The 127,631-nt window shown below is 38.1% G+C and overlaps 1 protein-coding gene across 1 annotated transcript; it reads right to left on the reverse strand.

The window, feature by feature from the left end:
- Positions 1-7,574: 7,574 nt before the first annotated feature.
- On the reverse strand, positions 7,575-121,455 carry AUH (AU RNA binding methylglutaconyl-CoA hydratase). The gene is made up of 10 exons (XM_042822786.1): positions 121,234-121,455; positions 110,669-110,736; positions 110,484-110,571; positions 83,037-83,123; positions 64,719-64,811; positions 64,192-64,248; positions 12,714-12,901; positions 11,525-11,575; positions 9,911-9,958; positions 7,575-9,088 (listed from the first exon to the last, which is right to left on the reverse strand). Exons 1-10 carry the CDS (start codon positions 121,436-121,438, stop codon positions 9,011-9,013), a joined length of 963 nt encoding a protein of 320 aa, XP_042678720.1. The 5' UTR covers positions 121,439-121,455; the 3' UTR covers positions 7,575-9,010.
- Between the last annotated feature and the right edge of the window lie 6,176 nt (positions 121,456-127,631).

Here is a 127,631-nt window from a genome sequence, read left to right on the forward strand (position 1 = left end):
CTTCATTTGTGGAGGAAAACAGAGATGAACATTCATATTTACAAGTTTTTCCTCTTTTCTACACCCTTCAGATGATAACAACTGTGATGCATTGTTGTCATCGTTCTTAACACCAGAATCTGCAAAATAAGAACATGGAACAACCACTCAAGAGAAAATAAAAATGTTAAATTTGAATGTGTAGCACTGTTCAGACTGTAAGTTTGCAAGCTGATTCATTCAGGACATTTTGTTTTGTTATTTTGTCTGCAAAAAAATCACAGCAATTCTTGTGGATTTACTCTTCTATAACCAAGCTGATATAAGCACACAACTGTGTTCACTATCGTGCTGAATGTACTGGATTGAATCATTTACACACATGCAGCTGCTGGCATGAATAAGGGCTAGATTTAACTTGCTCTGTTTAATTCACTGGCTGAACACTGAAAATTGTTGGCATGGATTTTTCTCAGGAAATTCAAACTTACACAAGCAGAGGAAAAACACTGCAAACAAGATGCTGCTGTGTGCAAAAAATTCATCCTGGGTAAAACTTTAAACCCTAAAAATAAATCCTGTGTGCAGTTTGCTCAAATAGGTTTTCCTATTCAACTCCAAAGGTTTAAAGCAGTTGTTAATCATGTGCTGTACACAGTGCTAAGCAGGGAAGTTTTCAGTTATTTCTAAAACATGTTATTCTGAGGCTATATTTGAATCTTCCATATTTACGTGATGAGGGGTTATGTCATAAAGTTAATCATTCCCAGGATGCTAGCATTCAGGGTAATGAAAAACTTCTTGTGCAAGCAGTCATTAATCAGTGCATATAACATTGCATAATGCTTTCTGAAGCATGTGTTATGTGATCAGAGTACAAGGCTGTACAGTACAGCAAAGTGTTTATGCCATATGCTGACCTTTTCTAAAGCAGAAATGGAGCCATGTGATGTGCTGCTCTTGCCAGCAGTTACTTATTGCCAATAATTAAGTTTGATGATATGAAGAAACACAAACTTGTATTCCTTTAGAATTGTAAAAGGAAGCTTTGAAGTTTTTGGCACTGTAAATCACAAAGATTGCCAGCTTGGCTTAGATACTCTACTGTTGTCCATTACATCAAAACTGGAATTGAGTGCCCTGTTCAAGTGGTTACTGGCATTTGTGTAAAGGAAAACACGCTCCATCGTTACAGGACTGTATTATACGAAAGAGCAAAAAGGTTACAGGAAGAAAGCAAGCAAATGCATGCTCAGTACCTCGAATCTCAGTACATCACAATAACATCTGATGTTCTTGCAAAACAGTGCTAGTAAGTAGCTCTTACTTAATCTTCTACCGGTATTACACAAGTATACTTGCGAAATACTTCAGATAAATATTCTGTAATTATGTGAACTATAAAAGCACGTAAAGAACAAAATGTTTTTATAACTCTAAACACACATACCTGTGGAGACGTGGTTTTCATGAGCTATTTTAACAATGGAAACAATGCTTTAGAAGCTTTTATGAACAACCAGGATGCTATGTGCTGGAAGCAGAGTGGACATATGGACATGCACTTTATATATTATGCATACATATATATACAAAGTGATCAAAATTTTGCCCTGCACACAGGCACTCTGTGTTTTCTTGCCAGCAGAATCAGGCTGCAAAGCTGGAATAACCAGCTTAGTACTGCTTTAGTACCAGCAACTATTCTGGTAGTGTAGCTTGTGTCATGGCTGCTCCCACACCACCTCCTCCCTGACTTGCTAGGGTTTCCTTTTACCTAACTGATGACAGACTGACTACAGAAAGGAGCTGGTACAGAAAGAGGAACCATGTTCCGTAAGTATTACCACCTGCTAACAGCTACACAGTTCCGTTAGGGGACGTCATGTATGTCATCAGTGGTCAAAGCCATTTCTGATATACCCTGCTTACTTCAAGGAACTATTTTCACATTTAACTAACTATTCCAATGCACAAAGCAGTCTAGCAGCCCAATTGCAAAGGTGTACAACCAATACTATGTCTATACAGGAACCAAGGTGCCCAAATGCAAAATTTGGATTCTCAAAATTTTTGCTTAGCTATTGAGATTTTCCTTTGACCTCTGAAGTTCTATTCCTGATGACAGTAGACAGCAGCAGCAGCCAAGCTGTATGACGGCCTTTGAAGATGCATGAATTAAGCCTTCCAAAGCTAAGGAATCTGAGACAGTAGGCATCTTCACATTTGACAGACAGGATGCCATGCAGTAGAAAGGTGATGCTGGGAACGAGAGTAAAGACAGCAGGATTCTAGTCCTTACTCCACAGTCTATTAATAGCGTAATTAACAGTATAATATTTGCTGAGAGACAGGTCTTGCCTTCCCAATCAAACAGACTAGTTGTCACTATTGCTGTGTAATTGACTAAAATATAAACATTTAAGTCAGGAATGAGTGAGAGACTCAGTGATAAGGTCTTTAATCTGAAGATCAATTTCAGTGAAAGAGGGAGCAGAAATGTTCTGTTCTCCAACTACAGAACACCTAGATCAACTGACTGCAGCACGCGTTTTCTAGTTTTTCAAACATGGGCTGATTTAAGCCTAGACAAGTGAAATTTTAAGAATCCAAAAGGAATTGGATTTGAGCATTTAAATGAAGAAAGAAATTTCCTTAAGTACAAAGTGGAAAAAAGTGCCTTAAAACATGCCCATGTCTTCATTTATGAACTGGTAGCATAGGTTGAACCCTTCTCACTTGCTGCACTTCTTGGATCCTTCCTCCTTTCAAATATTTACGTGGATAGCGAAGGAATCACATATGGCTGTTATGATTTCTATTAGTGATTAGAGTACAGAACTCAGGCTGAAAGACGCCAGTATAGAAAAATCTGTGGAGCTGCCCTTCAAAACAGCAGAACTGACTGTGCCAAAGTGCACTGTGACAGTCATTGCAGCTTGAACACACTAGGCAAACCACTTCTTCTGTCCAATTCCCTTCCAGGATCCACTGCTTCTTTGAAGCATGTTCCCTCTTTCTCTCCTTTTTATTGCTACTTTGTGGTGGCTGGCTATAAGAAAACAACCAAAACTATTCTACATGTGCCAGGTTTTTTGGTCACTATCTAGGAATATATTTAATTTATATTAACAGTTCAGCTACATAACAGCTTTGAAGAGAACTTCTGCCAAAATGGACTTCATACATAAAAAATGCAGAGTAAAACTCTTTCCTCACAAGCATACAGATGTATTATTAACATTTACATGTAATGAAAAAACAATCTTCAAAACTCTATCCTTGTAACTTAAATTTTAAACTTTCTTTCTAAACCGCACGAAAGAGACATGTTTTCTAAAGAATCTGTACAAACTGGCATAGGGTTTTTTAACATGCTAGGAAGAATTGAGCCAAAGATGATATCACAAAGTCCCTTATGCTTAAATGAAAATGTTAAATCAATTAGCAATTGCAAGAATAAAAAAGAAACTATTTGCTGTACGTTGCTTAAAAAAAAACCCCAACTCTTCATGAAAGTGACTATATTATTATTATACAACATGAAAACAGCAACATATTCTCACCTCTTCAATGCTACAAAAGCCTTATTAGCATACACTTTAGAAATTATAATCAAAGAGAAGTAGTCACTAAAGAGAACTCTGAAGAATCTATAAATACATATACATATACAGACTATACCTTCAAGAGTTAATGTACTATTTTGAACTCAAGTACTACAGTAAGACAGCTTTGACAAAGAATCTTTACAACCTCTAAAATAAATTCTTTTAACATATTTCATATTTATTCCCATGTGAATGAATGTCCTTGGAAGAATTATCTACTAGATAAAGTTCTAAGATGAAATGTAAGTCTAGACTTAGTAAAGGAAGGGTGGAGACTGATATTATAACCTATGACAGCTGCTAATTTATGAGATGCTCATGACTGCTGCAGACCTGTCCAAACTGCAGCAAATGGCAGCAAACTGTAGGGCTGGGAGGAATATGCTGCCTGGCATGCCACGCCTTCGTAGAAAGTTAGAAATCACTTTGACTTCTACATTTATTCTAGCCTTGAACTACCAGATATATATGCTGAAATACACAGTAACAAACATGTTCATCCCAGGTACTTGACTGCTGTTTCTGTAAAAGAATTTCTGAAATACAGCAAGTATAGCCACCTGTAACAGTAACAGTACACATCGTAGAGGGTTCAAGGTTTTTGCTGGTAGCACTCTTGCACAAATACATTCAAAACTTCCTGTAATAACATACTACTATTGCATTCTGAAAGGGCTTGCCATTATTTTTCTCCTGGAGAGGGTCCAGCAGAGAGGCAAAGACGATAAAGGGCCTGGAGCACCTCCCCTGTGAGGAAAGGCTGAGCAACCTGGGTCTGTTCAGCCTAGAGAAAAGAAGACTCAGAGGTGATCTTAGTAATGCTTATAAATATGTTAAGTGTGGGAGAGAAAGGGCTATGGCCAACCGCTTTTCAGTGTTCTATGGGGACAGGGCAAGGGGAAATGGCCATAAGCTGGAACATAGGAAGTTCTGAAATCAATATGCAGAAGAACTTTTCATGGCGAGGGTGATGGAGCTCTGAAATGGGCTGCCCAGACGTGCCGGTGGATTTTCCTTCCCTGGAGATGTTCAAGACCCATTCAGATGCCTGCTTGTGCAGCCTGCTGTAGTGAGCCTGCTTTGGCAGGGGGGTTGGACTTGATTTCTGGAGGACCCTTCCAACTTCTACAATTTTACTTACATGTATATATATGCACACTCATAGACATATATACAAGGGCTGCTCCGAAAGTAATGCCTCTTTATTATATTGGCCCACGATGTCAGAGCCAGATGTTGGTAGTAGGGTAGCAGAAGATGAATCTTCCCATCCACATTCTGTTACACGTTGTTGCCATGTGACATGGCAGCAGAGGAGCAGTCTGACAAAATGGTGTTTGACATGGAAGTGCACATGAAGCAAAGGGGTGTCACTGAATTTTTCTGTGTAGAAAAAATGGCAACAGAGATAGTAGGTCACCTCTACTGGTGCAGATTTTACAAGAGCAGCATGTTGGCTCTTGTCCATCAGTGATGAAAATGCACAGCCAATAGTAGGGACTGTGTTGAAAAATAGTGTTCTGTAGCTGAGAACTTTCTCTATCAAGTACTGTTACTGTGTTCTTTGCAGCTGTTGTAATTTCTATGGTAACAAATAAGAGGCATTACTTTTGGAGTAGCCTACGTTTGTAGATGATATTTCTAAATAGCTGTATTATAATCTGCAATGAATACATTGTACTAACACACTGCACTCTGCAGAAGTAAGGAAGTGCACATGCAACTCTACTTCAAGATTGAATAATAAAAATTTTGCCTTCGCAAATATTCGGTGATAACATGGTTATTTACAATCAAATCTCTCAAAAATCTATTGGGATAATTTTTAATACTTTTTTAACTTTGCTTATAAAACATCAATGTTTAATGAGCAAACAAAAAAAATCACCACATAAGTCACTAGATTCCTCCTGTGTGCTTACCTGAGCAACAGACTCTGACAAAATGAAATCTAACAGGAAAAAAAAAAAAAAAAAAAAGACATGATTGAAAAAGTAGTATTTGGAATCCCTCAAAACACCCAAAAGGAATTTCATTACCTTTAGCTGAACACATCTCTCCTTTTGGCTTATATGTTCACAACTATTCTCCTTCTCTCACTTTTGGAAATAGATGTCTTTCTAGAAATGTGCAGAAAAAGAACATCTTAAAATAGCTGCACTGTCATCACACCGTAAGTGCATTAAATGTACAATTTTCACTAGACAATTGAGTCCTATGACTTTTCAGCAGTGGTTGGATGCGTGTAAAACTTCATAAATGAGAGATGGAAGTACATCTTGTTCTGTTTACACCAGAAAAAATACCAACTTTTTTTTTTTCCTGAATATTATAAATCTTGACTAATCTCAACAGACACCTTTCCAGGTATTTGCTTACATGGAAAAGTAATGAAACAAAGACTAAACTGGTGATAAATTAAGATACGTCAATCACTGTTTTCATTTTCCATCTATGAGCCGTTTTTTGGTACTATGAAGTACCAGTAATACTGAACACATTAATTTACTTCCCATGTCTTCCAAAGCCAAATTCAAGCTAGTCTCTGTTCTGTAGAAGAGACCAGTTCGTTTCTGCTGAATTCAACAGATACATCACAGAACAATGACTGACATAAATATGAAACAGCTGCAAATGATACATCCTAGCATTTACTATTTTGAATGCAGGTAGTTAAAAGCAGTTGCTAAAAAGCAGATACGAACACTGAAGTAGGACTATGAGTAATTGTGCATAGACTGACAGAATTTCAACAACCCGGCACAAATGGTTCTACAAATTCCACAGATTGTTAGACAAAACAACATTCTTCAAGTGCTCTTAAGTGTATCATTACACAATCTGAGAATAAAGGACCAGGTTTCTTCATAGCAGATGAGATACTCAAAGGCACTGAAGTGACTGATGTTATTCAGACAATTCTTAAAATTTCAGTCAGAAACTTAGTAAAAGTAGTGAGACGTGAGTTACTTCCATATTAATGATTTCATAGGTTAGAGGCAAAAATGAGGTATATGGGTTATATAAATTCACACACTAACTTCTGCAAGAATATCTGGACTGTTTGGCACTTGAACTTACACCACTGAGACGCTCAAGGTAACTGATCTACCTGTAATATAACCTTTCGATACTGAACTCAGTATTGAAGTACAGAAGAATTCAGTATCCACTTCAGTTGAGCAAAAGCAAGGATAAGGAGCTGCTTATGCTTGGGGACCATGAAATAACTTTTCAGGAAATCAGAAGAGATCAGGGCCCATTTACTATTGAGATATTGTGGAGAAAAGCACGGCTTTACCACAAACTGAAAGAACCGAGTCTAAGCACTTGAAGGAGGATCTGCCAGATCATAACTTTCCTAATAAAAATGGGGCTTTATAAGAGCATTTCTTTTGCTAACCATCCTTTCAGGGAAGTAGAAATCTAACACTGCTATTTACTAGGAGCAATTGAAAGTCATCATAATGCTAGTTACTTAAGAACAGAGACAGTAAGTGTTCAACACATTCTTTGCAAAAATTCCTCTTTGCAATATCACTACCTAGAACCTTTAAGTACCATGCTAATGGTACTCAATTTTAAATAGCATTCAAATTCTTAACTTCAAAGAAGAGATTCAAGTTGCCACAATCCAACAATATCTTCTCCTTAGAAAAGGAATAGAGACTATGACAGCAAAATTATTTTCTGAAATCAAAACTACTAGTTAAAGGCACAAATCTACCGTCTTACACCACGGTGTGTGAAGTTAAGTTTGCTATAAAAAACATTCATGGAAAGTACTTAATCAGTCCTTGTTAAGAAACCAGAGACATCTCAATAACCTGACAGTACACCAAAGTTATACACAAACACAAATCAGTCAGCACAGACTTAGTATTTTTTAAAATCTCATTAACGTAATTATTTCCTGCTCAGTAAAAATGAAAATGACATGTTAGCATTTCAAAAACAGGAGAAAATGACCCTCAAGGCTTTATATGACTATAAAAACAAGCACCGGTACTTTATTTGCAAATTATCATGCACGAAATGATCAACTCAGCAAGTTCACCAGTTAATAAAGTGTGTGCTCTACCAGTTAAAACCAATTTACATGTAATGATATGCCTAAATGTGAATTTAAATGAGTTCTTGTCATTTCATGTTGAACAGCTGCTTTATCGTCACAGAATGGACACTGACCACAGTTCATCCTGCAGAAAAAGCAGACCATGCACAAGTTTCATGAGTCAACAGTAACTAACTGCAAAGAAATTTGTTTTCTATAAAAAGACAGCCTCTGATTGCTAAGATACGCTTATTTTCCAGTCAAGTTAACAAAAATGCTTTTTAAGAGTTTGTTTTCAGGTATTTATTGTATATAGCACAATCAGAACAAATACACAGTATGAATCACCACTGTTTTCTCACCTCATAACCTACTGGATTTCTCTTTCAAAGCATGAAAAGAACCCTGAGGCTGCCACAGAACAAAGAACATTTCATTATCATCCCTGTTGTATATAAATATGCATTATTAGACTCTTCAAAAAGGATATTCTGGGTCCTTTATAGAAGAGAATTCTAGTCTTTTTAGCAGCGCATTAGTCATATCCCCACACAAAAAGTACTTAACACAGTCACCACAAACTTAAAATAACTAAGATAAGTGAAATAAAGTTCCTTAACAGCAGACAGTACCGATCAGATGATATTTTGGAAGAATGCAAGACAAAGCCAGTTTAAAGAATAGTAATGCATTAGTAAGGCAGGAATCTAAGATATCTTCATTTAATACAATTAAATGAATATACTGGCCATGACTTCACCAAAAGGATGCCATTAATGTGCTATTCTCATAAAAGTTAACTTTGTTTTACTAAGAATAATATAAGTTAGACAATTAAATTTGACATTTATCAAACAATAATCTTTTTCATTTCCCTTCACTTTATTTATAATGTACATATTCAGGTAGAATATTCAACATAATTTTTACTGATATACAGAATCATTTTAATGCATATTTGGTACAATTTTTTATTTTTGTTTTTTTGGCAGTCACTTTGATATTTGATCAAATGATAAACCGGATTTATACTTCACATCACATTTAGATTTTGTCTATATAAAGAATTTAAAGAGCTTTTTTAAATTACAGACTGGTAATATATGAATTCATATATATGGAATATTTAAAACGCTGTATGAACCTGTGACCTTGCCTATACAAGGCCTTCAGATACTGTAATGAGCTTAAGTAGGCACACATTTCTATCCTGCCCCAGCATGGACACACAAAAGATGTTGGAACATCAGTATGATTTGCTTTAACTTTGGTGGCTGTAATATTCTAGGCATAGATGCAAAGTGCATCTTAGTGGTCCTCGTATCTGTACATATACCCCATTTCATTTTAAAGGCATCTGCTTCTTTTATTCTCCCTTGTAGCGAGGAGATCTTTTCTCTTTAAACGCAAGAAGACCTTCAATTCTATCCTTTGTTGGAATAGTCTGCAAAGAGCAGAGTAACATTTCATTACAGATATAAAAAAAAAATAAATCAAGAAAACTGTTTCTGTACAAATTTTTGTACCAGTTCTTCCCTGTAATATAGCACAACAGAAGAATGAAAACTGCAATGTATAGTCGGATGTAGGAAAGTAGCAGTCACTTCAAAGGCATACGGTAAGGCTAAGAAACAGTCTGGGAGAAGGAGTCTCTTTTGTCTGAACAGATAACAGTGAGAATCTCTAGATTTTGTTTCAGGGTTTTCATGCGCTGGTTTCTTTCGGTTTCTTTGTTATGTGGCTGTTTTGGTGGGTTTTGGGGGAAATGGAGGTGGTTTATAATCAATCACTGCATACTTTAAGTAAGTGCATCTCTAATGCTAACGCTTCTGTTTCTGTCATCAAAAATTTATCATGAAGTTCAAGAACATGCAAAGTAAGAATATACTATTCTCATGTTTTGCTGGCAAAGATGCTTATCTTGATTTTCTTTTGGAAAGCATGCACGCTGTGAAGTCGCACATGCTTAAGTGTCGCCTATGTTGTTACATGTTAAACCAAAAATCAATGGCAAATTGGAATAGATGCACAGCAATGCATAGCTGGCATAGTATGGGACTGACAGTGCTTAATTTCCTTCAGCCAAACAGTTTCTGTCCTACACCTCCTTTCTTAAATTCCTCACTGAAAAAAAAATAATAAAAAAAAAATTAACTGGAAGGCATAAATACAGTGACAAAATATTTGCAGAAGAAACAACAAGTCTTCACAGAGTACTCAAGAAAAGCCTCTTTTCTACATTTTTCATGTAATCATAGTTACATACCTGAGCATAACAAGCTTCTTCAATTGCTAGGCCTGTTACTAAGTCAACCTGAGGAAAAGAATTCAACATTCTTTAAAGCATATTTTTGTACATTTCAAGTGCATTATTTCTTATCAGCTAACTTATATACTATGTTTCTATATGCCAAACTATAGAACATGTCTATGAAGTTCTTCTACACTACTTAACATAGAAATATCTCATTGCCAAGTGGTGACAGTGCCTTGCATTTCTGGAACGGTTCCTGTATATCGTGATAAAACTGTATGTAACACACTGTCAAAACAATGTACGCTCTTCATTTACAAATGATCTGAACTAAAAGTTATTACAGACATGCACTTTTTAATCATTTCAACTGCTACAAGGGAAAAACGATTTACTGCAAGATTGTTCCAAAATCACTCTGAAGAAAGTGTCTTCAAAAATTCTTATAAGAAAACGGTGCCATGCTAAAAATTTAACATGAATTCAATTTTAAATGGATTTTAAAAAGTAAATGAAGCCAGTGACAATCCTGCACCATCACCTACTTTTGAAAACAATTTTCTTTGTGGGCTGGTCTAAACAGCTGAAATGGCCATTCAGGAATGACTGAAATGACTTTTTCCTCAGTACTTCTCTGCCTTTCTAAAATGTCAGCTGCTGCAGAAATTATCAGCTCTCCAAATGGCCAGGGAAAGGACTGTGGCAGCTATGCAACACAAGCAGATTGTCAAGCTAAGATAAGCTAAAAAGACTACCTAGAGAAGCCATGAAATCTCTGCCTTTATTAGCAATGGTAGGAACATTTGGCTTCATCACTTTTGATACAGTAGATTTTGTCTTGAGTCTCAAGGCTGAACTACATGATCACAGAGAGTTCTTGAATTTGTTTCTGCAACTCTGAAAAGAAAAATGTTCTTAATTCGTACTCCTGGATTTAGATTCTGCATGTGATTCAACTTTCCCACACTGAATTATATGGTGTTCTGGTGCAGACCTTATTCATGTGCTTAATTTTAAGCAAGAATAGTCCTGCTGAGCTCAGCAAGATAATTCACAAGCCTAAAGTAAAATATACGTCTGGATGTGTTCAGGCCAGGTATTTAAGGAACTTCAGAACTTGGTTCACTACCATTTAAGAAGGGGCGGCAATTAGAGTGAAATATGAAATAGGTCTTCAGATATAATTATAAAAGTAGTTTCTATGAAAGTAATAAAAATACAAAAAGGTATCTCTTGGTCTTTGTTACGTAATAAACACTAAACTGAGAGCCTTGACAGAATTGATTTTTTCCTGCAGATTCATATTTGTAATATAACTTGTTCATAATGGTCTATGTTTACGTTCTGGAATTAATAGTTGGCAAAGTGCATTACACCTAGGCAGATGTGGGATCGCTATGCCTTGTTGTGGAAATCAACATTCATTCTATTCTCAAGAGTTAAGAATCAATAAATACAGACATGAAAGTACTACATTTAATCTTCAAAAAAAGTTGTGACCAAATGGATTTTGAAAGGCTATTAACTGAGAAACTAAACACACTTCTAGGAAAAAAAAAAAATATCACCACAGCATACTTGCCTATCTGACTTCTGATTATACTTATGGGAAGTACAAGTCCTTACCTCCATTCCCTGATCAATGGCCAGCTTTGCAACTCTCATTGCTACTGGTCCCTAAAATGAAAGACAAGGATTATTTAAACACTATCAAATTCTAAAAGATTGTGCAGTAAACAACCTGCACATTAATGTTCCTGTGCTGGTAACTTCTACAGCTTAGAAATTTATTAAACAGGTAAAATATCCTAAAATATATGACTAAAGTAGCTACTTTCTCCCAAACTTTTCTTCTTTCAATACTGAGAAAATATCGAAGATGCATATTGTTTTCAGAAATGGTGACTTAGTGTTTTGGGCTTACATGCTCTTTTGTCAAGATTGCTTGATTCCCATCAAAACCAGGCTCAGAATGGCAACTATAAGAGCACATCATTATAGAATTGAAAAATTTTACTGTTAAACTTTTGATCTGATAGAGAACTTTACTAATTTTCTTTAATGCTATCTCCCATGAATTTTGCTACCTTGGGTGCCTCACTAGGAAAGCAAGTTTATCAAGAGCTCCCACTGCGAACAATAACCTGCACTCTATAGCATAATGGAACAGGTAGCAATTGGCTAACACAAAGACCCCTGTAAAGGTCATGATTAAACTTATTACCAAAAGTTTTAAGTTCTAGAGCCCAGAAATTCAGCAAAATCCATTTTAACTCTTCTAGTAAAAGACAGAGATTAGATGGCATGAAGAATCAATTATATAAAAGCATAATACTTTAATCAAATATATACACAAAGGACAGAAAGCAAACAGATCACTTTCCAGTACCAAATGAGTTTTGCTTTAATACTGAAATTGCACTCAAGGTTTTCAAAACAAAATCTACACTGAGATACACTCACTTTCATAACGACATTTGTGTCTCTTCTGAAGTGCTCAACAGTAATGGAATATTGAATAACTGCTTTATAGTAAAAATACCACACTATTTTAATGTTCAAAGCATTAAAAGCGAAATATACAATGCAAACACATACTACAACACAAGTATTAACAAAGTTTATTTGCTTCACTGAAATTCTTACCAAGTAACCATACCTTTCAGTAAATGAAAAAGATCATTTTTCATTGCTCTCTATATGAATAGAGTGGCTTCTTAATACGTAACTTCATGACAGTTTTTCTGAATACAGGAGATTCTTTTTTCTAGTGTTCATATTTATTAGCAATTAAGAACAAAATAATTTGTTGTACCTGAGGTAAAAATTCTCTTGCCAGAGCTAGTGCTCGTCTGTATGCAGCATCCCCTGCTTCATTCTGTTCTACCACATGGCTAATCAATCCTATTGACTTTGCTTCCTCACCGTCCACGATGCGTGCAGAGAAGATTAGCTCTTTAGCCAAAGATACTCCAATTGTACGAGGTAATCTCTGTGTTCCCCCTAATGTTTGAAAAAAAGAGAAAAATGCAAATATTAGTTTCACTCATTCATCTATCATAGAAACAGAGGTGATACTTGTTCATTCCAAATATCTTCACTTCTAATTCCACAAGCATTTATATGAAGCATAACGAAATTATACTAATATACAAAGACATTCTCAATTGCCTTTTTCAGTTTTGAAACTATGTTTAAAATGAAATAAATTGCTCTGTTTCTCAGAAAACATGTAAACAGATGTAAAGAGCTGAATAGAATTTGCTTGATTGCAGACAGGCTACTTCACCTCATATTCAGCCAAATGCTAAAGGGAAACAGGTTGCAACTATAACCAAAAAGTTGACTTATTTTAAAAATCTGTATATTTACACGGTATTAATAATCACAATATGAACACTTCTGAAGAACAATACTCAAGAAGAACATGTACTCCAGGAAACAGTAGCCAGCGCTAAAATTTCCATGTATTGAGGACAGTAAACATTTCTTACATAAACTAAAGACAAGGTATTCAAAAGGACACATTCTCATATTCTCATCTTCTTTTTTTCTGCAATAGTGTTGAAATCTGAAGTCTTATCATAAAAATATGAAAGAATAATGATGGATATAGATGAGTAGAGAAGGACATCTAACCTAATTTTCTTACTGTGTTAAAAACTTATTTGGTGTTTTGAGGTCAATAAGCAGTAACTGTATTAATCAGACATGTGTAGATTGCTTACTTATACTAAAAATTATCTAGAATTAACAAACTGTGATAGTGTGAGCATAACCATCGTCAGAACTGAAATACCAAAAACAGTTATTTGTATGAATTATGAACAAAAATGGCCTTCATCTGGAACAATGTATTTTGAACCCATTCAAGAAATTCTGAACAGAATATCTGAAAAGAATATCCCACTAGGACAGACTGTCCATAACTTAGCAATTCTTTCCAAATAGCTATTTCTCCAGCAGTATGCAAATATATTTAAAATACAGGAGGGATATTTACAAAAATTTTCACAGACAGCTGGTATAACACTGGACAAATTTATATTCAATTAATGTAAAGCAGAGTGACTTCCAATAGATAATGGTAGACTAAGCCAGTAGTACAGTTCTGTAGTCATTCAATTCTCTTTCCTGAGACAAATATACCAAATGAAAACAACAAAATCTTTCTGTGATTCCATGATCCAGCCTTCAATTATTACTTCTTATGAATCACAAGATTCAGCACAACCGTATTTCCTTCCATAAAAGCATAAAAGCATTCCCTTTGAACACATTACATCATAGAAAAATGCAGGGAGCGGGCACAATTTACACCTTACGCCTTCCTAGAATATTAGAAAACCATGATATAAAACAAAAACCTGATATATGTTTTTCTGGGGTGAAATTGATGGAACTAAAAAAAAATGACTATACTCACAATAACTACAATAAAAATCTGTGGAATATCCACATTAGTGAAAACAAGCAATGAGATATTCTGTACAGTCCTAACAACCCAGGATGACTGTAGTAAGACCATCATCATAGTCAAAGATGACAGGCAATAGAAAGATAAACTCCTACTTGTATGTTCTGTTAGTTCAGCTAAGTGGGTGACAGTGCTAGCAGAAGAATTTTGCTAACAGCACCCATCAGTTGAAACACAGAATTTAAAGAAAGCCATTATTCTAGAACATTTTTACGGGGGGTAGAGGCTGCGGGTGGAGACTGGGGGGGGAGGGAGAGAATATCCAAACAAAATCCCTTTTAATATACTACAGACCCTAAACAGTATGCTTTCCTATTAGTCTTGGCTGCCTCACTGGTAAGATTGACAGAAAATTACTTAAACTCCAGCTATAAAATTTAAATCCTAACTAAAGGCCACAAAAATATGAGCTGTGTTTTCAAGAAGTTTACTGCTTTAGGATACTAAACTGCACTGCCACTACTGCAAAGGAACATTTACTGACTTTTCTTGTTTTTTTCTTTTTTAAATATTGAACAAGTCTTTTCATTTCTCATTGAAAGAAGCTTTCATATCCCAATTAGTATCTATTCTTGAACACATTTACATGCACATCAGAACACTGCAGATGTCCACTCTGACTCTCTTTAGGAATAGTTTACTCATAAACTATTGCTTTCACCCGAGCAATGGAATCCAGATGAGCATCAGGCTTGATTTTTGATTAAAGAAAATAATCTGTGCAATTCTTAAGACCTGAAACCATAAGAATCTACTGATTCCATGACATCTGTTTCTTCTTTGTTGGTTATGCCTGATATTTTTTTCTGCTTAACTATCTTCCCTTCCTTCAGTGTTTTATCTCTTCTATTACTGCTTCTACCAGGAAATTTTGAAAAAAAAAAAAAAAAATTAATTGTGTAACAGTATTTCGTAACTTTGACAAAGAAATGGATATGTTTAAGCATGAAATACTGTTTATAAACGGAGAAAAAAAAAAGTATTCTTGCCAATGTCTTACATAAAAATGATTAAAGAACAAAAAAAAGCAGACTCTAGTCTATGTCATTTGGCTGTCTCCCACACTGCAAAGCCGTTAAGCAGAGGAGCGTGTTGATTTACATTCAAAGAGTAGAATACAACACTTCACTGCATGAATCATATGTACTCACTGGTAGGAATAAGATATATGCATACATAAAAGCAATAAGATAATTAATCAAATTCAAGGAACACACCAAAGTACACTTAAGTTACATCCATTTATGAAGAAAATGCAGAAAGGACATTGCAGATAGACATTGTGCTATGGTAACACACTAAAACAAATTACACTTGCCAACCACAATCAGAGTGAAATGGAGAAACACCCAGTCTTCAAAGATATTACTTAACCAAGACATTTCATCTAAATGTAGAGGAAAATCTGACTGACGAATACTTGCTTCTTCTTCACAAATTTAAGGACATCTCATTTCAAGGACCAGTGATCTAGTATTGCTCAGTGTGCTGATAAAAGTATTTGACATACAGTTAGAATGCAAATGCATTCTTATGTGAGACAGTCTATATTTAATGTTGTGATAGCTGTAAATGCCAGTCTTAGATGACAGTAGTCTGTGTGGAAAGACACAGTAAATACAACACTGTTGTGTACTGGTATGAATACTGTTAAATGCTTTTTTTTTTCTTAACAATGGATTCTGTATGAGTATTTATTTACTGTTAGCAATTCATCAATTACAAAATATGTACACAACTGGTTTGGATTAAGGGAATTACGTAATAAATTCCCAAGCATGTATCCAACAAGATGAAGCAACTAGCTTACTGGAAATAGATTCATCTTTCTGGCAGAAAATATCTACAGCCAGTAGTTTCTCATAGCTCAAGGCTCTGTCAAAACATATTGGATGAAATCCTATTTTGACAAAAAAAAAAAAAATCCAAACTTAAATTTAAACTTAATAATAACTTTCATTAAGTCAAGCAAAAATTATTCTTTCTATTGCGTTCTTCACAGCATAAGCTTTGCTTGACTTTCAGTGGATTGAGTTAACTCACTTCTATCCAGTTTTGTCATTTTAAAGATCCCTGCACCTTTGTTTTACTGATAAACAATGGTGAAATTAAAGTACACCAGCCACAAACTTTCTGACTGTCCTAGTCAGTCAAATATATCTTATGGGTATACTTGTGATTCTTACACACAAGACTGTGAAGCATAGGCTTTTCTACTTTTCCATTGAAAACCATCGAAGAATGGAATGCAAAAGCCTACTGTTATTAGTATCTAACCCTTATTTCATAAGAGTGTGTATTTTAATGTAAGATTTTTCAGTCATGAAAATACTATGCCAAATTTACATGCAACAAATATTTTACACTTCTAAAATACCTGCAGTCCATTGCTAAATAAAGCAATTTTGAAAAATATCAAACGTTCTAAAAGCCATAAAGACAATATTTAACAATGATTTTTTAACAGATTATTTACCAGATCAGGTCTTGATCCTGCAAGGATGTAAGAGTTTCAGCTAACTTAAACCTAAGAATAAATTATAATGGGATCAGACATCCCAAATCCCTTCAAAAAAAGAAAACATAAAGAGCCCATAATAGGCATGAAGTAAGTAACTAACTACTGAAATCAGCTTAGGCTGGTAAGGACATCATCAGAGATGCAAAGGACAAGGAGAAAACCACATGAAGTAAAAAGGAAACAAAATGCTATCTCATAAGAGAAGAAAAGCAGCAAGCTGACAGAGTAGGCAATTAGGCAAGGCCTCTCTCATTTCTGGCCTTATCAGTAGTTTGGAAAATGGGCAGAGACCTGGAAGAAATACACCGCTGAGCAAGCCCAAGACAGTGGCTGAAGCCTGACTCAGAAGTTGCTTCAGGTCTGTGATGACTGAGAACAGAAGCAGTAACCAGAAAGGATTTAGTGGGAAGCTGCCATAAGGGCTAGTGGGATTTTATCTCACCAGTCAAGCAAAAGAAATCTCTGCAGCAATCTCAGTCACAGCTTCACCTAAGATTGAAGGCGATGGAATTCCAGTTACCTACAGCAGCCTGGCAGCTGCAAACCTCAGCTCCAAAACTTCCAACCTAACCTGAAAATTACTTCTTATTTTCACAATCTGTTTTATTCATCTGCATCTGTAGATTGGCTTACTTAAAAACCTATTTAAAAATGCCTGGAATGTATCAAAACTTCATGTCTGAGTGGCTAGAAAGTGGCAGCTTGAGTCAGTAGAATGTAGTACTTGGCTTGAAGATGTAGGAAGGCTCAGGATTTGTAAAAGAAAGTATAAATATATTCTCAGAATTCACTAGCAGTTAAATAATCACAGCCTTTGTACAGAAAGATGAAATTATTATGTAATTTAGAAAATATGATTTATTTTCAAAGTAAGTAATTCTCTTGATAATTAAGAAAGATTTTAAAAAATGGTTTCCCAGCAGATACTTGAATATATGAAATTAATCTGGAACTCAATTTTAAAAGGCACTCCAAAACGGATTCTAGATCTGGTGTGAGGCACTTTCTACATATTTCTATCACAATTGCTGTACATTCTGCTCCACCTGCAGACCTTTTGCACTGCATAGACTCTACGGTCAGATCAAACACCAATTGGAAAGCACAGGTTTGTGTTATTCCACATGAATTCCCATGTCTCACAGCTTTAGCAATGCATTTGCTGACAATTAACATTATCATTTTTTCCTTGAATTATTTAAGAAAAAAAAAAAGAGAGAAATACATAGGGCTATTAGTCAACTTATTAAATTTTACATAGACATAAGCAAATGCAACAAAAATGAGCTCACACTAATTATTCAGTAAGTCCAAATGCGTTTCTACTACCCCAGATAGGAACTTGCTCTTACTGTCCTTCAGGATGCAGTAACAGAAAATGAACTTAAGTAAAATTAAAAAGTACATACACTTTACAACATAACCCATCTTGCTGTAGATAGAAATTAATGGCCCAGGAGAAGGCATTTTCCAGTTTCAAAATTACACCCACACATTTATGAAGTCATTACTGAGCTGGAACAGGTAGGAGGTTCAGAGCAACACTGTTCTGAACGACCATACTTAAGAAATCATGTGGACTTTATGAGTAATGCCAAGCAAATCTTTTTTAAAACCTGTATTTGAAATAAATGATTTTATAGTTCTTATTCTTAAAGCTCTGGATTGATTACAGCACCTCAATTTTCATTAAGGACAAACAAACAAACAAACAAAAATAAAAATACAGAGACAGGCCAAGTAAGAAGTACAGAAAAGTGGATTACCACAGTGTTATCCTATTTTCATTTACACCCAGAATGAGCTCGCAGTCCCAAACTGAGATAACTTAGCTGTTAGTAACCAGAAGTCAAATAAATAAACAATAAGCAAAGCAGAACCAGATTACTAAATCTAAAGCATTTATTGTTTATAAGCAAGTAACTTTAATATTCTCTTCGCTTCAGTGCTCTCTATACAGAAGTCTACCACTTTGTCTATCCAAGTAGCAAAGAAACCCATTACAACACTAAACTGCTACCCTTAATTCCATTCCAAACTTGAATCCCTTCTCCCACCCTGACTACAATTAAGTCTACTTACAACAATTCCAAAGCAACGTCTTTTATTTATAAGCTTCATTTAAGAATTTACGTTTGAAATTAGTAGTCTTTGAAAATCTTTGGCTTCAGCAGCTCTAAGGCAAAAATAATCAGTGGTCAATTTTGAAAGGGAGTCCAGGGAAAGCAGCAAAGCTACTGAAATTGTAGGACACAGAGTGGCTAAGGAAGTGCAACTCCTGGTATCTATCTGGACTTGTGCGAAGTACTTGATACAGTCCCACACAACATTCTTGCCTCTAAACAGGAGATGTAGGTTTGGTGGATGGACCACTCCATGGATATAGAATTGGCCAAAGAGTTGCTGCCACTGGCTCTATGTTCAGGCAGAGATCATGAATGAGTGATGTACCTCAGGGGTGTCTGTACAAGGGCTGGAACTATTTAATAACTTCGGTGGTGACACAGTTTGCAGATTTATACAGTTTGCAGATGATACCAAGCTGAGCGGTGCAGCTGGTACTGCAAAGGAAGGAGATAATATTCAGTTGGACTTTAATAGGCTTGAGAGAGGAGTGCATGCAAAACTCAGGAAGATCAACAAGGCCAAGTGCAAGTCCTGCAGCTCCACTGAGGCAATCCCAAACATGAATACATGCTGGGAGGTGAATAGATAGCAGCTCTGCAGAGAAGGACTTTGGGATCCTGATGGATAGAAAGCTGGATATAAGCGAGCAATGATTACTTGTAGCCTGGAAGCACAACTATATCCTGGGCTGCATCAGGCAAGGAGAGGGATTGGATTGCCACCCATTCCGCCATTGTGAGATGGTGCATATCCAAAACTGAAGTCCTCAGGGCAGAGAAGGGGGAACTCAAACACCTCCCTTGCTTCAGAGGGCTCTCTAGCTGAGACTTGGGGTTGTTTAGTGCAAAGAAAAGAAAGCTACGGGGAGAATTCATAGATGCCTTTCAGTACTTAATGGGGGCCAACAAGAAACATGGGGAGAGACTTTAGCAGAGTTTATGAGAAAGGCTAACAGTTTAAACTAAAAGAGAATAATTTAAGTTATGTAAAAAGACTAAATTCTTTACTGTGACAGTGTTTACATACTAGAACAGGCTGCTCAGAGAAGCTGCAGATGCCCCATTATTGGAGGTGCTTAATCATTGTATAACCCTATCTGTAAGAACAATCACATAATAACGTCTATTAGAAATTAACAGTTAAAATAAATCCACCACAAATGTAAATAAAATGTAAACATGTATTCAGTGTATGTTACAGGATATTCTTTGTACTAATTTCAGGCAGTTAGATATTTGTACGTCTAGCTTTAGACAACAGAAGACTATTTTTTTCTGATGTACATTTAAAGGTGACTCGTGTTCTCTTGCAGATAATTACCATTTTATTTAATTCACATTCTTAACATTTTAGGAATAATTTTTAAAAATTTTGACTCCAAATTCTACCCCAGCAAGAGCAATCAGAAAATTGTGTATTTTAACATTGTGCTGTTTGGGATTACTTATGTGTTTTTGCTATAGAAAACTCTGTTACATCGAATTCTAATAAAGCTGTAATTCCTAAAAAAACAAAAAAACAAAAAAACAAAAGAACCACCACCAACAACAAAAACACACAAAGACCACCACCACCACAAAACAAAACAAAACAAAAAAACCACCACCACCAACAACAAACCAACCAAAACAGCAACAGACAGGGAATTAACAAAGACAGAGCTCAAATCAGCAATTATTCTTAGGCTGTAGCCATCAGACCGTTACAGTACTAATGAAAGGGACTGCATTAAGAAAGGTCATGGTCACCTGCTGTCATTCTTCTCATGTGCTGCTGTGACAAGGCAATGCAGAAAAGAAGGCACTACTCATAGTATGCAATGCAAGAGGACAGCACGCAACTGTAATTCTTCTCCTATACATGAAGAAGCTAATGCTAATTAGATTCTTCTGCTACCTAATCACAGACCTTTGCAGTTTTAAGGATCAAAGAAATTAGATATTAATTTTGTTTTTCTTAGATCCTACTTGCAAATTACAGGATGAGAGACAGTTGCGGCTATATGTACTAGAAATAATGAAGAAATGAATTTATATTGCTACAATGACCTAGGATAGCAGCTGGGAACACAGCACTTGTTAAAAAAAATGTATCTTTGATTAGCTTAAGTTTACATTAGAATAGTTTACCTCAAAGCCTAAGGAACAACAAGATAGATAACACCACTTGCTTCTCACTAGCAGGTCTCATCAGGCAGGACCATTCTGTCCTGAGCAGATCTTGGCGCTGAATACTTTCTGCCTTCAGAAGCAGCTACAGCCTGGTTGCTGCTCCAAGTTTGGCATCACTCAAGGCACTTTGAGATCCTCTGACCCTGCTTGGGCAACAATCCACCTGCTCAATGGTAAAGCTCCCCTAAATCCACAGCAATTTAGTCACATTTTACTGGAGCCCGGATACTTCAAAAGAGACTTCAAAAGCTCTTCAAAGAGACCTTCAAAGAGCATATGGCAAATAAGCAAAGAAGTTAAAACGGGAATTTCTTTAAATAAAGACACTTTACCCTTGAAATCCATACAGAATCATGGAACCTTTAGAAAAAGAAAAGATACGCTAAATAAAATAAAAATCCCTTGTAGATTCAATTTGCCTGCAAGAACTGGAATTTCGTGAACAAGCATAAAACTGCCCCACCTTATTTGTCTTGGTCTCTTTTTTTTTTCCTCACAAAAAGCAGAATTTTTAAAAACCATCCCCATCTCCCCTTCCTTTTCAAGCCAGATGTGTTTCACCTCAACAGACTCCTTTCCAAGCTGCCCTCATTGTAGCATTTCTTCTTGCATGAGACCAGCAAAACAGAGCTCAGAAACCGAAAACCCTTATCGTATCTTCATTGTCAACTCTAATCAAGCAGGGCTGTATCCTCCCATGCGTGTGTAATTTAAGGTCACACAGAAAAGCAGGTGTTCTGTGGAAACAGACAATGGAACATCATACCCCTTACACTATCTACAAAACCAAATATAATTTGAGGTAAGCCATATTGAAATACTACTCTCTCAGTCCCTCTTGCTTGGTTGTTTGGTCATGTATCAATTTCCTTGATTGCTTTTGCTTGTTACTTTAGAAGTTGAAAACATCATTTCCAGTGAAACAAAATACTTAATCTGAAACAAAACATTTTGGTTATATCACTTGACTTTGACTGATAACTTAGTACACTCACTGACCTGAAACTTCAATTATTCTGACAGCCCTTCCTGCACTCAAAAATGTCTTACTAAAAAAAAAGTACCATTCTTCTCCAGTCTGCTACTCATACTCAAGCTACGTACTACTTCACGATCATGAAACTTCACAGAAAACAAATGCCTCTGTTATTTGCACTGACAAAAAAAACCAAAAAAAACAAAAAAAACAAAAAACAACAAAAAACCCAATAATTTTTATTATTATATGTTTCTTGCACTGTAGATATGGAGTTCCTTCAATCAGAAGTATTTTTAATTATTTTGCACCAATAATTTATAGCCCTACTAATATTCAGATCCCCTCCTCACTCGTTAATATCAGGGCAGAGGTCTAGGTGCACACCTGTGACTTCAGGCTGGTAACTTCACATCTCACAGACAACCTCCCTCTACTTATTAGACTGAACACTGCCATGATTCTTTACAATGTTGCTTTAGATCATTTTTTTAATCTTCCCCCTAAATAAGAGAGCAGTGGTGGTCTCATGCATGCACGTCACATGGGAAAGAGACAACTACTTTCCCCTCAAAGAAGAGAGAAACCACCTTGAGACTCTTTTCTCTTAAGAGAAAGGTTTCTCTTTGAGAGAGAAACCAACTCTTCTGCTAAAAATCCTGAGAAACAGAATATGTGGAATAAGCTTAAACGGCAGGAAGCTACAACAGACGACTGTAATTGGAATTGGAATTTTCAATGAGCCTTTGCAAAGGTTCAGTTACCTCTTTTTGCAGAAAGATCACCACTTTTCCAAGACAGAAGCCAAATGAGGGCTTCCTCTACCTGACCCTTCTCTAAAAACATCTGGAAAAAATTAATGGGATTATCTAGATTCTGGCAGGTCAATAAATATGTTTCTATTTTCTTAACATCACCAAGAAAGCCAAGCTCAAGAGACTTATTATGAGGATTATACAGTCCAAAGTAAAAAGGAGAACTCTGCTTCATAACAAACTAAAAAATTGCTATCCTTTCTGGCAGGTATTAACTGCATTAGTATATTGAGCTAAAAGTTCAACACTAAACTAGGTTCCTTGATCCCCTTTTAGTTTGGATAATTTTAATCTCTGCACAGACATTCATAGTTCTTGATACCCATATGCAAAGTGTCAAAAATAACAACTAAGCCTCTGAAACACTGAATTCTATGTTTCTGGTGTTTTTTTTTTTTTCTGAAAACTTCAATATCTACACCAAATACATTGCATCCTGTCTTCCTGTTTTCTTTACCATTCCACAAAACATCCACAGTGTTAACAATTGGTTGTCATGAAAAAAATTAGCAGTCACCAGTTAACACTGTTTTTTTGAGATCTCAAATGACACTAAAATACAAAAATACCATTAATAAAAAGCTAAAACTGCCTTTTGATGGACTTTTTCCCATAAGCTTTTAATTCCGCTGTGTATGAGAACCCAGGGACAAAAAGACACTCTTGGTCATAACCTGAACATACATTATAAGAAGTGGACGTGGTGAAGAAAAGAGAGGAATCCATTATCTCAGAAAGACAGAAATCTGTTACAGTTGGCTCAGATAAGTCTCCACAGCCAGAGAGGCTCTATGAAGTCATAAGGGAAACAGTTCTTCAGCAATTATTTTGTCCAACTTGTTTTCTTCTGAACTAGCTTCTGCAGCTGTTTTTTTCAGGCAGACTATATAATCAACATTTTATTCATTGAATTTTCTGGAAATTGCTGCAAAATATCAGACATACCATAAATTAGATATTAATTGGAGAACTATTTAGTCTTCTAACATAATACGGTCATAACTCGAAATGGAAATAACTGAGCTCCCTATTATTACTCACTGATGATGGGATCTCAAAATGAATGATATATTTTTATCTGCTTAAAATTTAATGATGACCATTTAGAATTTTTTGTATTGCCTTGGCCTGATAAACAGACCCTGCTTACTTCAATGTCTACAACTATATGCCTGTTGAAAACGGAGCCACAGCAAATTACCAAAATGTGCTTCAGTTTCAGAGAACTGTCATATTTCATTCATCATTTACCATCCTTTCTGAGACTTCAGCAGATGGGTCAGAAGCGTTTACTGAGAAACTCATCAGTGCTCTGAAGTGCTACAATGACAATCATACAATATGCTTAAAATGAGAAAGACTGTCCTTCTTGCTCTACAGTGCAAACAATCTATGGCTGGTTCTTACGTGAATATTCTAAAATCAGTTACTGAACCTCTGCAAGAAATTGCCTGGATTATAGTTACAGCACTATCACTTCCTTCATTTATTCTCTTTTTTTTTTTTGTTTTGTTTTTTGTTCATCTACTATTTTATCCATGCATAAGACTGGTTTCACTTCTACCCTTACAGTGGCATTCATAGGTGGCAGCATGAACTTCCATGTAAAAAAATGTTTTGAAAACATTTAACTTAAATAATGCTACGGAGCAATACTGATATTGAATTATATTGAACATGAATCTAATATTTTTGATCTTATGTGCTTCAAAACTGCTGAATAGTAATACTGCTAAACACAGAAAGTGTCCACTTGTGATATTTCTAACAGACTGCTTTTGCTATTTTATTTATTTATTGATACATAAAAAACCAAGAACTTGAATAAGCTAATAAAAGCCTTCCTTCTACTTGTTTCCCCCTAAGTAACAGCAACAATTTTACTTAGAACTTCCCATGTAAAAATACAAGGTTTCTTTTGAACAAACAGCAACATTTTTGAATTCAAATCAACTGTTCTAGCTGTAAGAAACAGCTTTAAAATTTTGATTTATCTTTAACACAATACAAAAATATTTTAGGAACAGAGGGAAGTATACCAGAAGCTGTTCTGTAACTTCTGTGGTCACTACTAGTTTGTATCCGACAACCTCTGGTAACTGGTAACTGGTACTGTAACTGGTTCAACTGGCCTTTCTAACAACAGAAAGATAGAACCTAGCCTGCTATGTCTACACTCCTAAAATTCACACACTCGATTACAAGTACCACAAATTAAAATGACACAGAAAAAATCTCAGTGTATGCTTCATCCAACAATAAGATTTAGTTTATAAGTTTATAAAATAGGATTTTCATTATAGAAGGGTAGAGACTAAATTGTTGTTTAACCAAAGACAACCTACAAACAGGAGGTGAAGGAAGCTGTTATTAACTGTATTTTTATGTTCTGGACAGAACATAATTATCTCATTTGCTTCAAGAAAGTTTTGGACAAATAAACTCACCATCACCACAGTGCTATTGCCTATCCATAGATACTTACAATATTTTTTTGGTAACATTCAAGCAAGATTAAATATTATCATCTTAATGCACCTGTATTAAACATAAGGGACAAATGAACAACCATGTTCTTCAAACGAAGCTGGAGAATGTACAGGAAACAGGGCACTATGTTTGTTTCATACAGCTGGAAAACAAAATACACAAAATGTTAAATAACAGATTCTTTAAAACAGCTATCATATGGAGGAGAGTATCCATGAAAAAATGTGATAATATAATACATCATGTTTCATAATGCTTATGAATAGAGCAGACAACTTACCATGGGACAGTATGGTGACAGTCAAACTAGTTAGAGCTTTTCTGCTACTCTATCAAAAATCTGAATTCATTAGTAAGTGAAGTGTTCAGTATAAACACGCTTGTTTTCATTGAGTGGAAGGTAGGCGGGTTCCCTCTGAAAGCAGCTCTGTTTCCTGCTGGAACCTCTCTTAAGTTCACTAGACATTTCAGTCTCTGAAGCTTAGCCATGAGAAGTGCTCAGTTTAATCTACTGCAGGACTTGCAAGCTTATAGTTGTGTGGTGGACAGATCAACTGAATAACGTTGAGAAGCACTGGGATGCCCGGCCAGTTGTCTAAAGTAAGCAAGCCTCTGGTCAAAGTGGGTATCCAAGGCCATGAGCCCAAAGGATAAGCTAGCAAAGGGGTCGGTCAGTTCTTCAGGTTTTCTTAACAGAGGCCACTGAGCCAGAACCTCCAAGGTTGCATTTAAGATTATCCTTATGGTTTTGAAGTTGAGTGGGAAACCTATGCAAAAGGCAGACAGGTCAGGGAACCAGCTGGCCAAGCACCTAGAAAGCTTGAGACTTGATACAATTCATTTGTTCAATTTTAGTTCATTTGTTTCTTACTAATCCCTCTCGTCTTCATTAGTAAAAAAATTTCTTACTCTTTTTGACATAATAGCTACCACTAAGGTAATAGGCTTTTCATTTGCCTTTATCTTTCACCAGAAAACAAAATGGGCTCAGTATATTATATATACCTTGGTTTTCCTCCTGCAATTATTGTCCACTCTGTCTCCTTCAATCTGTTATCATTAAGCTCCCCTTCTGAGATCAGTAGCTTAAATTGAAGGTTAATAATTTTCCTGAGTTCTGACAATTTATAAGAAATGGGCTGAGATAGCAATTTCATACCATGCCAAATTCTAGAAGCCAATACGAAATCTCTATATGGGGATCAGGTAACACTAAGAGAGTTTGCAAAAGAGTAGATGTTAACCATCTTAGATAACACTGATAAAGAGAGTTTGCAAAAGAGTAAACCATCTCATCTCAGGAGGAGAAACAGCTATATGCTACTTGGTTCACTTTTCTAGTACTCCCTGCATGTTAATACAAAGGAGCAGCATTTGGCTTCAAAGTGGCTTCAAATGGCATATACATCCTGGCTAATTATAAAATGAAAAAAAAGATCAAAGGTCTTTTATGTTGTTATAAAATATGTAATATAATTTTTCTAAGCTTCTATGTGAAGAGAAAAGCAAAGGGAGTATTTCACCCATCTCCTAAATTTCAGATTATCTTATTCATATTACCATAGTACCTACTGTTATTGTTGTGATTAGGTTTTAACAGTCTTTCTTGTTTTCATGCTTCCTGATATCCAGGTTAGGTTATCCTGACCACTCACACCACTCCGCTCAAACAGATAAAATGGGCTGTTCATCTAATTAGATATTTCAACTACAAAATAATCTTTGGATTGAAAAGCAAATATGGAATTATGTGTGTTCCTTGCATCATGTGATTATAGTTTTTCTTTTTAAGTGCATCTTCTAATAATCTTTCATTTATCTGTGTAGCGAGTTTTCATTTCACATCCACTTTAGCTTCCTTTGTAGATACAGTAAACAGATCATCCTAAATCTATTCTTTCCTTAAAGCAAAATGATATAAATATGAAGTGAAAGAATGTACAAAGTAATGCATCAAGATGAGGAGCAGGCTTAAAACTCTGCAAGCTATACTGAATAGCTTTATGCCAATGGCTAATTTTTGAGTGCTTCACTTTTCAATCCTAACATGATTTCAAAACGCTATTTATGTATTTATACATGCCTCTATAATCTCATTGGTATTGCTCCTTTTTTTTTTCAAAGGTCAAGTGTACAAAAACTATATAAGGTATACTACCTGTAGCTGCAAAGCAGTGGATCTCATAGATTCTGTTGCTAAAATATACCACTACCATTGCTACAGCGACACTGAATATCATGAAAGGCACAGCACATGCCATACTTGGGTATAATGAGGACAAAAGAGTAACACAACTTGCGAGGTACAGGAGCACTCAAGTATAAGACTAAATTATAGTAAGGTAAAGAAATTCAATTTTTAAATTTATTAAATTAAATAGTCTATTTTAAGTTAGAACTCTTCGTCTCCAGGAGTGAGTACAGATTAAGTAACACTTAAATCTTAAAATTTTGCACCTCTTCTGAAACAGATAAACCTTTAGAAAGTGCTAGCTCTGTTTCAGTTTCCAAAAGAGACTGTTTCAGTGAGCACTGCCATTCTGAACATGCCACCACCCAAACATCAACTCACAACATTCTATGACTCTATGATTTCTCCATTTTCAGACTCAAGCTGTACCATGATGTTTCTCCCATGTGCTCATAGACTGGTCAGGCCTCCCCAGCATAACTGCATTTCAATATGTCCTGCTTACTTCCCACTAGCTACTGCTTCCTCACATACAGTCCTTTCAGTTGCAGGATCACCTATCAATGTTATCAATCTGGAAAGCTTCTCCCAAATCCCCACTCCTCCTGCTGTTCCACTTCCTGATGAAGTGAAGTCCTCTATCCTATCCAGCTGATCTCAGCCTGAGGTGCCTCTGTGGTGAAGCAGTTCTGCAGACAAAAGGAAAAAGAAATAGTAGCAGCTAAGTCATCAGAACTGAGTAAGGCAGCCAGACCCACTCCTGGATGCAAAACAACTACCTCAACTAAGAAAAAGCAATGGGTGATACCGAAAGATGATTCTCTTCTGAGGGATACTGAAGCACCATTTGTCATCCTGACCCATAAACTAGAGAGGTCTGCTGCTTGCCAGGGGCCTGTATCAGAGATCTGACATGGAACACCAGACTTTGTATGTGCCCCGGACAACTGCCTGCTGCTGCTGTTTCATGTAGGCATGAGTGACACAGCTGTCAGCAACCTGAAGAACATCAAGAGGGACTAGATGAGTAGTGGAGCAGCAGTGAAGAACTTGGGAGCAATGGTAGTCTTCTCATCCCAGGTAGGGGAATGGGGAAGGAAAGGGTTGATAGAATTGAGAAATCAATAGATGTGTAAGGGAATGGTGTCTTGAACAGCTATTCTGTCACAAAACTAGTTTTGAGAAATCTGAACTTCTGAGGGAAAGGGAAGACCATCTTTGGCAACAAGCCTTCCAATTTAAACAGAAGGCTTTAAATTAGAGTTGCTGGGGGATGAGATCCACAAACCACAAACCATTTCACCTTGAGGCTGATGATGGTAATGGGTGCCCTGAGCCTGGTGCTGGATCAGAGGCCAGTAAAACAACACCTAAGGTGCAGGAAAAGGGAACTTCAATTAGTAAATCAGGCTCAATGGAAGCCCAACCCAAATGCCTTTACAAGAATGCATGGAGCATAAGGAACAAGCAAGAAGAGCTGTATGGACGTGCATGTCTACAGGGCTATGATACCATTGGCATCACTGAGACATGGTGGGATGGCACTCACAACTGGAATGTAGGAATAGATGAGTATAAATTCTTTAGCAAAGACAGGCAGTGGAAAAGGGGAGGAGGTGCTGCCCTCTACAACAATGACCACCTGGAATCCATGGAGCTTCACCTGGAGATAGACGAGGACCTGACAGAGGGCTTATGGGTTAGGGTTAAATGAAAGGCAGGGGAAGGAGACATCACAGTGGGGGTCTGATACAGGCCACCTGAACAGGAAGACCACGTGAATAACGCCCTCTAGAAACAGATAGGAGCAGCTTCACATTTACAAAACACGTCCTTCAACCACTCTGATATCTGTTGGTGGGAAAACACAGCAGTGCAACAGAAATCAAAGAGGCTCCTGGAAGGTGCTGATGTCAACTTCCTTTTCCAAGTGCTACAGGAACCCGTGAAAAGGAGCTACTGAGTAATAAGAAGCTCTCAAGAGCAGCGTTGGCTACAATCACTACAAAATGGCAGAGTTCAAGATCCTTAGGGTGTCAAAGAAGGTGTGCAGGAAGCTTACTAATCTGGACTTCAGGAGAACAGATTTTGAACTCTTCAGGGAACTGCTTGGCAAGGTGACATAGAATAAAGCCCTCAAGGAAAAAGAGACTCAAGAAAACCAGTCAATATTCTCAGCCTGTTTTCATAGGGGATGTGCTCCACCCCACTGATCATATTTTTGGCCCTCCTCTGGACTCTCTCCAACAGCTGTCTTTCTTGTACTGGGGCTCCAGACCTGAACCCAGTACTCCAGATGGGGCCTCACAAGAGCAGAGCAGAGCAGGACAATCACCTCCCTGTCCCTGCTGGCCACCCCTCTTCTGATGGACCCCAGGATACCATTTGCTTTCTGAGCTGCAAGAGCACACTGCTGACTCACGTTCAGTTTTTCATCCACCCAGACACCCAGGTCCTTCTCCAAAGGGCTACTCTCAAGGAGTTCTTCTCCCAGTCTGTACCCATATCAGGGATTACCCTGACCCAAGTGCGAAACCTTGTACATTGCTATGTCGAACATCATTAGGTTCACACAGGCCCGTCTTTTGAGTTTTTTAGGTCCCTCTGGATGGTGTCCCTTCCTTCTACTCTGTCAACCATTACTGCACATACATCTAAGATCTGTAAAACTCATACTGCATATATTCAGCTGCTAAGGATAGATAGGTAGTGCCTACTGAAAATGAAGAACCCAAAGGATATTTCAGAAAGCCGTATAATATTTCATTCTTTAATTCTCCAAGGTTTTCTTTCTCATAATAACAATGCTTGCTGCAGTATGTTTTATATCTTTGAAAATGACTTCTAAAATTCTTACGATTCACTGATGAAATTGAGCAAAAAACATGTAAGTTTTCAGAAGTGTCAGGACTGATAACACTGAAACACTAGCTTGAATTACAAAGAGGTAGATGTCAGCACTCTGTTAATTGCTTTCCCCTTCAGTTACTAACAGAGTAACCGAACAATAAAATTTTGACTATTAATCTCTTTGTTATTTCATCTCTAAAGTTAACTTGCAAAAAATACATATATAAAAAAAATTGTTGTGATGTTTTAAAAACATCTAGCAAAAAAAAGGCTTTTGATTAGCAGGTGAATAATTGCATTTTAGGTTAAACCAGAAACCACAGAATGCTAACAGCATACTGAAGTTGATCCTTTTTAACTCCTAACATGTCAAATACAATTTGCTATAATAACTGCACCATGACTATGTTTTATTCCTTTACTATCTAGAGATCATAGAATCACAGAATACCAGGGATTGGGAGGGACTTTAAAAGATCACCTAGTTCAATCCCTCAACTGGCATAGGAACACCTAGATTAGGTCACATAGAACACATCCAGGCAGCTTCTGAATGTCTCCAGAGAAGGAGACCCCACAACCTTTCTGGACAGCCCGTTCCAGTATTCCGTCATCCTTCCAATAAAGAACTTTTTCCTTATCAAGAATAGCTCTGAATAATTTCTCTAATACTCATATGCACAGTAGATTACAGAAAGAATGAATATTGTTTAAATCTCAAAACATAATATAGTTGTTTTTAACAATAAGGAGTTGTATTTGTCAATTTGGCCTGACTATAAGGATAAAGGTTGCAATTAAAACATGAATTATAAGAACTGGAGCTACAAGATACAAGTTGTTTCACTTGTTAGTACAAGTATGTCAACATATAGCACCATCCAACAATGAGTTTCTAAAACTGTCATACTCTGAACCACAACTGAGTCATCATACACATCTTAAGTTCCATCTCTGAAGATCAAAGCTATAATTTCACATTGTTCAATATGAAGTCATTAGAGCATAAAACTCAACTTACTTCACCACCTAAAGCCTCAAACTGTCACACACGTATTTGTAAACTACAATATAAAATTGTTTGAAAGCTAGTATCTCTGCTTTCTGAATTGTTTTACAACAGTGGAGTAATTGGTCTCTTCAGACAAACGATCATCTCATACACAATGTTAGCAGAAGTGCTCTTTTTAGGAAGTATTAAATGGTTCGGGATACACTTAAATTCCTCATTTAAAAACACTCGAACTTCTTAATTTAAGATACTGGTAAAAATTTAAAAAGTAATATATTATAAAAGATGAAAAATACAAAATTACTGTAAATGATCAGTGCTGTAAATACAGTAACACTATGGGAGAATTTTGATCAGCCCATTAAACTAGTTAATGACGCCTGAACTGTGTTAAACAAACATATATTACATCTTCAGACTGCTGTAATTGATGTTTCTGGATTTTACTGCTACAAAATAACTCATGAACACTGCAACATATTAAAAATTTCTTTCAATTAAATAAAACTACATACACATTTGCTAATAAAGCTACCATAACCAGCATGTTAATTGCAACATTCATAATTCTTTGAACTTCTGTTAAAAATAAATTTACTTACCACAGAATGATTGATTGATTAAAAAAAAACAAAAAACAGAGATATCTATAATACAGGTATGCAGTGCTGGCTATTTTTTAATTTAGTATCTCCCCAAAAGAATGGGAAAAACACATGAATACCATGTATAACACTTTAATTTTAGGGCTGACATTAACAACTGACTTTGAGCATTTTATGAATTGGCTAAACAAGAACAATCACACAAATCAGAAGAAGTTTAATCTCATTCTACCTTACACTCTTCTATGTAAACTGATAATTACATAGGGCTTTGAACTGCATTCTAGCTGTAGTCTTATACAGCCTAACAAATATATGTATTTCTAGCTTCACATTCCCACTTGAGATAGCTGGATCTGCAATTATTAAACACACACAATGTATACAACTACTTGCAGTCACAAACTTCACATTATTAAACAAGTGGCCTAAAGCCAGGTATTTCTCCAGTTGAAAGAAGACAGAATTTCAGCAGTAGTTACAGGGGGAAAAATGTGCACGCAGAAAACCTAACAATAAACTGCTCTGAAAGTATGTGGGCAGGAAATACAACATCTTAAACAAAAATGAGAAAAAAAAACAGAGTAGTAGATTTGGAGACTAAATATCAGAGAGGAATACATAAACATCAACCATGTGAGCACAAATGCAAATACGAGCTGGAGCTGACAGGGCAGAAAAGAACATCAGCAGCAAAAAAATGACAAAGGTAACTGGGTTCATAGTGAATGAGGCATGAAATGAAGTGACACAATATAAGGAAATGGTATGAAAAAAAGATATAAAAAGGCTGAAGTATTATTCAATGCTTTCTTTGTCTTGCTTTCTGTTGGCAAAGTTTGTCTCAGGCTTATCAAGGTTCCTGAGGCTCACAGCAGCGACTGGAGGAGCCAAGTGCAGTTGAGAATGATTCAGTCAGGCGTCATTTAAGCATCCCGGACAGAGACAAGTCTGAAGGGACAAGATGGGATGCATCTGAGAGTGCTGAGGTTAATGTGTCATACTGACACATACTGCCTCATTGGCAGTTTCTAGGGTTTCTTCTTTCCAAGATGACAGCAATCAAAGTGTGCGACTGAAAGACAACCAAAACACAAATGTCATACCCCACTTCAAAGAGGATCCAGGGAAGTACAAGCCAGTCAGACTACCTATCTCTATGGAAAGATGACTGCACATTTCATTTGAAGTTATTTCTAGGTGTGGGGAAAGCAATGCTTGGCCAACCTGAATGCTGAGATGGTTGATTCAGTAGATGTAGAAGTCAAAGAACATACACCTTAAATTCTACAAGATTTTGACACAGACTACCAGCATATGTAGCCAAACTAGAGGTATAGGTTGAATAAGTGGACTATCAGACAGATGGAAAACTGACTGTCTCAAGAAAAGCTCATCATGGGCCAGCAGAGTCTGACTGCAGCCCAGAAAGCCAACTATGTCCTGGGCTGTAACAGAAGAGAGATGGCCAGCAAGTGAGGACCCATCCTAAGTACTGTGCTCAGGTTTGGGATTCTCAGCACAAACAAGATGTGGAGCTGTTGGAACAGGTCCAGAGGAGGGTCATGAAGATGATTAAAGGCCTGGAGCACCTGTCATATGAAGAAAGTCTGAGAGAGCTGGGCTTGTTCAGCTTGCAGAAGACAAGGATTCAGGAAGACTTCATTAAGGTCTTTCAGTACTCAAAAGGAGCGAACAAGAAATTCTGGCAGAGACTCTTTACCAGGCTGAATGGTGATAGGAAAAGGGGCAAAAGTCTCAAACTAGAAGAGGGAAGATTTAGGATAGATGCTGGGAGGAAATTCTTTACTCAGTGGGTGGTGCAGTGCTGGAACAGTCTGCCCAGAGGAGCTGTGAATGTTCCATCCCTCGAGGTGTTTGAGGCCAGGTTAGATGGGGCTCTGGGTGACTTGATCTACTGGGTGGCAACCCTGCCCATGGTAAAGGAGTTAGAACTAGATAACTTTTGAGGTACCTTCCAACCCGTGCCATTCTATAATTCTATGTCTACTCAAAGTACATGGACAGCAATTCAAAGATCCACTGTCTGCCATTATTTGTTGTGTTAAATATTAGAGGGAGGGGGATGTCAGTAATGTGATCATTATTGTTCAGCAGCATCAGCCACAATACAGACAATGAGACAGAGAGCTCAACAAAACACAGGAGCAATCAATAAAGTGGAGAGTATGGCTATTTTTAGAGGGATCTCAAGAGCTGGAGAAAGAGGCTGAGAGTAACTTAACATCTTAACTTAACAACTTAACAAAGTGGATGCACAACTCTGCTGCTGAGATGGAAAAATACCATAAAGCAATATCAGATGATGAAAAGCAACTGCGACGAGGCCATCCGGAAATGGATACAAGCATCAGCTGTGTGCTCTTGCTGTGATGAATGCTGAAAGTAGCGTGCCTGCCAAGACAACACCATGCAAGTCAAAGAAGGTGTTTCACCCAGTGGTACTCATGGGATCACACCTGGATTACTGTGTTGAGTTTTTGGCCCTTTAGTACACTGACAAGTTGAAGTGAATATAGCAGTGAGACACAGTAAGGAGGCTGATGCATGATATTGAAGAACAGATTGAGGAAGATGGTCTTCTGTGGCCTGGAGAGGAGGAAGTCACAGGGATAATCTAATTGTTACTGTCAACCAAGTTAAAGGGTAGTTATAGAAAATACAGAAACCAATCCAACTTGGCGATGCACAGCAAAAGACTCAGAAGTAAAAAAACACGTGTAGCAGCAAATGAAATTCTAAGAAGTAGAAACAAAATCTCTACAATGAGGGTTGTCAAACCAGAATACATACTGCTCGAAAAAAAATGATGAACAGCTAAGCTTGGAGACATTCAAAATTGGAGAGTAACCTGATTCAACTTCAAAACTGGCCCTGTTATAACACAATTGAATAATGCTACACCCAGAGTGCCTTTCCAGCCTAAGCTATTCTATCAGTCTAAAATACATATGGGAAGTTCATTTTGTATGATAGTAGTCAGATGGGTCCAGCTGTGCCAGGAGAAGAGAATATTCTTCAACTACCAGTGATACTGCTTATAAAACTGACTGCTAAAATCTGAACTAGATTTCCTGAGATTGCTTTAGTCTGAGTGACTTAAATTGTAGGGTCTCTGATAGCCCTTTTATTTCAACTACAATGAAGAAGAGCTTGCACAAGCTTTTCTGGAAGTAGATCTAATATGAGTGATGGCTTCTGGAAGTAAGATGTTGATGAGGGTAAGACAGTAAGTAATGATCTTTTTTTTTCAGCACACCTGCTTCTGATACGCTGACACCCATCCATGTGACTATTTTAAATGTTGAACCAATCACATCAGAAACAAAGTTCACCGTGGCTTGGTCATTATAACTTACGTTCAAAGAAGCAATTGCTCTCTGTCAGGCAACACAAAGATCAAATTAGCTAGTATGAGTGAGGGCAATGAGCAAGAACTTACAGAAAAGGGTGTCAATAAAATACATGAGTTTTATCAGCACTAGTCTTGCACTGACCGGTCCTTTACTGCTCAGAGAATTCACAATTGCAGACACTAGTAATGATTGAATAGTTAGACAAAAAAAAAGTTACTTATATCACATGAGCATCACTCAACTATCAGGTCTCTGCTGCCTTAGAATTTATAGATCTTGCCGTGCAAAATCTACTCAGTTGTACAAGCACTGAACAAAGCAGAGATTTAAGGGAAAGAAAGACCAGATAAATGAACAGAAAGAAAACTGAAGGTGTGTTATTAAAAATATATCAGTTACACTGAGCTCAAAAAATCCCTGATTAGTGAAAAGAGACCAGAAGAGCAATAAAGTCAGGTCCTGTTCTAAGAATCCATTTCTGTCCTCTGTTATAGAAAAAACATGTGGGCTACCTTGGAGGTAGACAACGCAAGCTCTTTTGTTCTAGGGCCTCATACACTCAAATGAGTCCTACCTGTACTAGAGAAACATATCAAAAACTATGTGCCATTTATTCACCCTTGCACTTAAAAGTTTAAGTTCATAGCTTAAATAGATTCTTTAGCTTGTTTGAGGTTGCTCAGTCAACTCTTGAGGGTTTTTTAGACTATATGGGCATCAAAAGATGAAATAATTAAAAAACTCACAAAAGTTTGGCCTTCTTCAGTTCAGTAATAAGCCTTTTCATTTATTTACATTTTGCTGTAAAATTTTCTTATTGTTTCAATATGGGGAAAGCAAGACTAGCCCATAAAACTGCGAACTTAAGATTGGTTCACTAAGAAGAGTTCCAGTAACACCTGCATCTGCGACATAGGGGAAGCATAAAAAGAAAAGAGTGAAAAACTAGCAGGCCACGAAAGGGTTTATTAAAATTATCTCAACTAGTAAAAAATGTATGTATGAGATCCACATCAGGCTGTATGTACTACATTCTCCACTATCTTCCTACAGTTCCTCTGACAGTTAAAAACCTTCTTTTTCCTATTATGTATCCACACTCAATTGCAGTATCAATCAGTTGTTCTTCAATTCAATTAAACTTTTTTATAAACATCAGATGCAAAATTCAAAAGTACTGAAGAAAAGTTATTTTTTTCTCTACTTAAAATACTTTGGGAATGCCAATGGACGTTCAGTCCTGCTGAAAGACACACTTAGGTTATGATGTTTATGGTCAGCCTTCAAATATTTGATGATCAGTGTATGAGAAAAAAATTTCAGCATTCATTCTCCAAATGTCACAGTTTCTTTTCCCCGTCTTTCTGAGCTTGCCATTTTTCTCTTCATATCTTTTATTGATTCCACTTTACTTCTATTGAGCAAAATATCAGTGTAACGCTTTTCAGTTGTTAGTTTAATCCTACCCATTCAGTCTTACTCAGAACAGACTGAATCTGTTCTTTGAACAGGTGAGGTCCCGGATGACTGGAGGAAGGGTCACGTCACTCCCATATACAAGAAAGGGAGCAGGGAGGACCCGGGGAACTACAGGCTGGTGAGTCTCACCTCCGTGCCTGGGAAGATCATGGAACAGATCCTCCTGGACAACATGCTCGATCACATAAAGAATGAGAATGTGATCCGAGACAGCCAGCACGGCTTCACCAAAGGAAGGTCATGCCTAACTAATCTTGTGGCCTTCTATGATGGAGTGACGGCATTGGTGGATGAAGGGAAGGCGACTGATGTCATTTACCTGGACCTGAGCAAGGCCTTTGACATGGTCCCCCACCACATCCTCATCTCCAAATTGGAGGGAAGTGGATTTGATGGGTGGACGACCCAATGGATAAGCAATTGGTTGAAAGGCCGCAGACAGAGGGTGGTGGTCAATGGCTCTATGTCCAGGTGGAGGCCGGTAACAAGTGGTGTCCCCCAAGGGTCTGTCTTGGGACCGGTGCTCTTTAACATCTTTATTAATGACATCGATGAGGGAATTGAGTGCACCCTCAGCAAGTTTGCTGACGACACCAAGCTGAGTGGTGCAGTCGATACGGTGGAAGGAAGGGATGCCATTGAGAGGGACCTCGACAGGCTGGAGGGCTGGGCTCGGGTGAACCTAATGAGGTTCAACACGGCAAAGTGCAAGGTTTTGCATTTGGGCCGGAAGAACCCCAGGCACCCGTACAGGCTGGGAGGAGTGGTCCTTGAGAGCAGCTCGGCAGAGAAGGACCTGGGGGTCCTGATGGACGAGAGACTGAACATGAGCCAGCAGTGCGCTCTGGCAGCTCGAAAGGCAAATGGGATCCTGGGCTCCATCAGGAGAGGGCTGGTCAGCAGGGACAGGGAGGTGACTGTCCCTCTCTACTCGGCTCTTGTGAGGCCCCATCTGGAGTACTGTGTCCAGGTGTGGAGCCCTCAGTACAAGAAAGACATTGAGATTTTGGAAAGGGTCCAGAGGAGGGCGACTAAGATGATCAGGGGGCTGGAGCACCTCCCCTATGAGGACAGGCTGAGGGAGTTGGGCTTGTTCAGCCTGGAGAAGAGAAGGCTGCGGGGTGACCTCATTGCAGCCTATCCATACCTGAAGGGAACCTACACCCAGGAGGGGAGTAAACTCTTCAAAAGGGCTGACAACAGCAGGACTAGGGGAAATGGATCGAAGTTGAAGGAGGGAAGATTTAGGTTGGATGTTAGGGGGAAGTTCTTTACAAGGAGAGTGGTTAGGCCCTGGAACGGGCTGCCCAGGAAGGTTGTGGATGCCCCGTCCTTGGACGTGTTCAAGGCCAGGTTGGACGGGGTCCTGGGCAACCTGATCTGAATGTGTGTGTTTGGTGGCCCTGCTAGGCAGGGGGGTTGGAACTACATGATCCTTGAGGTCCCTTCCAACCTGGGTGATTCTGTGATTCTGTGTGATTTGAACAACAGCAGAAGTGCCCGTACCCACAATTCACTTCTCAAGCTCTGATATGTACACCTTTTTGTCTTCCTCCTCAACGCATCTCATGCTCAGAAGCAGCCCTTTGTTATCAATAATATAATAAAAGGCTTTTATTATTCTCAAAAAATTCACCTTTAAAATTTTCCTTTACTCTAACAACAAAAGAGATTACATCACCAGTATACCAAAACCATTGTCTATTACATCAAAGAAAATAGTCTTATGGTTTCCTTATATTTTGAAACCATACAATGCATCTTTTCTTACATTTACACTTATCCTTACAGGGACAGTCATCCTCCTCCCCTTTTGTACTATGCCTTACAAAAAAGGGTTCTCATCTAAAAGAGAGTATTCACATGCCACAACAGTATAAATGAATGATAAAAAATATATTCTTAAACTCATTTTAAAGTATCACATTAGAAATCACAAGGTAGGGCAGCCACACAAACTTATTTACTTGTTTGTTTGCTTGTTTGAAAATCATGTTTGAAATTCGAGTGAGCTTATGAAATTCAAAGCAAATGGCAAATTAACAGATTGCCTTCTCTTACCTCACTGCAGACAAACAGTCCAGGTACAAATACATCACTTTTTCCATCATGCAACATAACTGCCTAATTCTACTGCATTAACTTCATGGTATGAATAATATTAAACCCAAACACTGATTCATAAGACTATAAAACTAGAGACTGATGTGGAACACAGTTTAACCTCTTTTTATCCCATTGAGATAAAGTGTTTCATATAATAGGCATTTTCTGAATGTCTGAGAAACTACTCCGCAGGAACTGCTCCATAAAATATGGTTTAAAGTATCATACAAATCCTTAACTATTCAGAAGATTTGACATACAGAGGCACAATAGGGCACCAAAAAGAAGTGCTCTAATACAGCAATTTAAAACGTTAGTTCTAAAATGATAATCTTATTTGTACACACAACTGTTTAGGTAATTCACTAAAATCTGTGTTATTTTGATAAATTATATAAATCACATTGGTAGGATAGCTGTTTTCTAGCCACAACATTTTAGTTCTGTATTTCTGTTTAAATTCTACATTGCATGGCACAAAGCAAAATCAACTTGGCTATTCCCACCTCATTCTACTAATCCTTTACCACTCTCATTTTCATAAAGCCTCTAGTCATCTGCAGGAGTGTCAGTTGTTCAAAGCCAGCACCTAATCCCACTATAGCCTCGGAAGAGCTCATAGCTTTGTGTAACCAGCTCTATCACAGAAAAACCACAGTAGATGGAAGACTGTTGAAGTGTCTGGATACTGCAAAGGGACATGAAAGTCAAAGAAGAGAAGGTTTCCTTTCACATTCATCCCTTCAAATTTTTGTGCACGTGGCTTCTCGGAACAGTTTGGACTTCTCTGCAGACAAAGTTCAGGCTAAAGTTGAAAAAAGCTAGACATACATAACTGAATGCAAACTAATAGCAACATTTAATTTTTTAAAAATATACAGCTTTAATTTGCAGTAATTCTTAATTATTTTTGATATTATAATAGTCAACCTTTTCAGATTTCGTAATGTTTGACAACTGCAAACAACACAACACAATCTAGGATTAAGATTTTGTGAGGTTTTTAATCTGATCTTTTAGCCTTTGAGTTCTGGCTTAATAAGCCCATATATGCAAAAGTGACTACAATATATCAGTACAGTAATTAATCACATCTAACAAACACTATGCTGAAGGCCATCTCATTGCTAAAGAGAAGATCTCTTACCAACTACAGTGTACGCTTTCACTTCTCATTCTGCCACAGTGACTAAAAGACCCACGGCCATTTTGGAACGTGAAGATGAAAAGAAACTAGGCTTGAAGGAAGATCTATTATGTTTACACAGTCATGTCAACCATCTTCCACTGATAACCATAACATTGGTAATGTTTTGTTTTTCACAAGTTTTAGTATTTTTTTCTGTTTGCTCATTTCAATAAACAAGATTTCACCCGTAAGACCTTCTAGAACATGAAAAAGCATGTTTCTCAGACAAGATTCAGTCTAGCTTCTACAGTAATCATCAAATGACATCAAGCTGAGTGGTGCAATTAACATGCTAGAAGGAACAGATGCCATCCAGAGGGAACTGGACGTATTTGACAGATGCGGCCATGGCAACCTCATGAAGTTCAACAAGACAATTGCAAGGTCCTGCATTTGCATCAAGGCAATCCCAAGTGCAGATACATGTTGGGTGGAGAATGGCTTGAGAGAAGCTCTGAGGAGAAGGATTTGGGGCTATTGGTTGATGAAAGATTCAGCGTGAACCGGCAGTGTGAGCCTGCAGACCAGAAGGCCAACAGTATCCTGGGTTGCATCAAGAGAAGTGTGAACAGCAGGTCAAGGAGCTGATTCTACCCCTCTACTCTGCTCTCATGACACCCCACCTGGAGTACTGCGTCCAGCTGTGTTGGGCCCCGGAACACGAAAGACACTGAGAGGTTTAAGTGGGTCCAGAGGACAGCCATGAAGATGATGAGAGGGCTGAAGCACCTCCCCAGTGAGGACAGGTTGATAGAGCTGTTACTCTTCAACCTGGGGAAGAGAAGGCTCTGAGAAGACCTTACAGTGGCCTTCCAGTACTTGAAGGTATTTGAAGGCCTACAGGAAATTTGGGGAGGAATTTTTTTCTAAAGAAGTCGCATATAGTGACAGGACAAGGGGAAATGGTTTTAAACTGGAAGAGGGTAAATTTAGACTAGATATTAGGAAGAAATTTTTTACTGTGAGGGTGGTGAGATGCTGGAGCAGGTTGCCCAGTGAAATTATGAACTCTCTCTTCCTGGAAGCATTGAAGCCAGGCTGGATGGGGCTTTGAGCAACCTGGTCTAGTGGGAGGTGTCCCTTCCTATGGCAGGGGGTTGGAATTAGATGATCTTGAAGGTCCCTTCCAACCTAAACCATTCCATGATTCTATTGTCTTTAGGTATTCCTAATTTATCTTCACAGAATCACAGAATTGGCCTGGATTGAAAAGGACCATAATGATTGCATAGCTTCAACCTCCCTGCTATGTGAAGGGCTTTCAATGCTCTTCCAGTCAGCCAGTTCACAATCCACTTCACCACCCACTCATCTGTCCAATATTTTCTAAGTTTCATAACAAGGACACTGTGGGAGATGGTATCAAACACCTTGCTGAAGTCAAGGCACACAACAGCCACTGCTCTACTCCCGTCTACCCAGCCATGATAACATCACAGAAGGCTATCAGGTTGGTCAAGTGTGATTTCCCCTTGGTAAATCTACATTGACTACTCTTGATAACCTTCTTCTCTTCCAACTGCTTGGAGATTGCAAAGATGACAAAGAATGTCAATGACTACTAAAAACGAAAATACCAATCATACGGAGGTGTGTTCTGTTTAGATGAAACGATACTCAAATGTAGCTATTTCTTGGCTAACATTTTCCTCCTACACACATTCTTAAAGCTGACTTTTTCATCATGGAAATGATTACTACTATTACACTACTTCCATATTTCTTCAGTGCCACCCCAGTGATTGATGCAATTTACTTTAATCAGATACTCTAAAATCAATGAGTTGCACTGCACATAGCTGAAGTCCCAATATCCCACTTCTGCAGTAGTGCAAATTAGTCAGGGGCTGTTTTATGTATTACACATGTAACTGCAGACTAAAAAAATATATATATATATATTTATTTAAAATAAATAGAAATAAATCTTTTATGCATAATAAAATTCCTAACTATTTAACAATATAACCCACATTTAATTCAAAAAGCATCTTTTTTCTTTGCTGAAGTTCATACCTCATGGCTTACTTTCTCCAAAGATACTATGCTCTTCTATACTTAGGTCTCCAAACATCATAAATTATCAGGAAGTTAAAAAAAGAATCTAAACTTTCCCTCATTTCCATCCTGATATTCTATTTTACCAATTAAAGAAACAGCAAATATGATATACACTGCAGAAAAAAAAAACTGCAAAACCTCAAAAAAACTTTCAGTAAAAAAAACCTCAAAACTTTCAGTAAGTCAAAAGTCATTTCTAGGCATGTAGAGTTGTTCAGCTAAACTCTACATTTGTTTTGTGCTTGATAATCAAATGAGCTATATACTAAGAATGTACAATTACTGTCACATTTCACAGCCTATAGAGCCACGGACCAAAGATTCCCTGTGAAATACTATGAACATTTATCCACTCACAAACCTGTAATCTGACAAGGATTCTGTAAGAATACATTTTTTTATCACAATAAGAAGAATTAATTTCCCTCTGTGAGAAAAATCCACACAACCAAGCAAAGAATGTGGATCTATGAGTCTGTAGAGACACTTCCACAAACCTCGGCACTTATGTAAATTCCTAGAAGTAACAGTGTCTCTGACAGAATTACACCAGGTAACATAAAAAGTACACTACTCTTTTAGTACTGAAAATGCAACACTTCTTCAGTTTTAATTCACATCTTCTAATTTAGACACTTTGGGGTGGATTTTAGTTATATTTGCACTGTCAAAGCAGAACCTTACCTTTGTCAATGGCCTTTTTCAAAGGACAATGAAAAACCCTGTGACAGGTGAACTTATGAACTTACTCCCTCTTAAAAAAAAAAAAAAAAATTAAGTCAAAAAATCTTCATATTTCTCAACATTATTTTCAAATGATATAGATCATTCCATCTGTGGAAATACTGGCTGTACGTGTAGGATTGCCATAAGCAGGATTTGTACTCACAGTGTTTGTCCTATATTTAGGAGCAAAATCCAGAATACCCCCAGCAAATCTAGCAAAACTTGGGAAAAAAAAGACCATGCCAATGAGACCCAGAAAAATCTCAAACAAAACTAAAATGTGACACAGTCTCTGATGTCAGACACCATAAAATATGCCAATGGTCAACTCAGATGAATATTTCCTCTAGCGCGTATATAAACTTTGTAGTTTATTTCTAGAAATACTTATCAATTTCAGAACACTTAGTAAGATTACCTGAATCTCTGTTCAGTTCAAACTATCATATTTCTTTTCAATAGTGACCACAATCAACTTTATTTCAACTTTATCTTTTTCTTCTGTGTTTTATGAAGACCATAGTTTATACTCACAGATTAAGAATTAAAAAGTAATATTTATTCTCATTTTATAATTGAGGATTTTCAAAGATAGCTCAAATCTTTTATGTGAGGTTTAATATATCAAAGTTCAATGGAAATTACTGCCTAAGCATATAAAAATTATATTTATCAGATTGTATTTCTGAAGCACACTCGTTCATTCTGTATGACTTTCTTCATAATATTGAAACTGTACAAACAGAGCAATCACAGAATCACAGAACGGCCCAGGGTTGGAAGGGACATCAAGGATCATGAATCTCCAGCTGCCCTGCCACATGCAGGGCCAACAGCCTCCACATTTAATCCAGACCAGGCTGCCCAGGGCCCCATCCAACCTGGCCTTGAACACCTCCAGGGACGGGGCATCCAAAACCTCTCTGAGCAGCCTGTTCCAGCACCTCACTACCACCAGTAAAGAACTTCCCCCTGACATCCAATCTAAATCTTCCCTCCCTCAACTTAAAACCATTTCCCCTCATGTTAACTACCCTTTCAAAGAGTTGATTCCCCTCCTGTTTATAGGCTCCTTCTAGGTACTGAAATGCTGCAATGAGGTCACCCCACAGCCTTCTTCTACCAGCCTGAACAAGCCCAGCTCCCTCAGCCTGTCTTCATAGAGGAGGTGCTCCAGCCCCCTGATCATCTTTGTGGCTCTCCTATGAACCCTCTCCAACAGCTATTGGATGCAGTAGTTCAGATGGGGCCTCACAGGAGCAGAGTAGAGGGGGGACAATCACCTCCCTGTCCCTGCTGGCCACCCCTATTCTGATGGATATTTTACTTCCGCACATTTCAGTTCCATGCTTTCTTCTTTTTGCTAGGAAGATGTATGAAATGTCAGTACTGCCCAAAAAATGAGCACATAATTATGTGCTCTATTTGTCTACAATTTTTACATCCATTACATGTACAAAGTACATGCATGCTTGTAAATTGCCTATCCTTTCTAAATGTAAAAGAAAGAAGTTCAAATTAAAAAAAAAAAAAGCCCAAAAAACAAAAAACCCAAAAAACAAAAAACCCTCAATGACAGTAAAAATAAGTAGACAGTTCCATCTTAAACAATGTAAAAATATCAGCTTGCACTTTGCTCACTGTGTCTTGTACTATAACCAAAAGTCTTCACTTACAAACCCCTACACTTGAAGCCTCCTAACACTGACGTGCAGTGGATTCAACTTACTTCACCTATGTATAAAACACATTTTAGACATCGCAGTGTGTCTGTAATTCTGCTTCTGACAGAAAGAACACAGAACTAATAGGAGCCCCAGCCACACACTCAACATGCGTCACCCATGTTTCAGGAACTGAACCCCACATGCTAGCAGGAACAGTCTTCTAGGAATTATCAGAACAGAAAGGGTGACTTCTGCATTGAGTCAGAGAAGCTTAAAAATACCCATACCTCGAGCTAATGTGACTTCTTTTTTTTGGAGATTATCTAGTGTCTGGATGTTGGAGAGACTTTAGAATTGTCCCAACACTTCACAGGTGTACACAGAGATATGCAAAAGTTCACAATCGCCTATGTGAATATGATAGTATTCTTGGACTCTTTCAGAAAAAGATAGAGAAATCAACTTTTCAACTAGTAGCTATCTTTCACTGAACTTTCCTAGGCGGATAACATACTACATTTGTTACTACACCGAGACTTCTACTGCGGGAAAAAAGGTGGGGAAGACTCTACACTGGGAGGTAATTTACCACCATTTTTTTTGGCCTGAATCAGCTAAAACCCACCTACCTCTTCAATCATTCATATATGGTAGATGAAGCAACCTGTCAGATGTTTTCACTTTTCCACCACATTTCTTTCCTGCATATTTATTAAACAATGAAATTCACTGCAATTTTATCTATATTTGATATGAAGACACCTGAGAGAAGCTTGAAAACTTTGGAAGTGAAGGTTATAACAGCAGAGGTCTATGATATACAGAGACCTTTCCATACACATAGACCATATACATTCCACAAATTAAACATAATTGATGAGGTTTTTATCTTCCATCACTAGGTTTACTTGTTTTCAGTTCTGCGGGAGGAAGTAATTACTCATTGACCCCCTAAAGAATACGGAGCTGATAATGATGTTTTCCAAAGCGCTCACCCCAATAAAAATAGGAAAAAAGTTATAATAATACAAATAATGACAGAAGAGAAAAACTGCACTTAACTTATGTTCCTGGCAAGTACAAACCTTTGGCAAACATGTCGTATAAATTAATCCGAAACAACCAACTAAGCAGATGTTAGGCTGAGCAAAGTGCAAAATGTTGCACTAATGCAAAAGAAAACAAACAAATAAACCACTGGAACACAGACATTTTCAAGAATGACAGTCATATGATTGTTCGACAGATTGCAGTGCTCTACGTCTCTGTTTAAGCTTTCTACAATACAGGTGAACCAGGGATTCAAGATGAGTTTTTCCAAACATATCAGTTTCAATGCCCCAAAATGATCACAAGTTCAGAAAGCTTCTGAATACTACAAAATACTTTTATTTCATAAAGAAATATAAAAATGGGACCAAAAGCTCTGCTTGAATCATGATCACACTATGTATTAATAACAGATTTAGCATAATTTCTTATGCTAAGAAACACTATAAAATATTAATGGAACTTTCTTATTAGTAATTTATAAATGAAAGCAACCAAAAAGACTTCAACATGTTTTACCAGAAAAACACTTGTGTGTCTGAAACACTTGAAGATAAATCCAAATCAGCTTCCCTTGGATTGGTTGGAATGAAAATCAAATAAGTATGTTCTGCTTCTATGTAATTTACTAGATTAAAATGTTTTTCTACATTGCTCATATCTTGTATTGGTTTACTCTTGTAACACATTTTATGAACTGAATCATCAGGAATTTGTTTTTATTCTCTTTTTTATTACAAAGACTTTGGGGGACAGTCAGCAGAAGTAGTTAATAGAGAACAGATTAGTTTACTGTATCATTTGAAAGAACTTGGAAACAAAGCAAACATCAAAAAATGTAATGAATCAAGTCATGAAGATTTGCCAGGATTCCCACAGACTGAACAAATATCACACAAAGCTCACAGATTCACAAGCTTTTGTAGACAAAATTTAATTACTAGAGCTACTGGAGCAACAACCAGGTTGTTATGTTGTTAGTACCATCAGGAATGGTAAATGGGGAAAGAAACACTGAGATATGAAGTAAGGTAAAAAGCTTAAAGCTAGGATGCAGAAGAAGGGAGAGATCTCTATAAAGCTACACTTGCCTCTTCTGTATTTTAGAAACAGAAGAGTTTAAATAGTGGCAACACTGTCAGAAACAGCCAACTGCGATGCTCCACAATGAGAACTGCCCCCTGACCACTGAACCTTTTTCCCTCAACTGCAGCAGAGAGTTTCAATCAAGGGCTTTGGTACATAAGAAGTAGAAAATGGCAATCCTGGTTTTGACTGGGATATCAGTAATTATTTTGCTAGTAGCTGGTATGATGCTGTTTTGGATTTAGGATGATAATAATGTAGATAAGATACCAATGTTTTAGTTATTGCTGAGAAGTGTATACACTAAGGCAAGGACATTTCAGTTTCTCATGCTGCTCTACCAGGGAGGGGGATGAAGGAGGCACAATTCGCTAGGAGGCGACAGCTGACCCAAACTGGCTAGGGAGTCAGACACTGCTCAGGAACTGTATGGGCACTGGTTGGTGAGTGGTGAGCAATTGCATTTTGTATTACTTATTTGTATATTTATCATTATTTTCCCTGCCTTTATATCAATCCACAAGTTTTACCATTTTGCAGTTCTCTTCCCCATCCCACTGGCAGGGAAGTAAAGAAAAGCTGTGTGGTGCTGAGCTGCCTGCCATATTAAACCACAACAGTCCTTCTAGCACCCAACATTTGGCACAAAGGATTGAGATAACAACAGATCTGACTGGAGTATGTAAAAACAAAATTTTTCTAAGTGGTACATTAGTTTAATAGTCACTGAATGTTGATACTTTCACTTTCAGAGTTTCTGTGCTTGTCTCCAGAATGATATAAAACCTTACTTGCAGTCTGCTTACAGACTGCCCTCTGATCTGCTGCTTACAATCTCCACAGGCTGGATAAAGACTACCATTTTGCTGTATTGTAGAACACTAGTTTATAATATGATAAAATTGCTCACCATGTGACTGGTTTGTAATTTGTTCTCAGCTTTGCTGTCATCTCTGTACTTTGGGAACTATCTCCTAAAAGCTATTAACACCATTTACTTTTTCTTCTTGGGGGAGCCAATCCACGGGGGAGATAAGACGGCATATTCTTCTCTACTTCCCTTTTACCTTCTCCTTCCCCTTCTCATCCTGGTCAGTTACAATAGGTTTTGGAAATTCTGATATCTTCAGGATGTTCAAACCATCATGTTCCTGTGTCTCCTGAAAGTACTCCAGGTTTTGCTTATGACTAAACAACTATTTAATGATACCACTCAGAAATCTGCCCCAAGGCTGGAAACTTTTGAACGATAGAAGTACGAGATGATATTGGGATGCACATAGAACAGTGGAAAGTGCTTTGGAACTTCACACCTGAAAAAACTGCTGAAGTTATGCCATCACACTGGCAATTCCAAAGAGATACAAATCACTGTAATGTGCTTGGGGTTGGCTTATGCCTACTGAGCAGAGCTCAGTAGTAATTCAACTCCCGCCATAGGCTCTGCTGCAGAATCAGAGAATGAGCCTCTGCTGGTACTGGTTGTCTCTGCATGAAAGAAGAAACGGTGGGTGCACAAGTAAGCTCACTTAGTGAAGGAAGAAGATTCTGATAGTAAGAAGAAGTAAGACAAGGACAAGGACAAGGCTACTCTCAAGTAGGGACAACACAAGAACTGGATGAGAAAGGGTCAGAACTCATGAAGAAGGCAGTAACCCATCCAACCTCTAACCCTGGGTGAGCTGGGAGACAGGTGAAAGGATTTCAGCCATATTCTCAGCAAGCGCGCTGTTACCTGGCTGCTCTGAAACTAGGATAACAGGGCCAGGAGCCTGGAACAAGAAGGCAATGAAGCCAGACAGCTGGGATCTCTTTCTAGGAAAAAAGGCATTGATAGATCAGTTGAAAAAAGGACATAAGCCTTTACAGTTTACCTGTCGGGTTAGGAAAGGAAAGGATACATGTGTCACACTGGCAAGTAAGAAATCAGCTACGCTGGAGGTGATTAATGATAAACTGGAACAGCAGCTATCTGAAGATCTAGACGTCAAAGTGCACATAACACATATGGCAGAAGACTGTGTTGGTATAGACTATTGTCTATACCAACTCTCAGGCAGTAATGACCTACAAAGATGGAGAGGAACAAACAGTGGATGAATTTGCTGAGAGACACTGGCAATAAGACTATCTCTCTTCCTCCCTATGGGCCTGAATCTCAGTAATGGAGAAACTGGTTCAGCAGTTTGAACAGAAAGAGCAAATCTACATACCCACCTGCACAAATCAGTATTTAAGTATTAGGAGTAAGTGTTCCTCTGCCCAAGAGAGAGGATATAGCGGGTACACATCACATGCCATGTGACCATGTAGAGGATGAGGAAATAGGCTGGAAAATCTACCTTGACTCTAGAGGCATGAGCATGTGAGTTGCAAGGAAAAATAATCAACAGAACAGGGTTCCTCCATGGAAATGGCTACTCCAGTTTCCAGTCAACAGCTCCCCAGAAAGGTTAGATGGGCTGATCTTACTTCTTATCCTAACAAAGAGAATTTTAATTCACATTTACAAGAAGCAACAAATAATGTGATCAGTGTCAGAGGGACTCTGACTTCAGCCAGGTGAAGGAAAGAGATAATCATGTTTATGGGCTGTGGATTCAATGGCGTAGCACATCAGAACCACGGGAGTATAATATATAATATATATCCGCTCTAGTGGACACTGATGCACAGTATACACTAATGCCATCAAGTTACAATGGGACAGAACACATATGTATTTCTGGAGTGACAAGGGTATCCCAAGATATGTGGTGGAGGTTGAAGTGAGCCTAACCAGAAACGCGGCAAAAGCACTCCACTGTGACCGACCCAGAGGCTCTGTGCAGCCTTGGTATAGATTATCTCAGGAGAGGATACTTCAAGGATGTAGATTTGCTCTTTCTGTACAAAAACCAACAGGTTTTTGGAATAGCTGTCTAATAGATGGAGGACATTAAGCTTTCTATCTTCCCTGGTCTCTCAGAAGACACTTCTGCTGTGGAGTTGCTAAACGCAAAATTAAGCAGATGCTAATTGCTGCCACAACAGTGCACACTGGTGGCAGCATCTCACTAACTGAAATTTCCCAGTTCTTACCTTATCACCTGATTCGCCAACTAGAGAATCAAGAAGTAATTAGCAAGACTCATTCATCCTTCAATAGTCCCATAGTCACGCAAAAGTCCAGTGGAGAGTGGAGGCTGCTAACAGTGGACTATTGTGGTCTGAATGAAGATACAACACTGCTGAGTAACGCCATATCAGACATGCTCATATTTCAAAATGAAGTGAAATCAAAGGTAGTCAAGTGCTATGCCAAAAGTGACATTGCCAGTGCCTTTTTTTCTCAATCTTTGGAAGCAGAGTGCAGGCCACAGTTTGCTTTCACTTGGAGGGTTGTCCGGTACTCCTGCCGTGAACTGCCCCAGTGGTGGAAACACAGCCCTACCATTTGTCATGGGCTGATCCAGACTCCACTGGAACAGGGGGAGGCTCCTGAACACCTGCAATAAGTTGATGACATTCTTATGTGGAGGAACACAGCACAGGAAGGTTTTGAGAAAGTGAACAAAATAAATCAAATCCTTCTGAAAGCCAGTTTTGCCATAAAGAAAAGGCAAGGGACCTGCGCAGGAGATTCAGCTCTTGGGAACAGAACAGCAAGATGGACATAATCACAACCCTACACGTATGATCAACAAAATAACTGCTGTGTCTGCACCAACTAACAAAAAGTAAATACATGCTTTCTTAGATGTTGTGGGCTTCTAGAGAAGTATACTTCAAATTGCAGTTTAATTGTTATCTCTCTTCATCAAGAGACGTGGAAGAAAAACGATTTCAGATGGAGCCCTGAGCAACAACAAGCCTTTGAAGAAATTAAACAGGAGATAGTTCATGCAGTAGCCACTGGGCCAGTCTGAACAGGACAAGATGCAAAAACATGGTCTACAATGCTGTCAGGGAGAATGGTCCAACTGGGAGTCTCTGGCAGAAAGTACAAGGGGAGACTTGAGGTTCACCCCTAGTGTTCTGAAGTTGAGGATACAGAGGATTAGAGAAAAAGAGATACTGGCAGCATATGAAGGACTCCAAGCTGCTTAGGAAGTGGCTGGTATGAAAACACCAGTAAGAAGGGAAAAAAGACAAGTGCAGATAAAAGCGGACTTTTCCTAAGACTCCAGGAGAAAAGAGAGTCTACCACCTGTGGACTAAGGGATGAGTGACTCAGGGAGAGTACAAAGAAGTTGCTGGGATATGCAGGGAAAAAACTAGAAAGGCAGAAACCAAGCTCGAACTCAACTTCACTGCTATAGTGAAAGAGAACAAAAAACATTTTTACAAATATATTAACAGTAAGGAGAATCTCCCGCCTTTACTGGATGTGGTGGGGAGCATGACTATCGATGACAAGGAAGAGGCTGAGGATCTCAATGCCTTCATGTCTGTCTTTCACAGTCAGATTAGTTATCTTTGGGGTAATCTACCTTCTGACCTGAAAGTCTGGGATGGGGACCATGTGGAAACAGTTATGTACTGCTTCATCTGGACTGTCACAAATCTATGTGGCTAGATGGGATCCTCTCGAGTGTGCTGGGGAAGCTGGTTGAAGTAACTGCAAAGTTGTTTTCTACCATCTGTAAGTGTTCTTGAGTCAACCAGAGAGGTCCTACAGGAGGACTTGACAATGTGACTGCATCTACAAGAAGGGTTGTAAGGAACTACAGGCCTGTCAGCCTGACCATGGTGCCACGGATCATCTTGAACGAGATCACAAAGTATGTGCGGGACAACCAGGGGATTAGGCCAAGCTACCATGGGCTCATGAAAGGCAAGTCCTATCTGACCAACCTGATCTCCTTCTGTGATCAACTCACCTGCCTGATGGATGAGGACATAGTCTAGGCTGTTGACATAGTCTACCTATACTTCAGCAAAGCCTCTCATGCTGTTTCCTACAGTATTCTCCTAGGGAAGCTGGCAGCCTGTGGCTTGGACAGGTGCATTCTTTGTACCTTTATTCTTTTCTGGTTGAAGAACTGGCTTGAGGGCTGGGCCCAGAGTGTGGTGGTGAATGAAGTTAAATCCAGCTGATAACTGGTCATAAGTGGTGTTTCACAGGGGTCAGTATTGGCACCTGTTCTGTCCAGTATATAACTGATGATCTTGACAAGGAGAATGAGAGAACCCTCATTATGTTTTCAGATGAAACATAGCTGGGAGAATGTGTTCACCTGCCTGGGGGAGGAAGGCCCTTCTGAGGGATCTGGAGATGCTAGATGTCTAGGCTAAGGCAAAAGCGATGAAGTTAACAAGACCATAAGCCAGGTCCTGCACTTTGGTCATAACCCCAGGCAACCCTACAGGCTTGGAGTTAATTAGCTGGAAGGCTGTGTAGATGAAATGGACCTGGGGCTGTTGTTTGGCGCTTGGCTGAATATGGGCCAGCAGTGTGCCTGGGTAGCCAAGAAGTCCAATGGCATCCTGGTTTGTATAAGAAATAGTGTTACCAGCAAGAATAGGGAGTTTACCATACCCCTGCACTCAGCTCTGCTGATGCCACACATCAAGTACTATGTTCAGTTTTGGGCCCCTCAGGACAACAAAGACACTGAGGTCTGGACTGCATTCAGAGAAGGGTAATGAGGCTGGTGAGGTGCCTGGAGCACAAGTCTTACGAGGAATGGCTGAGGGAACTGGGATTATTTAGTCTGGAGGAGACTCATGGGTGACCTTACAGCTCTTTATAACCCCCTTAAAGGAGATTGTGATGAGGTGGGTGTCGACCTATTCTCCCAGGTAAACAGCAATAGGACTAGAGAGAATGCCCTCAAGTTGTGCCTGGGGACACTCAGGTTGGATATTAGGAAGTACTTCTCTGAAATAGTGGTCAGGCAATGGAACAGGCTGCCCAGGGAGGTGGTGGAGTTACTACCTCTGGAGATGTTCAAGAAATATGCATAAGTTGTACTTAGGGACATGGTTTAGTGGAGAAATATCATTGGTAGGTGGATGGTTGGACAGACGATCTTGGAGGTCTTTTCCTACCTTGGTGATTCTATGATTCACAGCTTCTTTTGGCACTGCAACTGCCTGTGCTGGGCTGGATATTCAAAGGGAGAGTCCTCTGTACACATAATGCAACTGCTGGAATGTATCTCAGATATATTAAAGTAAAATGTGGTATAAAACAACTACTTCAAAATAGTTAACTTGAGTCCAATATTTACTAGCTACTAGTGTTTTCCATTTGATTAAGTTGGTTTATTTTATATTAGCAGTCAGACTCTTCAATATGATCAAAACAACAACAACAAAAAATGTTACTCTAAAAAGAAATCCTGTAACTAATCTCCTGGTAGGGTGACCATGACTATTTCCAGGCACATCCTCAGTTCTATAAACCAGTGATAGACTGCAGCTATTAACAGGTCAGTGAATAAATTAATTCTAGGGCACTGGAAATTACGTTCATGAAATGAAATGTGGCCTTGCTGACACTTCATCACTATTTCTAGACGGTGGTCTTGAAAATCAAATAAATTTCACAGCTTGGATGTGTGCCAAAAACAAGTGAACCAGTTTCACTGGGGTAGGAAAAGAATAACAATTAGTTCTATGAGAGTAGATTACCAAAACAACTTCACAAAGTTTAAAATACTCCATCAACAACTTTCTTTAAATAAGATGCTTTCCAATCTAACAGGTCACAGAAAGCTCTCTATCTCCACAAAATGCCACTGTCTGAGATCCATCAAAATTTAAAGCTAGAACGCACTCAGGTTACTCATGCTGGCATTTCTGTATAATAGTCCCATTAGAAAGCATAAATATTATCTTCTTTCCATCTCATTATCTCTTTCCACATCTCATTCATAATAATTTAATTCTGTTTTAAATCAAAGTAGCTTTTGCATTTTCTCTGAAAAAATATAACACTTCTGGCTTAAACGGAGCGGTTTTACTAATAAAAGTAAGTCTATTTTTAAGTACTCAGTACACAGTAATCTGCCTGGTAATCTTCCTTGATTAAAAATTCCTTGGCTTCTCTTCAAAAAACATTGACTGTGAATGAGTTCAACAGCTGTAGATATAATTTTTAGGAACTTACCAAGCACTGCTGCGTCTATGCTAGGCCCCATTTATATACTCCAGCTGGTACTCTACAGCCCCACTCATTCGCCCCCAGTAACATCTATATTGAGATGGAGACATATTGAGGAGAGGAATCTTAAAAACAACACAGAAGAAGATACATCATCTTTTTTCTTTTTCTTTCTTTCTTTTTTTTTTTTTTTTGGTCTGTCCTGAGTCAGTTCATTTCTGCAAATTGCTTTTCATTCACCCAAGTACAGAAGGTAAACTAAAATATTTTAAGAAAACTATTTTTGTACTGCAAAGAATCCCACAACATTTTTCCACAAACTAGACTTTAATATGACATAAGCAACACAACATATTGATTTCACTCAGAAAACTATGCTTATACACTTCCATACTGACACATGCCAACGATTAAACCACAGTTCTTCTCTGTGTACTATATGCAGTAAGGGTCACCTGCATAAAGATTCAGACAAATAGTCTAGAAAAGACAGCAACACATTACTCATTTAACCTTGATAAAATCTGGGGATTTGTTTTTTCCTCTCAATTCACCACCTCTGGATTCATTACTACTAGATCAAATCCTAAAGGCCGACCGTAGCTCTGATAGTCCTTACTGAGACAAAAACTGATGTCAGTGAAAATTCTGACCAAATGATTATTTAAATGACTGCAACTAAGTTTGGAGAGGTCACACACATAAATTTCAAAAATGCTACTGAAGCACCTGGAAAAAAAAAAGAAAAACAGAACAAATAACTAGATAAGCGAATAAAAGTCACAATGTTTCCTTTCTTACAAGCAAGCCTTTTTAAAGAGAACCAACAGGAAAATCTTGGCATCTTATTTCTTTTCCTTATTTATTAAGAGTTTTAAAGCTCTTAGACTCAAACCTGTTTTGTTCCTCTGTCACTAACTTCCTGATTAGCACGTGTTCTCTTTTTCTCATACACCTTCTGTCTCTGCTTGATCATGGTACTGTTTGCACAATTGCTCAGTACATATTTGAGATTTTTGAAGACTCCATCCCAAACACGGCAGTAACATAACTAGATTGTGTAAAACTGTAGATTTAAAAGAAATAAAGGAGTGAAGGTTTGCACAGATGCTAATGAACTCAGAACTCTGCTGAAGAGTGGGTTAAGAGTTTTTTGGTTCCTATGTATGAATGTTGTTTTTCTCATGTGTGGGAATTATGAAAATCTTATAAATGTACTTTTATCACTGCTACTGTAACTGAAAAAGATACTTGGTCATCATCACTTCAAAAGGAGTGCTGAAAACTACCAGGTGATATGCACCACGATCAGCTATGTATTGTACAGTCACTCAGTTCATTTTCATCACATTGTATTGAATTGTGTCTATGGTTATGCAGATTAACGGTTTCTTTAACACTACAAGGAAAATTTACATCACCAGTTTTTTATTGGGGAAAAAAAAAAAACCAAACATTAGAAATATGAGGAGTTTATGTTTCCCAGTACAGCAGTGCAGAGATACAGGAGTGACACAGCAATCAAGACCTCCAAAACTGCCACTGTGGTACTAATAATCATCTTTACTCTTTCCATTATTTTGCTTCCACTTTCCTGGTAGTTCTTTAATATACACAAATTGATAGCTGGTAGTGAAACATTTCTGCTACATTCTGTATTTTTTTCCCTTCATCCTCTTCATAATTGAATTCAATTTAATTAAAAAAATAACTTCCAGATGCATATTGACTCACTCATGCATTTTCATTCATCACTGACACTTTAATAATTTTATGCATTCACCTGACTGTTTTCTCTATCTTCCCTGGTATCATCAGAAGGGAGTTATTTCACCTTACAACTTGTGTTACCACAGAGATAGGGAGAGAAGAGAAAATGTTGTCAGAATGAAAGTGAAACAACAGAGGAAAAGCAGAATATTTAAAAATATGAAAATCCACTGAAGTTGCAGTGATTATCTTCAACAGAGGAATGTGGAAAAAACAGTCAGATAGTGGAGAATCTTATAAAATAAGACATACGTGCAGAAAAAGTTGACTCTACAACCTTGAAGCTTGGAATTTTTTAGTTCTTATTCATAGTAAGAGAGAAGATAGTTGATATTAAGTTGTTTAATATTTACTTCCAAAGTACAAAGTCATTTTTTTAAATGAAAAATCTTCTAATTTTTTTTACAAGAAGCCTTTATACAGTTGCATATTGCTATGTTTTCTTTTCTCCGTGCTCCACCCTCACCAAAATACATGTTACTATTCAATTTTCTTCAGTTTGCAGATCAGGTTGAAAATGAGAAGTTGAAAAAAAAAATAGCTTAAGGCTGTGTATGTGCACATTCTATAATGATTTTATAATTTTGAGTACACAAGAAATCTCAAGGTAGATATTAGGTGCTGTTTTCAGGACACGTTCAGGGGCTGAACAGGGTAGTCTTTTTACAGAGAAAAATGAGTGGTTTGAACAAAGTACTTTTTGCCTTCCCAGATCTTCCTGCATGACTTCACAAATTCTGTTGGATTCTTGTGCATGAATATAAAACTCATCTACTTGATTAGCTGACAGGCAATGCATACGTATAATTTTAAATTTTAACTGGCTTTAGAAAAATATAGTTATTTGCCTAGCAGTAGTTTAAACCATTCTTTTTTCTATTTACCTAATTCTCTCCAACTCATTTTCACTAGAGTACCTCATGTGAATACACTTCACTTTGCACCTACTGTAAATTCCGTTGATATAGTTACAGTATTCCTAAACTGTGGTTTCCATTCAGTGTCACACTATTCTACATATGGGCATAAAGTCAAACTGCAAACGTAAAGTTCAAGTTTGCTTTCTTTTCAAAGCTTCACAGACGCTTTCAGTGACACAGAAATGGTCTGAAAAAGATACGAATGTGATACAATGTGATACACAGATATGATGGGTACAACCCACGATAGTTCTCCATTCATGTTCTCTGAAAGAGAGCTTGAGTGAGGCCTAACTCCAAACGATTTGAGGATTGAAGAAACTAAGTCCTCTGTTACATTTATTCAGATTTCTTGCTACCATTCAAAATGAGCAATCCACCAGTCTCATAATGCAATTTTTAAGCAGTTGAGAGGACATGATCTAATATATCTATGAGAATAACAGTTGATAGCATTACTCAGGTTGTACAAACGAAATGTTAATCTTGATTTCAATAAAACTCCAAAATTCAATCTTGATATAAAATCAATGTTTTTATACTCACAAAACATGAAAAAGTTAAAAAGTTAAAACAAGACTACATCATTTTTTGCTGCTAGTATTTGACTTCTCCATATATAAATCATGGTAACATCAGGCCTTCTATGCTGTGCTTTCCAAAGCCAAGAAAATTCTCCTTCTCTCCTCTTGCACTTCCTCTAAGGTTCAACCCTGCTTCTGGGGCTTCTTTCTATTTTTCTTGTTCTTGTTTTATTTCCTCCTTCTGCAGCATAAAGGACTAACTTTAGATGCAGTACGTGGAGGATGTAGCGTTGCTCCTCGTGCTAGTGAAACTTCTCAAAAATCTGGCAGTTCTGGTTTGTAAATGAGATATCTCCAAATTTAGGCCAGGAAGAAATGTTCTACAATCTTTGCTAGCAGAAACAACAGAAGTCACAAGTGGTCTGTCTCTGAAACCAAACTTGATATCTAAAACATATTCTATAGAGTTGCAGTCACTGGGGACACAGACAGCCTTGGTTAACTCCTTTTACTGTAGGAAAAATTGGTTGTTTCTAATACAATTTTGGAAAGAGTTCTAAGGCCAGCATACAAAGGAAAAAGCATACAATATTCTCTGTACCACAGTAAAAAAGCTCTATGTCTCATGTTAAAACGGGGACCAGCTTCGGTGATTTGATATTCTCCTACCATCATCTGCAGAAGATTACCACTGCTTACAAATTACCCTGTTTATGTAGACATACTGTAAATAAAATTTGAAAGACATTAGTTTTACGTACAAAGGTTCTGCAGTGCTAGTATTGCACGACATTTCAAAATTCTGCCTTAACACCAGCATTAAAAGGGATCATAAAATGAGGAAAAAATCAGCCATTTGATGAAAATCAGCTTACTTTTATTTAAGAAGGAAACATAAGAACCACAATTCTCCCTAGCTTACAGAAATAGGACTGATTTACTTCTCTCTAGTAACATTCTATTTATTGTGCATAATTACTTTGAGAAAAAAGTGGATATACAAACATCTGTTTTCTATACGCTATTAGGAATTTTTTACTTGAGGCTATTTATTTAACGTGATGCACAGAATAAACATTACAAAATACGAAAATGCAAATAAAGCTATCTAGACATCAGATGATTGAAGAAAATGTAGATAAATGTTCTCAGAGTAACTAATTTTAACTTTTTTGCCATATCAAATCATAATTGGATTGCATATGTAAAGCAAGCACTGATAGATCTCAGCGAAAAAAAATTCAGAGTCTGCCTTAATTATAACAGGAAAAAAGTAAAAAGTTAATCTTCTTGTCATTTCTCAATAACTGTAATTTTAAGGACAATGCTGATGAGATGCTAAAGATGCACATTCAGTCAGAAGCTTATTTTAAACTGTCTGTTACCAGTATTCCATTTGGGAAATTTACAGTATTAAACATATGACATAAGATTGGAATAGGGAAACAGGCAAAGTAAGACAAATCACAACAGGGTTTATGAGCTAGCTGAAAAGAAGTAGAAACAAACTCAAAGCTAATTCTTTCAGATATTTTTCTGTAATCAGTCCTCATAGATGCCGTTAAAATTTTAAAAGGTAGGAGATCTCAAAGGATGACTTCATGTAATAAAAAAAAATTGTATTCGCAAGAATTACATAGAGGTCATGAAAAAAGTAAAGATGGCAAGAAGTGCTCTACTAAGGATCAGAATAAAGATGGGATGGAAAAGTACAAGATCACTCAGGTATAAAGTTATAAGACAACATGAAGATTTTTCTTCCAAGATAACTCTCTTATAACGCATTATCATGCAGCACCTACCTGCAGAAAAATTGCAATTAATGTTCAGAAGCCCTACCACTACCACTTCAACTTTTCGATATTTGCTATATGCAATTATTCCTATTATTGCTGAAAGTATACAAATTTTAAAAATATACTGGCAATACATCATAAGATGCATTAGATTTCAAGTTGAAATGACTCACATTTTATTTAACCTTTACACTTGGTTGAATTATACAACTTCTGTTCTTAGCAATATTGCATTCTGTAGGAGTCTTTTGCATCTGGAAATTCCCTTGACACCTTTCTCATCCAAAAGAGGGGGTTTTTTTTCAATATTAAAATAAATCCTGTAACAGAAACTTTCACATTGTTTTTAATAGTGAATGATGAACAATTCAAGAAATACAGAGAACATATAATGATTACCTAAACTCAGTTTTCATTCTCACACTTGTTTTCTTCCCGTGCAAAGAAAACTGATTTCTTGTGTGTTCCCCTCTCACTTTTAAAATTCATAAGTATCGTAACTTCCCCAAACACATTTTAAAGTCCAGAAAAACAGTCAAAGCAATACTGTTTCTGAAGTGGAGAGAGAAGGAGAACATATAAATGCTTCCACTAAAGCTCTCCTATGCAGTATATATTAAAGAAAAAAGCAGTTCAACATGCTATGAAGCACATCTGAAATGCTTTGACACCAAAGCACACAGCATGAGGAACCAGAGACAGATGAGGCAGGAGATGCAAAGGGGTAGTGCTGTGAAGGAGGAGCTGCAATGAAGAGAGCAGCTAGTTGGAAATGACACAGCTGAGAGCCACTGGGTAGGGACGAACGATAAGCAAATAAAGGGGAAGGTCCAGAGGGAATGGCATGGAGCTGTAACAGGGGATGGTCAGGCTGGATGTAAGGAGAAGGTGGTGGGCATGGGTCAGGCTTCCCAGGACAGTGTCCATGGCTCCCAGCTGCTGCAGTTCAGGAAGCGTCTGGACAATGCTCTCAGTCATATGGTGTGATCTTTGGGTGGCCCTGTGTGAAGCTGGGAGTTAGACTCACTGATCCTTATGGATTCCTTCTCCCTTGCCGTATTCTATGGTTCCACAGTTCTTTTTTGGTACAAGGGTAGGATAAAAGTAATATTTGCTTTGATGATTTGAACGGAGCCTTGCTACTTAAAATGGCTTCATAAACAAAATAGAAAAGAGAAGTGAAAAGCTGTAAGTATGCAGCAAAATAATTAGCTACATTTTTAATGTAGCTGGGTCTTATCTGCTGACATGAATGTATTAATTTCAATTTTATGCTGTCTTTTTTTGTGGAAGCCTAAGTGTCAGTGTATATCAATGCCTCGTATTTATACATAAAATTTATATGAAAACAATTGCATGCATGAAACAAATCCAAATTATTTTTGTGTATACGTACCTGTCTTTCCCAGTTTCTACTGACACAGAGCATCTCTCTCATCCTCACCAATCCTATCTCTTTCTATTAACACATTAAGAAAATTTAAGTATGCTGTTTACAAACATTTGTACCTCCTCTTAACTAAGTGGTATTCAATAAGATATTAACAAATAAAAGCAGATTTTTCAGAAAGGCATAATGTATGTGTTGTAGACCCATTATTGAAGACTAGAGGTAAAAAAAACTGAAATAAGTTATGGATGAAGATAGTTTTAAAACAAAGGACGATAGAGAGAAATGTTCCAATTTTTTAACTAAGGAGAAACTTCCCACCATGAAACACTTTTCACACAGAAAGACATCAGAAACTACATTCAGTTACTGAAAGAGTTCTGCTCCCCTTTTACTCAATTATAGGAAGTAACAACAGAAAGAGAAAGCATACAATTTTTGTGCTGAGTTCTGCACAGAACTACGGTGTTACAAAGAAAATCATAGAATCATAGAATGGCCTGGGTTGAAAAGGACCACAATGATCACCAAGTTTCAACCCCCCTGCTATCCCTGCAGGGTCGCCAACCACCACACCAGGCTGCTCAGATCCAGCCTGGCCTTGAATGCCTCCAGGGATGGGGCATCCACAACCTCCTCAGGCAACCTGTTCCAGTGTGTCACCACCCTCTGTGTGAAAAACTTCCTCCTTATTTCTAACCTAGTCCTCCCCTGTCTCAGTTTAAACCATTCTCCCCTGTCGTATCACTGTCCACCCTTGTAAACAGCTGTTTGCCTTCCTGTTTATACACTCCCTTCAAGTACTAGAAGCCGTAATGAGGTCTCCCCAGAGCCTTCTCTTCTCCAAGCTAAACAGTCCCAGTTCCCTCAATTTTTCCTCACAGGAGAGGTACTCCAGCCCTGTGATCATCTTAGTGGCCCTAAAAATAAGCGAAAGCACTGAGTTATCACATCACTTTCTGTGCACTTCCTCTAGTTCACTGAGTCTCAATTTCCTTACGAGATTGAGGGAAGTAGGTAGGAAAAATGTTAAGATTTTCTATCTCCCCCAGCTCGCATAAGGCAGATAAGGCTTTTTTCATGGTGGAGAGAGAACTGGATTTAAATTTCTAAAGGAAAGAGATTGAATCTTTCTCCATCATATTCTGTGCAGCTGTCTGTACACAAAACTAAAGCATAAAAGGAGGTACTGTTGACATACTCACTCTTACTCTGCTGTCCATCATGAATTGCACTTTTGTGAGACTTGAGTTGCTAGCACAGACAAGGTATGCTCTATGAATGCCTCCTTTGTTAGCAGGCTTAGAAGCAACAATTCATCACTGTATATTAACCAGGATTCAATTAATCACTGTTTAAACTTTACAGTGGTGCAGAACATCAGTGCATATTCAGAAGCAAAATTTGTCATATTTGGGAAATCTCTATTAAAATTAGTTGCTTGCTAGACAGTGCTGGACCGGGTCTTTTCAGGTTCTCATTTAAGACAGATGGAATGCAACATACAACACAAGTTCCAAAACATCACTACTTATCTGTGATATTTTAATACATGACTGCTAAATTCTAATAACACATTTTTACTACATCTTTTAGTATGCAACTTATAAAAAAGAAAACAACATAGGGAAAACTTTCATATGACCACAATCATGTTAATTATCACCTGATTTAAAATCTTTTCATTTATTGCATACTCATGACAGGTAATGGAGTAGAATAAAATAGAAGTCGTTTGTCAGAAAAAGAAGCAACACAGTTTGCTGCTGAGTTTCAGATGTACTAGATGGTAGCAGAAAGCTACTGACATGTCTTAGTGGCTAAATTTCTCTTTTCAGCTCCACTGCCCTGTCCTCCTTTCCCTCAAGGCAGCCAGAAGTAAGCACTGTAAGAAAATGTTCAACTTACCCATGAAGCCTAAGATTGAAGTGGTCCTATCTGATTTCTTTCTCTAAATTACATACACAAATTTCCTCTACTCATTCTTTACTTTCTAAAGACATAAGGCATGACGAATTACTAGTTTGAAGACAGAAGCTGAAAAGGACTAAAACATTCTCAGTGGTTAGGGTGGTGCAAGTACAGGCTGATCAAGAAAAGTTCTGCTAAGACGAAATACAGTCATCAAGAATAGCCTGTTAGGCTGATAGGAGCAAGGAAAAATTAATCACTGAACATACCCTAAAATTTCACAATTTTAACAGGAATGGTAAAATGATAAAATGATAAAATACACTGTATTTTCAAGGAGGTGAAGACAAATGAAGACATATCTTCAGAGCATGATTAGGATGCATAAAACAATAGAATTTTCAAACCACTGTCTGGGTAGCAGTAAAACGTTCTGAATGAATCCTTCAGCAGAACTCACGATGAGTCAGTTGCTTAGCATTGTAAGCTGAAAGCATTACAAATTTGAAACATCTATAAATAACACAAAGTATGGAAATGAGACAAGCTTAGTAAGTTGAATATTGAGACGATCTGAACAGCTTGATCTGAATTTCCTGGACAGTATGCCCTCAATACTGTCCTGCACAATTGCTTGGGAAAGGGTGGAATGAAGGACCAATCAAGTAAAAAAAAATGCAAAGAAACAACTGCATTTTCTGTCTTCTTCACCTGGACATAATTGCAAAGCAACAATATCTCATGACAACAACACCAGAAGAAAATATATCCTTAAAATCAACTACATAATTCATCTTTATTGTCTGCTAAAAAGAGTCCAGTCACCAATTACATTACCGTTAAGCAAATTGTAGCTCTGACTTCAGAGGTAAAGAAGAGACAGGGAGAAAGTATTGACTGAAATCACAACTCAACAACAGCAATTAAAAAAAGCATGTGAAATGAAACTGTACAATCATTGTATTTGGGTAACAGGATAAGACTGTTTCTTACACAAAGTTCATATCAATGCTATGATCAAGGTATTTTTAACTCTCCTCTCTACCTGAACTCCAGCACTAGTCCTTAGAATTAAATACTTAAATAAGTGCTTCCAAAATACTTACCACCCATTAGGAAACAAACAGGTATAAAGAAGGTTTCCCAAAACTGCAAAAAACGATGGCCAAGGCCAGGTGGGGGTCAGGAGGATACATTTGTTTTCCAGGTACTACCCTTTCCCCAGAAAGGCAGATATATTAATTTAAATGAAAATTATTTCACCACGGAATTTTTTTAAAAATCCAAACACAAGAATTCATAACATAAAGCCCTAAGCAAATATTAGTTATTCTGTAACTTTATTAAATTTAATTCATCATGAATCCAGAAAAAGCCAGTGAACTGGCCTTCCACATTAAAAACATAAAAAAAAAAAACAAAAAAACACCCAACAACAATTTTTTGGCAAGATAAAATATGTTTTTCCTTCATCTTTTCTGTTTTTAAACTCCTTACACTCAGTCCACAAGCAGCATGAAAACAGAACATGCAATCTAAAGTATCAGACAGCACATAAAAGTGGATCATTAATTAAATTACCACTTTTGTACACTGACAGTTAATGGTACCTTTTTTCCTAGTCTGACCTTCAACAAAATTGCTCAGCTTTCAGATCAAGACATCAAATTTCACTTACAGAATCACTTAATAATTAGTTATTTAATATAACTTTGAAAATAAAAATGCTAATCCCTTGCAGTGAGTACAACATTTCTTAATTAACTTTTAGAAACTAATATAGGCAGTCAGTTAAAAAACAGGCCAACCATCCCTAATGGAGACATGAAAATAAGCTGAAGTTTACAGATAGAAATCAAGTACCAAGAGCATATGTTGATTAATTCTACACGGTAACAACAGCTAAAATTTCATACCTGCACCTGGAATGATTGCCAACTTCGTTTCAACCAGGCCCATCTTAGCAGAAGAGGCTAAAAAAATAGAAGTCTGAGTTGTTGCTACAGTCTACAGAAAAACAGTTTGCAAAATATGTAATAATGTCCTGCAAGAATGTTAATTTATTACATTTCCTTAACAAAGAACAACAAATCAAAACATAAGCACTGTCTTATGAAAAATCTTCTAATAGATTTAATTGATCTGCCTTTATTAAATATCCCAGCAAGGCAAGTTCTGTACAGTAATAATTTTCACATTAGAAGTATGTTATTAAAGCAAAAAATAATAAAATAAAATGTAGTAACAAATACTCTATCAGTGCTCAGAGTTATGAAATTAATTCCTAGCAAGTATTTCAGCCAAGTTTCTGCTAAATCTCTTTTAAGTAATTGGTCATAAGCAATGTTGGAAAACAAAGTCATTTTTATAGACTATTGTCCAGGCAAAGGGTAGTTAAGCCTTCTGCAATACTAATAATCCTTCATTTAATTAACAAATTTACCTGCCACTCTTATGTCACAGGCTAAAGCAAGTTCCAGGCCACCACCCAACGCAGTTCCATCGATTGCAGCAATAGTTGGTACTGGAAGATTAGCTGGGGAAAAACAAAGTACCACTTACCATCAGTCTCATAAAGAACATCTTTGAAATACCACTACATTTTCTTCACATTACAGGAAAAAATTACAGTCATACTACAAGGGAAAAAAAAGCCAACAAAACAGTTCATAAAATAAAACAAGGAACCGCTGCCAGAGCTGCGCCATGGGCAACAATGGGTGCATTCTGGGAGAGCAGATACAGGAGAACTTCTACACAACAGCAGCTTGGAGAGAAGGATGAGAAATGGAAGTGGTCCTGGAGGCACCCAGGTCAGTGCAGGAGAAAGGCAAAGGAGCTCCAGGCAAAGAGCAGAAGTTCCCTGCAGCCTGTGGGTACCATATGGAGTAGATCTCCCCATGCAGCCACGGAGGAGCCCATGGAACAGCAGGGGATGAGGCCTGGAGGGCACACAGCCTATGGGCACTCCTGCAGGAGCTTTCTGGACGGGAGCTGCAGCCCGTGGGGAGCCTCCTGCAGTGGGGCAGGAAGACTGGGTGAGATGCTGCCTATGGGGACCTGTGTGCCTGGTGGATGGGCTGCAGTGCCTGAAGGATGGGCTCCACAGTACGAAGCTGTACTTGAAATTGGAGCAGAGCTAGGAGAGCTACAGCCTGTGGGAAGCCCAAGAAGGATTAGTTTGGGAAGAACAGCATCCAATGGGGGGCGTCCCACGTGGAGAAGGGACAGATAGTGACCATGGAGGAGTGGCAGAGACAAAGCATTATGGACTGACCGCAGCTCCCACTCCCCATTCCACTACGCTGCTCAGAGAAAGGGGGTAGAAAAGGGTGAATAATTACCTCATAACAAAAACTGAATAACCCAGTGGACTTCACTAAATTGTTAGCACTCAAATTTTAAGAATACTAAATTACTAAAAAGGATACAAGAATAAATAAGCAGCATTAAGCAGCAGTTTAAGAGAAAACAGCACTCACAAGGATTCCAATGAACTACTGTAGAGTGTAATATGAAGAACACCAAATAATAAGCCAGTGGGGAGGTAAAGCCCCCGGCAAGGTCACAAGACCAGGCTCTCCTCCCTGCTGCTCCACCCGATAGTATGTCTTGCCTCCGCATCAGAGTAAGGCTTTCAGCTTTCGGATACTCTTTCTCTCATTATATCTGATTTATTAGCTCCAATTCTAATTGTATTATATTGTATTATAGAGTGTTGTCTTGCATTTCAATATCCTACTTAGTAAATCAGTTTGATTCTCCTCAGATTGTTGCTGCTACCCTTTTTCCCTTATCCCTTTTTCTGGAGGTATGGATCTCCTTTTTCCTCCGCTCCACTGGTCACAGAATGGGGCCAAATCAGCCCATAAATCATTGACAAGCCCTCTGATCATCTTTGTGGCCATTCTCTATACCCACTTAAACCGCTCAATGTCTTTCTTGTTCTGGGACCCAACACAGCTGGACTCCAGTTAGTACTCCACTACTGGGACTGGAGATGCCTGCGATGAAGATGCAGATGGAGATGGCATTCCCCATGAGCAGGATAACTGTGTCTTGACCCCCAGTGTTAACCAGAGAAATAGTGATGAATATATCTCTGGAGATGCCTGTGACAACTGCTGCAGTGTCCTGAATAATGACCAGAGGGACACAGATGGTGATGGGAAAGGAGATGCTTGTGATGATGACATGGATGGAGATGGTATTAAGAACCACGAGAGCAGAGGGGCAGAATTAGCTCCTTGACCTGCTGTTCACACTTCTCTTGACACAGCCCAAACTCCATCTGCAAGTGCACACTGCCGGTTCATGCTGAATCTTTCATCAACCAATAGCCTTCTCCTCAGAGCTTCTCTCAAGCCATTCTCCACCCAACCTGTATCTGTACTTGGGATTGTCTTGATGCAAATGCAGGACCTTGCAATTGTCTTGTTGAACTTCATGAGGTTGCCGTGGACTCATCAGTCAAAGTGTCAAACATCCAGGTCCCTCTGGATGGCACCTGTTCCTCTAGCATGTTAACTGCACCACTCAGCTTGGTGTCATATGCAAACTCACTGAGTTTTTGCATCCCACTGTCCATGCCACCTACAAAGATGTTAAATAACACTGGTCCGAGCAGTGATCCCTGAGGAACCACTCATCACCAGCCTGTTCTTGGACTATGAATCGCTGACCACAACTCTCCGAGTGCGGCCATCCTGCCAGTTCCTTATTGAGCAAAAGGTCCATCCATCACATCCATTTTTCTCCACTGTAGTGACCAGGATGTCATGTGGGACAGTGTCAAATGCTTGGCATAAGCCCAGGTACATGACATCAGTTGCTCTTCTCTTATTCACTGACACTGTAACTCCATCATAAAAGGTCACCAGGTTTGACAGGCATGACTTGCCCTTCGTTAAGCCACGTTGGTTACCACCAACTACCTCATCTTTACTTTCCACATAGGGTCTTCAGGAGGATCTGCTCTGTAATCTTGCCAGGCACAGAGATGAGACTGACTGCCCTGTAGCTCCCTGGATGTTCTTTTTCCCCCGTTTTGAAAATGGGGGTTATGCTTCTCCTTTTCCCATCAGTGGGAATTTCACCAGACTGCCATGACTCTTAAGTATGATGAACAGCAAGCAGCTTGGTGACTTCATCTGCCTGTTCCATCATTGGGTCCCAGGGACTTGTGCACCTCCAGGTTCTTTAGATGGTCTCAGAATCAACCTTCACTTACAGCAGGCAGATCTTCCTTCTCCAAGTTCTTACCTTTGCTTTCTTTAGAAAAGAAGTGCAGTGTGGCTACAGTCCTTGCTGGAGAAGACTGAAGCAAGGAAGTCACTGAACACCTTGGTTTTCTCCTTATCCCTGTGATCTCCAGGTCTCCAGTTTCCTTCCAGAGAGGACCCACATCTTCCCTGGCCTTCCTTTTATCACTGATATACCTGTACAATTTTTTCTTGTTCCCCTTTATGTCCCTTGCTAGATTTAATTCTGTCCAGGTTTTAGCTTTCCTAACCTGATCCCAGGCCTCTCGGACAACTACTTTGCTGTCCTCCCAGGTAACCTGTTCTTGCTTCCACTCCCCATAGAACTTCATTTTTGAGCTTAAGTAAGTCCAGAAGCTCCTTGTTGATCCACAGAGGCCTCCTGGCATTCTTGTCTGCCTTCCTTTTTCTCAGAATGCACTGTTTCTGAGCTTAGAGGACATGGTCTGTACTGACTGGTTTTCCTGGGTCTCTTTTCCCTTGAGGACTTTATCCTATGTCACCCTGCCAAGCTGTTCCCTGAAGAATCCAGAATAACAGAAACACAGAATTGCAGGGGCTGGAAGGAATCTCTAGAGATCACTGAGTCCAGTCCCCCTGGAAAGCAGGCTACCTGCAGCAGAACTTGGTCTGTATTTTATATCGCTGTCACCAGCGAAAGACACCATCCACTGTGCTCATATCCACTGTCTGGTCACAATAAACATTCATAAAGTGTTGATAAATTTCAATGAGAACCGTTGTCTTCATGTGAAGAAATTCAGTGACACTCACTGCATCAAACACGCTTCCATATTAGTTACCACTTGGCAGATTGCCCCTCTGCTGCCATCTGTCACATGGCAACAATACGTAATGGAATATCGGCAAGATGGTTCAACCTCCACTGCCATACCATCAATACTCATCTCTGATGTTATGGATCAGCATAATAAAATAAGCGCAATTACTTCTGGGGACTGAACAGAATTTACTTTCTGTTTGGAGATGATTTTATGATGAATGAAAGACCAGCACAAAATACTAACGTTAGATCCAGAAAATTCAACCAAGAAACAGTTTCTCAGGTGTGTGTCACGAAGTTCACACAAACAATTTAGATGTTGCAGACACTAACATTCTCAAAGGAAAATGCAAGTTGTCTGCATTCTAGTGATCTTATGTAACTATAGAGTCCTCTAAATAATTCATTAAAAACTCTGTACAAAACTACAGTCATAAAAGGTAACCTCTGAAAAGAAATAATATTGCATTTGATACTTTCTCATCAACTACTGAACAATCTTTTTCTCTGCAAAGCTTTTGATGTTGTCCCACATCACATTCCTATCTCAAAATTGGAAAGATACAGATTTGAAGACTGCACTATTCAATGGATAAAGAATTCTTTGATGGTGCCAGGCTGTGGTCAACGCTGTATGCCCACATGGAGACCACTGAGGAATGGTATTACCCAGGGGTCCATCTTGGGACCAGTGGTCTTCAACAACATTATTAGTGAGATTAACAGTGGGATCAAATGTATTCTCAGCAAGTTTGCTATTAAAACCAAGCTCAGTGCTGAAGTCAACACAATCACCCAAAGAGACCTGAACAAGCTTCAAAAGTGGGCACATGCAAATCGAAAGAGGTTCTACAAGACCAAGTGCAAAATACCATAATTCTGTGAGAGCAATCCTACAGAAAAGGTCTTGAGGGTTCCGGTGGTGGATTAAACGCAATACTTCAAGAAACAATAGCTAAAAAGAACACACTATTTCAAGTCTACTCTTACATCTGCAGTGTTAAAAGGTTCAAGATCTATTTCATTATAGAGTTCCTTCACTAACCAAAGCTGCAAATTTCTTGGTTTAGAAGTTGTGAAAGATTCTTCAAAAGGCCACGAATATAAATATTAGTAGTTACTAACAATTACTTAAAAGTATGTGCTAACTAGGTATAACAACTGGAATGGATAATTATTATTAAGTCAAATAAGTTTAGACTTAAATATTTACATCCTCTAACTCCATATAGACTTCTCTTCCACCTGTTCACTACCCAAGTATTTTATCCTGTTTTATCATGCTGCTTGTGAGTATATAATTCAGAATTTTCCTGGCAGAACAATAAACATGCACAAAACTATACACATTGAGAAGCCAATAGAGGAAATCCATGGGGAACTATGATAACTGAAATATTCTTTATAATAGGCACATTTGAATCACATAGTTACACTTCCATATAAGTTAATTTTGTTGGAGTAAATCAGAAACATAATTCTGAAGCTTGGCAACAGAATACGGAATCTTGATTTCATATTTGCAGCTCTTTTTCTGAAGAACAATAATTCCCTAGCTGGAACATAAACTTTGCACTTGGTTAAAAAGGTAGCTATGTTTAGGCAGGGATTTTTTCTCGTAAAATTTGATACCAAGTCACTTCAACAAAGTTTACTTGTGCTTGCAGTGAAGCAAGCACTCTCACTCACTTTTGTAGGGTAATTACAACACAGTGAAAATCAACCAATACTTGTAGCAACAAATGAAAATAGCTAAGAGAGACTGCAACCGTTGTCTTGAAAGCAAAGAAGATTGATCAAATGATAATTGATGAAATGCTACAAAGCTTTTCCTGTCATAACTTCAAAAAAAAAAAAAAAAGTTACTCTAAGTCATTTATGTACTAACATGTTTGAAAAATAGACAAGAAAACACCTCTATATGCAAAATCGTGATCACGTTTTTAATCTTGAATGGTCTATATATGCATTAGAATACTAGAATACACACAGTTCTCTTTCAAATATTTGCTAGCTACAACTGTGAAAGGCTTTTTACTATCCTCTGATTCTTGTGCTTCAGAAAGACTGCTACTGTTGGTAGATTTATTTCAACATGATTATCTTTGCTTTAATACCATCAAAGTTCATGAAGAAAAAAAAAAGCTGTGTAAAGAACCATATTTTTTGTTACCTGTAAAGAACTTTGGCTTTTTAATGAAAATAATTACTGCTCATTGTTGATTACTATCCAAATTATGTTTTCCCTTTATTACAACATTAGCTATAGTTTTCTTAAGATCATCTCCCTCAATACCATTCCCAGTTTCCTCTACTGATCACTCACTGATCACAGGAAATGAATTAGAAAAATAGTTCTCACACTTTATTTAGGCATGTTATTAATTTTAAAAAATTTCTATTTGATACTTTATTGTTGACAAGTAAAGGGCACTGTGTGTTTTGTATCCCTGATGACAATAGCAAAAAATTGGGAAAATAATGGCAATGGCAGACACATTTTTATAAAACTGTTCAGTAACAGTTTTCTACAGCCAGCTCTCTCAAATCTCTCTTGTACATTTCTATGCTATATAAGATCTTTTGGACAATTCATTTGTCTCCAGTGATACAATTCAGTTTAGAAACAGACCTCTCAGTTTCTTCATGTTCCTTCTTAGTTTCATTATGTAAAAGAAAAATGAAATAAACCTTAGATGTCAGAATCTACTTTCTGTGCAAACAAAAACAAGCTTTGGCAATAAGAAAAATGAAAACTATTTTCTTTCTGTGGGCACTTTGTCCTTTCCAAATACATCTAAGAACTTGCACCTCATACAAATAGTCTATCACATATTCCAGTACACGCATTTCAACACAAAAGAAGGATGCCAAGGATAAATTATTTCAGTTATATTTTTACATTCTATGTGAATTTTTTTCTTCCTGATAGAGCACTGGGATTCCAATGGGACAAGATTTTCATTTGTTTATTGTTTACTCACTTGATAACCACTTTGAAGGTAACACCTTTTACTATCAGTAAATCATTTTTTGACACAAGGAAAATCCCTTATACTAGGGTCATTTTAGCTGAACACATGTTGATTTTTTTCTCACATCTGTTTTCAGCAGCATTTCATAAATGTACTTTCCCTATTCCAATATGAAAATATTTTTATTTCTACATTACCTTAAGTGTATTACACAGTACTTTCAATCAGCTCGCCCAACAAACACTGCAGAGGAAACAGTCTCTCTCTGCAATATTGTCAAAGCTGCTTCAGCCAACCTCAACAACCAACACATTATCTAGGCAAAACGTATGTGCTATACAAGATTTGAACATGCTATTCTGGAGTTGAAACCTGTAGCAAAGCCTGGACAATGAGCTTAGAATTTCCTGGGTACCACAGAGCATAATGTTTTCTGTATCACATCAAGAACTGCTACTTTTCAATAACAATCATATCTAGATATAGGACTAGAAATTGAGACAAGGAAAACAGAAGAGCTAAAAAAATTAGCCACTCTCATTCAGGAATGGTGTGTAATGGAATAGCAGAGACACCCCTAGTGACTGGCCACTAGACAGATGAAGCCTCATTTACTACAACCTTTTGTGATCTGCCATTCAGCCAGTTCATAACCCTGTGTAACATCAACCTGCTCAACCTACAGTTGAACAATATGTCCAGAAGGACACCATGAAGAACAGTAACAAATTCCTTACTAAAATCCAGAAATACTTCATCCACCTTTCTTATTGTAGAAGGGTAACACATCACTGAGGCAAGAATTCATACTCTCTATGCCTGACAATACATGTATTCTTTAAATCTTCCTAGGTACTGAAGTTAGACTAACAGGCCTCTTACCCTGTAACACACAATTTCAAACACTAGCAAGATGAGCTGGAATTTCCCATATTATCAAACATACATAGCACGACTACCTAAAGGGGGAAGAGAAGGACAGCAGGCATCCTGGAGGACAGCTTTAACAGTCAATGTGTGAACTAGCTATGTCAATCTCAATAAATTATTTGATCAAATATAACTCTTCTTTCTATACTGTATGTTCTTTTGAAGGACAATTAAAGACCTGTGCCCAGAGCACAGTTTCTTTTTTTCACAGACCAGTATTTGGAATTACTACCAGAACAAAAACTAAACCACAGCTGAAACCATGTTAATTTATGGCACTGACAGAGATCAAAGCAATGAATTGAAAATGCAGAGCCAGCTCCATTCTAAATCCTCAAATCTGTGAAGAAGGACAATCAGCTCCTCTGCTTTTCCAGTCCCATTTCTCAATTTTATATATCTACATTTTTAGGATGTTATTATAATGAAAAAAAAAAAAAAAAAAAAAAAAAAAAAAGTGTATTAACTGTTGTGGCAGCAAAGCTGTTCCATAAATAGAAAATAACATGTAAGTAGAGAATTTTAATGTCGCATTCATTGGCTTCATAATGGTAGAGCACTGTGTTTTTATAATGAAAAACAATCCAATGTAATTTGACAAAGTCCATAGCTTCAGCTCTGCAAGGACAGCACTGTCTATTATAGGAAACAGACAATACTCATTCAAAGGGTATCTTAAATGAATTCAACATCAAGATAGGCAGTAAATCAAAGCCACTACTGGAAAACAACCAAGAGATCAGAAATACATTCAGAATGCTACCAGTCTTCAACTGTATTAAGTAGGACCTGCACTTAAATGAACAGACAACAAAAAGTAAAGCAGCAAAAGAAATACTACATTAGAATCTCCCTTTCACAGTTTCAGCTACACAGGGAGGCTATGATGCCTGAGGCTGGTTGTCACACACAGCACTGCTAATTATATATTTTTTTTCCTTTTTTATGTTTGATTTGTATATTTCATTCAGTTTCCCAGTGAACGCCTTTTCAAGTTATAGCATATATCTGCTCCCCCCTAAGAGAGAATCTGAAAGTTCTTCTCACTGGACCTCTATACTATAGCATTAAATGTTTCCTGTCTATATTTACCTCCAGTAAACACAGAAGATTTGGTCAGTGTTACATAAGCACTGGTTACCTTAAGTAGCACTAAAGAAAAAAAAGGGACTAAAACAGGATCAGATATATATGACAAGGCATATCGTACCTGTACGATTTGTTACAATACCACAAACATGCACACTTAAGAATAAAAATGCACAATGGTATACTTATGTCACTCTGAAAGCAATGCATTCAATTTATCACTGCATGGAGAGAATTGTGAGCAGCAGGTCAAGAGAGGTGATTCTTCCCCTCTACTTTGCTCTTATGAGACCCCACCTGGAGTACTGTATCCAGCTGTGTTGGGCTGAAGGACAAGAAGGATACTGAGCTGCTGAACTGGGCATGAAGGGCAGCCACAATGATCAAAGGGCTGAAGCACCGTCCCTGAAGCACCTCCCCCTGAGAGCTGAGGCTCTTCAGCCTTGGGAAGAGAGAGTTCTTAGAAAACCTTATAGCAGCCTTCCAGTACCTGAAGGAGGCTTACAGGAAAGGAGGGGAAAGACTTTCGATAAGGGTATGTGGCAAAAGGATTAAGGAGAGATGGTTTTAAACTTGAAGTGGGTACATCTAGACTGGATATTAGGAAGAATTTTTCTACTGTTTCACTAACAATGAACAAGAGTCTACATGCCACTCTCATAAAAACCTATGCATGACTAAGTTTGCAGATGATACTCCCTCAAGAGTGGAGAGGTCTTGCAGAGAGATTTTGATAGAAAACTGGTCAATCACCAATTGCATGATGTTTAACAAATCAAGTGCCAAATTCTGCACCTGGGATGGGGCAACCCTGCTTATATGTAGGGATTGGAGGACATGAGCGAAGAGCAGCCTTGCAGAAAGGGATCTGGAGATCCTGATTTGTTACAAGTTGAATCTGAGTCAGAGCGTGACATAGCAACCCAAAGGATCAATTGTATCTTGGGATAATCAGGACCACTACTGCACCAGACAAGAGGAGGGGCTGTCCACTCTGCTCTGCACTGTATGACCTCACTTTCAGCACTGTGTGTGGATTTGGGTGTCACAATATTGGATGGAAATAAAACTATTACACAGCTTCCTATTACAGAGCTTCTAAACGAGAGCTACAAAGATGGGGACGGGTCTGGAGCACAAGGTGTGTGCAGAGTAGCTGAGGTCCCTGTGTTTTTCAGCCCAGAGCAGAGAAGGCTGAGAGGAGGCCTCATGGCAGCCTACAGCTCTTCACAGGGAGCGGAAGGACAGCACTGAGCACTGATCTCTGGTGAGACAGACAGGACCTGAGGGAACAGCACGGAGCTGTATCAACGGAGGGTCAGTCTGAGGATTAGGGAAAGGTTGTTCTCCAGAAGGTTGTCAAGCACTGAAAACCCCCCAGGACTCTGGGTGTAGCCCCAAGCTGCAAAGTCTATGGAGTTTTTGGTCAACACTCTCAGAAATAATGGGTAGTCCTTTGTGGAGGCATGAGTTGAAATCTATGATTCTTGTCAATTCCTTCCAACTCAGGATATTCGTTCAATCTGTGGCTCAACAGTTCAGGAAGAAGGGTGAATTTGTTGGTTAGACACATGCCTCTGTTTCTAACTGCTTGTCTATGAGGTGAAATTTCACAACACATCAGTAAAGAATGAATTTAATGTGAGAATTAAGTACATTTTTTATCACTAACATTATAATATGTAGTTGCATATGAATCTGTAAAGTATTTTATTTCATTTTTTTCAAATGAAAATAGAGATATTGTCTCTCTCTTTTTGAAAAGCCTTGATAAAAATTTACGGAACACTAATCACACCATCCAAGGTTTTCTAACATATCTCTATCAACCATATTTTAGTAACTCAAGCATATTCTTGAAGTGTACTTCACAAAATAAATAAATGCCCAATACAGGTGATGGTCATTATCCTTTAAACAGCAACCTGAGAACAGGAAACTTGCACGTACAAAATAATTATCACGGAAGAAGTATTTATCAGAGCAAAGAATAACTATTCTGTATTTTGAGGATAAAATTCAATTTATAAGGGAACAGCCTTTTATCGGATTTGACTTGTATGTTTTTGACATATCTTACCAGAGAACAAAATACCTTCACATGCTGGAAAGTAAGCAGTGTAGTCAACATCTTTCCTTGGAGTTTCTATTATTGTACTGGGACTTTTATTATTAGCCAAAACTTCGTACTATTTGAGTTTCTGACACTTCTGAAATAAGGCAGTGTAACACAGAACAGTTAAGGGCTGTTAAGGGACCTCTGGTGGTAATCTGGTCCAGTCCCTGCTCAAAGCAAGGACATCCGAAGCAGATTACCCAGAACTGTACCAACGCAGCTTCTGAAGATTGCCAAGGAGGATATCCCACAAACCTCTCTGGGCAACCTGTGCCAATGCTTGATCATCTGCACAGCACAGAAGTGCTTCCTGACATTCACAGGGAAGCTTCTGTGCTCTAAATTGCACCCACTGTCTCCTGCCCTGGTGCTGGGCATCAGTGAGAGAAGCTTGGCTCCATCCTCTTTACACCCTCTCTTCAGGTATACACGATAAGGCCATTCTGAGCCTCCTCTTCTCCAGGGTGAGCAATCCCAATCTCGATATTACCAATGCCATTGTTAAGATTTTACCACAAAAAACGTAAGGTGCTAGCAGACCAGGAATCAAATGAAACTTAAACAATCCTGATTCCACTCTCAGGACCTGTATGATCATATTTAGACAACTTGTTTCCAAAACACCTATAACATGTTCAAGGAAAGACTGGATGTTTTGTTGAGGAACATGGTTTAGTGGGAACTATTGGTAATAGGTGAACAGTTGGACTGGATGATCTTTTAGGTCTTTTCCAACCTTGGTGATTCTATGATTCTATGATTCTATGTAAATTGGCACTACCTAAGAATATCCAGGAATATATAATCATGAATTGTCAAAAAAAAAAAAAAAAAAAAAAAATTTGGAGAGTAGATTATTCTCTATAGGATGGGCAAGATAATTCTTCTTAGGTAAACCAAGACTGACAGAGAATTTGTAAAGAGGAAAAAAAAAAAAAAGACTAAATACTGCTCTCAATAAAATAAAAACCACTCAACAGGAAACACTGTTTATAAAACAAAAGCAAGTAAAAGAAAGCAAAGTCTGCTTATTTCAGATCTAACTCCATCTGAAAGGTGTTTCCCCTCCAGACGGACAAAAAAATCAAGCAAGACCACAACTTAACGGGGATTTTTAGAAGTACCAAGAAAATAGATTTCCAGATTTTTATCTCATTTGGGGGACTTAGGTAATTACACCTATGTTCACAGAACCACAGAATGGCCCAAGTTGGAAAGGACCTCAACGATCTTAAAGATCCAATACCCTGCCACACACAGGGCCACCAACTTCCACATTTAATACCAGACCAGGCTGCCCAGGGCCCCATCCAACCTGGCCTTGAACACCTCCAGGGATGGACGGCATCCACAACCTCTCTGGGCAGCCTGTTCCAGCACCTCACCACTCTCTCTGTAAAGAACTTGCCCCTGACATCCAATCTTTCCTCCCTCAACTTAAATCCATTTCCCCTTGTCCTGCTGTTTCTACCCTTTCAAAAGAGTTGAGTCCCCTCCCCTTTAGGTACCGGAAGGCTGCAATGAGATCACCACACAGCCTTCTTTTCACCACACTGAACAAGCCCAGATCTCTCAGCCTATCTTTGTAGGCAAGGTGCTCCAGCCCCCTGATAATTTTGTGGCCCTCCTTTGGACACTCCAACAACTAAAGAGATGTGATCCAACTCAGCCCTTCCTTCAGCCCAGAAGCAATACAAGAGCACAAACACAGGTCCGGACCCCAGACAGGGGCTGTCCTGCTTTGCTGCCATTTGCTAGCCCCTTGGGCACTGCAATAGTCAATGCATGTAACCCACTTCAAGTGCTGATGGGCTTTGGTAACTAACGGTGTTTCTCACTCACTAAGGGTTACAAGCAAATTTCACTCTGAATAATCACAAATATTTGCTGAGTCCAAATTATTTATGAAAATTCTTTTTTCTTTTTTTTTCTGTTAAACAGACTGTATTATTTTGGTGAACAGTGGTTATCACATTCAGCTCCACAGGCGGCCTCTGGCTTTTTTGCAACTGAAATCTAAACAGATAATATATAAGAATACTAACATAGACCAGACCCCACAGCCAGCTTAAAGAACAAGATGGATGTAATTGACAGTAATAGCAAATGACATATTTACAGATCAGATCCATAACAAGAGCGTTTTTCTCACCAAAATGTAAAGAAAATGAGGATTTTATTTTATTTAATCAGGCCGGATTTCTTGCACATGGTTCCAAGAGGTCTATTAATATTTTTCTCTCCTACTTTTTTTTTTTTTTTTTTTTTTCCCCAGTAAAGCCGATCTTCGATCAGTGATGAAGAGCCTCAAGATTGAATATGGTACTGGACAAATAGTCTTACTCCCAGTATTTAAAAAAGAAGAAAGCAGGATGAAAGGAAAAGGAAAGGAGGAGGGAAGGAGGAGGAAAGCAAAGAAGGAAAAAGGGAAAAAAACCAACACATAACAACCCACACAACTCTGGCATAATTTTAGCAGATGCAACCACTGCTAAAAATATATCCTATTTTGACTTTTTTTCCTTCCAACTCAAAGGTCTAAAAACTGCAATTAACAGCTCAGTACAATATTTTCAGCTTTTTTTTAAGTGCTCATTTTAATACTAAGTGATATTTACTGCAGTCTTAATGCTTTACCCAAATTTAGCAAGAAGTCATAAATAAATCCCATACAGACAAGCAAAGTATGCTTTTAATTTCCTGAAAATTGTTGTATTTGCAGTTTATTCCAAAATGATGGTACAGACTTTAACAAAATCACTAGTGTAAGGATTTTAAACATAATGAAATTGACAGGAACTGAAGAAAGCCAAGGCATGTCAATTCAAGAAAGCTAAGTTTATCCAGCTGTTCAAGATGTAATTAACTTTTCCTGTATTTTGTCTGTAGAGATAAATTAAGATTCTTCTTACTGAAAATACTATTAGAAAGACACATTTCCTTACTAGGTCAGACATCTGAAAACAAACAGAATTATCAAAACATGCTCTATTTCTGAAAAGCAAAAAGAACAACACATTTTAAATGGGATAACAGCATAATACTTGGATAAAATAAAGAACAAGATGGGAAACTTAAAATATTGTCCCCTAGCTATATTGCATTCTGCAGTTGCAAATAGTCACTACAAAATTGTTTTCCCTGCAAACACATCACAACATTTTGGTTGTTACTGGGCAGGAAAACTAGCACAATTTTTTTTTCAGTGTACTAATTCATTGTGAGTAATTCAATGCAAATAAAACAGCCCACTAACTCTACTAAAATTAGGTTCTGTAATGCCAGACAAGTTCTTCAGAAAAAGAAAAGAAGAAGTGAAAACTCTTGCTAAAAAATTGATGTTCACTTCTATTCATAAGGGCAACAGATCACCGTATGCACCAATTTAATCCGCCATTTATAAAACTCACTTTTAAAATATTTTCTATCACTTTCAGTGATAGAAGTTTAAATTTTCCAACAAAAACCTCTCAGAAAAGCAAAAGATCAATTCAATAAATATGTAAGTTGCTTTGAAAGTTATGCCTCCTTTTAATTTCCACAGAAACTACAGCAGACACCACTCACTATTTGACAGAGCAAATTCTCAGCTACAATACACTATTTTTCAAAGGTCACCACCATTAGCTGTGTGCAGTCTTCAAACTGGTATGAGGCCTGGTGTGAAAGGCTGTCTTCCTCTGACATGACAGTGGAAGTTCAAGTCTTCAGTTTAGTCAGCATCACAATTTAGCAGTCAGAGTTGATTGTTTCTCTAGATTCCAGGAAATCTAGAAGGATCATTCCCTTTTTGTCTGTCAGAACAAACAGTACATACCACTTTAACTGCTAAGAGCTGCATCTTGAACTTTTTTCTACAGCAGGCAATTTATGCTGTCACTCCATGAACTACTGTTTGACTTTGGCTTGTAGTGGTGACACACCATAGCTCATCACCAGTAATGATGTGATCCAGGAAACTGTCACCTTCAGCCTCATACTGTTTCAACAGGTCCCGAGAAACTTGAATGTGGTGTCCTTCTATTCCCAGATGAGCCTTCATTGGATCTACCTGGAGCAAACTGATATTTCAACGTTGCCACCATTGTTTCCAACATACTGAAGCCAATATTATGTTTCTGTTGCCTGGTTTTGATCTGCTGATTCATGAAAAGAGCTAACTGAGATGCTCTTCCTTTTGTACTGTGACAGCTGAGCATGGCCACTGGAATTCTGCGTGTCTTTTACACTGCAGTTACCACTGCTGAAACTCAACACTCACCCACCGCTGTGCTCACAAACACTGTTTGGTCTCCATAAATCTTCAGCAAACATTGATGAACGTCACCGGGTGCCTTTTTTTCTGCATAGAGGAATTCAATGACACACCTTTGATCCATATGCACTTATAGTCAGACGTCATTTGTCAGACTGCCATGTGTTACATGGCAACAAAATGTAATGAGATATCAGTGGGAAGGTTCAACCTCTACTGCCACAACACTAATATCCACCCCAGATGTTGTGGGCCAACATAATAAAATAGGAGGCACTACTTTCAGAGCAGCCCTCATATTTTTTGCATAACGTGTTCAAAAAACAATATCTCAAATACATATACAGAAGGAATACGTGAAAAGGCTGAAAAACCTACATACATATCATATATATGTATGAATACATGACCTGAAATGAAACATGGGAAGTGATATCTCATTTTCCTTCTTCAATCCTGAACAACAAATTACCATTAGTTTGTTTGTGTAAAAATAAATGGGAAGATGGACAGATACCATCTAGCCATTAAAAAAACTACTGACTGTCCATTTAGTGTTTTAATGCAGGAATGGAAAAAGGAGGTGTGAGGGAGAGGAGAGAAGGAGTGGGGGAAAGCCCAAGAATCTTTCATGCAACTTTTACAAAAAAATGCTCTTTCAGCATCTAGCAAGGGACATGTTCAAATTCTTTCTCTTTTCCAATCTGCAGTTTTGTCTATTAGATGTTACTACAAACTTTTCTATCCAGATATTTCAATGACCTACATTCTAAAGTACTAAAGCTATTTACTCACACTTTCATGCCTCTTTCTTGACAAACAGACTGTAGAGAGCATGAGAGAAAACACTCCTAACTTTCCTAAACTTCAATATATTCACTGTTAGCATAGTGGCCCACTGTAAAACTTTCAGGCAACACCAACAATTTGCTTACATACTCAGTATTTAAAACACTTTCAAAGGAACTTTAATTAAGCTGAAGATCGTCTTACTGTCTTATTAAATTAGAAGTAACATAAAGCATCAAACTCTTTCTAGTTATTTAGCGAAAAATGCCAAAATGCCTTATGTGAATACTTCTTCAGGTCTGGATTTTTCTCACTTAAAAAAAAAAACAAACAAACACACAAACAAAAAAAAAAAACACAAAAAAAATTGATTGCCCCCATTTAACCACAGCTCATAAAGTATTTCCAGTAACTCTAGTCCAATAAAGGATTAGAAATAACTTACAGCTACAAAATCCTCCTAAAAATCTTACACAGTGGCTAAGTGAAACAACATGTTGCTTCTTGCGTTGCAGTCCAATAAAAGGACAAGTTGCAGTATGAAACAGTGCTCACTGAAGGAAATTATTTATTCATTTCTAGATATTTCACTTTTTTTTTTTTTTTAACCAAGCCTTGAGGTTCTACTTCATTTCAAAGGCAATTAAATAATCAAGCATACAAATATCTCCATGAAGCGCCTAATTAAAGACTTATTCTTCAGTAGTCTGTCAATTACCTGTGAAAAGAAACTGGTTTTCACCCATTAACATTCAGCAAAGTCAAGATCTGACCTAATATTATTCGGTGCATACAGACCCTCCTGAGAAACAACATATTTCTCACTGTTTCCTTTTTGCAGTGTGTTTGGTTTTTCTTGTTTTTCTGTGTGTGTTTTTGTTTTTCTTTCCCCACTCTATTTCCAATTCTGCAGCCATTAGTTAGGATTCAGTTTTAAAAAGGAAAAATGTTTTATACTCTTCTTACATCAGAAAATCTCAAAACTTCAAGGGATGAAACATGTTGCTTATACAAATCAAATATATGAAATAAATGTTTCAAACTTTGTATACTTTATTTCTCTTTCTGATAAAGAATTTGCAAAGCCCTTTGAAAACCAGTAATGTTGTATCTGATCAGTATAGTTGTAGAAATGCGATGATCTGATGGAGAATTTAGCGTAGTTTACAGAATAATTGCTACCATCAAAAATTGGTACAAATCAATTTGAAATAAAATTCCAAACTACTGACAGTTCTTTCTATGCCAGAACAAATGCATATTAACAGAAAGAGGAGTTCCAAAGAATACATTTGATTGATACTTCATGAAAGTAGTCACCTAAAAAACAAGGAGGAAAATGTTACGGTATTTATTGCCTTTTTTGCTTCAGTATATAATGTTATTGATTGACATGCAGTAGTCTAGTCATCTGAGGTGGTGGACCATAACTAGGAGAACAGCAACTTTTTATCTGCAGTCACTGAAATTCTAAGGTAGCAGTTCTATCAGCTGAATGTCCACAAATTAACAGGGATTCACCCCAGAGTACTGAGGGAGTCACTTGATGCTGTGACTGTCTAGACTCCTCTCAATAGTTTACCAAAGTTTTTGAGAGCCCGACGAGGGCCCTGCTGACTAGAAGCTTGCTAGTGCTATACCTGGCTACATAAAGTACACTAGGGTATGCCCAGAAAACTACATATCTGTCATCTAAACTCAGTCCCTCAGAAAGTTATTGAAAAGATTATCCTGGGGGATACTGAAAGGCATTTAAAGAGCACAGCCCTGCCTCACTAATCTGATCTCCTATGTTAAGATCACCTGGTTGGTGGATAAAAACAAGGTGTCAGATGTCATCTTTCTGGACTATAGTAACAGTTCTGGTAATGTCTCCCAAAGCATCCTTTTGGACATGTTATCAAAGCATGAGATAAACAGATTCATTCTACAGTTTGTGATGAACTGGCTGAACTGCAGAGGTCAACAGGCTGCAAATGGCACTACATTTGGCTGGTCAGACACTAGTGGTGCTCATCAGAGCCATTTTAGGGCCAGTTCTATTCAATATTATTACCAATCATCCCAATGCTGGAGTAGAATGCACCTTCAGCAAGTTTACTAACACTAAACTGGGAGATACTGTTGGACAAAAGGCCTTGCAGAGGAATCTAGACAAACTGCAACACTGGGCAAGCAGCAATGGCATGAAACTAAACCAAGGTAAATGCTAGGTTCTGCACTGGGATACAGTAATGAAAGACTGTATTAACTAAACCAAACAGAAAAATGCAATAATAAACTCCAAAGCACTCGAGTGTCACAGAACAACCCATCCTTTATAAAAACAGCAGGGCAAGTAACCTCTGTTGCAGTTGAGATATAGCTTTTTTTCTAGCATTCTAAAAAAATCAAGTCCAACTCTTTGAGGCAAATTCTGAAGAAGTAATGCATCATGAGTCATACTTACCAATATAAACATTTGTGGATATCTTTCTACCTATCAAGCATTAACCAAGCATGTTGATTTAATCTTTAACAGATTATGTTTTAAAAGCATTGTTTAAAGGATAGTTTACATACCCATCTCATTAATAGTTGCTCTTGCTTTTGAGACAAAAGAACCGACTTCGCTTGAATGCATTTTCGCTCTTTCTTTAAGGTCAGCACCTGTAAGTGACATTTCACATACATGTTAGCAAACTGTATGCAGTACTGTACATTTGTTTTTAGAAGTGAAATATAGCCGTGTATAAAAAAAAAAAAGTCTACTTTGAGACATTAATGGTTCAAATTGGTCATTTCATTCATTCATTTTCCACAGATTGCAAGGAAAACACAGGATTTCATCGTAAGATAAAGTCAAATTACACAGCAGATTTTCATTAATTTTGCTCTTTGCAGTGGTGTTACTTCTTCTCATATTAATAAACAATAAAGCTAGGTTAACACTTCATCTGACATGTACTTCTATTTTCTCATCTGTGTCACAAAGTATAATAGTTACGCCATTTTCTTACTGTGTCCTTGTTGTTATTCTTTTACTGGAATATGAAGAAGTACTTAGGATGCATATTTTTACAGTAACAGACAATATTTATCTAACTAAAAACTTCTACACTGAGCCAAGTACAATTTCTCAACCAAAGAATCAATTAAAAAAAAAAAAAAACCAAAAAAACACAGTTTTATGTTTCTCTACCCTGAGAATGAAAATACCAGGAAAACGCATCAGACTTCAGCTGAGTCAAAAATTCAACTCTGACTTAAAACTAAGCAGTCCTATGTTCGTCTTTTGTATCTTTCTGGACTTAATTTTTATAAAATAAAAAATAAAAAATAAAAAATAAAAAAATAAAAGAATATCTATATGACACTAAAGTGTCTCATTTCACTTTTGTTATTCTATGTATGTCAATGAGGCACACATTCGCATGTTTCCCAATGAATAACATAATATAGCATTCATAACATCAGATATCTTTTAAAACATTCCCTGGAACTGATGTACTGCAATTGAAGAGAGAGGGCAGTTAAGCAGCGTACACCTGAAATTGCAGACAAGTGCGCGCTGCAGCAAAATGCTAGAACTCTTTACAATTGCTACCTTAGTAATTCAAAGTGGATACAAAAATCTTGACAGGAACGTCAAAGGCAAACAAAATCGGCATTCATAAATCTGAACTGACATTCAAGTAATACAAAGCTGCAAACTACCTTCACAAATGCATTATTATATAGAGTTCTGCTACTGAAAGGATCTTTACAAAACTCAGTGACAATACCTACTTGAAAAGTTACTGATATAGGAATTGAATAACTAAAACATTTCTATTTCAATAGTTAATGTTTGGGATTTGCTTTTACGACTTTGTCTAAAAGCATACTACTACCTATATAACAAGATGCTGATACACTGCTCACATGGCATGCCATTGAAAAGTAATTTTCAAAGGAAAGGCTGTGGACCAAAAAATCTACATGGTCCCTCACCACATTCTTCTCTCTAAATTGAGGAGGTATGTATTTGAAGAATGGACTGTTTGATGGATTAGGAATTGGCTGGCTGGACGCAGCCAAAGGGCTGTGATCAATGATTCTGTACCAGGGTGAAGGCTGGTCACAAGTGGTGTCCCACAGGGTTATTCTTGGGACCAGTGCTCTTCAACATCTTCATCAATTACATAGCTGAGTGCATCGGGTGACCTCAGCAAGTTCGTGGATAACACCATGCTGAGCGGTGCAGTCAATACACTTGAAGGAAGGGAAGCCATCCAAGTAGGGTCTAGACAGGCTGGAAAAGTAGGCCCATGAAAACCTAATGAGGTTCAATAACATCAATTAGAATGTGCTGCCCTTGGGTTAGGGCAATCCCAGGTATTCACACAAACTAGGGGAAGACCTCCTTGAGAGCAGTCCCATGGAACTTTGATAGATGAGAAGCTGGACATGAGCCAGCAGTGTGCACTTGCAGCCCAGAAGGCCAACTGTGTTCTGGGCTGCATTAAAAAAGGGGCCGCCAGCAGGGAGAGAGAGGTGATTGTCCCCCTCTACTCAGCTTTTGGGAGGCCTCATTTGGAGCACTACATCCAGGCACAGGGCCCCCAACACAAGAGAGATGCAGAGCTCTTGGAATGGGTCCAGAGGTGCGCCAACAAGGTGATCAGAAGGCTGGAGCATCTCTCCTTTGAGGAAAGGTTGAGGGAACTGGGATTGTTTAGCTTGGAGAAGAGAAGGTGCTGGGGAGACCTCACTGTGAAGGGAGCATATGAACAGGAGGGGGAAAGGCTGTTTACAAGGATAGACAGTGATAGGACAAGGGAGAGTGATCTTACACAGAGACAGTTGAGATCTAGGTTAAGATATTAGGAGGAAGGATATTAGAGAGTGGTGACACACTGGAACAGGTTGCCCGAGGAGGCTGTGGATGCCCCATCCCTGGAGGCATTCAATGCCAGGCTGGATGTGGCTCTGGGCAGCCTAGTCTGGTGGTTGGTGACCCTGGATATGGCAGGGGGGTTAAAACTAGATGATCATTGTGGCCCTTTTCAACCCAGACCACTCTATGATCTATGATTTTATGATTTCATGTTTTCATGTTGCTTCGATAGCCGTGAAGAAGCATGCAGTTCAACCAAAGACTTTTGTTCTCAGCTGTTTTAAAGATCCCCCCTGTAATCCCAAGTAGTGCTTCAGAGTATCTGCAAATAATATTTGCACAAGTCCTGACAGCAACAATGTAGTTAAAATTTTCAAATAAAAATAATAATAGTAAGACTAGATCTCTGCAACTTCCCCATGGATCACAGCTAAAATATGTGGCTATGTTGACCTATCTACTTCCCCACATTCACCACCATAGAGGAAATGCTAAGTCGTGGCTTGAAACAGTGACTGAACACCTGGTAGGAAGGCAGGACAAATCCAGTAGAGCTCAGGTGTATGCAGTGCACCTGAGTGAATGGAAAGGGTGAATCCTGGCTCCACCCCTTTCCAAACTTCCTTTAAGGGTTAGCAATGGAGGCAAGGGTATCTCTCTGGAGATCCCTGCATACTTGAGTACTCTTGAAGGGAAGCAACTTCCTTCCTTTATTTCTATGCCCACTACTGTTGTATTTGAGTAAAACCTCACACAATGCAGTCTGGGATCTTGCTACTCTGCTGTTACTGTTGCTCTTCCCATTGCATTACAAATCCCAAAAGACTTTAGGAATTGTACTGCGTGTCTGCACTGTACTAAAGCAGGCTTCTGTATTGCCTTCTACCCAAAGGGAAATCCTGAATTACAAGTAAACTCAATCCAACTAACTGCTGCAGGGTACACACTTTAATTGCGTCCCCACATACACCCAGTTTGTACTAAGGCATGAATCATTGTTTTATCTGTATTCTACTTTCTGTCATCTTGATAATTAGTCCCACAAATTCAACCCTATCCATTCAGAAATACAGCTAAAACCAGCTGAAAGTACCTGTCATTCTAGAGTTTATGCTCACCATTTCTAATTTGTCAGTACTTTACAATACTTCACAAACTCCCTTTTCAAGACTACGCAGTGTCATGTTCAGATTACTAGCAGTAGTTAATACAGGCCAAAAGAGACATCTTATGAACAGTACAACCTACAGCTTCCTCCTAAAGCCATACAAGGAGCAGAGCGGCAAAGAAACTCTACTTGAATTAACTTAATTCAAAGAAACATCACATCCAAATTTATGAAACAAACCGATGGGAGACAACTTTCATGCAGATTTCTCATTAACTTCAAAACTGCAGTCTGAACATCATTCCTTCGAAGATCAGCTTGACAGTAAATATATAAACAACACAGTATACACAGATCAACCCTTAAAACTACTCTAAGGAAGACGTGCCGTTTTAAATATTACCAACATATCTAAAGAGATCCGTCAATTTTGAAGGATCTTTATTTCACTTTAATCCATCACTCTATTTTCCCACAAAAACTGGGGAAACATGGAATTGTTTGTTTTGGTTAACAGAAAAACCTTACTTATACTGAGTGCAAAACTCTGATGCAATTAACATCCTGCTTTTTTTGTTTGTTTGTTTTAAATTGGCTATTCATTTGGTGGCTGTTCCACAGTGTCACTCCAGTGAGATTTTCTGCAGCATTTTTGACTTCCACTTCACAATGAAACTGCAGAAGAGGCAGAAGAGGAAAGGATGTGATTCATGCACAGGTATTTAAGGTACAGTAAAATATTAAATTCTTATTCTAGTGTAGTTACTTTGAGCTTATTTTTGAGCTTTGATCTGGTAAAAAGAAAGCAGGCCAATCCTGTTTGCACTCCAAAACTTAATTAAGGAAGTGACTTCCAAGAGCACGAGAAGATGATCTTGTGCAGATTCTATCCAATTTCTCAGTATCTTGTGCGCAAGAACCACTAAAGTAGGAATACAGGAAACTGCATAGCACAGAGGCACCATGTGCAATACATTTAACAACCCCAGCAACAGTTTAATAAGGAAATTATGAGCTATAACTATGCTTTCAAGTAGGATAACAAAAGATCTACTACTTCTCCAATTACAATGTTAAAAATTGCAGTGTAATCCACAGCTTATTCCCACACAGAATAATTATGCAGTCTGTGAATTAATATTCTACTCTCTCCACGTAGGAAAATATGATACTGAATTAAAATTCTGAGGCAAAAGGCCAACTTCTAACAAAGTTATTGTTCAACTTATAACTACTAAAAAAAACCACTAACAAGGGCACCTGTAAAGGCAGATGTATACATCTCCAAGAGAAAGCAATGCAAGAAATCCAGGTCTAGCTGAAAGAAATAGCAGACTGGTGTAACAGCTGCTCTTTGCCAGTTGCTTTGATAATGCAACAACCTAGAGAGTCACCAGTAGATGTTAGAGGATCACCTCTTCAAGTACTTGCAGATGCATCTCATCAGATCCTTCACATCTGTGTATCCAGCTTGTACAAACTGGTCTTACTTTAGTTCTCCCGTAGTACTGGGGATCTGCTCTTTACTTTGTTGTTGCCTCTTGGCAGAGACTTGGGAGCTGACCATTCCTACGCTGACCAAGGCAAAGAGAACCTGCAATACTTCAAGTCTCTACAGTCATTTACCACTAAGCTGTCAGGACCACACCTACAGTTTCTCTTGTAATCCTTGACACTTTTTGCTAGTTTCAGTTCCAGCTGAGCACACTCCTTTCTAAATATACTTCCACATAACCTAAGCAATTTTTCTTTATTGCTCTTTGAGAGTCTATTTTCTCTTTCAAGGGTAAAGTGAACAAACAACTCCTTAAAAATATAGTGGACACTTAAGGCATCAGAAGACAGGAAGATAGTTTTTTGTCTCTAAAGAATTAAAAAGAACAACTCAATCTAAATGTTGAGAAAGCTACGGAACACACAAAGTGAACTAATAATATTCTACAGATGAGCAAATATATTCCTAAATATTTTGAAGACTTCACACACTGAGACTTTCATGAATATTTATAATTCAGGTACCACCTCAGAACACTACGAAACAAAACTTCAGTAAAAGAACCTTTTTTTTTTAATTATAAAGTATGAGAGATCTGAAAGTTGAGAATACGAAAAAAAAAAATAAGACTGAAATATGTACTGAACAAAGAACTGTTATTTGCTTCTGCAAATCAGCTTTTTTCAATACTAGTGAAAAGAAAGATCTTACTCAAAGCAGTTCATCTTATTCACCATCTTTTCCGATATTTTACATTTCAATCTTCAAATCAAACAAATGCATGTAACAGAAAAATTTAAATCAAAAGACCACTTCCTCAAATATAAACGTCTTAGAGGATAACATGTTAGCAAAGTGATTTCTGATAAGACTTTTTATGTTTGGTTTCTTATTCCTTGAGTATAAATCTGAGATGAACTTTGCCAATACCAGAGGTTTTCAATGAGGAACAGAATCCTATGACATTTAGTCTCACTCTCCATAAAGTTTCATCCAAACTCTCAAAACTCTCTAATACTAAGACTTTTCTTGACGCTTGTTTTTTAATTTAAACAACGATGATTACCACTTTCATGTAAGCTAGTAGGCTAATAAGTATGATTTGTTTCCTGATGTTTAAGTTTTCTTTAGTTGTAATTAAAAAAAAAATATATAGAGACATATATATAAAATAGCACTTCAGCACTTTAAAAAAAAAAAAAAACACAAGTAGAGAGGTCAGTAACATATTACAAACAACAAGTCTTCAGAAGTTTTTCATATGAAGCAATCAGAGAAACTATAAAGGTTAAGGACATGCATTCAAAACTACAGATCAAAATGCCAAGGCACAGAATTCTTAGAAAGTAAACTATTCAAATCCTGAACGATTTGAAATGATTAAAAGTTTACATGCACTAACAATCATTAAGAACTTTAATACATCATGTATAAGGAATAAAGTTAAAATATGTACATTTACACTGGACCTTGCATCAAAAGTTAACTAATGGACAACATACTAAGAGAGACTTCAACAAAGGCTCTGAAGTACCACATTTTTGAAAAGCACACATTTTGACATCGGACCTATCTGATTGGTTTTTCATTCAGTACCTGCTGTTTTTAACACTAAAACATTAGAGCTGTAATTACAGCATTTTTGTGATTTTCCACTAAGTAAGTTTTTCACTATTTTCTCTATTAACTGTTTTATTATCAACTGCCAATCAGACTCATCTTGCATGCCAGTACAAAGGCCAGTTTCTGCACACTACACTTGAGAAAAGTGAAAAATGCATTTAAATGCAACTTTGATTAAAAAGCAAGGCATATTCTTAATTTCTAAATGATATGAGAAGGACGCTGGCTGCAGTCACTGTAGTGCATAAAAAAAAAATGTTTCCATATGAATTATACTACATGTCCCCTACAGAAGCAAATAATTTAAAATAAAGATAAGATTTATTTTTGACTGAGACTTACAATTCTGAGGTTTTCTAAGCCCGGATATAATGATTTTTTAAGTCAAAAGTAACATTTGCATTCTTTCATGATCTGCTATTACATGCTGTCGCAAACATGACTTACACGACTCTCCACTTTTCTGTAGAGCAGAAAAACTTGTAAGTTATCAAAATCAAGATCAAAGTTTTTGCAATTCCTGTATAACTGAGCCATCAGCAGGATACCAACCCTGAACACACTCTCCTCCAAGATGGCAGTCTTATAGCTCCACTGCTGTGGATTATCTCATGTTTTGCAACAATTTACACCTGTATGGCAACTGCTGAGTCATGGCCAGAACCACTGATTGAAAACCTGAGCCAAGGCTTGGGTTAGCTGAGAGAGAGCATAGGTGAATTGCCTTCACCTGTGTGACCAGAAGGGGTGGAGCCAGGCTCCAGCCCTCCAAGACCCCATTTAAGGGTTGACTACCATGAGGGAAGGATCTCCTTCTGGAGATCCCTCCTTTTTGGAGTTTTCTATTGCAAACCTAGATCCTTGGATATGGGTAAGCATTTCTTCCTTTCACCTCTTTCATCTCTTTTTTACCACAATAATCTTTACAACTATACATCTGTAAAGTATCATCCTAGCTGCGCTACTCTTCCAACTGTACATCTGTTGACTGTACAACACTGAAATCAACATATTTACAGCACTAGCTGCTAAACAAGTCTGTGTAAGTGGGATTCTTTACAATGTACCATACACATGCTTTTTAAGCTTTTGAAGCTCAAGCTTCTTTACAGGGTCAAGATGCTAATTCAACTGATCTCCTCTTCAAACCTAAGAGCACTGAATATAAATTCCTCTATCTTTATAGATCTAAGTTCTACATCCCCTTTCAATGTCTATAGAAATTCAAACCAGATATGGATTAAAGTCAGGTAGTTCCTTCTCTATCTTGTCTTATCAGCTCTAATTTAGAACCACTCAACAATATTCCTCCTGCTGACATTTGTATCATAAAAGAGTAGCTTATCCTTCACATTCCTCTCCTGAATTCATCTTCACCTGGAGAGAGGAAAAACAGGAGTCAATTACAAGTGTCTTCTCATCTCTTGAGAAGAAATAACAATTTCTACCAAACACAAAAGCAGTTTTCTTTATGACACTTTCCATTATCCAACAATTGTCTCAGTGATTCTCTAGGCCACTAGTATTCTCTTTTGGAGCCAGAATATTGTGTAACCATCATAGCAGTGTTCTCTTCAGATTCTTCTGTAACACTGAAAGAGACCAGTGCAAGTGGAAATGTAAAATAATATGATCGTTCCAGTCTCCAAACAGTAAGTTGATATCAAATTTGATTCTCCAATGTGCCTCTCTCTACGTTGAGACAATATTAAGTTAGATTCTGCATGCTAATGTCTTTCCTTTAGTAAGGCCTTCAGTTTGGTCTCTACTAGGCCCAGGAAAAGACATGGTGGCTGCAGCATTCCAGACTCGCAGACAGATACAATCAGTTGAGAAGATCCAGGAGAGTGAGACAGTAACAGGTGGCAATGATGTCTGCCTCATAGATTGTTAGAAACTACACAAACAGATGTCCAGAATGATGAACTCATGACAAAACCCAAAACAATCCTCAATGAATCCAAGAATCCCTCACACAGCCACTCAGTTATTTGAATATTCCAAGAGAAAAAGCTTATGTCTCGCATCCTGGTGATGATAAACACTAGCATTTAAGGAAAAGCAAGGAATGTTGCAAATTATTATTCAAGAGAATGAGTAGAAGAAAAGGAAGAGGGAGGGGGACAGGGAAAGGGATAGGAACTTTCTACATCAGTTGTATTTCTGAGCTTTTTTCACATTAAGTATTACAGAAATACTTCTTTAACCTAGTCATTCTGTTAGTCTGAAAACTTAACTTCCTCAAACTAGTTTTGATTTTAAAATTAAGATCGCTAAGAGAACTTCTATATTATGCTTAGAACAAGAAGTGCACTTGTTTTCCGGTAATAAGATAGAACTGAAGTCTCACATGCAATAATATGGCATAAATAATGCAACCATGAAAGCTGAATTATTCTATCCCCCTATTCACCTCCCAAAAAACAGCAGAATCAATTAACTGTAACTTTTGTTCATTTTTTCTATAGCTTCCATATTGAAAATTCTTAGAGCTCTGCACAAAAGTTCCTGAGTTTTAAGCAAAAATCTAACAGTAATTTACCCAAGAGAATAAGGATGTGTATTTTAACATGAGTACTGAGAAAAAAGCTTTAATATAATACAGTATGTCCCCTGTATCACATCTCACGTACTGCTTCTGTGAGTCCACCAATACCTCACCCATATAACGTCCAGTGACACACTACTTTCAAATAAGCAGGCATTCCTGAAATTTGCGACTGACAAGATTCTTCAAATTTCCTAACTTAAAATGAATTTTGAAATTCATACTGAATATTCTTCATGAATAATACGAAGCAGATATGAACACCAACGTTAGGTAACTTTGTTCTACTCTGATTTCTAGTAAATCATGTTATTAGACAAAAACAAGTGATCTTTTATTTCATTATTACAGATGACGGAGTCAAATCTTCTACATACACCATATACATGACCACTATACATATCTTTTTTCTGATGTTAAAAGAAGGAGATACTATCTCCTAGCTATCTATTTTGATCAGTATTAACTACAAAAAATAGTTAATTAACAGCACACCCAGATTCATGATCTTTAAGCACAAAAAGAGGAAGTGTGTTAAGTGGTAAAGAAAGAAAGAAAGAATCTTTTCTAAAGAAATCCTGAACTCTGTATTCAGGGCATAAATCCTACTAAAAGAACAAGGAGTTCTTCCACAGGAAAACCACAATTTGAACTATTTTATTATCTAAATGTAGATGAGTGAAAGCTTTTCCTTTTTGATATTACCAGTATACCCCTTTCCATTCCATCTCTTGATCTGAACTGTATCAATCAACCAGTATCACTTCAGCTATGTGTTGGTTTGTTGTTTTTTTTTTTTTTTTTTACTTTTTTAAATTATTAGTACTTGTCATAGAAGATGTCAACTGGAAAGTTCCAGCAGGTCAAGACTCAAAGATACTGGATTCTGTGCAGCTATAGCACGTGATACCTTCTGTGAAACACTTAAAACACGTAAATGACACACACAGTACATGAAAATAAATATATCTTTAAAAAAATACTTGTAACCGTAACATGATTTGCAGCCTCTCAGTTACAAAATAATCCAAATATAGCAGACCATACACAAACTTGATAAAAGATTAGAAATAACAACGTTATATGAAGCAGCTACAGAGTTTGACTTTAATATTTTCAAATTACAGCAGGTGAAAAGAACAAGGGCAGTTGTGGGAAAGCTGAAGCAGAAAAAGCCTTTAGGGATGGAGAAGCTCAACTCTGGCCACGCTAGGTCTGTTCAAAAAGACTAGGTCTTGAATACCATTCCTTCCTTCAACATTTGCCTCTCTACATACACACATTAAAAACAAACAAACAAACAAACAAAACATTAAGATATTACTAGAATTTCAGCAACATCTTTGGCTCATATTAACATTGGGCCAGCACTCAAGGCCAAAGACTTCCATTCCACACAGGATAGTGAGGATGTAAGGAGTAGTAAGCGTTTGAGCCATAAGCAGGAACATCCTTAATTATGCTTTGTTCATGCAGTAGGTAGACAGTAGCTGCAAATCTATTTCTCAAAAGCACCAAGTCAAGCTATTCACAATCAGTACTTCCCCTTATCCCCACTGTCCCCAAAAGCTTTGAAAAGACACAGAAATAAATGAAAACGTTCGCAAAAAACAAGATTTCCCATCCAGTGAATTTAATTACACAATCAACACTGCAAACTCAATTCAGTTTTCTAAAGGCTTGTTATTTTAAAATGCTTTAAATATATTTGATCTGTTTTTAAAAGATCATCCAATAAACTTGTCAGCAACTTACTATGCAGAAAGAAAGAGGATGGAGATCAAACACTGGAATACCATCTGCCATCTGGAATAGCTTAACAAATTATATGGATTGGTGGTATTTGAGTCCAGAGCTCAATCACTAAGAAGTACATAATGTTTGTCCACATGCTCACCAATTTCCATCTGGTGACAGAAACTCCATGAAGAAAGGTCAGAATATCAAAAAGAGACTATTTTAGACACTATATTTCTTATATTCAACACAGCTCTAATGCTTCACGATTTATGCAAACTACTGACTTATAATTGGGAAAAAAAAAAAAACAACAAAAATTACGGGACACTGCAAACAACTACATATCTGGCCCTTCTTTAAATACCTATTTGAGGACTGCATTTTGCATAAAATAGGCAGGATCTGACAAAGAGGTATATTTCCTTTATTTTTAATTTGTGTGTGCATGTGTAAGGGAACAAAAGTTGCAGAATCTTTTACTGCCTGATCTGCATATAAACATACATTTCTATTTATTAAAATATGCATAGAAGACCAGCTTCTAAATAGGAAAAAAGTAAAAATTATACAAGAAGAAAATTATTTAAAGAAAAACTTCATAATTTCTTCACTTTCATATTATTTGTAGCATTTTGATATCAGAAAACATTTTGAAACTTAAAAAACTGATGCCTATTGATGGCTTTAATAATTCACCTACAAGACTGATACAACCTTCATTACAGCCAAATATCCAACCTTTTCTACATCACTGCATACATCATCAAACATACCAGAACCATAAATGCATAAACAACTGTATGATATACTTATTCTATTCTCTGTTTTGTTTTGCTGCTTATTTTGTTCTCTGCTACCTTTCAAGAGTTACTCATCTAATTCAGATGCTGCTGCTAAATAATATCTTTTTTTTTAAATTGCAACCTACAACAAAGCAAAAAGAAGACAAGAGCAGATAAAAATTTTAAAGGATTACTAGAAGTTTCTCTTCATTCTTCGTGCTTACAACAATTAGGACACAAAAGCAGTTTCACTGTGTGTTGCTCTATGCTATTTATAGGAGGAAGTAAGAAAGTAGATATGAAACTGTTACAAATTGTCTTAAAACAAAAATGACATAAACACAGATATGTCTAAAAACCTATGCTACACAATCATTCTTTTCACAACCAAATGGAAAGTAATTCTGTATGATGCAACAACTGTTTTTGCCAAGCACTGCATACACATTCTATTTTTAGCACATTACCACTAAGCACATGAAATCAGATTATTTTTACCAGAAAGTTTTTCCGATACAGATATAAACAGCAAGCTTCACATAAAGGCAAGCTTTGCCCACACCAGTGAGGAAATCAGTTGCCACTGGCACTTAGTAGAAAGAAAAAGGGTTACTTGGGATGTACTGTGCACTGTGAGAACACACCCCCCAGAGAACTCTGAAGAAGCAGGTCAAGATGTCAAATGTACACAGAAGTGACAGAAGCATTTCAAACAGACTAAGTATTTCAACTTAAATTGACTTAATATTCCTGGGAGAGATCTAGACCTTATAAACTCCAATGTTAAGTAAAATATTCAGAGGTATGTAATACAATCAAAAAAAAACCAAGCAACTTCGTTCCATACCTAAGCACAAATTCATTTACTACTGATGTCCAAGGTGGCAGAAGTCTAGCCAAAATGACACTTTTATCAATTTAGTACTAGTGAGACTAATCAGTAATTGGTACCTTTCTGTTAATCTTTACCTGCCCTAAACCATTTTAAGTGGAACACAGATGTCAGAGTACACATTTCGACAAAAAATGAATCTGTATGCCCTGAAATTGTCTTGCAAAAATTCTAACCACTGAAAGCAAGCTTGCAGGTTTTGAGCAGATGTGAGAGAGTCTATGACAGATGTAGAATTCACACATAATAATGAACTCCTGACTGCTTTCTCTTAACCAGGATGTGAAGGTGACAAAGAGTGAGTTACGTTAACCAAATTAGGTGAGCTCTTACCATAATGATAAAAATGGGTTTGCTATTATTCTGGAGTTTAAAAAAAATGGCTCAACATTTCTTGTGACCTGTTATTCATACCAAACCATGAACAACTTAACACTACTAAAAGTCAGGATTCTGTCTAACAAAGTCTTCTGCATTTTCTATACCATAAACAAAACGCTATTTCAAAATATGTAAAACTGTCTTGGGAATCTAAAATGTATTACATTAACAAGAAGCCTGAAAAGATTTGGGTTCCAACAAAAATAGTGCCACCTATTTATTTCCATGGAAATGACAATAGATGCTAAGAGCACCATAACACTCTTTGAAAGAGAAAATTCTCAACTACTTTTGACACTATTTTTCAAGAGAAAAACTAGCTATGCACTTTTGCAGAGATGAACAAGAGCCTGCTAGTCATGTTTGTAATAATCTGTACAAGCAGAGGTGACTCACTCTCACCACTGCTGAAACTCTCTCTCCATGTTCACATCCACTGTTAGGACTCCATAAACACACAGAAAGTGTCAAGGAATGTCAATAGGTGCCGTTTTTTCCACATGTTAGAATTCAATTCCTATCCTTGCTTCATATGCACTTCTGTATTAAACACTGATTTGTCAGACTGTTCCTCTGCTGCAATCTGTCACATGGCAACTAAGTGTAACGGACTACTGGTGGGAAGGTTCAAATTCTACTGCCATACCACCACCATCTACCTCTGACGTCATGGGTCAACATAATAAAATAGGAGGCATTACTTCCAGAGTAGCCCTTCAACGAAGTTTCAGAAATATCTTAATGCAGGCAGGGATAGTAACCCTGCTTTGAAGAAATTGAAGTATTGAGAATTTTTCTCTACCTTAAGTATTGAAATGAAAGATATAAAGGAAAAGTTTGTTGCTGAAACAAGTCTATACAGCATAGAAGCTTAATTTAGGTCAAAAAAGATCTTCAAGATCAGCAAGTCCAACCATCAAACTGACCTACTGAGTCCCATGGCCACAGCATTTCCCTTAATAACAGGGCATTCAATATCAACACTGGTCAAGATGTGCTGTGGTTGGAAGATGTCTTGTTCGACAGGAGCAGTACTGTTGGATGGGGAGGAAAAGACGAAAGAATTTGCATCCCTCTTTTTCAGTGTTTTCAGCACTTCTGCAAGTGCTCTCCACAGAGACTAAACCAATCCTTGGTTGTGTTGCTCTTCCATTAACTCCTACTGTGCAGACAGGCGCAGAAGAGCCAATGGATGAGCTCATCTTAGCCAAGTCTCTTCCCAGCTCAGATTTATGTCCACCCCTGACCCAGTGGCAACCCAGATCACCGACATAAAATTCTCTAACTTAAGAATATAACTCAAATGGATTACCTAATATCTAATGCTCTAAGGCACCGCAATTCCAGATCACAGTAAGAATCAGTTGCTAACAAAAGTAAAAGCAGTGAGAATGCATAACCTCAAGGCCCCTCTCAAAGCTTAGCCAAGCTGGAGGCCATGAAGAACTAGAGATACAGAAAGAACCTTTCTCTCCAAAACTCTGATTCTACCTGAGCTAGACTAAGGATACTTTTATATTAAAATAGGTCAATAGCATCACCCCAAATACCCTTAATTAAGAGTTCATCACCGTGCTCTGAAGATGAAATGGAAAAAACAATAACCCAGCATCTGTTGAAACAAAGCTACAGTCATTTGAAATATCCCATTAGCACAGCCAAAGAAGAGTGTGGTATCATCATACTAATACTGGTATTCACAACACACACGACATTCTTGGAGCTATCACAGCTAGTGACTCAAGATTTCATTGTAATTGCCCCCATCTACTTGCTCTCCACCAGCAGAACTGTAGAGAGAACTGGAAGATCAAAAGCAAGAAAAAGTCTCATGGGTTTAGAAAATGAGAGTTTAGTAAGCAAAGTCGAGGAAGAAAAAAAAAAGAAAGAGATGCAAAAGCAATCACTCACCAGTAGCAGACTGATGCTTGGCCAGTGCTCAAGTAAGGTCTATTTACTATAAAATCTTCTCAGTCTTACTTCTGAGCATGATATCATACAATATGAAATATCCCTTTGGTCCACTGGTGTCGGCTGTCCCCACCCAAGCTTTGCCAACGCCCAGACTACTCACTGCACTGGGAATAGAGGGAGCAGTGTAAGAAATAGAGACAATCTAACGCTGTGCAAGCTCTATTCAGCAACCACTAGAACACTATCATCAACACTGTTTAGGTCACAAAAATAAAATATAGCACCACACGGTGTTCTACAATGAAAAACAAGTTCATCACAGCCAAGTCATATACAAATTCACATGAAAAGACCACTAGAACTCAAAGCACTTGTTAACACATAGGTCAGCTACAGGTGACACAATCCAAATACTTCAAAATATCTGCAGAGAGTTAAAGAAGGCAGATACATACCAAGTTATCAGAGGACCCACCCAAACTACCCCATAACTTCAAACAGCCTAGAAATATCAGTGAAAACTGCACAGCTTTTAGCTTTGGATATGAAATCAACTTAGCTAATATACGTACTGAATTCAACAAAGGACAACAAATTAAACCACATTAAGGTTTTTCCTGAACAGAAGATTCTCAAACACGCCAAGAAGTCTTAACTCTCTTCCGCAGAAACAAAGACTGTTCTGAAACAGCATCCTCTCCATTCATCAACCCTACAAAATCAAAGACTTCAACAACACTACATCTTGCATTTCTCAGGCTTTGACAGACATGGATACCAGAAGTGGTCTGTCAATGGTGAAACAAGTTTTTAGTTAAACTACGCCATTTTTTCCACGGTCAAGTTTACACGAACATCAATAAATTGCATATACAAGAAACCACTGCTTTCCCACCAGAAGAATATAGAAATTACTTACATGGTATAGACTGTGGTCCAAGGCGACATGGGCATACAAATAGTCATCTAATGACAACTACCTCTGACATAGAAATGAACAGAAAAGTTACGCATTTACGAGTGTACAAGAAGTTCAAGAAAAGTTTTAAGCAGTCTTTAAGACCAGCGTCAAAGTCAAAGCCCTCTGTAATAAGCATATAAAATTCAGGAATTCATCTACCTAAGTGATCTAGAAAAAGAGGTAAACTTGATAGAAATATTACAGAAAATATCTATAAAGCCAAAATCAAATGCACTTCAGTTATGTTAAATATGTAGTGTAACCACTGAATATGCATTTCTACTACACACAAGTTCACACAACCCAGTCACATTACCAAAGACACTGTAGTTCAAACCTTAGAGAAATGTACTAACAGAAATGACAAATACAGAGCAAAACTATTTCTGATTATTTTTTAAAGACTGAAGTAAGAATTTGGACTTGGTTTATAACTAGAAAGCACAGTCTAAGTATTAGTGATGAAAAAAAAATCTAAAGGTATCTACTGCAAATCTACCCCATTTCCAAAACATAGCTTTTCCAATATAAAGTGTTTCACATTTTAGTTTTTTCTACTAGAAAACATTTTAGAAAATACTTCACATCTTGAAATTCACTATAATACTTCAAAGTCTGCATGCACATTCCACTAGTCTAGATATTCAAGTTAAATGCATTTCAGTACTTTAGAAATCATCACAACAAGATGTCTCTTTCATTTAAATTCTGGGACACAACTGAAGACACTTCTTCACAGCTTCTGTTTGTGTCAACTGCATGTACTAAAAATTTCTGCTCAGGACACTTCTTTATTACTTCTCCAGACATCCAGAAGATCTTGAGCATTGTGTCAGTTTCAAACATCTCAAAAAACTGTCTAAGTTCTCTATCTGCTCAGGATGCAGTTTGTTTATTTGCAACCTATATTATACTTCTTTTTCATAATGATATTATATTCAGATATCTAGTTACAAAAAAAAAAACAGTAGATCTAAAGTAAAACCTGTGCCTTCTGTAAATAAAAGCACAGTGCAGTAAAGAAAACAAACCCGGCTACCAAAATTTTCACTTGATCTACTGTAAATTATATGTAAGACAGGAACTCACAAAGGCTAAGTGTAACCTTCAGATGTTAGTTTCCTTAGGTTTTCTGTACAGCTGCTAGAAAGAAGAAAGAGCAAACTTGAAAACCACACACAGAACTCAAATATAAAGTAATTTTTTCAGCAGCGTATTTAAGGTTTTGACTACAGCTCCACAAAACAGTAATGGCTTATTTTGTATCAATATTTGAATTCAACAATTTTAAGCACTCAACTTATAATTTTTTTCTGCATGCTCTTGTAACAAATTATAAGGGCATTGGGAAAGTCATCATCACTTCTTGTCACAAGCCACTTCTTAAAGTGAAGAACTAAGAGATTCCACCCTCTCAAATTTTATCTAGAATTTCATACTTTCAAGGCAGGTTAAAATGGAAAAAAAAAAATCCACATTAACTCTATCTTGTTTTTTCTACCAGATTTAAAGCAAATGATAATATTTTAAGTTATTAATACAGAATAAACAAAAATAAGCATAGTGTTTGTTTTTAATCAGCCATTGAAACTTACCACAAGCTTACTACATTCTTTCATAGCCTAAATTGAATAATTTAACTCTGTTTTTTGTAAACTTTCTAGTACACACTAATCTGTTCAGTGGCACATACTGATAATAATAATAGCTCATTATTACTCAAAATTAATTCTAAAGACAGATCCATCCTGCAAATAACCCAATACTTCAAATAACAGATGTTGATTACAGTTCTATGTGATTGTATTAGATGCAAACCTTAGGTAAGTGCTCTGTCACAACAGAAAGGACTAGTCACCAAGCCACATCGTCCAACTATGTCTACATAGTTGTACATCACTGTCTACAAGTGCATCAATTTAACTTGGAAAGTTTATACCACGTATGTTCAACCCACAACCTGTGGACTGCATGCAGCCCAGCACAGCTTGCAATGTGACCTGGCTTCTACTGCCACATCATCACAGCAGTGGCTCTGTCCTTCCATTTGAAATAAAATCAAAACCATTTACTCATGGTGAGTTTATTAAGTAAGTGAGGTATATGGAAAGTGTGGCAGATATAATGTATCCTCATAAAAAAAAAGTTTTACGAAGAAACAGGAAAATCTATTGAGAGAAATTTAGAGAGTAAGGCTGCTAATTTCAAATTTTATGCTTTAGAGATAGATGAAAGTACTGATGCTACAGACATGGCTCACCTTGCCATTTTCACTAGAGGTACTGATAACAAATACAATATCACTGTAAAAATGGCTTCTTTGGTATCACTGAAAGATACAACTAAATCTCTGTATTTATTTGATGCAGCAAAAAAAACCTCATAAAAGCAATTTTCTTTCACTTTTGTCCACAAATCTGATGTACCAACCATTACCCCAGTTATGGTTGGTAGAAAAGAGAGACTTAATAAAATTAATAGACGTTGCAATTGCAACTGGCAACTCAAGTTTGATGAAATACCACTGCGTCACACACCAAAAAAAATTGATCTGCAAAAGCTTTAGAAATGACTGATGTCTTGTAAATAATCATGAAAGCTGTGAACTTAATAAAGTCCAGGGGACTGAATCATCACCAATTGGATGCTGATTATGGGAACTCCATTTTCAGTCAACATACATTACCTGCAAATTTTGAAATGGAATGTACAAATTTGCAGTGAGACATTCAACTAAAAAAAAAAAAAAAGAAATTAGGCAGTCTGTCTTTACCACACTTCTATAGGGCCTATCATCTTACAAGAGAAATATATCCCTCGCTTCATAATCACATCTTATTCATGTCATCACTTCTTGGCGATATGTATATTTCTGAACAATTACTGCCAAGGAAGAAACATAGAAAGAATAATATTTCATCAAAAAATTCTGACAAACACCTTCAGAACTAACAATTGCAGCAACTTCCACCAAACTAGATAATGACACACTGATTTCACAAAAACAGGGTCAAATATACCATTAGATTTATGTTTTTTACTAAAACAAAAATCAGAGCAACAAAAATACATTAAAAGTAAGCTTTGTTACTTAAATACATTAGCTGTATTATATATTTTACATGCAGCCCAGGACAACTACTATTCACACAGGCAAGCCAAAAGACTGGACACTCATGGATTATACCCTTAAGAATCATCACTATAAGCAGAGGATCAACTTGGACAAAGTTGTTTTTTTAAAATAAATTTTAAGTAATAGCAGAGATCTCATGTCCAAGATGAATTCTGTTCCAATAGGAAAGGAGAGTGAAGATTGCCTACATTACCAGGGTTCATCAGCCACTTACATTTCCACTGTTGAATCACGTATGTCACACAGAAGGAAGAATGGTGAAATACTGCACCATTAGCTTCGAAAGGCAAATTTAAAAGTTAGATCAATTAAATAAAGCTAAAAAACGCTTCACTAAGTGGCTTTCAAAATTTGTCTTTCCATCATAGCCTGATCTTAAATACATTATTTACCAGCTTCACAAATTACGATGAACTCACAAATTACAATGAGCTGTGATCCACAGCTCATACAATACCAAAAAAGGAAGAAAAACTGCAAGGAAATATCCTTAACTGGCATCCTGGAGCTGAATAAACCAATTACCATAAACTTTTTTTTTTTTTTTTTTTTTTTTAAGAAGGAGAAAAGAATTATACTGCGGCAATATTAGCAGTGTAGAAAGCTGTTTCTACTTCCACTAGAATCTGTGAAAAAAATTGTAAGAAAAGTATTGTGTGGTTAAAAGTAACGTCAATCCAGCTAGTCTTCAATTAGTGACAAAACTGAGTCTCTCTTACACAGTAAATTAGAAGTGTCCTTGCACTGAAAGAAAAACTAAAGTTATCACTAGAAAAATATAAGATCCAGATGAAATAGATAAGCAGGTGTTTTGAGTACACAACACAAGAAGAGAGAGACATCTGAGTGGATGCCGTGGATAAGCCTGAGGTAAAGAACACTGCATCTTACACATGACATGGAATAAAGAATTGAGTCTGCCTTGTTGTAGTTAATCTACTCTAGCCTCCTTACTCACTACTCTCAACTGGAGATAAAGCTTCCTTTCATTTACTACCTTCTCCAAACAAGTTTCTCTAAGATTTTATATAATCAGTTGCTCAGGACAGACAAAACATTGTACTTTTAAAAAATCCATATTAACTAGTGGGTCTAGTTGTCAGGTGCACACCAAGCAATCCTCTCAACCCTTTCATCAACAGGAAATAAAGAGAAAATAAGATGGAAAAGTTTGTGGGTCAAGAAAGACACAGGAAGATAGCTCATCAGTCAACCATTATCAGTGGTTATCACAGAATCACAGAATCACCCGGGTTGGAAGGGACCTCAAGGATCATGTAGTTCCAACCCCCCTGCCTAGCAGGGCCACCAAACACACACATTCAGATCAGGTTGCCCAGGACCCCGTCCAACCTGGCCTTGAACACATCCAAGGACGGGGCATCCACAACCTCCCTGGGCAGCCCGTTCCAGGGCCTAACCACTCTCCTTGTAAAGAACTTCCCCCTAACATCCAACCTAAACCTTCCCTCTTTCAACTTGGATCCATTTCCCCTAGTCCTGCTATTGTCAGCCCTTGTAAAGAGTTTACTCCCTTCCTGGGTGTAGGTTCCCTTCAGGTATGGATAGGCTGCAATGAGGTCACCCCGCAGCCTTCTCTCCTCCAGGCTGAACAAGCCCAACTCCCTCAGCCTGTCCTCATAGGGGAGGTGCTCCAGCCCCCTGATCATCTCAGTCGCCCTCCTCTGGACCCTTTCCAAAATCTCAATGTCTTTCTTGTACTGAGGGCTCCACACCTGGACACAGTACTCCAGATGGGGCCTCACAAGAGCCGAGTAGAGAGGGACAATCACCTCCCTGTCCCTGCTGACCACCCCTCTCCTGATGGAGCCCAGGATCCCATTTGCCTTTCGAGCTGCCAGAGCGCACTGCTGGCTCATGTTCAGTCTCTCGTCCATCAGGACCCCCAGGTCCTTCTCTGCCGAGCTGCTCTCAAGGACCACTCCTCCCAGCCTGTACGGGTGCCTGGGGTTCTTCCGGCCCAAATGCAAAACCTTGCACTTTGCCGTGTTGAACCTCATTAGGTTCACCCGAACCCAGCCCTCCAGCCTGTCGAGGTCCCTCTGAACCAGCCTGTCGAGGTCCCTCTGAAAACAATAGTGGCATACCACTTGGCTGTCTTTGACTCCAGTTCATTCCAAAGTACTAGCACGTCAGGCATGGCAGTACTCAGTGGTGGCTTGACTACATTCAGACAAAGATAGTTCACTGTTAGCCACTGCACTTTCATAATGCCCATATGAGACTGTTAAAGGGTGAGCGAGTCTTGCTGATTATTCCTTGGCTTTCCAATCAATTAATAAACTTTTGGATGGGACGGAGTCTTGGTTGGTGAGATATTGCAGCCAGTGCACAGCTGCCACAGCAATCAACACTTGCTTTTCCTCTCCTCTTAGAAATACAACAGAATGTTCTTCTGAGACACTAGGAATGGTAGACAGCTGCTTAATGTCTCCACCTCCAAGACAACTATACCAAAAGTCCACTGGCAGCCTTCTGCAGTCCCTGAAGTATTCCCTCCTAATACAATCTACATTATCAATGAAAGGAACCTCTGGGCCATCTGTAATAGGGTCCTTTCATCACTCCATCCCAGTTAGGCTCACTTCAGCTTTGAATAGTTAGGTTTTGGGATCCTCCTCTCTCTCCAGAAATACAGATGGGTTCTGCCCCATTATAGCTTCATAGCATTATAATACGCTGTGTGCCAGTATTCACGAGAATGTTATACTAATCTGGTTCTGATATGCCAGTCCATCAAATCCAATCAACTCAACTCTACCTGAACGGAGGGCCCCTCTAGTTCCTGTTATTTTATTCATCACTCACTTCTTATGAATGTGAATCTAAAGGCTCATTATGAAACTCAGAAATAAGATCAGACCATCTACTCTGCCTGGGGAACTGCCTACTGGAAACTGGTGCAGCAATTTTCCTACAACAACCCTGTTCTGTGAATATTTTTAGGCAGATAAAACCCACAAGGTGGCATGTAGCGTGTATCTACTATATTCTCTCTCTCAAGCAGAGTAAAACTTACTTCTAACAGCTGAGATAATTATCCGTACAGGTAAGGGAGAAATTTTTTTTATCTTAAAGCCATTGAACCAGTCTGTTCACAATCAAGACATAGGCCTGTAAGGAGGAAGAGATTTTCTTCATGTTTTCCAAGTAGGCTACCTTCTTCATCCATTGTTGGTTTTTTGTTATATTGGCCATTACTGCCAGTGTTGGCATACAACAATAGTTGTAGGTTGTGAGCCCTTGACATCACCTGGGATCTTCATCTCATTGTTCAGGTCAATACTGCACATTAACACGGATAATTCCCTCAGGTCCTGTATACCATTCTCCACGGTAGCCCACTTGCCTTGGTAATGTACCAGATCTTTCTTCTTGGAAATAAAAGTATTGACTTTTTTTTCTTCTACTCTTATAGAGAAAATTATCTTTTTTTTTCCCCACAAATAAATATATGAACTATCCACAGTTAGCAATGAGGTTCAAGTACATATGGGCAAGATATGAAGGGTAACATCAAGTAAATAATACAATCTGAGCTACATTATGAGGCACACATAATCATTTAAACACAAGAGCCCTATCACGTTTAAGGTAAATACAAAATTTCTGTTCATTGCAATTTCTTCTGAAATTCAATGTTTCTTCAGGATAGACAGTACAAGGAGTTACCTAATTGAGTTATCTATTTCCAAAAGAAAGACTTTTAAAAACAGTTTTTCTTAATGGACTTTTTCTCTGTAAACTAGAGTACCAACCCTTAATTTGTGCAAGCATGTTATTGGCCAAGTTGTTCAGTAAGTGTTCCAAAAAATCATGACAGCTGTTAGTTTTTCAGGAAAACACGAAAAACAAAATTAAGAAGAAAAATAACAGGCATCAGGCATATACAAGCTGTAAACTCCAAACTCCACAGATTACTATGAGTACAATCACAGGACAAAACTGTCACACAACCGACCAACCTGCCACTGAGTCTAGTGGTCTACCAGCAGCTTGCACCAGTTTGAATCTAAGCGTTGGTAAAAGTCTGAAGTGGAAAGAGACAGAACCTAGTTATAATATACCTTTGAAGGGGTTTACTTGGGGCAGTTAAATGCGCTTATAGACAAAAATATTTAGAAGGCACTACAGTATTTTCACATGTTATTTCAGTCCTCAGAAGGGAACTGTGAAGTAGTACATTAACTCTACTCTCAATTCCTGTGTATGACCTGGAGCCCTAACAACCAAAGTATGATCTGGGAAAGAACTATCGTCTCTGTTTGCTTACTTAACAGAAACTGGGAAGAAAAAAAAAGGAGATTCTAACCACATTTGTACTTCTGTGCTACTCTTGCAAGACTAGCTTAAGTATTTGATGGTTGTTAACAGCACTGTTTTCCCCCTTTGCATTTTCATTCAGTCCACAACAAAAACTCATAAATGAAATTTTCAAGGATTGGCCCTCCCAGGCCTGTCTACTTCATAAACCTCTGCCAGAAAAACTATACCAGCTGGAAATGTCAGCCATAAAGTACAAACCAAATAACTAACTTAGCTGTGCTGGAAAGAAAGTCTTGATGTACCCAAATTATGCAAAACAAACAAACAAAAAGCCCCACTTCTGTTGGCTTTATTCACACCACAGAGTCAAGCAATGAATTTTTGTTGGCAGAAAGATTACTGCATTTCCAAGAGGGGAGCTAATTGGCAAAGCTGCAGTGACTTGAACTGTTTTAGATCAAAGAGTTTTTAAAGAGCCCCAATACCCAAATTTTTCAAGCTACCTGGAAAGCTAGTTGCAACAACAACTAAAAGATTAGTTATCCATATTTTGATACATCTGACACATCTCAATGATTTCTGAAAGAATGTCTCCCAAGAACAGGTACAGAAATCTATCAATTAGAAAGTGCCCTCAAGCCTTCTTTGATTCATGTATACACAAAGAAAATAACTTATCAATCTCACAATCTCTATTTTAGTTAGTGTAGTTCTCTTTGGTGAAGCAACACTGAGTAACGAATTCTTGCACACTCAGCTGTCTTGGCTGCAGAACTGGAAGACATACAACATAAGTCCAAGTAAATAAAGACTGGTCCCATATGCTCACTGCAGAAAGGCCAATATTTTATTTATTTACTTTTAGACAAAGAAAGACTAAAAAGTGACCTCCAGCCAGAGAACCTGGAACAGAAGCAGAAGGCTTCTGAAGATCCCAACTGAATGCATTAGAATGCATTTTCACAGAATCACAGAACCCTTAGATGACCTTTAAAGGACCCTTCCAACTCTAAGGATTCTATGATTCTATGAAAATGCATCATAATGCATCCAGCTAGGCTCTTCATTGATTTCTACATACACCTTTTGATCAATGCTAGAGCACTGATGAAGAACTTCCTGCACCCATAAGTAAAGTGCATCAGAAAGGAGATACAAAGGGAACAGGAGAAGCAAAATATTCAAAATGAACAAGAAAGCAGAAATGAAAGTATACAACTGCTGGCACATCTATAGTCTTTTACAGAATTCCTCCTCTTTTCTCTCAGTTCACCATGTAACAATCCCATAATTTGGAACCACCCTCATATCCACACTATTCTTCAGCAGACTTTAAATCTTTTAATCAACCATACTGTCATTTAGCAAGCATCAGTTAGATGTGAGCTTTTGTGGACTAGCCCTTTGAAGGAAACAAGACATTTGGCTTGTGGCTTTCATAGATTTTTGTTGATAGCTGAGGAATGGCAAGATTTAAGGGCCTTTAATTTCTTCCAGACGTAAAAGGGAACTACACTCTAGGACAAAGTTGCTCAATCTGTGGTCAGTAAAATACCAGATGGTGGTCCAAAATATCATCGTAAAAAAATGTGTTTTTAAAACTATACATTCCCACATACGCAAGAAATGAGGAAATACAGAAAAAATTAAACAAACATTCAGAGTTTAGCCTAACTGAATTGCGCCATAGTGCAAAACCAAATGAGACATTTCACAAGTTGATCCTTCAATTTTTAAAAGAAATTAAGTGATTTTTAAATAAAACATTGTCCTTTAACACTTAAGTTTGAAAACTTTCTTCTGTTCTACTGAATTTCCAAATCAAGACTCTCAAAATATTTCACTAGATTTAATATGTTCCTCAGTCCCTCCCTCTCTCTGACTTCTCTAAGCCATTATCCGTTTTCTCCATATTCTCTATGCTTTCTGTTTTTTCCCTCTCTTTATATACACTTCTTAACATCTTCTACAGAAGCAACCCATACGGCCACTGAGCTCTTTCTGATCATTATCATTGGCAAATTCTGTTTCAAATCTTCCAGCTCACCCTGAATTCCAGTTACCACTATTGGAACATCGTAATTTTACCGGTTTAGTCACAAGAGCTTCCTTTCACAGACCTACCCCTTATCTGTCACTTTTTATTTCTGTTAAGTTACGACAATTGTTCCATACTCTGACTCCAAACCCTGATTTAAGATCTAACTATCCAGTCCTACTCTTATTCACTCCTCACAGTTATTTTCACTTCCTATGTCCACATATAAACATTCTTGCATCTTATAATCATAGAATTCTTAGAGTTGTAAAGGATATCTATCCAACTCTTCTGTAATGAACAGGGACATGCACAGCTAGATCAGGTTGCCTAGGGTCTGATGTAGCCTCCATTGAAAGTCTCCTGGGACAGGGCAACCACCACATCTCCGGGCAACCTGTTCCAGTGCATCAACATCATCACTGTAAAAGACTTTTCCTTATATCTAACCTAAATCTACGCCCTTTAAGCTTGCAGTTATTTCCCCTTGTTCTATCACCACAGACCCTGCTAAAAGTCTGTCCCCTTTTTTCCTGTAGCTCCCATTTAGATACTGAAATGCCACCATTAGTTCTCCCCAGAGAAGAAGATCTTGCACTTGAATTTACTGAACCTCATAAGGTTCTCCTCAGCCAATTGCTCATGCCAGTCTAGGTCCCTCTGGATGGTATCTCATCCCTCTAGTGTGTTGGCAGCACCTCACTGCTGTCATCCACAAAATAGCTGAGTTGTCCACAATCAGCTTTCTAAAAACCTACCCTCTTAAATTGTTTTTCAAGACAGACAAACAGACAACAAAGCAGTCTTTACATCTTAACAAGAAAACAGCTCTGCAAAGCCATCCAATTAAGAATACAATGCAACTTCGATTTTGTAAATACTATTTAAATAGGATACCCGAATTCTCTTCACTCAAAATTAGCCTGATCTCAAGCTACCATTAAATTCATGAATGTCAAAAAAATTGAAAAAAATAACTGTTGAAGGACTCAATTAACAGACAAATTTTTGCATGTTTTCTAACACCTAACTTGAAAACACCATTTGCATGTGTTCCTCTGAACACTCACCACTCTTCCTCAGTTTAAAAAAGGCAGCTTTTAACTTTTTCCCAAAGATTACTGTTAGTTACTAACGTCTACAACTTCCTTCAAAATCAAGATGCAACTTTAAAATGAAATACACTGATTATCATACTGACATGTATTACTAAATGCCGTATGGACTACTCTGTTTTTTCAAAATGATTCTTTATGGAAACTCTATAAGCAGCACACTGCAGCTGAATGAAAATAGTTATTAAAACTATTTTCAATAAAACTATTAACAATAAAAAGTTAAACTACACAAGAATTACTTACACATATTACTCAAGCAAAAACTGGACACAAGGTTTTGCATTTAAAATTGAATTAATTATGCTATGTGTGGTTAGTAAACACAGCAGAGCACCATAAAATTTTAGAATTTATCTTCTCTATCCTGACAGTTCTATTCCTATACTAGAAAGAAGAAATGGACTTATTTAACCATTTGAAATTTATTAAGATTCAATTTGAACAAATTCTGAATATAAAGACACTATTTATCTACAAAATACATGTCTGCTTCCACTGATTTTGATATGTTGACAAATTCTCAAATTCTTGTTCCCAGCTTAAGGCTGGTCGTAGCTTTTGCTTTCTTACAACTTTGATAAGGCATTTTTACTGCTTGGTAAGGCATTTTTACATTTGGGCTGTGTGTATGCTTTGTTTTTTTATACTCAGACTCAGTAAGATTACATTTCATAATGAATTTTGTTATTTAATTTAAAGTTGATTTTAATGTATTCAAAATATGTTCTTTATACAGCTTTCCATACAGCTATTAGCAGTTTTTGGTCTTCTACATGAAGTACGTGCAACAATTTGTAAAAGCTCAGTTAAATGATTTCATAGCAAACTAGTTTTTGAAACACTTTATGACACAGAAAGAATAAAACAGATATTCAGATCTTGTTAACAATTGAGGAAAATCATATAAAACCACTGTATTTGCTACTGAGATGAACACATACATAAAACAAGTTTCCTTGAAATCTGTGCTTTTTTTTTCACTTCTCTTTCTCTTCTTCCATTTTCTTTTTTTCTTTTTTTTTTTTCTCATGTACATATCTGTGTGTGTGTGTTGTATAAGTGGGTCTACGTGTCTGCAAAAAATTAGATACAGATTTCCAGCTTCTCAGGAAAATTAAGTTTGCATACCAGCACAGAATATCCCTGGGACTTCACTTCGGAATATAACAGTTCGTACTTTCTTATCAGATTTCAAAGCATCCACAGCTTTTGACATCTAAAGAGAAAAGGAGGGAGGGGAATAACCAAACACTTTTAAAAGTATTTAATTCCAGTATTTCACCTTCATATTAGAAACTGTTCTTTTCACTTACCATTTTTAAAAGATTTTTGTTAAGTGCATTCTTGGCATGAGATCTGTTTAACCCAAGCACCACAATTCCTGGAGGGGAAGAAAAATTATATCACTGTTACAATACAGAAAAATATACAATATCCACACAAGTAATTATTTCAATTTCAGGAGTGCTAAAAGAAACATACTAGTGCAGTCAATTAGCTACTGAGTTTTAGAAAGAAAAAAATGGATTTAAGTTTTCCAGTGTTGAACATTTCAGTGTTCAACAGAAATGATGTATTTTAAGAAGTAAAAATCTGGCCCTAACACCATTACATGGTCAGAAAGGTTGAATCTTAAATTACCTAAGGCATGCACAAATTTCACATTTGTATGCAAAGTGCTGACACATAATCAAGCAAAATAATGCACTATTTCCATATTTAGGTAGCCTGCTTTGAGAAACTTCTTAAAGCAAGAAGAGCTATCACAGCTAAGACTAGCAATTCCAATACAGATAATGAAGCCACACAGAGAGAATGCTAGCAAAAATATATCTGAACTTCTGTTTTAAAATAAAAAAACATACAGAAACTCTCCCTCAAGACAGAAACTAGTGCTAGGCTACACAGCTTTGATCACATATTTATAACTCCCTTAGTCCACTTAGAGATCAGCTGGCTCAATGACTGATTCCATATACATTGATCTGTGTCACACAAGGAGCACCACTTGCTTGTCCTTATTCCTTCTCCCTTAGCTTAACAGGCATGAAAAATCCCAAGAAGTTTATCCAGATAGTAATCTTTTAGGCAATTATTTCCTGAATGTATTACAATTTCCTGAATTCTAAACATCAGAAATTGATCCAGTCTTGCTAAGGTCAGGATTTTGTTTTTCATCTGGAGAATACAAGGCAAGTGAAAAGAAGGCAATGGACTAGCACTGGGACCAGGAATGAAAGAGAAAAAGGGAGCTCCCTTTATCCCAAACAGAAAGGCCCACAGTGTTGCCATCAATCTACCAGAAACTCAGTATTTGCCTGCATATTTACCACCACAACACCAAACTCTGCAAGAACCATCTCTTTATACTCTGGCTCCCCTAGGCACTTCAGGAGCCTGTCTTGTTTTCTCAGCACACGCTATTTCCTTCATAGAAACATCATCTCAAAGTGATGAACTATTAGCGTTTAATCCCACTTCCCTTCCTCACAAATGTAAGTGCCTACACACACACAGATTGTTAAACTGATCTCCTGCTCCTTCTGCAGCTACCAATTTGAAAACGAAGTCTTCCATTCAACAGCTGCCATGTCTGAAGTTCAAATGAAAATTTAAACCCAAGTAGGAGAGCACACTTTGCTCTTGCTTGCTCCCGAAGTTCAATTAACCCTTATCAAGAAAGAGGAGAGCCTGGCTGACCCAGAAAACCTTCACTACTTTGTTCTCTAAAGCCAAACTAAATTCACCAACACAACTGCAACAGCCCTCAATCAGCATTCAAGCAGGAATTCCTACGTGCTTCCAACTGCAGCACTTTTCTACTGTTGCAACTTGTATTTCAGGATTATTCCAAATTCAAATACATCGTATGTTCATACACATAGATAAAACAAAATCAGCACCATGGTTCAAAGCGACAAAAAGCCAGTTAACCTGATTTTGATTTTAAGCTCTAAGACTACTACACTTGCATATCCAAAGTTTGAATGAGGCAAAGATATTGCCATCTCAAACCTATTTCTTTAACTAAAAAATAAGGTCCTTAGCAAAAGTACGTTTTTTCAATAGCAGCAACACTCCTTATTTACCATCATCAATATTATAACGAATTCCCAATTAACATTAAAACATATTTTGTAATTTTCCTATGAAGAAGGGCCCCTTAAAGACAAATCATACAAGTCAAGTCTTAAAAGTATCCCACTGAGTCATAAACCTATCACTTCTGTCTCCCCTCCCAGATAAGTGAGAGGTAAACACAGACGACATCCATTTCTTAAATAAGAGGGGGGGGAGGGGGAGAAGTAAAGCAATAACTGCAACCAGAAAAGCATATGAGGCTAACATGAGACAATCATATATTGAAATGAGGCATATTAAAAGATATTCCCTGAATGCTCGTTTGAGTCACTTTTGTTCTGATACTTTATTACAATATTGTCTGGGCATCCTTAAATCCCTTGGTCATTTTTAGAACTGCAGTAAGGCGTGGGACGTTTTCCCAGTGTGTTAATCAATGACCGAACTACAGATCAATTGAGTACTTGCTCAAAGTCATATTATCAAAGTAGAAAAATAGATTTGTTTCCATTTGAGTAATTTAATCCCAAGAACGTACTTTCTTCCTTCCCTAGCTTACTCCAAGATCTCCTTGTCCCCAAAATCTGGGAATACAACTCACCACATCAGTTTGCCGAAGACTGTGAATTAATTGCTGGATGCCATTATAAAAGAAACTGTTCAAGAAGGTCTTCCTTCCATGTTTTGGATATCCTAAAGAATTTAAATCCCTGGTCACATGGGTATACAAATTCATATAAATTTGCCCTAAACAGGGCAAATCAGGCACTATATAACACTGCACAGTCCCACCAAACCTCTTGGGAAAAAAAAAATGATAACAAGAAGTACAGACATTATCAATAACTATTTTAACAATTATTTTTAACAAAAATGTACACTGTATTGTACATTGTATTACATGTATTTTGAAAAATCTCACATTCTCATTCGAAACATTTAATTACAGTTCACTCTTTCTGAAGTGTCCACCTACGGGCATGCAAATATCTTAAAAAATATACTCAAAAAACGTATCTGTAAAAAGTAGTAAAAACTCATTATCACATTCAGAAACAAATATCAGAATCATAATAAACATCATAATAATGGAATTCCAGTATCTTTACAATGTCAAGGAAGTTGCAGATACGTTAGAAAGGAACAGCCATTCAGACAATGCTGAAGGCAGTATTAATTTCATATTTTTTTCCTGGGAGTCATTTCCACATGACTCCAGAAAACTCAGCAAATAAGGTGTGTCTATTATTAATCACATATATTAAAAATCAAATTTCACTCTATCAGCTAGATTTTCCGAGGGACTAAGTTAACTAACAACGCTATGTAAGTTGTCATGGACAGTCTGTGTTATTTCTCAGCTGCTCAAATGTACGGAACTGTTAGGTCATAGCATGAACCAGTGATTGAGCAGCTGGTAAAGGGGCATAGCCAGACCTGGGAGCACAGGTGGAAGCAATTTATCTGAGCAACCGCAAGGGGTCACACACCCCTCCCTAGCCTGATTTAAGGGCTGGCAATCACAAGAGAAGCATCTCTATTTGGAGACTGCCTCAGAAAGGGGCAATTCCTTCTTTGTTACCACATCATGACTTCTACATTTCTTGTGTGATCCTGAACTGGTTCAAAGCAGCTCTACCTGCTGCCTCCTCTCCCAGCAGAGGGTAAAGCAAACACACAATGAATAGTACTCTCGCTACCAGAGCTGAGACATAATTTTTAATGCTAAAAAGAAAATTATAATTAAGTCACATGAAAATAAACAGCAAAATTGTATTTTAGTGAGAAAAGGATACATATACATACATACATACACACAAGAATTCTTCCAAAAGTAATGCATTGTATTTCATTAAGTTGGCCCACAATACTAGAAACAGATATTGGTGGTATGTTTGAACAGGCTGAACCTTCCCACTATTATTCCATTACATTTTGTTGCCATGTGACAGATGGTATCATAGGTGCAATCTGACAAAGTGGCATATGACATAGAAGAGTGTATAAGGCAAAGGCATGTCACTGAACTCCTCCATGGGGGAAAAAAAGAAAAACACCTATTGACATTTATCAGTGTTTGCTGAACAAATGTCCAAAAGGTTGATGTGAGCTCAGTGAGGTGGTGGGTGGTGCATTTCAGGAGCTGTGACAATGGGTTACCTCCACTAGTGCAGATGTTTACTACTCACAGAATCACAGGATCATCAAGCTTGGAAAAGACCTCCAACATCATCCAGTCCAAATGTCCACTTACCACCAACATTTCCACACTAAAGCATGTCCCTTAGTACCACATCTACACACTTCCTTAACACCTTCAGGGGTGATCACAGAATCACAGAATTGTAGGGGTTGGAAGGGACCTCCAGAGATCATCGAGTCCAACCCCCTGCCAAAGCAGGTTCCCTACAGCAGGTCGCACAGGTCGGCATCCAGGCAGGTCTTGAACATCTCCAGAGAAGGAGACTCCACCACCTCCCTGGGCAGCCTGTTCCAGTGCTCCGTCACCTCATTGTAAAGAAGTTCTTGCGCACATTTGTGAGGAACTTCCTATGCTGCAGCTTATGTCCGTTTCCCCTTGTCCTGTCTCCACTCACCACTGAAAAGAGACTGGCCTCACCACTATGGCCCCACACCTCAGATATTTATAGACCTGGATCAGGTCCTCTCTCAGTCTTCTTTTCTCAAGACTAAAGCTCACTTAGCCTTTCTTCACAGGGGAGATGCTCCAGGCCCTTCACCATCTTTGTGGCCCTCTGCTGGACTCTTTCCAGAGATCCCTGTCTTTTTGTACTGGGGAGCCCAGAACTGGACGCAGTACTCCAGGTGAGGCCTTACCAGGGCAGAGTAGAGGGGGAGGATCACCTCCCTCGACCTGCTGGACACGCTCTTTTTAATGTACCCCAGAATGCCATTGGCCTTTTTGGTCATGAGGGCACACTGCTGGCTCATGGCCAACCTGTCCTCCACCAGGACACCCAGGTCCCTCTCTGCAGAGCTCCACTCCAGCAGCTTATCCTGCAACATGTACTGGTGCATGCTATTATTCCCCCCCAGATGCAAGATTCCACAATTGCTTTTGTTGAACCTCACCCGGTTTCTTACTGCCCAGCTCTCCAGCCTGTCCAGGTCTCGCTGAATGGCAGCACAGCCTTCAGGCGTGTCAGCCAATCCTCCCAACGTCGTATCATCAGCAAACTTGCTGAGGGTGGCCACTATCCCCTCATCAAGGTTGTATAAGATCAGACCCAGCACAGACCCCTGGGGGACACCACTGGTTACAGGTCTCCAGCCAGACTCTGCATCGCCAACCACAACCCTCTGTGCTCTGCCAGTCAGCCAGTTCTCAAACCAGCTCACTGTCCTCTATCCCACACTTCCTCAGCTTTGTTATAAGGATGCAGTGGGAGACAGTATCAAATGCTTTTCTAAAATCAAGGTAGACTACATCTACCGCTCTTGATGACTCAACCATCTCCCTGGGCAGCCTGTTCCAATACCTGACTACTCTCTCAGAAAAGAAACTTCTCCTGACAACCAGCCTGAATCTCCCCAGGCAGAAGTTGAGGCTACAACCTCTCATCCTATCACTAGATTCGTAGGAGAAGAGGCTAACCCCCATTCTACCACAGCCTCCTTTCAGGCAGCTGTAGAGAGCTATGAAGTCTCCCCTGAGCCTCCTCTTCTCTACATTAAACAATTCAAGTTCCCTCAGATGCTCTTCATAAAACGCTGTGTCAGGGAACCAAAAGGTCTTGGCCAAAGAATGATCCTGAATTGGAACAAAGCATTCTGACAAAGAGCATGACCAGATGACTGTGTGACTAGAACCATGGGCTGCATGACAGTTTTGAGGAAAGCAGCATTTGCAGCTAAAGCCACTTATCTTGTTTTGGTAGGAAGCTGACCTTGCTAGTTTACCTTGTTTTGCAAGCAGGTGTTCCACTTAAGCTCTGCATCACATGCTAGTCATGCGGATACAGCGTGCAAGTAGAGAAAACGCTGTAGACCTTGGAGAGAACAAAAGCAGGAGAGAGGCTGTGGTGGATCCAAGAGAGAGGAAAAGTATGCCTTGAAGCAGAGGACATCCTTCTGACACCTCCTTTCGAATCTTCTACAGGCATGTTCCTTCTCTTTCTCCTACTCAGCAATTCACTTGTCTCTCAAAGGTAGGTAAGTAACACTCACCTGCTTATGGAGTTTGTGCTTGCCACGGAGACATAATCTAAAATAGATGCCTGTGTGTGTGCGTGTGTGTGAAATAAAATTCATAACCCTCTGTACTGCTCTGAGTGCACAGTCTCCTTGCCTCCACTCCTGAGACATCCTGTCTCTCAGACCCAAACATACTATGAAACAGGTGTTACGTTATGTGTTCCAGGTCTCTCAGCAGCTCCACTGCTCTTCTCTAGGACCTCCAAGTCTTTCTGATAGCGAAGGGACCAAAACTTAAAACAGTATTTGAGTTGCAGACTTACCAGTGCTGAGAACAGAGCTACACTTCCCTGTTCCAACTAACAGCACTTCTTACACACACCAGAATGCCACTAGCCTTCTTGGCCACCTGGGAATACTGCTGGCTCATGTTCAGCTGAGCAGCCACCAATATCCCCAGATCCGTTTCATCTGTACAGTCTTCAAGCAACTCCTCCCCAGGCCTGTAGCATTGCCTGGGATTGTTGTGACCAAAGTGCAGACCTGGCGCTTGGTCTTGTTGAACTTCACTGCTTTGGCCTCAGCCCAGATCCATCTGAAGGGCCTTCATACCCCCAGGCAGACTGACACTTTCTCCCAGCTTGGTGTCACCTACAAACTTGCTGAGGGTGCACTAAATCCCTCTGTCCAAGTCATCAATAAAGATGTTAAACAGAATAAGCCCCAGTACTGACTCCTCAGGAACACTGCTCATGACCAGTTGCCAGCTGGATTTAATTCCATTTTCCACCACACTCTGGGCCTGGCCTCCAGGCAGTTCTTTACTCAGAGAAGAGTGTACTTCTACAAGCCAGGGCTGTCAGCTTCTCTAGGAGAATACTGTGGAAGACAGTGTCAAAGGCTTTGCTGAAGTCTGTCATGGTTTTATGATTTTTGATCGGTATTCCACATCGTAACATCATATAGTGTGCTGGGTATTAAAGAGTTCTGTGGATCATATCTTGGCTCAGAAGAGAACTACAATCCCAGAAGACTATATTCCTCTGTTTTCCATTTGGGGGGAAAGACAAAAATGACTGGGAGTCACAAGACTGCCTCTCGCTCTCTTTGCTCTCTGCTCCCTGGTCATTTTGCCTACAGCATTACAGTAAAGACTTTGCTTTCAAAACTCCCTTTCTCTCATTTTTTTTGATTTATTAGCTTCAATTCCAATTATATTGTATTATATTGAATCATCTCACATTCCGCTATTGTATTTAGTAAATTAAGCTTTCTCATTAGCTCATTGCTACTCTTTTCCCCATCTAGGCCCACCTCCCTACCTTTTTCTCTTTCCCCCCCTTCCTGGGGCGTGGGTCTGTGGGTCCCTTTATCCCATCACAGAACTAGGTCAAACTGAGCTGAAACATGATAGAAGTCTAGATAGACTATGTCAACAGCATTTCCCTCATCCACCAGGAGGGTCATTAGATCATACAAGGAGATGAGGTTGGTCAAGCAAGACCTGCCTCTCATGAACCCATGCTGGCTGGGCCTGATCCCCTGGATAATGGAAAGCAGCCTGGTAATCACGTCCGCCAACTCCCTCATGTGGATCACATCTGGGCCCATGGACGTGTGGCAGTCCAGCTGGAACTGTAGGTCTCTGACTATGGGGCTTTATTCTGCTCCCCATCTCAGACTTCCAAGTCAGGGGGTAGAGTACTCCAAGAATTAACTGGTCTGGCTTTTAAAGGCAAATGTAAAGAAGGCGCTTAGAACATGGCATGCAGGCTCCCATTCATCAGTGGAGACAATGCACACCTAATTGTATTGACTATGCTGAAAAACAGTGCTCTGTAGCCAAGAATTTCCTCTATCAAACAGTGCTTTGTGCTTTTTAGATCTGTTCTAGTTTCCAGGGAAATAAGGGGAATTACTTTCAGAGCAACCCACATATATGCATGATAGCTTCAAAATACCTGTAAATTCCCAGGTGTGTCCTCATTTCACAACGTAATTAAATACGGGATTTTAATGAGTAAATAGTTAATATTAAAAGGTTCTTGTATTTCAAGAGAGACAGCAAAATTCATATGATGCTATCATTATTTAAAACTGCTGAGAGAGATCATATTTCCTTCTACATTAAATAAAACAGGGTGAATCAATTTAAGTAAAATAATTACATCTTGTATTACATGCAGTTTATCTCAGTACAAAGGAAACTTTGCTTTAATGATTTTATCTGCTCTATTATGTACTTTGTAGTTTTCAAAACAACATTCATACTCAATATTTAGTAGTAACTCATTTACTTCTAAGTCCTGATTGCATTCATACTAGTAATTTGTCCTATAAAGATTAATTCAATCTACACAAAAAGTACTTACAGAAATAATTTATTTGTAATATGCAAACACACCATCAATCCAAACATACTTTTAAATAACTTTAAAAAAAAAAAATCCGAAATGAGAGAAAGAAGAAAGAATAGAGAAGTTGGTTTTTCGCTTGTCTCCATTTACTGCATTTTCTTAAGTGAAACAAGAACCCACACTGAGTGCACCATGAACAATTCTAATTGTTTCCATTGATTGTAGTTTCATTAAGTACTTACGTGTATCATAAAATCACACAGACATGTATTGAGCATTATTTTTAAAAAGTAACTAAACAATTTTCAAAATCCTAAGTACACCTTTACTCTTTCATCTCTATGTACTTCTGCATATCTTCCTGCACTCCATTAGATTAGTATATCTCAGCTGCTCAAGCATTTTTACTTAAAAAGAAGAGAAAGTAAAGTTTTCTTTTTTGTCAGCTAACTACCAATCTTTCAAGCTCTGAAAGAACTATTTCAAATGAGACCATAATTGATCTGCACACTCTATGTACATTAACATTCTAACTGATGATGACAAAACGTTGCCTTACATATACTAATCGAACTAATAGCCCTAAATTCACCCAAAGTTGTAATGGGTTTGCTAACGCAACTTGGCTGGAAGTTCTAAAATGTCAATAGCTTTAATAAATTTCAGACCTTGAAGCGATAATCAAATACAATTACAAATAAAAGACATGCATCTAATTAAAAAATAATAATGCATCCTTATTTATCTGTACTCATAGGAAACTGATACTAAAGGTGATTTACATGTTGTTCAGAATACATAAGCATTCTACAAACACATTCAAATTAAATCTTTTGTATTCTTTTGTCTCAAATAAAAAATTCAATAATTTGCCTTCTCAAATATAGTCTCATTTCAGTATGTTTAACAGCTTCCCAAAAAGTGTGGTATATGAGTCACCTGAAAGTGTTATGGAGCAGAGCAGTTTGTTACTTTGCCTGAAAGATTCATCTGGTGCTACAGGATTTGCACCTCTGTGTGAGGCAGCTCAAGGTCAGTTTTCCTGCTTCCCCAAGCAGCACTGGGGACAACACATCTTCCTCTAAGCAACTCAAAAAGAGCAGGTATATACAAGAACAGAAAAACAGCACAAATAAACATGTCTACGTCTTGAAAGGTAGTTAGAGAGACAGAGTCTGCCCCCGTATGCAGTATGAAGTGGAAGAATATGGAAGGGGCAATGGTGCTGGGGTCCCACTTGGAAAGACCCGGAAGAAACTATTGGAGAAGGAAATAGTATGTTAAGAGACTAGTGATAAAGAACACTGGGGCTTAAATGGCACTAGCATCCTAATGGAGCACAGGTACTACATGCTGTAAACTCATATAGATTAACTCGTCGCATGGGAAGAGGAGGATGGTGTGCACTAGCATCACAGAAAGAATAATGCACAGAACATACAAGCAAAAATACTTTCCAACGTTTTACCAAGCCTTCTTTGCTCCTGTCTTGCCTCCAATTTAAAATAAATTTAAAGTTAAGACATTTGTTTGGAATCAATTCTCTGTTCCTCAGTTGGTTGAGAAAATAGGAGTAAATAAGTATTGTATTCAAGGAACTCTAGGGAATAGAAAAATAAGAAGTGGATTTCAGGATCAGATTACATCATTAATCTTACTGACTCTTAAAAAACATATCTTCTAACCCTAAGATAAAATTGAAAGTTCACATGTACAAATATATACATATATATGAATGCTCTACTCAAAGGTGCATGCCTAAAACTGTGCCAAGTTTAATGTAACTGAGTTGATGTTTTCAAAGTTATAAACTGAATTTCACATCTCAACACATGATTCCAAGTAGGTTCCAAGACCTACTATCCACCTAAAGAACACACACATCACAGAATAGTGCTGCATACAAGAAAAAGCAGATGGAACTTCTCTGTCCCTGTCTGCCCATACAAACAAGCACACAGCAGGTGCGGGATGCTAACTGTAGGAGACGACCCCTAAACTTCATTTTCTGCCAGCAAAGCGGCTAGCAGAGGAGACACACATCCAGGAGAGTATTTTGATTAAAGTCAGCAGGGCTGCTGACCCATTCCTGCAAGTAACTGCGGCCCCGCAGCACCAGCACGAAGAGGCTGATCTGGATCCGCCGCCCGCCGCCGGCAGCACGCCGCGTGGCGCCTCCCACCTGCCCCCGGTGGCGCGCAGGGTAACCCCAGCTCACAGGCCCGGGCGCCACGGGCCGGGCCGGTAGGGCCGCGCAGAGGAGCGGCCGGCGCTTTCCCCGTTACCTTTGTGCTCTTCATCCAGGTACCGCACTCGCAGCTCCTCCTCCTCCTTCGCCTCCGATCCATAGCTCCTCCCGGCTGAGGGGAAAGCGGCGGCGCCTCCTCGCACCGGAGTCCGGGGGCCGAGGGTGGAGGAGGTGGCAGCGGCCGCGGCGGCTAGCCTGAACCGGCCGTGCAAGAGGCCCAAGCCACCCAGCGCAGCCGCCATACTGCCGCCTGCGCCCCTCAGCCGCCAGCCTCGCTCCCGAACCCACGTGACCGGCGGCTCTACGCAAGGGACGCTGCCAGCTCCCGCCCCTCCGCCGCCAAGGCGCGAGGACCGCGCTCGTCGCCGGGCTTCGCGTGCCCAAGGGCTGACGGAGTGGCGTCGGGGCGCCGCGTCTCGGCTGTGCGGGTCTGGGGTGCCGCGGAGCCCTACCTGAGCTGCGGTGCTTGGAGCAGCAACGAGGCTCCTGAAGCTGAGAAGTTCGGCTTCCTACCCCGAGGCTGGGTATTAGGAAGCTTTCTTCTCAGGGGTGGTGAGGCGCAGGGAAGTGGTGGAGTCGCTGTCTCTGGAGGTGTACCGTAATCCTGTGCATGTGGCACTAAGGGAACTTGAGAACTGAATACAAAGGCTTTGGGCACACCTTTCATCCTTAAGAGTTGTAGAAGTTGGCGTTCCTGACTGAGGGGGAAAGCAAGATGGGGAGAGCCCAGCTGTCACTTTTGCTAACTCGCTTCTGCGTTCCTTCTGTGCCAAGTTGCTTAGCAGGGCCTCCACTGCCTTCCTTCTGGAGGGAGGGAAGCCTAAAGATAATGACCTGTTTATTCTGGCAGAACGCTGTGAAGGACGAACGAGGGGAAAAGAGACTATCACCTTCCATTGATGATGTTTTACTATTTAAACAGGAATGTAGCTTGTGATTAGCATCCTGTTCCACTCCTGCTGGCAGTACAAAAGGACACAAAGGAATAGTGAATTACTATCCTGGAAGCTTGATTCGCAGTTGAGGAATGTTATATTTTTATGAGATTCAATTCTGAAAGATAGTACCCAGTTGTGTATATGGAAGCAAAAAGGCTCCACTATTCTGAAAGACATCAGCTGAGATAAAAAGACAGTAAAAACAGAACTGGACTCACTGCCTTACCATCACTGCTTTGAAGCCAAAGGCAGATGCATTTTCTCTGCTCAGCTGTTATGTGCAGTGGTTCCCACACTACTTGGCTCAAGGTCTCAGAAGTGCTTTCTTGAAGAGAGGACAGCATATGGAATCATGCCTAACAGCCTCATATCTGGTGCACAAACTCCCACAGTCATTATTAGAACTCAAATGATTTTCTAAGTAACTTCTTTTACATTTTCACTTTTTATTATACGTTTTTTTGGCATACGAAAGGAAAAATATTTAATTTTTACTGACTTCTTCTGCAGTTTCTCACGTCTGCATTGCTAGAGCATGTTTACATTCAGATGGACATCTAATTTCCAATGGCCTCCACAGCAATTTTTGAAAGCAGAATTGTTAAGAAAATTAGTAATACAGTAGTAATACAGTATAGCTACCATTGTAACAAAAAAAAAAAACCCTCCTGAAGAGTTTTTGCACTCCACCAAGTCAATGTTTTTTAAACAAATCAAACTCAAATTACTAGCAGCAGCAGACACAAAGATGGCTGCTGAAGTCATTCTGTTCTTTAAACTGTGTCTCTGTATTAATGCATAAAACTTCATGATACATAAATATGTTTTATTGTGGTAGTGAATTAGATTGTGCTAGACTGAAAGTATTTTTTAAAAATGGGTTTTATGACTCTTAACACATTAAGCCAATGGCATTTCTTAACATAAATGGCATTCTAAAACAAATAATTGTACAGCCATACTTCCCAATGGTTCCAACAGCTAGTTTTTCAAAATGCAGCGTGAAATGCTGTGTGATTTTTCAGAGGTCTGAGAGCCTGCTGCCTCTGCTAAGCTCACTTACTACTGCATGTAGTCATGAAAATCATGTTACATTAGATAAATATGAGCAAGTTTAGTGAACACCTGTAACTTTTGTCGAAGTCTGAGTGCCACAAATGTTACATCAAATATTGTGAACATTTGAAATAAATAACCAAAATGTATGGACCATTACAGAGAAATGTAATACTAAAAAATGTAACAGTATTTGGCATTTGTATTCCTCTCTCTGCCTTTTAAACTGAACACAGTTGTGCTTTAATAAAGGCTTGCTTACTTATACATTTGTTTTCCTTTTACTTAATCTTCTGTTGAATTCATCATAGTTTATGTTTCAAGCATCTGCTTGTTGCTGTAGAAATCTCTGGTGTCACCAATTCAGTTAGAACTTCATGAGAGAATCAGATATAAAAATAAAACAGGGCTTGAGAAGACAGAAACCATTATTCAAATAGCAAAATCCTGGTAATGAGCATAAAGGAGAAAGGATGTACAAACAGTAAGGCAATTTATTATTTAAATCTGCTAGAAGGAAATCCTGATTTTTTTTCTCTTTCAACTACAGAAACATAACTGTTTTTAGAATTGTGTGTAAAACACATACAGAAGTGTGTCATAAAGTGAAGCTCTCTAAGCTTTTAAACTATCTTATCTACCAAAACAGGACACAAAATGGCCACCACAGTGGACAAGGTGAAGGGAAAAAAGATTTTCTTAATGAAAAGAATAGGAGAATAAACTTTCATTAAGAGGTGATACATATAATCTATAGTAATTACTGGGACAGTTAATTAATAATTAAGTACTGTTTAAAGATTTATTCAGATGACTGTCATGGTCACAAACAACCTTTTGCTGAGATCAGATTTGTCATCTCTTTAGTCATTTTTTGTGTAAGACTCACACATCTCACTATGTGTATGTTATGATTCCCCAGATTAGTAGATACAGTGCATCTAGGAGAAAAAAATGCCTCAGCAAGTCTGCTGATGACAGTGTTGCAGTTGAAACAAGAGAAGGAAGGAGTGCAATTCAAATGGCTTTTAAATGCATCCATGTGAACTTCAGGCTCAATGAGGCAAAGGGCAAGGTGTTGCACAGCAATCCCAGATATGAGTGCAGGCTGAGAGATGAATTCCTTGAGAGGAGCCTTGCAGAGGATTTGGAAGTCCTAGCGAAGGAAAATTTTGATGCAAGCCAGCACTGTGCTTTTGCAGCCCAAAGGCCAACAGCATCCTGGGCTGCATTAAAAGAGGAGTGGCCAGTAGGGAAAGGGAGGTGATTGTCACCTGCTACTCTGCCATTGTGAGGCTTCATCTGGAGTATTGCATCTAGGTCTGGGGCCCCCAGCAGGAAAAAGTTTGGAAATGTAGGAGCGAGTCCAAAGGAGGGCAAAGAAGATAATCAGAGAGCTGGAGCACCAATCCTATGAAGAAGTGCTGAGGGGGATGGGCTTGTTCAGCTTGAAGAAGAGAAGGCTCTAAGGAGACCTCATTGCAGCCTTCCAGTACATAAAGGGAATTAATGAATGGGAGGTGGATGAACTTTTTACTTAGGCTGATAGTGATGGGACAAGGGGGAATAATTTCACACTAAAAGAGGAGTGATTTAGGTTAGAGCTTACGAAGAAATTATTTACATAAACAGTAATGAGGCACTGGCACAGGCTACCCAGTGAAGCTCTGGATGCCCCATTAAATGCCAAGTTAGGTGGGGTTCTGAGTAGCCTGATCTAGTGGGTGGCAATCCTGCCCTTGACAGGACTTTGGAAATGGATGATTTTAAAGGTTCCTTCCATCTCAGTTGATACTGTGATCCTATGATTCTATTTAAGACAGAGTATTTTATTTGGAAAAGAAAGAGGTGAAGTAGTACTGCAAGCTTACAAAAATATTTGTGAAAGTCCCACTACGTAGCAAGGCATTTACTTTTGTAATTACAACACTAGAGAGCCTTATGAAAAGGATAAACAAATAAAAAAGAAGCTGTTGTCCTGAGAATTTCCCATTGGGTGGCTTAGAATATTTGCTACCATCATGCTTTTTGAATATCCCATTCTTAAGACTCCACCTTTTCTCATAGCACATGTAGGCAGGAAAGCAGCAGAGAACAGGTATCCCATGCCATGATATTACTCAGCTCACTTTCTGAAAAAAACAGGAGTGAAGTTACCTTTTTTTGACTGAGAATGTTAGCAAGTGTAACACTTTTATAGAGTAACAAATGCCACTGTGCTTACATGAAAGATGGTTCTTGCCATTATACTTAATAAAAGATGTGCAGAGGGACAAATGGAGTATGCACAGATGTTACCTACACAAGGAGACAGGAATGTAGCTGGAATGTGCAGCTAGACCAGAGCAGGTGGAAACCCATTGCTGACATATGACCTGGGAGATCTAAAAAAAAAGGAATGGATATCTCCTTGCCTTTTGTTCTGTCTTCTGGGTTAGGCTGTTGTAGAAGATTATTTATAAACCTCTTCTTGTTAAATGTGTAAAGCATTTGAATATGCACCCTGTTTTAGCAATAGCTGCACATCTAAAACCCTAATCCAAAACCCATTGGAATCAATGGAAAAATCACACTGACTTAAAAAAAAATGAGTTGGGACAGGATGTTAAAAATAAAGGTTTTTCTTTTAATAAAAATAAAATCTTGACAAGATTATAAAGTTGAGCACTCGGGTTGCTTTCAGGTTACCTATTCCATATCTGTGATAATAAAGGTTTTATACTTCCTGAGATTAGCTTATTAGTATCTAATTGGAAGGCAGGCATAAACTTATTTCAGTCAGCACTTCATTAAATGTAGAAGGATTTCTGTGTGTGGGATGCAGAATAGATTAGACTCGTTTAACTACTCGGAGGCTGCCTTCAGCAGAGGGCTATTCACTCCAGACCCACCATTGTTCCTTTTTTTCCATATCTGAAGGGCAAAAGCAAAAAACTATTCCATATTACAGTCAGATGCAGTTTAAATTTGTTCACCCACCCACAACATAAATCGATTTACAATTGCAATAAATGTAGCCATTCAGGCTAAAATCTGTTGCGCTGAATGCCTGCCTCAGGCTCTGGCTAAGTTTGAACTAGAGTGTCCCAGTCCTATGATCGCCCTTGCAGGAAATGCATTGTCTTGGAAAAAAAATTGCTAGCTAGCATTATGCGTCATCTTCATGCCTAGCTGCAGAGAATTACACTTTCTCAGTGGCAGCACAAAAATGTCAAGTTCTAACTTTCCACTTTCTGTGAGAAGTCCTGTAAACTGGATAAGTTACAGTAATTCCATCTTGGAGGGCTGACAGCTTAGATATGGTCTGCATGAAAAGACGGGTATGTTCCGTACAAAAGTGGTGCCATGTGATACTACTGAAGCAGTGCCATAGCAGGAGTTGAACTTGTGCAACTATTTACGATTTTTTTTCCTCTGCTTTTTTAAAAGCCACTTTTAAAGCTACATTTGTATATTGTTAATTTAACAAATAAAGCAAAATGCTAACATCATGCATAGCTACTTTTTTTCCCCCATCAGTGGAGCAATGAGCTGTCCTAAATTAACAGGTTCATATGGCTGCACAAAATTCTCCATAGAAATGTGAGTTACATTGTATGAGTCAGAATGGGTCATGTCTCACTGGGAAAGTTAGCCTGACCTTAAAGATAAATGAGGGAAAAATCCCTTGGTTTGAGGTGCTAAGAGATATTAAGGATGGAAGCAAGGAAAGAAGGAAAATTAGAGTCTCTACTTAAGCTATCCAAACCCATGTCATGGAAGTTTTTTTAAGAAATAAGGTGCAAAATCAATTAATTCTCCGTAATGCTGAGCTTGTCCTTCATAAAAGAGTTGTAAAATTTCCCAGGGATTGGATAGCTGATCTTGTTCTTCCCTTTACTATGTTTCTCTAGGAAAACCTTGTGTACCAGAATCATATGTAACAGGGTTCCCATGAGGTCAAACAGAAAGAAATAAATGCCATATGATCTCAGCAACTGCAAGACTTTTAGTGCAGTGGAGTGGATAATTTTTCATCCCTGCCAAGAAAAATACCAAAAGAGATTGTAAGATCTGCAATTTTCTGTTCTATTAATTGGTAGAAGTACAGGAAAGGACTTCCTGTAAAATTAAACTTTCACTGCTGACCTACATATTTGTTTTTTTCTTCCTAATGACAAATTACACAAGTAAAGTGATATGCATTTACAAATGCATTTTTTTCCCTTAAATGGTTTCATAGCATGCTCAGATTCAATTCTCCAGTTATGCCTGAACATTGTTGGGTAAAGTTTCTATTATGCTATAATGCTACCAAATTATTTTGTTTTATTCACTCAGAGGTTTCCAAATGCTTCCAAAGTAAGCAATACTTTTTGCTTGGCAAATGGAAGACAAAACAGAGCTTTGGGAAAAGAAAAAAGGGAAGGGAAGGGAAGGGAAGGGAAGGGAAGGGAAGGGA

The sequence above is a fragment of the Centrocercus urophasianus genome, unplaced genomic scaffold (genome assembly GCF_019232065.1).
Source record: "Centrocercus urophasianus isolate 14NV4802_14NV808 unplaced genomic scaffold, USGS_Curo_1.0 seq_21, whole genome shotgun sequence".
NCBI classification, from domain to species: domain Eukaryota; kingdom Metazoa; phylum Chordata; class Aves; order Galliformes; family Phasianidae; genus Centrocercus; species Centrocercus urophasianus.

What these genes read in the sequence shown, in the direction of transcription:
- AUH (XM_042822786.1), bottom strand. Translation starts at nt 121,438, where the DNA reads ATGGCGGCTGCGCTGGGTGGCTTGGGCCTCTTGCACGGCCGGTTCAGG. An exon ending in AGCAACTATTAATGAGATGG is followed by an intron (nt 64,812 to 83,036) that starts GTATGTAAACTA and finishes GTTTTTCCCCAG; the next exon opens with CTAATCTTCCAGTACCAACT. An exon ending in CCATTGATCAGGGAATGGAG is followed by an intron (nt 9,959 to 11,524) that starts GTAAGGACTTGT and finishes TCTTTTCCTCAG; the next exon opens with GTTGACTTAGTAACAGGCCT.